This window comes from Ornithorhynchus anatinus, unplaced genomic scaffold (genome assembly GCF_004115215.2).
Source record: "Ornithorhynchus anatinus isolate Pmale09 unplaced genomic scaffold, mOrnAna1.pri.v4 scaffold_264_arrow_ctg1, whole genome shotgun sequence".
NCBI classification, from domain to species: Eukaryota; Metazoa; Chordata; class Mammalia; order Monotremata; family Ornithorhynchidae; genus Ornithorhynchus; species Ornithorhynchus anatinus.
This window is the reverse complement of record NW_024396743.1, coordinates 1,182,874-1,303,777: the sequence shown is the minus strand read 5'-3', so window position 1 is coordinate 1,303,777 and position 120,904 is coordinate 1,182,874. Positions and strand designations below refer to the sequence as shown.

General features: G+C 57.0%; 7 protein-coding genes, 2 long non-coding RNA genes and 1 other non-coding gene across 14 annotated transcripts; 5 read left to right on the top strand and 5 right to left on the bottom strand.

Moving 5' to 3' along the window:
- The first annotated feature begins 678 nt into the window (after positions 1-678).
- ST6GALNAC1 (ST6 N-acetylgalactosaminide alpha-2,6-sialyltransferase 1) lies at positions 679-6,467 on the top strand. The gene is made up of 8 exons (XM_001507774.5): positions 679-1,512; positions 2,544-2,712; positions 4,114-4,285; positions 4,596-4,734; positions 4,824-4,927; positions 5,096-5,185; positions 5,306-5,405; positions 6,069-6,467. The coding sequence occupies exons 1-8, from the start codon at positions 868-870 to the stop codon at positions 6,237-6,239; spliced, it is 1,590 nt and encodes a 529-aa protein (XP_001507824.4). The 5' UTR covers positions 679-867; the 3' UTR covers positions 6,240-6,467.
- A 2,899-nt stretch (positions 6,468-9,366) lies between these two features.
- On the top strand, positions 9,367-20,186 carry ST6GALNAC2 (ST6 N-acetylgalactosaminide alpha-2,6-sialyltransferase 2). 3 transcript variants are annotated; one of them, XM_029056717.2, is made up of 9 exons: positions 9,375-9,548; positions 14,338-14,479; positions 14,768-14,942; positions 15,618-15,786; positions 16,237-16,375; positions 16,591-16,694; positions 17,451-17,651; positions 18,787-18,886; positions 19,497-20,186. In XM_029056717.2, the coding sequence occupies exons 1-9, from the start codon at positions 9,460-9,462 to the stop codon at positions 19,662-19,664; spliced, it is 1,287 nt and encodes a 428-aa protein (XP_028912550.1). In that variant the 5' UTR covers positions 9,375-9,459; the 3' UTR covers positions 19,665-20,186. The 3 variants fall into 3 exon arrangements, with proteins under 3 accessions (XP_028912552.1, XP_028912550.1, XP_028912551.1); XM_029056718.2 differs by having other exon boundaries at positions 9,377-9,548; positions 17,568-17,651; XM_029056719.1 differs by lacking the exons at positions 18,787-18,886; positions 19,497-20,186 and having other exon boundaries at positions 9,367-9,548; positions 17,366-17,649.
- Positions 20,187-20,854: 668 nt separating this feature from the next.
- On the bottom strand, positions 20,855-24,890 carry LOC103166664. Of its 2 annotated transcripts, XR_003756587.1 has the most exons (6): positions 24,833-24,884; positions 23,530-23,672; positions 23,254-23,401; positions 22,567-22,682; positions 21,800-21,893; positions 20,855-20,982 (listed from the first exon to the last, which is right to left on the bottom strand). It is a non-coding gene; the product is annotated as an uncharacterized LOC103166664 (long non-coding RNA). The 2 variants fall into 2 exon arrangements; XR_003756588.1 differs by lacking the exon at positions 23,530-23,672 and having other exon boundaries at positions 24,833-24,890.
- LOC114808859 lies at positions 22,769-22,843 on the bottom strand. The gene has a single exon (XR_003756623.1). It is a non-coding gene; the product is annotated as a small nucleolar RNA R38 (small nucleolar RNA).
- A 2,520-nt stretch (positions 24,891-27,410) lies between the features above and the next one.
- Positions 27,411-46,362, top strand: CYGB (cytoglobin). The gene is made up of 5 exons (XM_029057041.2): positions 27,411-27,600; positions 36,299-36,537; positions 41,209-41,440; positions 42,424-42,587; positions 45,230-46,362. The coding sequence occupies exons 2-5, from the start codon at positions 36,395-36,397 to the stop codon at positions 45,261-45,263; spliced, it is 573 nt and encodes a 190-aa protein (XP_028912874.1). The 5' UTR covers positions 27,411-27,600; positions 36,299-36,394; the 3' UTR covers positions 45,264-46,362.
- Positions 31,991-34,150, bottom strand: LOC120638192. Its single transcript, XR_005659713.1, has 2 exons — positions 34,036-34,150; positions 31,991-32,522 (listed from the first exon to the last, which is right to left on the bottom strand). It is a non-coding gene; the product is annotated as an uncharacterized LOC120638192 (long non-coding RNA).
- A 9,377-nt stretch (positions 46,363-55,739) lies between the features above and the next one.
- Positions 55,740-80,586, top strand: RHBDF2 (rhomboid 5 homolog 2). 2 transcript variants are annotated; one of them, XM_029057096.1, is made up of 18 exons: positions 55,740-55,814; positions 70,140-70,320; positions 70,594-70,721; positions 70,847-71,042; positions 71,359-71,553; positions 71,807-71,935; positions 72,245-72,375; positions 72,986-73,171; positions 73,416-73,527; positions 73,733-73,807; positions 74,065-74,226; positions 74,657-74,766; positions 74,870-74,933; positions 75,074-75,168; positions 75,914-75,989; positions 76,506-76,606; positions 76,701-76,854; positions 79,859-80,586. In XM_029057096.1, the coding sequence occupies exons 2-18, from the start codon at positions 70,162-70,164 to the stop codon at positions 80,105-80,107; spliced, it is 2,322 nt and encodes a 773-aa protein (XP_028912929.1). In that variant the 5' UTR covers positions 55,740-55,814; positions 70,140-70,161; the 3' UTR covers positions 80,108-80,586. The 2 variants fall into 2 exon arrangements, with proteins under 2 accessions (XP_028912929.1, XP_028912923.1); XM_029057090.2 differs by having other exon boundaries at positions 79,570-80,586.
- Positions 80,587-81,083: 497 nt separating this feature from the next.
- AANAT (aralkylamine N-acetyltransferase) lies at positions 81,084-84,652 on the bottom strand. The gene is made up of 4 exons (XM_029057098.2): positions 84,066-84,652; positions 82,253-82,476; positions 81,694-81,848; positions 81,084-81,532 (listed from the first exon to the last, which is right to left on the bottom strand). The coding sequence occupies exons 2-4, from the start codon at positions 82,395-82,397 to the stop codon at positions 81,227-81,229; spliced, it is 606 nt and encodes a 201-aa protein (XP_028912931.1). The 5' UTR covers positions 82,398-82,476; positions 84,066-84,652; the 3' UTR covers positions 81,084-81,226.
- A 4,271-nt stretch (positions 84,653-88,923) lies between these two features.
- On the top strand, positions 88,924-113,850 carry UBE2O (ubiquitin conjugating enzyme E2 O). The gene is made up of 18 exons (XM_029057089.2): positions 88,924-89,264; positions 104,077-104,136; positions 104,282-104,392; positions 104,593-104,690; positions 105,120-105,183; positions 105,517-105,660; positions 105,868-105,977; positions 106,066-106,216; positions 106,440-106,918; positions 107,134-107,288; positions 107,508-107,620; positions 107,707-107,838; positions 108,306-108,395; positions 109,803-110,523; positions 110,819-110,955; positions 111,087-111,290; positions 111,404-111,461; positions 111,719-113,850. The coding sequence occupies exons 1-18, from the start codon at positions 88,953-88,955 to the stop codon at positions 112,330-112,332; spliced, it is 3,753 nt and encodes a 1,250-aa protein (XP_028912922.1). The 5' UTR covers positions 88,924-88,952; the 3' UTR covers positions 112,333-113,850.
- Positions 113,851-114,154: 304 nt separating this feature from the next.
- Positions 114,155-118,639, bottom strand: SPHK1 (sphingosine kinase 1). Its single transcript, XM_029057097.2, has 5 exons — positions 118,038-118,639; positions 116,136-116,285; positions 115,918-116,012; positions 115,711-115,826; positions 114,155-115,434 (listed from the first exon to the last, which is right to left on the bottom strand). Exons 1-5 carry the CDS (start codon positions 118,441-118,443, stop codon positions 114,633-114,635), a joined length of 1,569 nt encoding a protein of 522 aa, XP_028912930.1. The 5' UTR covers positions 118,444-118,639; the 3' UTR covers positions 114,155-114,632.
- Between the last annotated feature and the right edge of the window lie 2,265 nt (positions 118,640-120,904).

Here is a 120,904-nt window from a genome sequence, read left to right as displayed (position 1 = left end):
GAGCCCAGCTTTATCAATACAATCTGGGATATTCTGGTTAAGGGCTCAATTCTGTGCTGTCTACCTGTTCATAGGGCTCAGGTGAGCACTTGGTAAACAAGAGGAAGATATAAAAGAGGGGAGGGCCCCAAATTATTGGAAATTGAAGGTTATTTAATTAGAGGTTGTAATCAGGCCTAATCATATTTCTGCCACCACCTGGGTCCCTACCTCGGTACTGCCCTGATCTCTCAAAGGGCAGAATATGGGTTGTTGTAAAATAATAGAACACCCAGGCAGGAAGGATACATGAGAGACCTCAATTCCCTGCCCAGCTCTGGGCTTCCAGATAGGGTTACACATTTTCTGTTCCAGAAAGGTTTTTTCTGTCCTTCATTTGAAGATTTCCAGCAGAGATTTCACAACATCTCCTGGTTACCTGTTCCAGGAGCAAATACCCTTGTATTCAAGAGTTTTGGAGAGCAGGTCGGGCCCATTTTCTGCAGGCTCAAGGGTATGTTGAAGGGTGGTCCTTCCTGGAGTTCTTGGGACATTCCAAGTTTCAAAAATCCTGACCTTTCCCAGAGGGAGAGAGGATCTAAAACCATTCTGTTCTCCATAGGTTTGATGGGTTTACCAGTGCAGGGCTTGGTAACAGGGGTACTGACAGATTGGTTATCTGTCCCCAGCCGCTGGAACCAAGGGCTATCAAATGCCAGACCCCCTGCACCAGCTCCAAACAGGAGGTCTCCAGTGTTACCAGAAAAAAGATTGGAAACAGCAATCCCCGGGGTGAAGCTCATCCAGGGGAGAAGCCCACCACCTCCACAGCCTTGGAGCACAGCCCCCCCCAAGGCCAGGAGGCAAACGCCAGGGGGACGGCCTGAGATGACTCTCCAGGCCCAGGAAGGGCGGACATCACCACGGGTTTTGGAGCTGGAGACCTCAACCAGAGCCCAAGAGAAAAGGACAACGATGCCAAGGATTCAGGGAGAGAGAACAAGTCCAGGAAGAAGCCAGAGGGGACGACCATCAGCTCCTGAGAAGGGGTCCCCTGTGGCAGCCCAAGAAAACAACACTTCGACATGGCCTGGACCCAATCCAACCCAAAAGGCAAAGACGCCTTCGCCCAAGGGAAAAGCCCTGACCTCTTCTGCCTCCTTTGCCCGGAGTACTTCTCCAGCCCGGGACAACCCCTCTGTCCTAATCACCCCTCCAACCCAGAGCACCTCTCCAGCCCAGTATACCCCCCCAGCTCAGGGAACCTCAGCCCAGAGCACCCCCTATGCCCGGGGCACCCCTCTGGCACCGATGATCTCTCCAGCCCAGGATGTGCCCTCAGCTCGGGGAACTTCAACCAGGAGCACCCCGTACCTCCAGGGCACCCCTCCTGGCCGGAGCACCCTCCCAGCCGCCCTGAGCCAGAGCTCCACTCCTCGGGGCCAGCAGAGACTGAAGGCAGCGAGGTTCAAGTCTGAGCCGCAGTGGGACTTTGAAGAAAATTACACCTTGGAAGCCAAGGGCCCACAGACTGTGAGTCCCAGTTGTGGCTCCCCCTCTGCTGCTGCCCGCCCCCTTTGCCCCCCCGCCACTGCCACCACACACACTCACACACACCACACACACAGGTATTTCCAACCCAGCTCTCCCAGGGGAGATGTATGTGTCCACCCCAACCCTCGTCAGCTTCCTTTCACCCCCATTCTGTGTCCACACTGGCCCCTTGGTATTCAGAGTCAGGGAGCTGGAAGACGAACAGAGCTCTTGCCCCTGGGGCATTGGCAGGGTGGCATGGGAGAGGTATGGCCTGGAGCCCCAACCAGTCAATCGGTGGTATTTACTGAGCACCAAGCACTGTACTGAGTGCTTGCCAGGCTGGAACAACGGAGGTGAGAAGAGATGTGCGATCCCTGCTCTCAAGGGGCTTCCAGTCTAATGGCCTCTCACTGAAGCAGCCTCCAGTGAGGACCTGCTGATGGGCCAGCTCATCTGAGTTGGGAGGCCGGAGGGGAGGGGAGGGGAATCACTTCTCCCTTTAAAGGTCTGTGACTCAGTGGTAATGCTCCAACTTCACACCCAGCTCTAATCCCCATTCCTCAAGGGAATCCGCACTCCCTGCAACTCCCTCTCTGCTCCTCCCCCCACCACATAAACGCACACACCATGCACACAACCCACACGTACAAAATTCTCATCACCACCTAAAATGATTGCTTGTGTCCATACACTCACAGATATACCCACGCAACCCTTGGGGATTGCACACATTCATGCTCAAGCACACAGTGCACCTGGCACGTGCTTAGTAAACCCTTTTACCGAGGTGTGGGGAGGGGGTTGCTCCCAGTCCCAGTTGAACCTGGTTTGGGATTGCTCCCTGGGGTCCCGGGGCCAGGGGAGAGGGCTCCATGATCCTCATGATCCTCCTCGGAAAAGGCTCAGGAGGGAGTCACAATGCCTGCCGGGGAAGGGAGGCGGGAACGCCGTCCAGGCTGGACTCCCTCAGGCTCCGCTGTCTGCTTTCGGAGCCCTCTCCCATGCCCCGGCCCTGCCTCCTGCCCCAGAGCTGTCCCGACTCGATCAAGGCCAAGGCCGCCCGATCGCCATGGCTCCGGGACCTCTTCCTGCCCAACCTCACGCTGTTCCTGGATGCAGCGCATTTCAGCCAAGGCGAGTGGGAGCGGCTGGAGCACTTCGTTCCTCCTTTTGGCTTCATGGAGCTCAACAAGTCCTGTAAGTCGGCCCCGAGGCAGGTGGCTGGCTGGCTGGCGAGTGGGATGGTTGATTCATTTGGAGAAGGGGACTGTGGGGCTTGGGGCAAGGGGCAGGGAAGTCACAGTTGACTGAGGAGCAGGGGATGTGGGGGGTGGCAGACTCCTGCACCTGCTAAACCACAGACCCTCTCCCTATTTCCACCTTGAACTTCTCTGTGCTCTTCCCCCATTGCTTGGGTGGCCCAGTGGAACGAGCTTGGGGCTGAGAGACAGGAAATCCAGGTCTGCCCCTGGCTTGCTGTGTGATCTTGAGCAAGTCCATTAACCTGTCTGAGCTTCAGCATCCTCATCTGTAAAATGGGAATAAGATCCTGCTTTTTTGGATAAGGAATCCCAAGTGGGACAAGGACAAGGTTCAATTTGTTTCTCTTGTATCGACCCCGATGCTTAGCGCAATCCAAATCCTTAGTAAATAAGGAAATAGCATAATTAACTTGGTTCCACAACCAGAGAGTCCTCTGATTCTTCAGTCCCAGGTTTTTCTCTCTCTTTCCATCCCTCACACCCCAAGCAACAGCAGGGAACGGTTTTTAATATCTTTAAGTTCTTACCATGTACGAGACACTGTTCTAAGTTTCCCCTGCCCTCTGTATTATTCTTATTATTATGTTATTTATTAAGCGCTTCTTCTTGACTATAACCTCCTTGTGAGCAGGGAACGTATCTACCCACTCTGATAGACTGCTCTCCCAAGTGCTTAGTACAGTGCTCTGCACATAGTAAGCATTCAATAAATACAATTGATTGATTTATTGATGGATTTGTTGTCAAGCACTGTTCTAAGCACTGGGGTAGATAGAAGTCAATCAAGTTCATTCATTCATTCAATTGTATTTTTTGAGCGCTTACAGGTGCAGAGCATTGTACTAAGCGCTTGGAAAGTGCAATTTGACAACAGAGACAATCCCTACCCAACAACGGGCCCACAGTCTAGAAGGCGGAGACAGACAACAAAACAAGTAGACAGGCGTCAATAGCATCAAAATAAACACAGTCCCTGTCCCACAGGGGCTCATATATTATGGAATGTATTATGCTCAGTCTGAGAGGGAGAGCAGGGATCCTATTCCATTTAACAGAGGAGGAAACTGAGGCCCAGAAAAGCTAAGGATTTTGCCGCAGTCCCAGTGCAGGCCAGGGACAGAGCCGGGATTAGAGGTCGGGACTCCTGGCTACCCTTCCCACGTCCCGTTCAAGGGGACCTTGTTGACTCCCAGCGCTACAGGTGAGCATGAGGCAAAGAGTCCCCGACCCCCTACCCCTCCTCGACCCCCCGAGATGTCTCCCTGGGCCTGATTGAGTTGGAAGGCTGCCCCGCCCTCCCCCGCCCCCTCCTCTGAGCCGGCCCCGGTTGTCTCAGTGGTACAGGAGGTCCTGGCACAGATTCCTGCTGTGCCCCAGCAGCAGCTGCTCCTGGCTGCCCGCCCGCCAGGGGGTCCTCCCTGCATCAGCTGTGCCGTGGTGGGCAACGGCGGCATCTTGAACAATTCGCGAGTGGGCCAGGAGATCGATGGCCATGACTACGTGTTCCGGTGAGTGTGGGGGGACCACCTTGACTGACTCTAGGCCTCCCCCTCCCCCTGTCAATCTAAGGTATTTGTTGAGCGCTTACGATGTGCAGAGCACTGCACTAAGCACTTGGGACAGTCCAATACAATAGAGGCTGTAGACCCGATCCCTGCCCTCAAGGAGCCGACAGTTTAGAGGGGCCTTCCTCGGCCCACCCTGCAGCAGCCGAAGGGCGAGAACCCCGGGGCTTACTTTGCCCAGAGAATCAGGAGCCTGGGAAACCGGACACCCGGGTTCAGCCGGATTCCCAGAGCCCCTGTCCCCTCCCCTCAGGGTGAGCGGGGCTGTGATCCAGGGCTACGAGCAAGACGTGGGCACTCGGACTTCCTTCTATGGCTTCACCGCCTTCTCGCTGACCACTTCGCTCCTGCAGCTGGGGAGGCGGGGTTTCCGGCAGATTCCCTCCGGGAAGGTGAGCCGGATCGGGAGCGACGGGGAGAAGGGTGGGGGCTTCTCTGGGACAGCGGGTACCTGCACGCTGACGAGTTGGTCGGTCCCCAGGACGTCCACTACCTGCACTTCTTGGAGGGTGAGCGGGACTACGAATGGCTGAAGGCACTCCTCCAGGACCAGGTCCTGGAAACTGACAACTTAAAGTGGTTCAGGTAAGACCGTGCCAGAGAGGCCTAGGTCTGGCAGCTGAGCCCTCTGCACCCAAGGGCCGGTGCGGGGCGGTGGGAGTCCGGAGGCGGTGGGAGTCCCGAGGAAGAGGGGGGCCAGTCGGCCTTGGGGGAAGGAGCCCCCAGGGTCCCAGCATTGCACCCCGACTGCAGGCGGCGGCCCCGGGAACTGTTCCGTGATGCCCTCCGCCTGGACCGGTACCTGCTCCTGCACCCGGACCTTCTCCGCTACATGAAGAATCGGTGAGGAGGGGTGGCAGCCGGGCCGGGTCTGCATCCGTCTCCGGCCTCCGTTGGGGCTCCCTCTTGGGCCCGCTCTGCTCCGCCACCCACCCCTTAACCCAGCTCGGCCTGACCTTTCAGGTTCCTGCGATCCAAGACCCTGGAGAAGGCGTCATGGCGGCTGTACCGCCCCACCACCGGTGCCCTGATGCTGCTCACCGCCCTGCAGCTCTGCGACCGGGTAGGAGTCCGAGGTGGGGGGCAGGGTGGGACTTGGGGCGCCCAAGGGGATGGAGCTGGTCGGAGGAGCGGGGAGAGGGGGACCGGCCTCACTCTCCCTTGCCCTGACAGCCTCACAACTCCTTCTTTGACGGAGGAGTTGGAACTAGAGGGGAGGCCAGGACCTGGGGCCTGTGTGTGCCTGCAAAGCATATTTACATGTGGCATACCTGCTACTGGGTAGGTGTGTAAACACATCTGTTCTTGGGTCGGTATGTGTACACATCGGCTTCTGGGAAGGTGTGCATGCATGTCTGCTTCGTCTGCTGCTGAGAAGCAGCGTGGCTTAGTGGAAAAAAACACAAGCTTGGGAGTCAGAGGTCATGGGTTCTAATCCTGGCTCTGCCACTTATCAGCTGTGTGACTTTGGGCAAGTCACTTAACTTCTCTGTGTCTCAGTTCCTCATCTGTAAAAGGGGGATTAAGACTGTGAGCCCCGTGTGGGACAACCTGATTACCTTCTATCTACCCCAGCACTTAGAACAGTGCTTGGCACATAGTAAGCGCTTAGCAAATGCCATCATCATCATAATCATCATCTGGATCTCTGTATGTGCGGGGAACATCTGGCTCCAGGGACCCGGGGGGGGCAGGGAAAGGGACCTAGTCATGGCCTCTCCCATAGGTGAGCGCCTACGGCTACATCACGGAGGGCCACGGTCGTTTCTCCAACCACTACTACGACGAGAAGTGGCAGCCGCTCATCTTCTACATCAACCACGACTTCGAGCTGGAGCGGCAGCTGTGGAAGCACCTGCACGACGAGGGTGTGATGCGGCTGTTCCAGCGCGCTTGAGCTGCAGGCTGCCGGGCGCAGGGCCGCGAGGTTGGCCGGGGTCTGCCTGCTCTTAAAGAGTGTGCAACCTCCAGAACCGGGGAGCTGCATTTAGGCCCTGGGTTGGGCCAAGGGCCCTTGGGTGGGTGAGGAGGGACGGAGGGCCCCCAGGAACTGGGAAGTAATCATGGGATTTGCAACCAAAATGGGAGGCAAATAAAGGGTCAAGCTAAAGATTTGCCTCAAAAAGGGCCTTCCTTCTCTTTTTTTTTCTCCCCACCTCCTCCCTGCAATCCCTCTGCTCCCCACCCTCCCGAAACTGGAGCACAGGTCCGGGTTATGGTAAGGCAGGCGCCCTACGTTGATTCACCTCCCAATGGGGTTGCATCTTCCTGCTCCAATCCTGGAGTAAAACTCTTGGGAATCGGGGTAGGTAGGGGAAGGGGCTTTGGGGGCCGATGAGCAGCGTTTGGGGGCGGCCAGGGGAGTCTGCACCCCATTAATCACCCTCCACTGATGAACAAAGGAAGCTCGGAGGGAAGAAGATCCGACGGGGCGGCCGCCAGGCGCAGTACCCAGATGGGTCGCCAGGTGGCGGCATCTCCGTACAGGCCCGTCCCGCCCGGGTCTCCCAATCCCACCGGCTCATTCAGTCAGATTTATTGAGCGCTTACTCTGTGCAAAGCGCTGTATTCGTCCCTTCCCCGCTCCCGGGGACTTGGGGTGCCTGAAGTTGGGCCTCCCGGGAGGCCCTCGCCCAGAGGAATGACTGGGGAGGTGAAGTTGCCCCTTCTAGACTGTAATAATATGGCACGTGTTAAGTGCTTACTATGTGCCAGGCACTGTAATAATAATGTTGGTATTTGTTAAGCGTTTACTATGTGCAGAGCACTGTTCTAAGCGATGGGGGGGATACAAGGTGATCAGGTTGTACCACGTGGGGCTCACAGTTTTAATCCCCATTTTTACAGATGTGGTAACTGAGGCACAGAGAAGTTAAGCGACTTGCCTAAAGTCACAGCTGTACTAAGCGCTGGGGCGGATAGAAGCAAATCGGGTTGTCCAGGTGGGGCTCAGTCTCAATCCCCATTTTACAAATAAGGAAACCTAGGTCTAGTGAAGTCATTTGCCCAAGGTCACACAGCAGATACATGGCAGAGCGGAATTAGAACTCATGATCTTCCGATTCCGAGGTATATGTTCTATCCGCTACGCCATGCTGTAAACTCGTTGTTTCTGTTTATTGTAGTATTGCACTCTCACAAGCACTTAATACAGTGTTCAGCATATAATAAGCACTCAATAAATGAGAAGCAGCATGGCCACTTGTCTGCTGTGTGACCTTGGGCAAGCTGCTTAACTTCTCTGTGCCTCAATTACCTCATCTGTAAAATGGGGATTAAAACAGTGAGCCCCCAATGGGACAACCTGATTACCCTGTATCTACCCCAGCACTTAAAACAGTACTTGGTGCATTGTAAGCGCTTAACAAATACCATTATTATTATTATAAATATGACTGACTGACAGGGAATGTTAATTGTCCCTTCCAGCAGCCTCCTCTCTAAAAGTGGTGCATAGTGCCCACTCGGGCCTCAGAGTGTGCTCTGCACACCGTAAACCCTCAATAAGTATAATTGATTGGTTGATTGAGTGGAGAGGCCGCCGCGGGCAAAGCTGCAAATGGCAGCTGCGTCGTGTCGCTGGGGCTCCCTCTGCAAGTCTGAACCCGCTGCCACCTCTGCTCAAACTCCAGCAGCCAGGGCCGGGGCTGGGGGGGTGGGAGGAGAGAGGAAGAGAATCACAGAGACTCCCAGAGAAGTGGGTGAGAGACACTTGAGGCCCAGGCTCCCAGGATGACCCCCCCGCCCCAATCTTCCAGGCCTACAACCCCCACCGTTATTAATTCATTCATTGTCATATTTGTTGAAAGCTCACTGTGTGCAGAGCACTGTACTAAGCGCTTGGAAAGTACAATTCAGCAATAGGGAGAGACAATCCCTGCCTATTACGGGCTTACAGTCTAGAAGCGGGGAGACAAACATCAATATAAATAAATAGAATTATAGCTATACACACATCAAAACAAGTAAACAGGCATTAATATAAATAGAATTATAGATTTGCACGTATATTCACAAGTGTTGTGGGGCGGGGAAAGGGGGGTAGAGCAAAGGGAACCAGTCGAGGGAAGGGGAAGGGGAGCTGAGAAAAAGAGGGGCTGAGTCTGGGAAGGCCTCTTGGAGCGGGTGAACCTTCCATAGGGCTTTGACAGGGGGAGTGTGATTATACATACATGGGGGGAAATAATAATAATGAGAGAATTTGTTAAGTGCTTACTTTGTGCCAAGCCCTGGGGTAGGTACAAGGTATCAGGTTGTCTCACGTGGGGCTCACAGTCTTAATCCCCATTTTACAGATGAGGTGACTGAGACCCAAAGAAGTGAGGCCCAAAGTCACACAGCTGATAAGTGGCAGGGTGGGAATTAGAACCCATGACCTCTGACTCCCATGCCTGGGCTCTTCCCCCTAAGCCTTGCTGCTTCTTTCATTTGCTCACTCAATCGTATTTATTGAACACTTACTGTGTGCTGAACACTGTACTAAGCACTTGAAAAGTATAATTCGGCAACAGATAGAAACAATCCCCGCCCAACAACGGGTAGATGTAGAATGATATATACCTAGATCACCCGAGACCCCCACTTTTATTGGCATGCCGCATTTTTTCTTCTTTTGCCTTGATATAGACCTTTAAGTACGTTTGAAAATTGTGAGATCCCTTGAATCACTTTAAAAGATACCTTGGTATAACCTTGATTCTTTAACTTAAAAGAGCTCATTTTGATCCGGGGGGTGTTTAGACCGTGAGCCCGCGGATGGGCCGGGATTGGTCTACCTGTTGGCGAACTGTTCATTCCAAGCGCTTAGTGCCGTGCTCTGCCCCTAGTAAGCGCTCAGTAAATAAGACTGAATGAAACCAACACAGACACGCACGTGTTTTCTCCCCCATCCCCCGGGGCGGGGAGAGGAGGAGGAGGAGGAGGAGGAGGAGGAGGAGGAGGAGGAGGAGGGAAGGGGAAGGGCGACTCCAGTTCCAGCCCCCTGAGGACCCAGGTGCCCTCCCCCGGGGTGGTCTGAGAGAGACAGAGTGAGGTGCTGTGGGGGAGCTGGTCGCTGTCCTGGAGCCTCGGCCGAACCCCGGCAGGGGTCAGAGGTCACGGGCCTCCCCCGGGCCCGGATGGGACCCCTCCGGGCCAGTCGCCTTGGGCTGCTGCTGCTGTCGGCGCTGGCCTCCTTGGGGCTCCTGTTTGCCTTTTACTACTCCAGGTAAGGGGGACAGGCGGGACTCGGGGGGGGGGTCCAGGCCTCTGCCCCCACCCCCAACCCCCCATCCCCCGGGCCGGGGCCACCAGCGCCCCAGAGGTTTGGGGAGGGGGCGGTCCCAGGGGCGCCCCGGCTGGGCTCTGCGGCCCCCGACCTCTCAGGCGCTTTAAATCTTTCTCCCCAAAACGTGAACTCCCCTCAGTCACAGTCGAGCGGGGGCTTTCCGAGCGGCCGCCGGGGCAGGCGGCAGGAGAAGGAGGAGGAGGTGGTGGGAAGGAGAGCCTCTGCCCGCCCCTACCCCTCCAAGGCCCCGCCAGGGACTTTGGGGCGCTCTCTACCTGCTTTCAGCTTCGGCCGCCCCCGCTCACACCCTACATCTGGTGCTGCCTTCCCCTTCTCTCTTTTACCCCGCTCTCCTCTCCTCCTTTTCTCCCCTCTCCCCTTTCTTTCTTTCTCCCCTTTCTCCCCTTTCTTTGCTTCTCTCCTTCCTTTCCTTCTCCCCATTCTCCCCTTTCCCCTTCCTTTCCTTCTCCCCATTCTCCCCTCTCCTCTTCCTTTCTTTCTCCCCTTTCTCCCTTTCCTTCTTCTCATTCTCCCCTCTTCTTTTCCTTCTCCCCTTTCCTACCTTTCCTCCTCCCCAGTCTCCCCCTCCTCTTCTTTTCCTTCTCCCCAGTCTCCCCTTTCTTCTTCCTTCCCCTTTCTCCCTTCAGCCCCCTCTTCTTTTTCCTCTCCTCTTCCTCCCCCTTTCCCCTTTCTCCCTTTTACTCCCTCTTCCTTTCGCCTTCTCCCCTTTCCCCCTCTTCTGCCCCCTTCATTTCTCCCCCTCTCCTCTCCCCTTTCCTCCCTTCTTTCCCGCCTTCCTCCCCTCCTTCTTTTCAACTCTTCCTTCTTCCTTCCCTTTCCCCTCTTCTCTCTCCCCTCCTCCCCTCTCCCCAGCCAGACTTTTACCCACTTTTACTGGGACCGCGACGACACCCCAGTGTGTTTCCCCTCCCTGGCACTCACACCCAAACTCGACTTTGACCCCTAAACCCGGAACCGTCAGGTCTCCTAAATCCTTGCAGTTAATTGAAATCAGTGGGAAACCAGTTCCTGGAGGAGAGTTAAACCCTCCCCCGCCCGTCTCTCCCCCCACACCCAATCCAGACTGGTGGGAGGAAAAATTAAAACTCCCCCTTTAATCCAGACTGGTTGGGGGAGAGTTAAAATTCCCCTTGTAAATTAGAGTAGAGGTGGAAGGGAGGAGTTAAAACCCGGTTTAAACCAGACTGGGGAAAGCATAGGGCAGTGCCATGTCCTATTGTAAAGCCTTTGAAGTCGGTCTTTTATTGCATGCCCTGAAATGCCAGCCGCCATGCCCTGAACCCAACAGGTGCTCAACAAGTACCAATGATGATGTGAATTCACAGACAAAAGGATCAGTTGTTAGTAACCACCTGCTGGGGTGCAGTGCCCTGTACTGAATTCTTGGAAAGGACAGTTGAGTTAGACAAGATCCCTCCCCTTCAATCTAGCCAGGGAAGACGGACACAAAATAATTTAGAGAGAAGAGAAAGGAAAAATGGATAAGTAGAGTAGCCGAGTAAGTACTTAAATAGGAGGGTGTATGAGTCTGCATATGTTGAGAAATGGTGCCGGTAGGTGTGATTATGAAAGTGCATAATTAGTGCCAATGTGCTGAGCTGGTAGTAAGAAGATATGGCCCGGGGAGAAGAGAAGATATCAGGGAAGCCTCCTGGAGGGAGTGGGATTTCAGGAGAACTTGGATGATAGTGATAGTTGTGGCCTTGGGGGATTTGAATGGGGAAGAGCATGGGGTTGAGAAGGGGAAGGTGGGCCCAAAACTGGGCAGGGAGAGTAGGTTATTTTGGAAAGGTGAGCCGGGGTGGGGTGAGAGAGGAGTGGATAAATAGAAAGGAGAAAGCCTGAAAGCTGATGATCCAGTTTCTGTTTGATGCAGAGAGAACTGGGCCACCAAGGGGCCTTTCTCGGCTCAGCCCCTGTAGCCCCTACTCCCTCTCCCTTAACATCACCTGTGCATTTAGATTTGTACCTTTTAAGCCCTTGATATTCACCCTACCCTCAGCATTTGTATACATACCCATAATGTACTTTAATGCCTGTCTCCCACTCCAGACTGTAAGCTATTTGTAGGCAGGGAACATGTCCGTCAACTCTGTTGTATTGTACTCTCCCAAGCGCTCAGTACAGGGCTCTCCACACAGTAAGCACTCCATAAATACCATTTATTTATTTATCTTTTGAGGCCTGGAAAAACTCATACAATCAAGTAATAATAATTGGGAGCCTTTAACAAATACCATATTGTGTCATGCACTATCCTAAGCCTGGGACAAATGGAAAATAGATCAGATAGGCTCTGTCCCCATATGAGGCTCACAGTCTTAAGGGAGAGGGAGAACAGGTAGATACAAGATAATGTCCCAGTATGCTCAGAGTCTTAATCTCCACTTTACAAATGAGGAAACTGAGGCTCAGAGAAGTTAAGTGAATTGCCCAAGGTTACACATCAGATCAGCACCAGACCTGTGATTAGAACCCAGGTTTCCTGACTCCCACACCCACACTCTCTCACTAGGCCTAGCTGATTCTGAATCAACTGACTTAAGGAACTCAAAAGTAAGTAATTGACTTGTTAGAGACCCGACCCTATATCTCAAGGCTAAACTCAGCAGCGTTGAAGCCGAACACTGTTCTAAGCACTGGGGTAGATACAAGTTCATCAGGTTGGACACGGTCCCTGTCCCATGTGGGGCTCACAGTCTAAGTAGGAGGGAGGATTTAATCCCCATTTTACAGTTGAGAAAACTGAGGCACAAAGAGTTAAGTGACTTGCCCAAGGTCACGCAGCAAGCAATTGGCAAAGCGGGGATTAAAACCCAGTTCCTCTGACTCCCAGGCTCATGCTCTTTCCACTAGGCCACGCTGCTTCTCATGCCCCTGGTCCCCCCCCCCCAAATTTCCTGCAATCAGCAAATTTCCCACCCATGTTTATCTGGGAGAGGGCTCAGGCCGCTGCCAAAGACCCCTTAGCTTCTTCCCCAGAAGCAGAAACTACCACCCCAGGGCAGTTCTAAAAGTTGTTGCCCCACAAGGGGGCCTATTTTCCTTTAGAGCTGGGAGGGTGGAGGGGTGTTCTCCTCTCCTCTGCACCATCCCCTCCCAGAGGTGAGGCTGGGTGTTGGGGCTTAGGAGTTTGAGCTAACCAGCAGATACCGGCACCCCGACACTGGAAAACCCCAGAAGGCTGCCGCTCCCTAGGCCTGCCCCAACCTGTCAGGATTGTGGGAGAAGGACCTTCCAACAACACGTTCCTTGTTCACATAACAATACCCTGTTTGATCTGCCCGCCCCCCCCATACCTTCCCCTGCCCCACCCCCACCTCTCCATGGGTAGCTCGGAGGGAAGGAGAAGGAGGAAGTGGGGTGAAAGCCATCTGTCCTTCTGTTCCCTTTAAGTTTTAAGGTTCCACTCTCTCCCTAAACACTACTGGACTTGCAGTGGGTCGGGGGCCACCTAACTGGGGGAGGGCGGGAGGGTAGCTCCACCGCTTCTCCCTCTATCACCTCAGCTGGCCCCTTCCCCCACCCCCCCAGGCAGGAGCCAGTGTCTTTCTCCCTTTGTCATAAATTGTGAGCCCCTCAAAGGACAAGTTCTGTGGGAGTTACTCTTTCCCAGAGCTTAATACAGTGCTCTGCACATAGTAAGCAATTAATAAAAACTATTATTGCTTTCTTCTCTATTGCTGCTTCAGCCATCCAGCAAACTCGAGATTAAATTACATCTGGGGGGAGGGGGTGTAATGTGTAAGTAACTTCCACAAACCTCCATCCCCCCTCATCTCCACTTGCACCCCCCAAGTGCTTAGTATCATGTTCTGCATACAGGAAACACTCAGTAAATACCACTGATTGATTGGGAATACCCATCACCCCTAGCATAGAAGGAGTCCCTTAACCTTGATCCAGACCCAAAACTTGTTAGAGAGTAAACTCCTTGTAGGCAGGGGTCCCTCACGTGAACACTACCAGGTGCTCAGGACACTGTTCTGCACATGGTAGTGCTCAGTGAAAACCATTGATTCAGGCAGTCAGTTGGTATTTATTGAGCGCTTACTGTATGCAGAGCACTGGACCGAGCACTTGGAACAGTATATTATAGAGTCAGTAGGCACAGTCCCTTCCCACAAAGAGTTTTCAGTCTAGAGAGGGAAAGAGATGTTAAATTACAGATGATATATATAGGTGATGCAAAAGGAAGAGAGAATAGGGAAAATGAGGGCTTACTCAGAGAAGGTCTCTTAGAGGAGATGGGATTTTAGGAGGGCTTTGAAGGTGGGGAGAGAGGTGGTCTATCAAATATGAAGGGGGCGGGAGTCCCAGGCCAGAGGGAAGATGTGGGCAAGGGGTCTGCAGAAAGACAGTCGAGATTGATGGACTGACTGAATTGGCTGATGCAGAATGGAACCCCCGCAGAGGCGTTGGGGTTGGGAGCTCGGGCTGCAGGGCAGAGTACCCTGGCGTTCACCCCTTTCTCCTGAAGAGAAAAACCAGAGACTGGACCATGGGGAGAGGAGGGAGTGCAAGGTGACCCTTTGGTACCAGCCTGGGGACTGAGGCCCATCTGCTCCAAAGAGAGTGAGGGGTTTGTGTTTGGGAGGGGCAGGAGCCTCCAACTGGTAGATGCCAGATGGTGAAGCTCATGCTTCCCAGGGAAAGAAGGGGAGTTGTGAGACACTGAGCTGCCCGCTGTCTCCATGCCTCTTCTCAGTGCCCCTGGCCCTCTCCTCCCGGGCACGGCCCGGGTTGTGGCATCACAACCGGCTGTCCAGGGCCCGGCCTTCTCCCCTGTGGGGCCCGAAGCGGATGAAACTTTTCCTGAAGCCAGAGAGCCTGAGTCTCGGACGGAAAAGGTATCGGTGGCCTCTCATTCTGGGGACCTCAATTCTAGCCTGTGGTCGTGGGGTTCAGGGGAGGGAGGGAGGAGGGGGATCAGTGCTAAGGCTGCATCCCCCCTGGGGGGTGGGTCTCAGGGACAAGGTCCGGGGGGGCGCTTCAAGGACATTGTGTGAACGTTGGCAAGATGGCGACTCCCTGGTCCGAACCTGAGGCTGGGAAGAAGGGTGCTTGCTGTGTCTGGGGGGGGTCACTGCCCTGGGGGGTTCTGATGGTCCTGATCTGCCCTCCTTGCCTCCATCCAGCTCCAGTCCTGTGCCCATCCCCTGTCCGCTGCCGCCCAGCAACATAGCTACTTCGGGAAGCTCTTCAACTTCAGCATCCCGGTGTTGCTGTGGGGTGGGCTCTCCTCACCTGAGCTCTGGGACCACCTGAGCCAGCGGAGCGGCCCCTATGGCTGGCAGGGCTTGACCCGAGAAGGTAACCTACCTCCTCGTCTCTTCCCCTTGCAGTGAGCAGGGCTTGCCCCCCTGAGGTAACCCCCCTGTTCTCTGCAACAGGTAGGGCCTGTCCCTTGGAGGTTAAATAGCTCCACTGGCAACAGTCCCCTGCTCCTCCCCGCCCCCCCGGCCCCGGATGTCCTTTCTGTCCTGGGGTTCTGCAGCCTGTTGCTGTGCCAGGGAAGGGGCTGGAGCCGCCCTCACCATCTTGTGACCCTTCCTGCCTTGAAAGGCCACAGTGTCCAGGCCGGCTGGCACGGAGGGGTCGCCCACGCCTTGGTCATTGTTGTCTCCGGACCGTTCTCTGCCCGGGCCGCCCCCTCCTGAGGCTGCCCATTGTGCCCAGAGGGGCGGGGGTGGGCAAGGATGCAGGGCCTGAGGTTGAGAGAGAGGGGCCATGGGGAGAGGAGAATGGAGGGGGTTGATCCTGCTCCCTGCTGAATCCCTTTCCGGGCACCGGGTCTCCTCCCCGAGAAGTTTCCTTACTGCTGGAAAACAGATCAATTCTACAACACCCCGAGGCGGTGAGGAAGGAACGGAATCTGCCATTTGGACCCCTAACCCCTCTGGGAGAAACTCTCAGGGCCCCTCCCCCGCCCCCCACCTTCTCTGCACCCGGTGAGACCGGACCCACCCTCTGCCATCCACCCCGCAGCTGTGGCCTCCACCCTGCACCTCCTGAACGACTCAGCGAGTGGGCTGCTGTGGGGCGCCGGCGAAGGCCCGGGCAGCGGCTGCGTTCGCTGCGCCGTTGTGGGAAACGGAGGCATCCTCAACGGCTCCCGGCAGGGCCGCCACATCGATACCCACCACTTCGTCTTCAGGCACGCGCACCCGGGGAATGGCGGCGGGGGACAGAGCCAGAGCCCAGGCCTGGGAGTGAGGGGGAGCAGGAGAAGCAGTATGGCCTAGTGATTAGAGCCAGGGCTGGGAGTCAGAAGGACCCAAGTTCTAATCCTGGCTCCACCACTTGTCCCCTACGTGACTTTAGGCAAGTCACTTCACTTCTCTATGCCTCAGTTCCTTCATCTGTAAAATGGGGGTGAAGGCTGCAGGCCCCATGTGGGACATAGATTGGGTTCAACCTGATTAACTGGTATTGACCCCAGCACTCAGAACAGTGCCTGGTACATAGTAAGCACTTAACAAATATCATTTTGGGGGGAAAAAAAGAAATAAAAGGGGAACCGGGGGCTCAGGGAAGGGCTATGGAGAGTCGGGGTGGTGGGAAGCAGAGGTGGGTCTCATGGCCTTTCGCTCCCTCCCCCTTCTAGGCTCAACGGGGCTGTGACCAAAGGCTTTGAGGAGGATGTGGGCACCAAGACCTCATTCTACGGCTTCACAGTGAACACCATGAAGAACTCGCTGATCGCCTACTCAGATCTGGGCTTCAGGGCTGTGCCCCAGGGCAAGGTGAGGTTTGACAAATTAGAGTTTACTTGGGGTTGGGCTGGGGACTCTTCACTCAGACCTCTGAGCAGGAGCAGAGAGCAGCCCCAGATAAGGCCCTTGCCATGGCCCAGATTTCCCTGTCCGTGGCCCAAACGCCCCCTGCCTGAGGTCCAGACACCCCCGACTATGACCCAGACGCTCGTTTGTGATCCAGAACGTCCCCGTGTCCATGGCAGGACCTGCGCTACATCTTCATCCCTTCGGACCCCCGGGACTACATGATGCTGCGCTCGGCCATCCTAGGCGTGCCGGTGCCCGAAGGCGTCGACAAGGGCGATGAGTGAGTGCCTGTCCGTGGCAGTGGGGGACTGCCTTCACCCCCCACCCTGACCCTTCCCCAGGGCTTCCTTCCCTGAGCTGGCACTTGGATGGGGAAGCAATTCCAACCCTTTACAATGGAAGTGGGTGGGTGGGCAGGATAGGGGTGTCCAGAGTCTCTGCTATGGCTAGGGGGTGGGGCTCAGACCGAAGAGCACCCCTTCTTGGCTTCCACTTCTCCCACCTGGCTGCTATCTCCTCTTGGCTTTCTCCCACACGCTCTTGCCCCTTGGCTTCAGCCCAGAAGCCTCCTCTCTGTCCCCTTCCCCTCCCCCACTGCTGGGAGGGCACCTCCCTTCCTCAGACGCCCCTTTCTGCTCACCACCAGCCGGTGATGCCAGCGGAGACCCTTTGTGACCCGGGCCCCGGAGCAGGTGGGTTGCAGCTCAGCGGGAAGGTGGGGCAGAGAGTGGCTCAACCCCAACACGAACGCTCACCCCCTCCATCCATCCCCGCCCCTTCCCGCCCCGTCCCTCCCCATCTCTCCTCCATGTTTCCCTTTGCTCCCCGTCTCCCCATCTCCTCCCCTTCCCGCTCTAATTGCTCCTCCCCTCCCTGCATCTATCGCCTCCCTAACTTTCCCTCCCGGCTCCCTCCCCCCTGCTATCTTCCCCTCTTCCCCGCCCCTCCCAGTTCCCCTCCCTTCTCACCCACCTACCCTCTCCCTCTGGCTCTCTCCCTTCCTCCTACCTCTCTGTCCTTCTGCCCTTCCTTCCAGTACCATCTCTTCAAACCACCCCGTCACGCCCCTACCCTCTTATCCACTTTCTACCGCCCTCCCTTCCTCTCCCTCCCCACTCGCTCCCTCTACCGCTTTTCCTCTTTGGGAATTTAGACCGCGTACCTACTTCGGCCCAGAAGCCTCTGCCCGGAAATTCAGGCTGCTGCACCCTGAGTTCATCTACTACCTAACTGAAAGGTATATAGAGGGACCCCGACACCTCCTCTTCCCCACTGCCACGATCCTGCTCTCCAGCTCTTTGTAAAATTCCCATTTGCCACCTCTCTCCCTGATCCCATTGCCCCCGTACCAGCTGGCTTTTTCCCAGTTCCACACTAGGACCAGGGGATTGGGGGAAGTAGGTGGGAGAGGAGCCTCAAAGATGGGGTAGGGTGGTCACTCCCAACCGGGTTTGTGCCCCTGCCCCCAGCCGGGGCTCAGTCCGAGGGGCCGGGGGCAGCTGGGTAGGGTGCTGGAGAGGTCCATCCCCAGAGAACGGGCTTCAGGATCCAAACCGCAGCTCGGTCCTGGCCTGTCCCCGGGGGCTGCCAACTGTTGCCCCCTGCACTCCAGAGCGAAAGCGCTCACAGCGTCTCTCTAGCCTACGCCTTCAACGTGGGGGAAGGGATGGGGGGCAGAGCGGAAACTATTTCACACCCAGTAGGGTCAGGCATGACTTCTGGAAGGAGCCCCTGATAGGAAGCCAAGCTAAATGTCCGGAAGGCGCATACAGGAGGCCAGGATGAGACAAGGTAGGCTCTGCCTTGCTCAGGAGGTTAACACCATGGTTAAAACAGAAACAGGGACAGGCTGTAACCGTTACAGGTCTCTAGACTGGGAAGCTTGGAACAGGGCTACCAACTCTGCTATATTGCACTCTCCCAAGCACTTAGTTCTGCACACAACACTCAATGAATACGATTGAGAGGGGACCACCCCCCACCTCCAAGATGTTGCGGATTCTTACTATGTGCACAGAATACTGTACCAACCTCTTAGGAGAACACAATGCGATATAGAGTTGGTAGATAGGATTCCTGCCCTCAAGGAAGGTATGTAGGATCAGTCAGCCTAGAGCTCAAGGGCCCCAGCTTTGTTTCAGATGCTTACAGTAAGCGCTCAATAAATGCACCTGATCCGGTTGATTCTTTAGTGGTGAGATATCAGAGCCCAGCCCAGAGCAATCTATAAATCTAACTGTATTTATTGAACGCTTACTGTGAGCAGAGCAGATATCAACCAGCAAGGTGGCAGAGGGCGCAGGTGTGGAAGACCACTTTCCATTCCTCATCCCAGGATCCTGACTTGGACTCTCCATCCCCTCAACTCTTAGGTTCTTGAAATCGGAAATCCTCCACAGCCAGTTTGGACAGCTCTACATGCCCAGCACCGGGGCCCTCATGCTCTTGACTGCCCTGCACACCTGTGACCAGGTAGGGGGCCAAGCTTACAATCAAGAAGGGGAGGAAGTTGATATACCATTCATTGAGTGCCTACTATGTGCAGAGCACTGTACCAAGCGCTTGGAATGTACAATTCAGATACAGGGAAGTTTAATAGGCAGGTCCCTAGTCTTTGTGACACAGAGGAGGGGGGAGAGGAGAAGCAGTATAGCCTAATAGATAGAGCATGGACCTGGGAGTCAGAAGGACCTAATCCCGGCTTTGCCATTTCTCTGCTGGGTGAACTTGGTCAAGTCACATCACTTTTCTAGGCCTGTTACCTCATCTGTAAAATGGCCACTAAGACGGTGAGCCCTATGTGGGACAGGGACTGTGTCTAACCCGATTATCTTGAATCTACCCCATTGCTTAGTAAAGTGCCTGGCACATAGTTAGTGCTTAAATACCACAGTCTTTATTATTATTAAGCAAGGAAAGCTTCCTGGGTTGGGATTTTGGGAGGGTTTTGACAGTGAGGACAGTGGTGGTCTCTGCCGGGGACAGGGGCAGGGAGGCAGCAGGTTTCCTGCCACTCAGGGGGCCTCTCTGCCCCATCCTGAATGACGGAACAAATCATTTTCACCACCCGGCCCAACTTCAGGTCAGTGCCTATGGGTTCATCACTGCCAATTACCGCCAGTTCTCTGACCATTACTACGAGCGTGTGAAGAAGCCCCTCGTGTTCTATGCCAACCACGACCTGCTCCTGGAAGCCGAACTGTGGCAGGGGCTGCACCAGGCCGGGATCATGCGGCTGTATCAGCGCTGACTTTCATCACCCCGGACCCCAACTTCCCCACCGAGGAACGAGACGAGGACGAGAAATCCAAACCAGAGCCCAGGCCAGTCCTGACTACTGGCACCCTGGATGGGGGCCAGGATCCCGGCTGAGGGGTGATCGAGGGGCCTTCTTCCAGCGAGCAGCAGAGCATCCTGCCTGCCGGGCAGGAGGGGCGGACAGGGCAAGTCTCCCATCGAGGTGGGAGCCGGGGCGGGCACCAGACTACTTTCGAGAGGATGGCCAGTGGGCATCCCAGCTATGGCACCGCCACAAGCCTGGAGGCGACCCCAAGGTCCACAGACCTGGGCCAACCGAAGGAGGTTCCGTCCTGTAAGGCAATAGCGGGGCCAGGAGACAACGCAGAGAGAAGCCAACTGCAGGTCACTTGCCCCTCCAGGAGGGCACAAGCAGCCGTGGCCCAGCCCAGGCACAGGGTACACAAAGGGCGGTACATTGCAACCCGAGACTTTTTCCCACTCTGGATAATTGCATAAATGTTAAATGATCCTTTTCTTTGTCTTTTCTTGCATTAGGGGAAGATGGCAGGGTAGAAAGTGGAGGAAGGAAGGCGAGGAGGGGGGAGTGTGGAGAACATGGGCCTTGTCCAAGCTCAGATGCGATTTCTTCGAAGGGGGTCGATTGCAGATGGGACTAATTGCCTGGCACAGGGGCATTTGTGACACTGCAGGAATTTAGCGAAGCACATTTCATCTGAAAGCAGACAGGCCCGAACACTCTCTGCCTTTGGAAGTTGGTGGTGGCTGTGGGGAACCGTATAAAACCAAGACCACCCAACTCCCGTCGCCACCTTTTTCACTGGCCTGAATTAGGAATGGAACATGGCCTAAATTCTAATCCCGACTCTGTTTTGAGACCTCAGCCAAGTCACTTAACTATTCCTCAGATCCTCATCAGCAAAATGAGGATTCAATCCCTGTTCCCCCTCCTAGACTGGGAGCCCCATGTGGGACCTGCTGATCTTTCTAACTATGGCAGGGCTTAGTACAGTGAGTGTCAAAATTGATGAGCTTGTGTATAGCTCAGCGCTTAATACAGTGTCTGGCCCAGAGTAAGCACCTACCACTACAGGAAAAAAAATGGAGTTCTCTCTTCATAACTCTCCAGGGGCAGACACCGAGGAACATGATTGAATGGAACACTGACTCAAGACCAACTGATTGTTTTGATGCAGTAGTTTTTTATTGGGGGGTGGGTGGAGTCAGACAGCGGTGGTATTCAAATAAGGTCTCTGGAAATTCTGGCACCAGTTGAAACCTTCAGTTCACTCTTGATGAATCTGTCAAACCTGGTTGAAGAGAAGAAAATGACATTTGTCGGACAGTGAAGAGGAAGCCAGCAGTGGTCAAAACTCAATCTTTCCCACTCCCACCTGCAACAGGATAATAATAATGGCCTTTGTTTGTTAAGTGCTTATTATGTGCCAAGCACTGTTCTAAAATGCTGGGGTAGATATAAGGTAATCAGGTTGTCCCACATGGGGGAATCACAGTCTTAATCCCCATTTTACAGATGAGGAAACTGGGGCAGAGAAGTGACTTGCCCAAAGTCACACAGCTGACAAGTGGTGGAGCAGGGATTAGAACCCATGACCTCTGACTCCCAAGCCCGTGCTCTTTCCACTAAGCCAAGATATGGTCACTGCTTGCAAACATGCAGGAAGGGGATGTACAAGCTACAACCATGACCCAAACCACCACCCTTGCCTCTAAAATCAAGGTGTTTGCCTTTCGCATTTGCCCAGATACAGCTGCATCTGAGCCAAGGAGCCAATGCCTAGAAGCAGATCCCAATCCCTAGTCACTGCCAATAGTGATGGTAAAGCCTGCCCAGGGGCCAGAAAGGCCCAGCCTGAACTGATCCTCTCTTCACAAGCCCAGCCAAGTCTCAGGCTGGGTTTTCTCCTTCACAGCTGAGCTCGGATAGGTATAACAGCATCATTTGGCCACTTGGGGCTCTGGGTAAACAACTCAAATGCATGTCGAGGTTGATGCGGGGAATCCCATCCTCTGGAAAATACAGCCGTCTCACAGTGAGACTTCAGCTGCTCGCATGAGTGCTGTTTGACATCGTCTCCCAGGTCTCAGGAAGGCAGCCGCTCTTACCCTCTTCCCTGGCGTCTAAATGCCGGTCGCCCGGAGTTGTCGGAGGAATCTCGGAACTGGATCCATTAGCCCTCAGCTTCATGCACGCAGCACCCTGGGGAAGATGCCACAGAGGGACAGATAAAGCCCAGCTGCCCCTAGGCCTCTGCCCCTCCTGGATTTGCTTCCAGCTGCTGGGAGAGCTTCAAGTTCAGCAAGTCTGATCTCCACAAGGGGAGGAATATTCCTCTTCAGTCAGGGATAACTCAGTAGCATCATCAACTCAGCTCTCCCTCGACGTGGCCTCTTAGAACAGCACTCTGCACACGGTAGGGCTCTAACACCTCCAACTCAGTGACCGACACCAGCTCTTAACCAGCCCTAAAAGGGTTGCGTTGAATGCTCCCCACTGTGGACCCAGACCATCTTTGGCTTTTCCTGGAGATAGTACCTAATAGGTGCTTATTATGTGCCAAGCCCCATATTAAGCACTGGGGCACATAAAAAAAAATCAGGGTGGACACAGTCCCTGTCCCATTTGCAGCTCTCAAAAAATAGAGAATAGGATTTAATCTCCATTAGGCAACTAAGGCCCAGAAAAGTTAGGTGACTTGCTCGAGGTCACACAACAGGCCAGTGGCAGAGTGGGGTGAAAACCCAGGTTCTCTGACTCCCAGGCCTGGGCTTCTCCACTAGGCCTTATCAGGAGTCCCCCAATTTTACTGTCCATCACATGGCAAAAACAGACTCACTCACCCACATGCCCGACCCACAAAAAAGTTCCTTACCAACTAGAGGAGGGCACTTCCAGATACTGTAGCCAGCACCTCAACGCTCTCAGGAATGTAAGGATGACATTCTTGTCTGCTGTCTCTTGTCCTGGTCCAGGAGGAGATGGTCCACCCTGGGAATTTCAGAGACTACCACTCATGAGAACTGCCCCCAAAATGACAGGCAATAAAGAGACTTTATGCTGGGAACGCTGCAGAGCTGAGCCTCAGGAAATCAAAATTCCACAAAGGATTTTGTTCAGACAGGGATAACTTTTACTCATCACTAGCTCGCTCTTCCGATTTAACTCCACCCAAGGGCAGTTCAGCCGGAGCTGGATTCCATACATCACCTCTAACACCATAGCACGTGCCATGGCTAGCCCTGTGTCGCCAGGTGACTGCAGAATGCAGTAGCACATGGGCCTGCTCCCTTTAAACTACTTTTCAGCAGGGAAAATGGGAGAAATCCGGGCATTCGTTAGGCACTTATTACATGCCAAGTACTGTGCTGGATGCTGGAGGTGGCCACCGTCCGGAGAAAAGGTACTTCTCCCGTTAATATTCAATCCCCATTGCCAAAGCCTCATGGTCCACATTTTTGTGGCAGGATTTCAGGGCGGCTTAAGGACAGATTGCTGGCCGATGGGATGCAGGCAACCTCCCCCCATTTCCAGACCCAAGCAACCCCCCGACATTGCTTACTTTTTCAGTCCGGGAGCTGGAGGGTCGGGTCCGCGACCCCCAGAAGTCACGATCCGGCTCGGCTCACCCCATTTCCCCCAGGCGCCAATTGCCACCGTAGGGAAAAGGATAATTCGATATCCACTACGCGTTTCCTACGTGCCAAACGCTGGAATGGAAAGATCAACCCATAAGTGATTTTACTGAGCGCTTACTCTGTGCAGACCACTATACTGAGCGCTTGGGAGAATCCACTACAACAGAGTCGGTAGACATGTTCCCTGCCCACAAGCTTACCGTTTAGAAGGGGGAGACGGACATTAATATAATCAGACATATTCTCCCTGATAATCAGATCGGATACATCACGGGACTCGCAGGCCACAAGACAGCAAGGATTTCATCCTTTTTTTCCAGATGGGGAAATCGAGGTCTCTGATCTGCACGAATAATTAATAGTGATGGTATTTGTTAAGCGCTGTGACCCAGGGACTGTAATAAGCGCTAGGGTGGATACAAGCTAACCAGATTGGACGCAACCCCTGTCCCACATGGGGCTCACAGTCTTAAATCCCTAATTTACAGATGAGATAGTTTAAGCACAGATAATAATAATGGCATGCTAAGCGCTTAGTATGTGCCAAGCATTGTTTTAAACGCTGGGGTTGATATAAGGGAATCAGGTTGTCCCACGTGGGGCCCAGTCTTAAACCCCCAATTTTCAGATGAGATGATCGAGGCACAGAGAATAATAATTATGGCACGGTACGCGCTTAATATGTGCCAACCATTGTTCTAAACGCTGGGGTTGATAGAAGCAAACGAGGTTGTCCCACGTGGGGCTCGCAGTCTTAAATCCCCAATTTACAGATGAGATAATCGAGGTACAAAGAATAATAATGGTACGGTAAGCGCTTAATATGTGCCAAGCATTGTTCTAAACGCTGGGGTTGATACAAAGGAATCAGGTTGTCCCACGTGGGGCTCACAGTCTTACATCCCCAATTTGCAGATGAGATAATGGAGGCACAAATAATAATAATAATTATGGTACGGTAAGCGCTTAATATGTGCCAAGCATTGTTCCAAACGCTGGGGTTGATAGAAGGGAACGAGACTGTCCCACGTGGAGCTCACAGTCTTAAATCCCCAATTTACAGATGAGATAATGGAGGCACAGAGAATAATAATAATAATAATTATGGTACGGTAAGCGCTTAACATGTGCCCAGCATTGTTCCAAACGCTGGGGTTGATAGAAGGGAACGAGACTGTCCCACGTGGAGCTCAGTCTTAAATCCCCAATTTACAGATGATAATGGAGGCACAGAGAATAATAATAATGGTACGGTAAGCGCTTAATACGTGCCAAGCATTGTTCCAAACGCTGGGGATGATAGAAGGGAACGAGGGTGTCCCACGTGGGGCTCACACTTTTCACCCCCATTTTCCGGACGGAGGAGCTGAAGCCCAGAGAAGAGAAGCGCCCGGCCCAAGGGCACATGGCGGAGAAGCAGCAGGGAAGAAATTCCCCCCCCCCCCCCCAATCTCCCGGCGGGGCGGGATTGGAACCCAGAGCTGGGGCCCGCGGGGTCCTCACCGTCCTGGCGGGCGGCGGCCTGCATGGTCCTTCCGCGGCGCGGGCTGGGCCCCGAAAGGCCGCAAGGGGCCGCCCGCCCCTCCAGTCTTTCCGCCCAGTCTCGTTCCAACTCTCGCGAGACTTGCAAGGGCGTCTGGGAAATGTAGTTCCAAGCCGCCCGGTTTGTCCCCCTCTCCCTCCAGCAATCTCTCAGTCGTCTTTTTTGAGCGCCTCCTGCTCGCAGGGCGCTGGACTCGGCCCTTGGAAAGCGCAGTTCGGCGACAGCGATGATGATGATGTTGTTATCTGTGAAGCGCTTAGTACGTTCTAGGCACTGTACTATAACGCTGGGGTGGAAATGGGGATGGAGACTGTGAGCCCCAAGTGGGGCAACCTAATAACCTTGTATAATAATAATAATGATAGTGTTGGTATTTGTTAAGCGCTTACTATGTGCAAAGCACTGTTCTAAGCGCTGGAGAGGATACAAGGTGATCAGGCTGAATGAGCTTCCCCTTTTCCCTCTGCTCCCTCTCTGCCCCCCACTTCACCTCCCCTCATCTAAGCCCCCTTTCCCCCCTTCCCTCTGCTCCTCCCCCCTCCCTTCCCCTCAGCACTGTGCTCATTTGTATATATTTTTATTACCCTATTTATTTTGTTCGTGAGGTGTACATCCCCTCGATTCTATTTATTGCGATTAAGTTGTCTTGTTTTTATCCGTCCGTCTCCCCCGATTAGACCGTAAGCCCGTTAGTGGGCAGGGATGGTCTCTATCTGTTGCCGAATTGTACATTCCAAGCGCTTAGTACAGTGCTCTGCACCTAGTAAGCGCTCAATAAATACTATTGAATGAATGAATGAATGTGGGGCTCACAGTCTTAATCCCCATTTTACAGATGAGGGAACTGAGGCCCAGAGAAGACAAGTGACTTGTCCATAGTCACACAGCTGATAAGCGGCAGAGCTGGGATCTATCCCAGCACTTAGAACAGTGCTTGGCACATAGTAAGTGATCAACAAATACCAACATTATTATTACAAGCAAATCGGGTTGGACACAGACCCTGTCCCATGTGGGGCTCCCAGCCTCAATCCCCATTTTATAGATGAGGCAACTGAGGCCCAGAGAAGTGAAGTGACTTGCCCGAGGTCACCCAGCAGACAAGTGGACAATCTGGGATTAGAACCCATGACCTTCTGACTCCCAGGCCCGTGCTCTATCCACTCTGCCATGCTGTTTCTCAATAGTATTTATTGATGCAGTGTATTGTACTGGGCTTTTGACACAGCACTATTATAATAATCATGGATGCAGCAAGGGCCTGGTAGTCAGAAGGACCTGGGTTCTAATCCTGAATTCGCCACTTGTCTGCTGTGTGACCTTGGGCAATTCACTTCTTTGTGCCTCAGTTACCTCATCTGTAAAATGGGATTAAGACTGCAAACCCTATGTGGGACAGGGACTGTGTCCAATCTGTGTTCAATCTGATTATCTCATATCTACTCATATATTTATCTACATATCAGGGAAGCAGTGTGGCTCACTGGAAAGAGCACGGGCTTTGGAGTCAGAGGTCATGGGTTCAAACCCCGGCTCTGCCACTTGTCAGCTGTGTGACTTTGGGTAAGTCACTTAACTTCTCGGTGCCTCAGTTCCCTCATCTGTAAAATGGGGATTAAGACTGTGAGCCCCACATGGGACAACCTGATTCCCCTGTGTCTACTCCAGCGCTTAGAACAGTGCTCGGCACATAGTAAGCGCTTAACAAAATACCAACATTATTATTATTACTCAGCACTTAGAACACTGAGTGTTATTATTATCAAGCACTTAGACCAGTGCTCTGCATACAGTAAGGGCTCCATAAATACGATTGAATGAATGAAGTGGGAAAAGAGAGGTGGTGAAAGCTTCCCCAGCCACCTCAACCGCCACCCCCTGCAGCTGTAATAATAATTGTTGTCACATTTATCAAGCTCTTGCTACACACCAAAGCGCAGTGCTAAAAGCTGGGGAGTTGCAGGATAATCAACTACGCCTCAGCAACCTCATCTGTAAAATGGGGATTAAAAGTGTGCCCCCCACCTGATCTACCCCAGCGCTTAGAACAGTGTTTGGCACATAGTAAGCCCTTAACAAATGCCATAATTCTTATATAAGAGCAAGGATCTGCCCCCACGGGACTCAGAGGCAGTAGAGGGAGGAAGGGCAGCTTCATAAACCTTCGCCACTCCTTTAAGGGAAACTTGGCTTCTTTTTCCGATCCAGCTTCAGTACCGCCGGTCGCCACGAGGGGGCGTATGTGGCCCGCAGATGGGGCCGCCCAAGTGGCGCCCCGTGACCTCACCCGCCGGCTGGCGCTTGGGGGCGCTGCAGCACACCTGCCCTTCATTCAATAGTATTTATTGAGCGCTTACTATGTGCCGAGCACTGTACTAAGCGCTTGACACTACCTCTTGCGCATGCTCGAGCACACACATATACACACCCGCCCCTCATCCACGTGCTCATTTCCCTCCCTCACCTCCGCCCCCCAACAGACACACCTGTCCCTCATTCATGTGCCTCGTTCCTCTCCTGTCTCTCCTTCCTCCTCGTCTTTACCCACCAGCCTCTTTCCCCTCTTCCCCCCATCACCTGCCCCTCATCCCCATGCCTCTCTTTCCCAGGTCTCCAGGAGGCTACGTTTAAATTGCTAAGCTTCAGGGAGATGAAGGCTTCGTCAAGCTGACAACAGCCTCCCAAGGCTCCCTGCTTCTTCATTTAGGCAACTCCTCCAGCGAAGAAGGTATGTCTTCTTTCCTCCCCTATGTCTGTCCTCCCAAGTGGCAGCCAGCCTGAGCTCTCATGCTCTCCCCCACCCCCCCCCACCCCCAGACTGTGAGCTTTTCAAGAGACAGGGTCCATGCGTAATTCCCATCTGTGTACTCTCTCTCAGCGTTTAGTACAGTATTCTACATCCAGTAAGTGCTTCACAAATGCCATTACTGTTTCAATTACTACTACAATCACACCTTATACACACACATACCACCCACACATTAGTTCCTTGTAATCCAAGCCCTTATCCTATCCCACCTTGATTACTGTATCAGCCTCCACATTTTACTCTGCTGCCCAAATCATGTATCTACTAAAACATTCAGGCCATTTTTCCCCATTCCTCAAGAACCTCCAGTAGTTGCCCATCCATCTCTGCATCAAAGAGAAACTCCTGACCATCACCTTTAAGGTAATCAATCGCCTTACCCCCTCCTACTTCACCTCACTACTCCCCTACTACAACCCAGGCCACACACTTTGCTCCTGCAATGCCACTCTACTCACTGTACCTTGATCTCGTCTATCTCGCTGCCAGTCTGTCATCCACATTCGGCCACTGGCCTGAACTCCCTCCCTCTTCATATCTGACAGATGATTACTCTCCTCCACTTTCAAAGCCTTATTGAAGGCACGTCTCCAAGAGGCCTTCCCTGACTAAGCCCTCTTTTTCTTTCCTTCCATTCCCTTCTCTAGCTCCCTGATTTGCTCCCTTTATTCAACTCCCCCCCACCTGCACAACACTTATGTCCATTTCCATAATTGATTTATTTATATTAATGTCTGTCTCCCCCTCTAGACTGTAAGCTTGTTGTGTGCAGGGAATGTGTCTTTTATATAGTTGTACTCTCCCAAGTACCTCGTCCAGTGCTCTGCACACAGTAATCACTCAAATACGATTGATTGTATCTTGGCCCCCACTGTAGACTGCCCAGGTCCTCCTTCCCTTAAGATAAGTGAAAGATCCAGATTTTTGCTCCTTGTTAAATCCTGGATGGCCAGTGACACCCTTGGCTTTGCACCTGGTTTCGTAAACCCAACTGAAATTACTTCTCTTATAATCAATCATATTTATTGAGATCTTACTATATGCTGAGCCCTATACTAAAGCTTGGGAGAGTACAGTACTAGTAGATGTGTCCTCTAGAACTAAACCGGGGAAGGCCTCCTATCTCCCAGTCCAATAGCAAATACCACAATTATTATTTTATCCAATTCAAATCAAATTTATGTCCAACTTCCTTTCATGCCCTCTAAGCCCTTAAATTCCCATAAATGCATAGTTTGGATATATATATATATTCTATAGGCTCTATTACAGACTGTAGACTGAAGGTATTGGTGGCAGGAATGGGCTCCATAAGTATTGATTACTTCCTCCTATGCTAGATGGTAAACTCCTTGAGGCCTGAGTGCTAATGTAATCTCTCTGTTGGGTGACCTTTGGCAATAATTATGGTATTTGTTAATCCCTTACTATGTGCCAGGCACCGTACTAAACCCTGGGGTGGATTTGAACAAATCGGGTTGGACACAGTCCCTATCCGGCATGGGGCTCACAGTCTTAATCTCCAGTTTACAGATGAAGTAACTGAGGCCCAAAGAAGTAGAGTGACTTGCCAAGGTTACACAGCAGACATTGGCAGATCCAGGATTAGAAACCATGTCTTTCTAACTCCCAGGCCTGTGCTCCATCCACTCCCCTATGCTGCTTCCCTAGCAAGTCACTTGGACTCTCTGGGCCTCAATGTCCCCATCTGTAAAAAGGGGGAGAAGACTCCCCCCTCTCTCCCTCTTAGATAGTGAGCCCCAATCCCAGAGACAGGAACTGTGTCTCACCTGATTTTCCTTTTCTTCCCAGATGCTTAGCACATACCAAGTGCTTAGTATTGTCCCACTGATCATGTATCCAAAGACTTCCAGGGGTACCCCACCACCAGATATGGGTCAGCCTATGGGGGAGGGAGCGGGTCACCCAGGGTGAGGGTGTGAAGCTGCCATCTCTCTCTCGGAGCCTGAAAGCAGGGCCCAGAGGAAGGCTGCTGTAGCTGCTGCTGTTGCTGATGCGACCCTCGCTACCATCAGGACCATCACCTCTATCAAAAGCCTCTCTCCTCTTCCGCCCCGTGTGGCTCATCATTAGCTCCCCAGTCAGGTTCCGAGCTCTAGGAGAGACAGAGAGCAGCCGGGGATTCAGCAGACTCCTAGCTGCTGGCCCCGGCCTCCCCCCACCATCGCTGACAGTCGTTTGACTGTCACTCAGGCCCCCAACCAGCCTCCCCGGAGATTTGCATTCAGGCAGAGAAGGGAAACAGACAATGGTCTGCTCCCTGTCAGCTCTCAGGACTGAGATGCAAGAAAGGAGAGCAGGTAACGATGATGATCATGATAATTGTGGTATTTAAGTACTTCTGTGTGCAAGCACTTTTCTAAGTGCTGGGGAGGCACAAGGTAATCAGGTTGGACAGAGTCCCTGTCCCACCTGGGGCTCCCAGTCTTAATCCCAATTTTACAGATGAGGGAACTGAGGCCCAGAGAAGTGGAGTGACTTGCCCAAGATCACACAGCAGATGTGTGGCAGAGCTGGGATTAGAACTTCTGACCTCCAAGGCCTGGGGTCTTCTGCTTCCACTCCTCCTATCCTTATTAAGACTGCAATAGGGGGAGACTGTCATGGGCTCTTGGGTATCCAATGCATATCTAACCCTAACCCTATCCAGGCACTGCACCTTATTATTATCATTAGTAGTAATAACAATAATGATAAGCATTTACTATGTGCCAGACACTGTACTAAGGCTGGAGTAGATACAAGATACTCAGATTGGATACAATCCCTGCTTACACTTAAAGTACAGGTATTGAAACCTCATTTTACAGATGAAAAAACTGAGGCCCAGAGAAGTGAAGTGAGTTGCCCAAGATCACACAGCAGGCAAGTGGAGGAGCCAGGATTAGAAGCCAGATCCTCTGATTCCCAGGCCCAGGGTCTTTCTGCTCAGCCATGTAGCTCCTCTGCATAGCCCTGTTCTTGTCCTCTACTTGGGCTTTTGCCCACTCCAATATGGCCTCTTCCTTGCCCCTACACTATCGATTGGTCAGTGGACTTTGGTCCTCTCCGTTCTCAAGGAAAGGGGAGAGGATCACTGGAAGCACAGCTGTCCGTATTTATTTATATTAATGTCTGTGTCTATCCTTCTCTAGAATGTAACTCGTTGTGGGCAGGGAACAAGTCGACCAACTCTGTTATATTGTGCTTAGTACAGTGCTCTGCACACTGTAGACTGAATTTATGAGCAGGGGATGTATCCACTAACTCTGTATTGGACTCTCCCAAGCACTTAATACAATGTTCTGCACACAGTAAGTGCTCAATAAATAGGATTGAATGCTTGACTGACTTCCCGAACTCACTCCAGCCCCCAAAGACTTCAGAGATGGAAACTGGAGAAGTGTCCCCATTTTCTCTGCCTGGTAGAGGAGAGGGAGAGAAGGAGATGGAGGCCTCTGGAGCCGTGAGATGGGGAAGGTGATGGAGCTAGAGGGACCAGGTCTGAGAGACTGGAGGGAGAGAGGTGGGAGGGAGGAGGAAGGGAGAAAGATTTCTTTTGAAGATTAATGGCTTTGAGAAAGATAGGAGCAGCTGCCAGAGCCTGAATCTCGGAGAGCAGGAGCGGAAATTAGCTTTTATCTCTTCCCGGGGCCAGGCAGGATTGTGCAGAGAAATGGCAAAGCAGCTGGAGACCAGAGAGGCAATCAGTGATTGCCAAAAAAAGTGTCTTCTCCCCACCAAATCCCACATGCTTCTATCCGATTTGAACACACTTCCACAATAATAATTGTGGTGTTTGTTAAATGCTTACTATGTGCAAACCCTGTACTAAGCACCAGGGTAGATATAAGCCCATCAGGTCCCAGATGGGGCTCACAGTCTAAGTAGGAGAGAAAAGTACGGAATCCCCATTTTGCAGATGAAGGAACTGAGGCCCAGAGAAATGAAGTGACTTCCCCAAGGTCACACAGCAGATAAGAGGTGGACCTGGGATTAGAACTCAAGTGCTCTGATGTCTGGGCTGTTTCCACTAGGCCATGCTGCTTCTTACGTGCACATATGTCCCCTCACAAACACACAGTCTTAGGCAGGCACTCATGTCTGGGCTCCCCTATTGCATCCAACAGACAATTCCAGCCAGGGGACTGGGGAGTAAGCTCTTTATGGGCAGGGAATGTGTCAGTTATATTGTTGTATTGTCCTCTCCCAAACCCTTAGTATAGTGTGCTGTACACAGTAAGTGCCTAATAAATACAATTGAGCGAATGTGGCGAGGAAAAAGACATTGAAGAGACTGACACCCAGGTACACTGAGCCCAAAACCTCCTGTGAACCAAATCTGAACTTTACTATTGCCCCACAAAGCAATTGAAGACATCTGAAAATTACAGGTACCCCCAACCCCCCATGACAGGTGGTGAAATATCTTCCCATGGGTGGTAACCACTCTGTATGGGTAATCCCATGGCAAAAGGAACACCTTTCCGGCCCATCCGGAGGGTCTCTGGGTGGGTGGTCCATATTGGGTCTAAGCCCTAGGAGATCTAACTAGTCACGTCCCCAAAGCCTCCCCCCTAGCCCACTCCACCAGGGTCATGGAGCTGTTGCCCCATCGGGTGACCCCTACATGAGTCAGAGGGGGGTAGTCCTAGAGAGCTAAACAGGGCAGTTGCAAGTGTCTCCCCTCTTGGGGATCTGAAGTTGTGCTGCATTCAGGACTGGCCCCCATTGTGTTGGCGGGGAGGGGTCGAACGTGGGGTTCTTCTGCCTCCAGGAGCTTTCCATCACGGGGCGTACAGCAGCCCTGGGCTCAGGAAGGGAGTCATCCGGGTCTGGAGCTAAAACATAAAGTCAGTGGAGATCAGGGCCTTCACCATGCTCAAGGACTCAAGTCTGACAGCCAGGCCTGGTGGAGAACTCAGAAGCAGGTGGGCACTGTCTTTCAGAGAAGCAGCGTGGCCTACTGGAAAAATCCCTGGCTTAAGAGTCAGAGGACCTGCGTTCTAATCCTCATTCCACCTCTTGCCTGCTTGTGTGACCCTGGCCAGGTGGCTTAACTTCTCTGTGCCTCAGTTCCTCATCTGTAAAATGGGAATTCAATCCCTGTTCTCCCTCCTACTTAAGACTGTGAACCCCATGTGGGATCTGATTATCTTGTATCTACTACCCCAGCACTTAAAAGAGGGCTTGACACAGTAAGGGCTTAACTGATAACACAATTATGATTGTTATTCTTCTAGGAATGGCTAGTCTGTAAGCTCCTTAGTGGTAGGGATCATGTCTTCTACATCTATTATAGTCTTCCAAGTGCTGAGCACAGTGCCTTGAATGCAGTAGGTGCCCAATAAATGACAGGGACTAATTAAATGGAGATGATCCTGGGTGGGGGGAGGCCTGGAGCCACTGGGGTCCCCGCAGCTGCAACACCTGTCACTACTTCCTCCCTTGGAGGTAGAGAAGGGAGTTCAGGCCTCCGGACACTGAACAGGCCTGATCTCCAGGCAGGGAAATGAAGAGCGGAAGGTGCAGCAGTGGATAGGGCTTCTCCTAGCAGCTGCTGGCCCACCTGACTGATATGCCCCAGCCAAAACCCACACATTCAGGGCCCAGAGGCAATCAGCAGCTGTTTATTCAGGGCTGAGAAACACACACATGGGTATACATGTCTAAATATAATTGATAAATATGATTGATACACCCACACGCTTGTGCCCCTAGAATGCACTCCAACCCTCTCTGCCCAGCAGAGGTAATAAATAAATGTGGTATTTGTTAAGCACTTACTGCCTGTCAGGCACTGGGATAGATGCAAGATAATCAGGCTGGGCACAGTCCCTGTCCCACAGGGGGCTCAGAGTCTAAGTAGGAGGGAGAACAGGGATCGAATCCTAGTTGTATGTGAGAAAATTGCCGCCCAGAGAGGTGACTTACCCAAGAACCCACAGCCGGCAGGTGGCTGAACCCGAATTAGAATCCAGGTCCCCTGACTCTCTGTACTCTTTCGGCTAGGCCATGATGCTTCTCCAGGTCCCGGATAAATATCCCCCCAGAAAGCCAGGGGTGTCCAGTCCCCCTCCCGGGGAGAGATAGCAGGGGGGTGACACTTGGGTGAGCCCCATGTGGGACAACCTGATTACCCTGTATCTAACCCCCAGTGCTTAGAACAGTGCTTGGCACGCAGTAAGGGCTTAGCAGATACCCCAAGTATTATTCTTCTTATTGATGACCCCCGGGGAGGCAGAGGATGCTCGGCCAATGGGAGTGCGTGGCGATGACGTCATGCCCCTCTGGTGGCTTTTACTGGGGGGCGACGCAGCAAATCTTGCCGCCAGCTCCGGCAGCTTCGGGTACCTGGGGCCGGGCCGGGCCTCCTCCTCCAGGCAGGCGGCCGGGGGCTCACCCGCCGGGGCGCCGGGACCCCGTCTCCGACCTTCCGTCTGTCATCTCCTCCTCCTCTTCTCCCTGGGGCTGCCTGCGGAGGGAAGGGGCAGGGTCGGCCTCCCCCCAAGATACTCGGTCCGGTCCTGTCTGGGGTCTCCCCGGGAGGAGGAGCTTGGGGGCGGGGAGGGTCAGGGGGCGGCCCGGAGGTCAGAAAAGCAGAGGGGTCTCCTCCCATCCCCCTTGCCTCCGAATGCTTCTCTAAGCCCCCCCATCACCCCACTCCAAGATCCCTTCACCCCAAATGCCCCCCAAAGCCCCTTCCATCCCACACCACCTCCCCAAGCACTTTATCACTTTCCCACCCCCTCCCCAAGCCCCTTACCACCCTCCCACTGGCTCCCCAAGCCCCTCACCATCCCACACCGCCTCCTCAAGCCCCCCATCCTTTTCCACCACCTCCCCAAGCCCCTTATTACCCCCCATTCCCTCCTACCCCATACTCAAGACCCTTATCATTCCCCATTCCTTTCCCAAACCCCTTAGCACCCCCATCCCCTCCCACCGCATCCCCGCACCCCTTATCACCCCCCATCCCCCTCGTCCCGGCCTCGGGCTCACACGGCTGGACACGGTTGCCGAAGTGACGCCTCCAGAGCAGGGCCAGGGCACTGAGCAGCACAAACGTGGTGCACATGGGGCCGCCGCCCCATCCCCGGCTTCCAGGACCCCGGACCGGGCCGAGCCGGACCCAACCGGACCGTCCAGCGCCGCGCCTGCCGCAGGTGCCTCAGGTCCCGGGCCTTGCTCTGCCCTCGCTCCCGCCCCGGCCTGCAGTAAGAGGATCAGCCCGATTAGCGGGGGCACAAACACCGACCTTGGGGCAGGGCAGGGGAGTGGGAGACATCAACCCGGGGCGGGGGGAGACTCCTGCAGGGGATGACGGGTCTGGCCCTCCCTCGGCTGGACTGCCCCAAGCTGACCTCTGCCCGAGGCCGGGCCCGCTCTGGGGGTAAAGGGCAGGTGATCCAGCCAGCTGATCACTTGGGCGGGAGCAGGGGAGCCCTGTCTGGAAAGGAAGATATTAATAATAACAATAACCATGATGGCATTTGGTGAGTGCTTACTTTGTGCCAAGCACCACTCTAAGTGCTGGGGTAGATACAAAGTAATGAGGTTGTCCCCCCTGGGGCTCACAGTCTTAATTCCCCTTTTACAGATGAGGTCACTGAGGCCCAGTGAAGTGACTCGCCCAAGGTCACACAGCAGACAAGTAGAGGAGGCGGAATTAGAATCCACGTCCTCCGACTCCCAGGCCACTAGACCACACTGCTTCTCATGCCAGACCCCCATGTCAGGAGAGTCAGGCCCCTTCTCTACCCGGATCCCCCTGGGTCTTCCTGCTCCTGACCACTCCGGGTCATTCTGTCCCCCGCGGACCCCCCGGGCCCAATCTTGCCACTATCCCTCGGGGGCCGCTCAGTGTCCTTCCCCAGGTGAGAGCAGGGGCCGGTCCTGCAGAGACCCCGGGGCTGCCGGCCGCCCAGGTGACCTTGGCTGTCGAGGAAAGGGCCATTCCCTGCCTCGGCACCCACCACCGCCCATTGGCCCCATCCGCCCGGGGACCCTTTTCCCCTCCCTCTCCCCGACCTGCTCCCCCGGACCCCAAACGTCCCGGGGCCCGGGGGGCCGGGACAGGCTGGATACCGGGGGCGGGGGGCCTTCGCAGGCCAGGCGGAAAAGCCCTGAGTCATATCATAAACCCCCCTGCCAACCTGCCCCGGGGTTGTTGGGGCTGGGGGCTGCCCGGTGGACACGGACACGCAAACCCCCCACGCCACCCGCCTCGGACCAGTCTATCTGGGCTGGGGTCAGCGCCGCGGAGGCCGGGAGCTTCCCTCCCCCCTCCCACATCTCCCTCCTCCTCCCTCCCACATCTCCCTCCTCTTCCTCCTCCCCCCCACATCTCCCCTCCCTCCTCCTCTTCCTCCTCCCTCCCCATCCCCCCTCCCTCCTCTTCCTCCTCCCTCCCCCATCCTTCAGCTCCGGGGATTGGCAGAAAGGGGATTTTGGAATTGTTTGTTTCGGCGGACCACATCCCACCCCCCCACCCCCCATCCCGCCCCCGGCCCCTCACCTTCCCACCCCCCGCGCACACACGCTCACACACACACACACCCGCGCGCACCCGCGGGCACACACACTCACACTCACACTCCGTCCGTCCGTCCCCCAGCCCCGGCCGCCGCTCCGGCTCTCTCTGTCTCTGTCGCCTCTTCCCTCGGCTCGCCGGGGCCCCGGGGCCGGGCAGGACCGGACCGGGCCGGGTTTCATGGAGAAGGTCCCGGGCGCGATGGAGACGGAAAGGCGGGAGCGGAGCGAGGAGCTGTCAGAGGCGGAGAGGAAGGCGGTGCAGGAGACGTGGGCCAGGGTCTACGCCAACTGCGAGGATGTGGGGGTCGCCATCCTAGTGAGGTAGGTGGCAGCCCCAGCCGGGACGGGACCCGAGGGACGAGGAGGCGTCGCCGGCGGAGGAGGGGGGCCAGAGAAGGGGGTCCCCGGCCCTGGGACCCCTCCCCCGGGCCCCCTCCCAGAGGAGCGACCACCGGCGGCTTCCAGCCCCAGAGATGTCAGCAACGACCCCCTCCACTCACACCCCTGCCCGATCCAGTCGGGCGGAGACGAGGACCTCCCCTTCCCCATTTTAGAGGTGTGAACACTGAGGCCTAGCGAGGGACGGGGGGCAAGTGGGCCTCCCCTCAACCCCTCGGAAAGCCGCCCCGCTTCGGGAGAGCAAAGGTCGAGGGTCAGAGGTTAAAGGGAAGGCGGGGGTCCTAGCCCAGGGAGTCCTGCACCTACTTTCTGGTCTTCCGGCCCCTCTCCCCTCCTCTCCCTCCCCGACCTGAGTGGAGAGATTCTGGGGTTTGGCAGGAGGCAGTAGTTCCCGCTGTCGCCGGGGGCAGGTCCCATCTCAGGAGCAGGAGATGCAGGCTGGGGGTCCCGGCCTGGGGGGTCCACCGTACTGATTTGTTGGGTAAGGGGATGCGGCAGCCCTAAGAGGACCCCCCAACCCCCCTCCTTCTGTGCTCCCCGCAGGGATCCGGGGCGGCTGGGACCTCTAGACGGTAGACTCCTTGTGGGCAGGACACACGTGTAACAAACTCTGTCGTACTGTACTCTCCCAAGCGCTTAGTACGGTGCCCTCCCCACAGTAAGCACTCACTAGATGCTACCGATGATGACCTCACTCCGCCCCTTCCTGTGGCGAGCAGAAAGTAGGCTCCCGAGCCAAGGGGTTTGGATCCTGGGAAAGGAATGAACTAGTTAGCATCTTCTCACCCCTCCTCCAGCCACTGGCCGGAAGAAGCGTCCAGGCCCTGCCAATGTCTGATTCACTCAGCCTCCCTTCCAGGAACACCCCCTACCCTCTATTCCCACCAACTCCCTCTTCCATCCCCAGCCCACCCAGAAACTAACCTGGCAATGGATTTCTGGGTGAAAGGAATGTAGAAAGACTCTAGAAATAATCAATCGGTGTATCGTATTTATCGGAGGCTTACTGTGTGCCGAGCGTTATTCTTAGGGTTTGGGGAGAGGACAAACGACATCGCCTCGCGGAAAGACCATGGGCCTGGGAGTTGAAGTCGAAGGGTTCTAATCTCGGGTCCACCAGTTGCGTGCAGTGTGACCTTGGACAAGTCACTTCTCTGGATCTCACTTCCCTCAACTGTAAAATGGGGATTCAGTTCCTGCTCTCCCCCCTACTTAGACTGTGAGCCTCATGGAGGAATGTGTCCAACCGGATTCACTTCTGTCTACCCCAGTGGTTAGAACCGTGCTTGACACAAAATAATAAATACCATAATAATACAACATAACAGTTGATAGACCTGTTCCCCGCCCCAGCGCTGACTGCGTCAAGCACTGATCTGAGTACTGGAATAGGTACAATTCAATCAGGTCAGACAGTCTCTGTAAGACTCACAGTAATCTAAGGGGAAGGGAGAAGAGGTATTTAATTCTCATTTCACAGATGAGGAAACTGGCAAGGAGAGGTTAAGCGATTTGCCTAACTGTTTCCACTCCTGAGGTAGGATTTGAGAGAGATGGGCCTCACAGTCTTGATCTTCATTTTGCAGATGAAGTAACTGAGGCCCAGAGAAGTGAAGTGACTTGCCCAAGGTCACAGAGCACACAGTGGGGGAACCGGGATTAGAACCCAGGTCCTTCTGGTTCCCAGGCTTGAGCGCTGTCTACTGGTCGGGTACGCTGCTTCTATTGTTAAGCTAGAGGGTGGAAGAGCAGGCCCTGAGCTCCACTGACCCAACATCCCTCACTCCTTTGCTCAGGTACCCCAAGACCCCTGCCCCCAAACAGCTCTCCTCCCCTCCAAATTTAGATTCCCACCCCCCGACCTAGTCTCTATACGGGGTGGAGGTCACCAAGGTCGGGATTCCAGCTCCCTGGAACTGCCTCTTCCCCCAGGGAGTGGGAGGATGTGTGAAGACACCGCCTTCCTGCTCCTCCTGTTTTCACCTCCTGCTCCTCTCCGAGTCAGGAATTCTGGGAGGGATCCAGGCCCCTGCAGCCAGCATTCCTGACCCCTTCACCTCAGCTGGGAGTTGCGGGGGAGGGGTGCACTCAGTGTTATTCTAGGTCCCCCCTCCTTTATAATGCTGATGGCTCCCCCCCCCCCCCCCCCCCCCGACATTGGCAGCCTGCTTCAGGCTCTCTGGAATCCCAGATGTCTTTGGGAATTGCCAGAAACTCCCCGGCTGTGGCTTTACACGGCAGGGTTGGAAAGGGGAACGGGTTGGGGGCGGAGGGGGGGAAGAACGGGATGGGACGGGACGGGATGCTGTCGGCAGATTGGGGCAGGTTTAGCAGCTGACTTCTGACTCTTCACCTTCTCAGGCAATGATATTTTTTGAGCACTTACTATGGGCAGAGCAGAGCACTAAGCGTTTGAGAGAGTACAATACAAAAGAATTGATAGACATATTCCCTGCCCACAACAAGCCTATGGTCTAGAGGACACGGGGATCCCCCACCCCCGCCCGCCCCCACCCTTCTTCTTCCTCAAATGCTGTTGCATTGTTTCTGATCCATAGCTACTCCATGGACACACCCTTTCTAGAATGTCCCATCTTCTGCCTTAAATTTGTTGTGATACGTGTGTCCTTAGAGTTTTCTTGGTAAAGATACGGAAGTGGTTTACCATTGCCTTCCGTGCAGTGAAAAAACCAAACCAAACAAAAAAATTGAGTCTCTGATTGTCATCTTTAATCAACATTTTGATCACTTCATCTTCCACCTTTGACTCCCGTGCTCCTGATGTCCAGCACAAGGTAAATCAACTTTGTCTGAGGCTCCGGCTTAGACCTTTCCATTATGGGAAACCCTATATGGCGTAAGCTCTAAGCTTCATCAGTGTATGCAAACTCCCCAGCCACTGTAATGCTATGATTCATAGAAAAGCCCCAACCCTAGAGTCCAAATAACCAAATCGTCAGAAGATGAGGGATCCGAGGATCTGAAGAATCCTATGAGAAGGCCCTTTCTGTTCTCCACTGATAGCAATTCCTGGGGTTTCTTTATTGTTAATAATAATAATAATAATGTTGGTATTTGTTAAGCGCTTACTATGTGCCGAGCACTGTTCCAAGCGCTGGGGCAGACATAGGGGAATCAGGTTGTCCCACGTGGGGCTCACAGTCTTAATCCCCATTTTACAGATGAGGGAACTGAGGCACAGAGAAGTTAAGTGACTCGCCCACAGTCACACAGCCGACAAGTGGCAGAGCTGGGATTCGAACTCATGAGCCCTGACTCCAAAGCCCACGCTCTTTCCACTGAGCCACGCTGCTTCTCCAATATAATAACAGTAATTGTTAAGTGCTTACTATGTCAAGGATGGCTTTAAGTTTTGGGATAGGTTCAAGTAATCAGGTCAGTTACAGTCCCTTTCCCACATGGGGCTCACGCTCTAGGTAGGAAAGAGGACAAGTATTGAATCCCTGTTCTATAGATAAGGAACTGAGCTCAGAGAAGTTAAATGATTTGCCCAAGGTCACACAAGAGGCAAGTGGTGCAGCTGGGATTTCTGACTCCCAGGCCCATGCTCTTTCCATCAGACCACACTGCTCCACCAGTGATTGTCCCTTCTCACATCCCTGTGGAGGAGAGAGGGGGCCTGGGAGTGGTCTCCCATCAGATCTCCAGGGCTCTGTTCTTTTGCCTTAAGCCAATCAAGTGGTATTTATCAAGCACTTACGGGGTGCAGAACACTGAACTAAGCCCTTGGGAAAGGACAATACAGGTGGCCTCTGATTTCTCTACTTCTTCCTCGGGTGGCATTCTGGATCCTGGAAACAAGAGAGGTCCGGTGACTTGGTGATGAACTGTTCTAGTCCCAGCTCTGCCACTGCTGTATGATGCTCTGCCATTGCTGTGTGACCTTGGGCCAGTTCCTGGGCTCCATTTTCCTCACTGTAAAATGGGTACAATAGGCACTTTCTCTTGGAAAGAACACAGGAGGCTGTTTTTGCTATTTATTGAGCACCCACTGTGTGCAGAGCTATCTGCTACAAGATAGGGAGAGAACCCTCCCCCCCCCCTGCCCCGCCTGTAAGCTATTTGTGGGCAGGGAATGTGACTGTTCATTGTTGTACTTCCCCAAGGGCTTAGTACAGTGCTCTGCACACAGTAAGCACTCAATAAATATGACTGATGAATGAATGAACCCTAAAGAGTTCACCATCTCTGCTCTCAACTTGTAAAAATCCCTGCTCTCCCTCCCCTTTGGGCATGAGCCTTAGGTGGGGCAGGCTCGGTACCTGACCTAATTATCTTATCTATAGCCTGAATTCAGCACAATGCTTGGGGCCTGATCAGTGGTGTTTGTTGAGGCTTACTGTGTGAAGACCTGATTTCCCCCCACCCCTCCTCAGTATCTTACCATCTAATTATTGTAATCAAGAGTCCCATCTGTTATGGACATCAGAGGGCTGCATTAGACCTCTATGAGGGCTGGGAATGTCTGGTTATCATTGTGTTGTATTTTCCCAAACACTCAGTATAGTGCTCTGCACATGGTAAGGTCTCAGTAAATACGACTGAATGAATGATCCCTCTCCTCTTCCCCAGGTTCTTCGTGAATTTCCCATCAGCCAAGCAATACTTCAGCCAGTTCCAACATATGGAGGACCCGGTGGAGATGGAGCAGAGTACGCAGCTGCGCAAGCACGCTCGGCGGGTCATGGGTGCCCTCAACACGGTCCTGGAGAACCTGCATGACCCCGACAAGGTCTCGTCCGTGCTGGCGCTGGTGGGCAAGGCGCATGCGCTCAAGCACAAAGTGGAACCCGTCTACTTCAAGGTACCTGAAGGGGGAAGCTGCGCATGTGCTTTGGAGCCGGCTGACATTTCTTGAGCGCTCACTGGGTGCAGAGCACTGTACTGAGAAGCAGCGAGGCCCGATTGATAGATCCAGGGCCTGGGAGTCAGGAGGACCTGGCTTCTCATCCCGGCTCTGCCACTTGTCTCCTGGGTGACCTTGGCCATGTCACTTCTCTGAGCCTCAGTTCCCTCATCTGTAAAATGGAGTTGAGGACTGTGAGCCCGTGTGGGACAGGGACTGGGTCCAACCCGATTTGCTCGTAGCTACCCCAGGGCCTGACACACAGTAAGCACTTAACAAATACCAATATTATTACTAAGCGCCTGGGAGAGTGTGCTGCAACGGAGGTGGTAGACCATAACGAGCTTATAGTCCAGGGGAGGAGACAGACATCTATTAATACGTCCCGAGGGGCTGAGGCAAATACCAAATGCTCGAATCAATCTAGTCAGTGGTCTTTATTGAGTATTTTGCCTATAGAACCCTGTACTAAGCATTTGGGAGAGTACAGTACAACAGAGGTGGTAGAAGGCTTCTTCCCACAAGGATCTTACAGTCCTTACGGATGTGTGCATAAGTACATTGAGACTGAGGGCGGGGGGGAATTTGTCAAGCCGATCCCTGGTCTTCCGCCCCAATTTCCTAAAAGGAAGGGGCTGAGTGGGAAGGGGAGACATGGGCAGGGGACCTCGTGCTCACCTCACCCCTTAGGTAAGCAGCAGAGGCCCAAGAAGAGTCAGGATCTGGGTTCTAATCCCTGGCCCGGCACTTGCCTGCTGTGACACTTTCCTGTGCCTCCGTTTCCCTACCCGTAAAATGAGGGATTCAATTTCTATTCTCCCTCTCTCTTAGGCTGTGAGCCCCATCCTAGTTATCCCATGTCTAGCCCAGTGTTCAGTTGGGTGCTTGCCACAAAGTAAGTGCTTAACAGCCGCCGCTATTATAACCCTCTACCCTCCCAGATCCTGTCCGGGGTTATCGTGGAGGTCATCGCGGAGGAGTTTGCTGACAACTTTCCGGCCGAGACCCAGAGAGCCTGGGCCAAGGTGCGCAGCCTCATCTACACCCACGTGACAGCCGCCTACAAGGAAGTGGGCTGGGGCCAGCAGATTCCTCACGCCACCGTGTAAGTGGGCAGGCGGGCGGACAATGGGGCGGACCTCCCTCCCGTCTGCTTCCAGAAGCACCCCCCGCTCCCCGTGCTCTGGGGGAGAGTCTCCCCCAACCGTCACTGGTCCAATCCTAACCGACGGTGCTCTCCAGGGGTGTCACCGGAAGGATGATCCCCCCCTTTCCGTGGTGTCATTTCCATCCCAGAAGCCTTGATGGGCAAAGGGGCATTTCCTTCCCCTGCGATTCCATACATGCCCTCTTTTGACTGCCAACATCTGACCCTCGTGCCCAGCCCCAACAAAAAACTACACTGAAGCCTTACTACCAGTCAATCGGTCATATTTATTGAGCCCTTACTGAGTGCAGAGCACTGTACTAAGCACTTGAGAGAGTCCAAAACAACAGAATTCACAAACATGGGTTCCCTGCCCATAACGAGCTTAAAGTCTAGAGGGGGCGCTGACTGCTCCCCCTCTGGGCTGGGCCTCTTCCAGTCATCCCCTACCCTCCCTCACCCCAGGGAACACGGGGTCCCACTAAGGTCAGAGCCAAAGGGCAGCATGGAACCAATTTGATTTCTGATCTTCTCCCTCCAGCCCCAAGGAGGGACTTAGTGGCCCCGGGAGCCAGCCCTGGCCATGTAGCCCCCCATTAAGCCCCCCTCTCTGGCCAGCCTGGGGTGCTTCCTTTCCCCAGAGACTGCTTGCTTGCCATTGGTGGCAGTCTGGGAGTGTTTTGATCTGGCTGACTCCCCCACCCTCTGCTCGGCGCATGGAATGGGGCCAGGACCGCCGGTGACCCTGAGATCCCCAGAAGGACACGGATTGTGCACGAGGCACATCCGCACAAGGCCCCATTGCATGTGTGTGCCCACTGCTGCCCCACCCACAGGTGGCAGCGGCCCGTCAAGGGCAACTGCAGGAGCCTCGCTGACCCAGGCGCCCCGCCCCCAGCAAGAGTTAACTATAAAGACCCCCAGGGGGGCAGCAGCCAGACAAGCCAGGCGTCTGTCCTCGTTGTCCTCGTCCCCGCCCCCGCCCCCAGAGGGAAAGGGCAAGTCTGGGAGCGAAGCAGCGGAGGAGGAACTGGGGGCGGGAGGGACCGGGGCCGACCCTGGGTCAGCTCACAGTTCGGAACTGGGGATCATTTTCCAGCATTTTCCCATGGAAAACAGCCTCGGCCCTGCCCTAGGGAGCCCCCGGGCCCCCTCTTCCCTGGCTCCAATGAGCTCGGGGTTGGAGGGGGATCCTCGAGCCCCTGCTCCCCGGTGGGCTGCCCCCCGGAAGGCCGCCTCCCGGAAGGCATTCATGCAGGCTGTCCTGGCCCAACAGTGTCCAGATGCGCACAGCTGGTTGGCCCCCAGGCCTGCCCCCGACCCCAGGGCTGGATAGAAATAAACCTGGGGGTTATTTTTTACCTGCGGGGCACTGGGGGCAGAGTTTAGGGAGTGATGCCCCAGTGGGGGCTGTCACAGGGAGGTTGGAGGGGTGGTCCCGCCACCGGGTTCAGGGAGGAGGTTGGACAGGGTAGGGCAGGGCAGGGGTCCCGTCTGCTCTGGAACGGAGCAGGGCTGGAGCTGAGTTTGTTTACAGCTGGGAGATGTGGCTTCCTGCTTCCAGGGAAAGGGCCGTGAATCAGAAACACATGCAGGAGGGTTCCTTCATGCCGCCCCCACCCCCTTGCTCCCCGCGGGGCTGGCTGCAGCCTGCCAAACCCCAAACATTTGCGAAATGGTTTGGAGACACGACACGCGAGGCGAATAGAGCCCCCCGTTTCCAGCCCAACCCTTGGCTGCCTGCGCTGTCCTGGATGGGGATTCAGTGGCGAGGAGGAAGTTGGGGGGTTTGGCTGGAACCAGACCCCCCCGCCCCAAATCTCCAACCCTGTTCCCACAGCTGCTCCCTATCCCAGGCAGTCCCTGTCGTCCACCTCCCAGCTCACCAAGCCAATTGCGTCAGATGAGGCCTCTGGGAAGACGGCTCGGTTCAGAGAGCCGCGGCCCTTCCCGTCTCTTACCCTTGGGTGCCAGGGTTCCGGGGCTGGATCGGGCAGGCAGTGGGGGAGACCAGGCCAAGCTTTCTAAATCTGTTCCCTGGTCATGGCTTAGGGAAAAGAGACTGGGATTCGGAGGACCCGAGTTCTAATCCCATCCCTGCCACTTGTCCGTATGTGACCTTGGGAAAAGACGCTTCTCTGGGCCTCAGTTTCCTGCCCCGGGGGATGTGGCTGGCAAGGGGACCAGAGATTTGAGGGGGCTGTTTCAGGGAGAGGCCAGGGATGGCTGGCTGCTGTGTCTCTGTTGTCTTGGGGTGGACCAGCTTACTGCAGCGTGAGATGGGAGTGTTTTTGTGGGGTCTGCAGAGGGTGTCATGAGGGTGGGGAGGTTGTCTTTATGACCCTAGGGCTTCTGGGAGGGGACACTTGGGGGCACAGTTGGCCTCTCTGAGCACCGCGCTGCCCGTCATCCCTTGAATTTAGGGTCGGAGCCCCTCCCCTTGTCCTGATGATAGGGCAGAAGAAGCAGAGTGTGAGTTCTCAGTGCACGGTGAAGCCCTGTATATTTGGGGAAGCACAGGGCAGGAGCGTCCACCTCCAGGGCCCGGGCCCAAGTTTCCCGCTAACCTGATGGTCCCTTCCCTCTCTCCCGCTCTACAGCCCGCCAGCCACCCTGCCCTCTTCACTGCCGTAGGCCCCTTCCCTGCCCCGCATCAGCACCTCCAACGGGAGACCGGGATCCCCCGGTGGGGGGGCCGGCCTCCACCCTCCGCCCCCTCCGTCTCCTCCCTCTCTGGCGCCGAGGAAGCTGGAGGGACGCCGCCAACTCTTCCTTCAAGAGACGGGCCGCCCTGGGGCTACCGAGAAGTGGTATCGGCCACCCAGATGCCGGGCCTCATTCTGCGGCCCTCCCCCCCTCCAGTGGGGGAGCGTGCCCCCTCCCTGCAGAGCTGGGCCCACCGCTCCCACCCGGCCTTTTTACTTGCCGGTGGAGACGGTTGGCTCTGTAGCCCATCCTGAGAAGAAAGCAGCCTCCTGTTTCTCAGCCCACCCGACCCGGTGTTCCTGCGGCCCTCTCAGCATGCTGGACCTCACCTCACGTCACACCTCTAGAGCATCCTATGCACACATCTACCGTATATAAAGAGCTAGAGCTAGATACACTATAAGCCACACCCACCCATATATAGGCACCCCATCAAAGTGAGCACAGGGTGACGGGGGTTGCGGGTCAGCTTGAGATGGGACCAGTTCTGCAGGACTCATGTGGCACCTTCCGGGAAGTTAAGCTCTCTTGGTTCTTACCCTCAATCTTCCCCACCAACCCACAGGCACACACGCACATACCCACACACATACTAGGCTCAATGTCTTCCTTAGTTTCCTTAGTCCCTCTGACTCGGTGATCTGATCTATGTTTGGGCCTCGGGTACTGGCACAGATAAAGGGGTGGGGGTCCCAGATGTGCAGACAGGACCAGCTGTGTAGTTTCTGCTTCCTGCCCCACCCCAGAGACCCCGACATCCCCCTTCTGGGGAGTTGGAGTGAGTCTCCTGGCCCAGGCCCCCTACCCAGCCGTCTGTCCTGTCTGCCTGAGTTTCCCTGGGTCACTTGGAACCCCGTGTTGTCCCCAAGATGACCTTACTGCCGTGGCTGCTGTGCCCATGTACCCCACGTGTCTCTACCGTGCCCCAGCCACGAGGCTGTCAGTGTAACCACCTGTTCTGATTTTGTAGAATTCTTGTTTGTAACCGGAGCCGGCTATGTCATTAAATACAACTGTTCCCTGTCCACTCTGTCTTCCTGGTAATGTCTTGCCCATTTTCCCCCAGTCATTTTCTGCCTCCTTGGGGAGAACCGGCATGGGCTACTGAAAAGCGCATGAATCTTGGGGGTGTGGGGGTTGTCAGTGGACCTGGGCTCTAAACTCGGTTCTGCCCCTTTCATTCAATCATTTGTTGAGTGCCTGCTGTGTGCTGAGCCCTGTACTAAGCTCTTGGGAAAGTAATAATAATATTAATAATGTTGGTATTTGTTAAGCGCTTACTATGTGCCGAGCACTGTTCTAAGCGCTGGGGTTGACATAGGGGAATCAGGTTGTCCCACGTGGGGCTCACAGTCTTAATCCCCATTTTACAGATGAGGGAACTGAGGCACAGAGAAGTTAAGTGACTTGCCCACAGTCACACAGCCGACAAGTGGCCGAGCTGGGATTCGAACTCATGAGCCCTGACTCCAAAGCCCATGCTCTTTCCACTGAGCCACGCTGCCCTCTACTATACAACAGTAATCAGTGACATTCCCTGCCCATAAAGAGCTTCAGTCTAGAAGCAAGGAGACATCAATACATATAGTTACAGATAGTGTATATAAGTGCTGTGAAGGGGGGGGCGAGGGGAGCAAGTCAGGGTAGCACAGAAGGGAATGGGAGATGAGGAAAAGTGGGGCTTAGTCTTGGAAGGCCCCTTGGAGGAGATGTGCCTTCAATTAGGCATTTTAGGGTGGGAGGGGGAGAGTGATTGTCCAATTTTGGAAGGGGGAGGGCATTCCAGACCAGAGGCAGGTCATGGGCTAGGGGTCAGCGGTGAGATAGGCAAGATGGAGGCACAGAGGAGTCTCTTAGGGCAAATTATTCCTCTGGTCCTTGATTTCTTCAGCTGTAAAATGGGGATTCACTACCTCTTCTGTTAGACAGGGACTGTCCCACCTATCTTGCCACTACCCCAGCTTATCCTATAGAAAGCACCTAGCAAATATCACTATTATAGAGGAAGAAAATAACTGGGGGGGGGGGGGGGGGCAGCAGTTTGAGATGTCACCTGAAACGGACAGAGGGTCCGGTCTGGATTATCGTGTTATTAAGAGTTTACTCTGTCAGCTCTGTTCTGTTCGAAGCGCTTGGCTAGGTGCAAGGGGTTGAACAAGTTAAAAAGATTGGCGAAATCAGATCCCTGAGGAGATAAGGGGTCAAGGGAGGTGGGTGGGATGAAGCTCCAAGAGCCCGTGAAGAGTAGTTAATAGCCCTCCTCTTCACTGTGCTAAGCGCCTGAGAGAGTATAATAGGAAAAACACGATTCCAGTCCTCAAGGGTCTTTCGATCTCAAGAGGGGGACCGGCAGCGGCGAAATTACAAAGAAGTAATTGGGAGCAGCAGAAAGGAACAGATTCAGCCGGTAATAGACAGGAAGGAAGGCAAATAAGTGGATAAATGAGAGGACGTACATGGCCCACACTGCACACTGAGTCCCAAGGAGAGTTCTGTTTGCTTAAAAATGAAACAGGCAAAGGAAGGGTCCTAAGGGGAGTAGGGAAGATATTGGGGGTTTAATTCAGGAATCCTGGGGGGGCTCCCCCGACTCCACTGACCTCGGGCAAGATTTACCCTTCTGTTCTAAAGAGTGGGGTGAAGAGGACCGGGAAAGGGAAGGGGGATAAACGGAGGGGTGATGTGGGGAGGGTGTTGCGGAACGGTGTGGGCCCGGGGGTGGGGTGGGCGGGGTGTGAACCGCATCCCCCATGTTGGAATGAAATGTTCCCCCGGGGCTGCATGTCCAAGTGAAAAGCCGTCCCCTCCCACGCCCCCAACCCCCTTCCGATGATACAGGACAAAGTGTTCGGGGCTGCCCGGAAAACTGGGCTGGACTGAGGGGACAGGAGCTGGGGGTTGGTTGGGGGGAGGCTGGGGTTGGAATTTGAGCCCTGAAAAAGGGAGAGGGGGTCTTGCCCCTCCCCTGATCTTCCTTTGAAGATCCGGGAAGAGCTAGGGGCCAGGGTCACTGAGGACACGGGGACTATCTGAAAAATCAGCATTTGATTACTTTTCAGGTTATTTCCCCTCAAACAAACCCTGCCCCTCGGCCCCCTCCCTCTTGCAAGAGGAGATGAAAAGATATCATTCAGCTCTCCGAAGGCCCTGGGCTACAGAGTCCTATAACAAAACAAAAAGAAATCCAACCCGGAGACACTGTGGCCTAGTGCAGAAAACACAGGAGTGGGAGTCCGGAGATGTGGGTTCTAATCACAGCTCCTCCGATCAATCTCTGGGTGATATTTATTAAACGGTTACCATGTACAGAGGACCGTACTAAATGCTCCCTTCAGGAGCTTGCAGTCTATTGTGACAGAGCAGTCATCCATTCAATCGCATTAATTGAGCGCTTACTGTGTGCAGAGCACTGTACTAAGCTCTTGGGAGAGTACAGTAGAGTTAGTAGGCAAAATCCCTGCCCTCGAGGAGTTTACGATCTACCAAGAAGAGAAAGGCAATAAAATAAACGAAGATAGGGAAAGCAACAGAGTATAAAATTTGTTGGGTTGGGAGTGATTATCAATTAATAATAATAATAATAATGGTATTTGTTACACGCTTACTATGTGCCAAGCACTGTTCTAAGTGTTGGGGTAGATACAAGGTAATCAGGGGTCCCACTTTGGGGCTTACATTTTTAATCCCCATTTTACAAAGCAGGTGACTGAGACCCAGAGAAGTGAAGTGATTTGCCCAAAGTCACACAACTGACAAGTGGCGGAGTCGGGATTAGAACCCACGACCCCTGGCTCCCAAACCCGTGCTCTTTCCACGAAGCCACGCTGCTCCTCAAAGCACTTGTGGAGCACCACTTGCCGGCTGTGGGACCTTGAGCAAGTCACTTAAACAATCAGTCGTCTTTACCGAGTGCTTACTATATGGAGAGCACTGTATTAAGTGCTTGGGTGAGTATTAAGATTGTGAACCGTACGTGGGACAGGGGCTGCGTCCAACCAATTTGCTTGTAACCACCCCAGCGCTTAGTACAGTGCCTGGCACATAGTAAGTGCTTAACAAATACCACAGTGATTATTACTCATTTATTCAATCGTATTTATTGAGCGCTTACTGTGTGCAGAGCGCTTGGAATGTACAATTTGGCAACCGATAGAGACAATCCCTGCCCAGCAACGGGCTCGCAGCCTAAAAGGGGGATGACAGACAGTAAAACAAAACATAATTCTTCATTCATTCGAGCGTATTTATTGAGCACTTACTGTGCGCAGAGCGCTTTGTTATAAATTTGGAGAAGCCGCGTGGCTTAGTGGCAAGAGCACGGGCTTAGGAGTCAGAGGTCATGGGTTCTAATCCCACCTCTGCCGCTTGCCCGCTGTGTGACTGTGGGCGAGTCACTTCACTTCTCTGTCCCTCAGTTCCCTCATCTGTAAAATGGGGATGAAGACTGTGAGCCCCACGTGGGATAACCTGATCACCTGATCACAGAACAGTGCTTTGCACATAGTAAGCGCTTAACAAATACCATCATCATTATTATTTAATTACCATAAATGGGGATGAAGACTGTGAGCCTCATGTGGGACAATCTGATTACCCTCTGTCTACCCCAGCACTTAGAACAGTGCTCTGCACATAGTAAGCGCTTAACAAATACCAACAGTATTATTATTATACGACAGAGTTGGTAGACATAGTTCCTGCCAACAACCAGCTTCTCATCTTCTTTATCGGCAAAATGGGGTTAAAATACCTGGCCTTCCCTGCTCCTTAGAACGTGAGCCTCACCTGGGTCAAGGACTGTGGGGAATCTCATTAGCTTGGAACGTAGTAAGTGTTGAGCAGTGATTATCATCAGTATCATCTCATTAGAAAAGCAGCGTGACTCAGTGGGAAGGGCATGGGCTTGGGAGTCAGAGGTGATGGGTTCAAATCCCTCCTCTGCTGCTTGTCAGCTGTGTGACTGTGGGCAACTTCTCTGTGCTTCAGTTACCTCATCTGTAAAATGGGGATGAAGACTGTGAGCCTCATGTGGGACAACCTGATGACCCTGCATCAACCCCAGCGCTTCGAACATTGCTCTGCACATAGTAAGTGCTTAACAAATACCAACATTATTATTAATATTATCATCTCCCCGAGGTCACCACTGCAAGCCAGGTGTGTCTGGGGAGGCTTTGGCGGGAATCATTTATGATCTTTGGTCCAGGTGGGGGGTCCCGGGGCAATTTGGGGGGGCTCGGCCAGGGGGCCGCCCCGCCCCCTGCTCAACGGGCCGCAGAGCGGCCTCGTGGCGCCCCCTGCTGGTCAGGCCGGGAACGACTGAGACCCTTTGGGGTCACTATTGATAATAATATTGATAATTATTATTGATAATAATAATAAAAAGTATTTCACTCAATTGTCTTTATCGAGCGCTTACTATAATAATAATGTCGGTATTTGTTAAGCGCTTACTATGTGCAGAGCATTGTTCTAGGCGCTGGGGTAGACTTACAGGGTAATCAGGTGGTCCCACCTGAGGCTCACAGTCTTAACCCGCACAATAAATACGATTGAATGAATGAATGAAAGTACAGTTTATTCTAAGCACTGGGGCAGCTACAAGGTAATCAGGTTGTCCCAGGTGAGGCATAAGAGCACTGGCTTGGGAGTCAGAAGTCATGGGTTCTAATGCCGGCACTGCTACTCGTCTGCTGTGTGACATTGGGCGAGTCACTTAACTTCTCTGTGTCTCAGTTGCCTCATCTGTAAAACAGAGATTAAGGCTGTGAGCCCCACGTGGGACAACCTGATCACCTTGTATCTACCCCAGAGCTTAGAACAGTGCTTGGCACACAGTAAGTGCTTAACAAATACCATCATTATTATTATTATTCATTCCCATTTTACAGATGCGGTAACTGAGGCACGGAGAAGTTAAGTGACTTGCCCAAAGTCACAGAACAGATAAGTGGTGGAGGCAGGATTAGAACCCACATCCTCTGACTCCCAAGTCCATGCTCTTTCTGCTAAACCATGCTGCTTCTCACTGGATCCCTAATTGGGTCAGACCTGCTCAGTTCAGTCGCTCACGCAAAGGGTAGGGCTGTTCCGGACGAGGCTGGAACCGGGAGACGAAGGATGTCGGGAATCGGGCCAACAGCCCACGGGGTTGGGTTTTGAGCAGGGCTGGATTATTGCAGGGGTGTTATTATTATTATTATTGCTGTTCTTGTTAGTGCTTACATTATATCATCATAATAAAGCCAGTGCTCTGCACACAGTAAGAGCTCAATAAATATGATAGAATGAATGCATGAACGAGCACCATAAAAAAAATATTAGATCCCAGGTCTCTGGACTCCCAGGTCCCGGTTCTTTCCACAAGACCACACTTCTTGTATTTCCTCAAAGCCACAACTCAGACAGCAGCAGCCAGGCCACAGACCTCAGCCAGGACAGGGTCCAGGCTCCTGTCTGTCTCCTCTATCCCCTTTCATTCATTCAGTAGCATTTATTAAGCGCTTACTGTTTGCAAAGTACTGTACTGAGCGCTTGGGAGAGTATAATGTAACAATAAACAGACACGATCCCATCCCACAATGAGCTTACAGCTTAAAGGGGGAACTAAGTCGGTTGTTCTTCAGACTGTTAGCTCCTTGTAGGCAGGGGACATGCCTACCAATTCTGTCCTGTTGTACTCTTCCAGTGCTCTGTATCGGGTAAGCACTCAATAAAAGAGAAGTATTGTGGCTCAGTGGAAAGAGCATGGGGTTGGGAGTCAGAGGTCATGGGTTCTAATTCTGCCTCCGTCACTTGCCAGCTGGGGGACTTTGGGCCAATCACCTAACTTCTCTGGGCCCCAGTTACCTCATCTGTAAAATGGGGACTAATAATAATTAATAATTTTGGTATTTGTTAAGCGCTATGTGCTGAGCACTGTTCTAAGTGCTGGGGTAGATACAGGGGAATGAGGTTGTCCCACGTGAGGCTCACAGTCTTAATCCCCATTTTACAGATGAGGGAACTGAGGCACCGAGCAGGTAAGTGACTTGCCCGAGGTCACACAGCTGACAAGTGGAGGAGTCAGGATTAGAACTCACGACCTCTGACTCCTAAGCCCATGCTCTTTCCACTGAGCCACGTGGACTAAGACTGTGAGACCTATTGGGGCAACCTGATCATCCTGTATAATAATGTTGGTATTTGTTAAGCGCTTACTACGTGCAGAGCACTGTTCTAAGCGCTGGGGTAGATACAGGGGAATGAGGTTGTCCCACGTGAGGCTCACAGTCTTCATCCCCATTTTACAGATGAGGCAACTGAGGCACATGGAAGTGAAGTGACTTGCCCACAGTCCACAGCTGAGTATCCCCCGCCAGCACTTAGAACAGTGCTTGGCACATAGTAAGTGCTTAACAAATACCATCATCATCATCAGAGAAGCAGCGTGGCTCAGTGGAAAGAGCACGGGCTTTGGAGTCAGAGGTCATGGGTTCGAATCCCGGCTCGGCCACTTGCCAGCTGGGTGACTGTGGGCAAGTCACTTAACTTCTCGGTGCCTCAGTTACCTCATCTGTAAAATGGGGACGAAGACTGTGAGCTCCACGTGGGACAACCTGATTCCCCTGTGTCTACCCCAGCGCTTAGAACAGTGCTCGGCACATAGTAAGCGCTTAACAAATACCAACATTATTAAATACCACTGATGGACTTGATTGATCTTTCAGACAGGAATTTTCACCAGGGGCAGAGCAGCTCTTCCCCACTGGGGGGCGCCCCTGCACTATCAATCGCAGGCACCGATAGACAATCAATGGCAACAATTGGACACCTCTTATTCATTCATTAATTCATTCATTCAATCGTATTTATTGAGCGCTGACTGAGTGCAGAGCACTGTACTAAGCGTTTAGAAAGTACAATTCATCAAAAGAGAGAGACAATCCCTGCCTACAACGCTCTTACAGTCTAGAAGGGGGGGAGACAGGCATCAAAGCAAGTAAACAGCAGAAAGAGGCCAAGGTCATGAGTTCTAATCCCACCTCCGATCAGCTGTGTGACCTTGGGCAAACCACTCAACTTCTCGATGCCTCAGTTACCCCATCTGTAAAATGGGGATTAAGACTGTGAGCCCCACATGGGACAACCTGATTACCTTGTGTCTACCTTGTATCTACCTTGAATCTACAATTCTGTTGCAGAACTGTACATTCCAAGCACTTAGTACAGTGCTCTGCATATAGTAAGCACCCATTAAATACTACTGAATGAATACCCCAGCACTTAGAACAATGCTCGGCACATAGTAAGCGCTTAACAAAATACCAACATTTTTTTTTCTGTGCCTCAGTTCCCTCATCTGTGAAATGGGGATGCAGACTGTGACCCCTACGTGGGACAACCTGAGCCCCTTGTATCTCCCCCAGCGCTTAGTACAGTGCTCTGCACATAGTAAGCTCTCAATAAATACTACTGAATGAATACCCCAGCGCTTAGAACAGTGCTCGGCACATAGTAAGGGCCTAACAAATACCAACATTTTTTTTCCCTGTGCCTCAGTTCCCTCATCTGTGAAATGGGGATGCAGACTGTGATCCCTATGTGGGACAACCTGATTCCCTTGTTATCTCCCCCAGCGCTTCGTACAGTGCTCTGCACATAGGAAGCGCTTAACAAATACCAACATTTTTTTTTCTATGCCTCAGTTCCCTCATCTGTGAAATGGGGATGCAGACTGTGATTCCCTACATGGGACAACCTGATTCCCTTGTATCTCCCCCAGCGCTTAGGACGGTGTTAGGCACAGAGTCAGCGCTTAAGAAATACCAACATTAGTATTATTCTTAACGGGTATCGATATAAATAAATAAAATTGTTAATTAATTAGGGGGCTTCGTAGGCAGTAAGCACGACTGAATGAATGACTGACTCACTGAATGACTGACTCACTGAATGACTGAATGACTGACTGACTGAATGATGATGATGATGATGTTGGTATTTGTTAAGCACTTACTATGTGCCAAGCACTGTTCTAAGCGCTGGGGTAGACATGGAAATCAGGTTGTCCCACGTGGGGCTCACAGTCTTAACCCCCATTTTACAGATGAGGTAACTGAGGCACCGAGAAGTGAAGTGACTTGCCCAAAGTCACACAGCTGACATGTGGCCGAGCCGGGATTCGAACCCATGACCTCTGACTCCAAAGCCCGTGCTCTTTCCACTGAGCCACGCTGAATGAAGAATGATTTTGAGGAGTAGGAAGGCAGGAGGCCCCTCCTCACAGCGTTTATAGCAGTGTAGGGGAGGTGACCTCGTGGCCCTGAAGGGCGGCGCCCCCCCCGTTGCTGAGGCGCGCGGAAGGAGCGCGTGCGGAGCGTTGCCTCAGAACCGCATAACTCGACCTCGCGCCATGGCAGATCCTTCCGCGCCTTCCTCGGCGCTACCACGTGGGCACGAGGCCCGCCTGCAGCCCCGCCCCTTCAGTTAGGCCTCGCCCACAAAGGCCACGCCCCTTCACCATGCGTCCCGCCCCCTATGACGTAGCAGAGGGGAGAGAGTGGCCACGCCCACCGCCTCGCGCGCTGCCCCCCCGCCCCCTATGACGTGTAGAGGGGAAGCGACTGGCCCCGCCCACTGCCTCGCACGATGGGCCTCGCCCCCTCTGACGTATAGAGAGGAAGCGAGTGGCCCCGCCCACTGAATCGCACGCCGCCCCGCCCCCTCATGACGTAAGATGGGAGGGAGTGGCCCCGCCCACTGCCTGGAGCGAAGACCACGCCCCTTATGCGTAACTAAAAGGAACGATTGGCCCCGCCCCTTTCCGTCCTTGGGGCCCCGCCCCGAGCAGCCTGACCTTGGCCCCGCCCCCTCCATGAGGGGCTAATAATCATCATACTGTCGGTATTTGTTAAACGCTTATTCTGTGCCGAGCACTGTTCTAAGCGCTGGGAGAGATACAGAGTCATCAGGTTGTCCCGCGTGGGGCTCACATTATTTAATCCCCATTTTTCCAGAGGAGGTCACTGAGGAAGGGAAGTCACACAACTTGGTCACACAACTGACAAGGGGCGGAGGCGGGATTAGAACCCACGACCTCTGACTCCTAAACCCGGGCTCTTGCCACGGAGCCACGCTGCTTCTGGAGGGAGGAGCGAGTGGCCCCGCCCCGGGGACATGACCACGCCCCTCCAACGAAGCCCCGCCCCTATTTCGCAGGTAGCCCCGCCCCTTAACCACTGAAACCACGCCCCCTGCCGGTGCAGGTGGAGGGGAGCGAATGGCCCCGCCCCTTGCACCGACCACGCCCCTAATTCCCCCATTAGCCACGCCCCTTTCCCGCCCCCTACCGGGCAGGTAGAGGAAGGAGCGCTCGGCCCCGCCCCCTCCCTTTCCCGGTCCCGCCCCCCGTCCCGGTCCCGGTCCGGGCCCCGCCCCGCAGCTCGGCCCGCGCTCCGGCCGGAGGAGCGTCCCTGCTGCGTGGGGGCCGGCAGGGAGGTGAGTGCGGGGCCGGGACCGGGAGCGGGACCGGGAGCGGGGCGCCTCCCCAACCCCAGTTTCGGTGTGCGGGGCCTGGGGCGGGTCGGTCCCGGTCGGTGGGGGGTCGGGGGTCGGTCGGAGGGAGCCAGCCGCCCCGCACACACGTGGGCCCGCACCGGGAACCGGTCCCACCAAAAGCCCTTCTCCTCCAGGAGGCCTTCCCCGATTAACCCCTCATCACCCCTCCCATTTCTCCCCTCCTCCCTGCGTCGCCTGGACACTCGGGTCCGTTCCCTTTAAGGCCTTTAACACTCACATTCGTATTACAATAATCATTGTGGTATTTGTTAAGCGCTTACTACGTGCCAGGCACTGTACTAAGCACTAGGGTGGACACAGGCCCGGTCCCGCATGGGGATCACGGTCTTCACCCCCGATTTACAGATGAGGTAACTGAGGCACAGACTATCAGCTCCTTTAGGGCAGGGACCCTCCCCACCAATTCCATTTCAGTGTCCTTTCCCAAGCCCTTAGCACAGTGCTCTGCCCACAGTAAGCACGCTAAGTGTTATTGATTGAAAGTACCAAATGAGAAGCAGAGGGTCCTAGTGGGTGGAACACCGGTCTGGGAGTCAGGAGGACCTGGGTTCTAATTCTGGCTCTTCCACCTGTCTGCTGTGTGACCTTGGGTAAGTCACTTCACTTCCCTGGGCCTCAGCTCATTCATAAAATGGGGACTGAAAATGTGAGTCCCCTGTGGAACATAGACTGTGTCCAAACTGATTATCTTGTATCTACCCCAGGGTTTAGTACAGTGCCGGGCACCTAGAAAGCACTTCATACCACAAAAAAAGGAGGGTAGGGGTGTGACCCCCGCCCCTCACACTGGGAGGTGGCCAACTCCAGTCCTGAGGATCTCCTAGAGGGTATTGTTCTCCTCTAATCCAGTGGGCACCCCCTCCCCACTTTGACCCGTAGGTCCAGCTGCCTTCCAGAGGTGTCGGAGTTGTCTCTGACCCATTGGAAGGAGACACAGTGAGAAGACGCATAATCTTTGCTCTGGTTTCTCAGCCCAGATCTGCTTCTGGGACTTCCTCAGGTCTAAATTGGGAGCCTTGGTTGGAATGGCTTCCAGAGGCAGTGGTAAAATCCAAGTCGATTGGAAGCCCCCGGAGGCCGGGGTCCCTGTCTCTGTGGTGTACTCTTCTTAACCTCTTAGCCCAATACATAGCACTCATAGCGCTCAGTCAAGGCCATTGAACGATTGATGGATGAAAGCACCCCTGTGTCCCCCTGCTGCCGACTCTGTGGGATCTTCTGTCTCAACTTCTGCCTCAGGTTCCCCTCTAAGATTTAGGGGAAGAGATGGGAGGGCTGTGGTCACCTGGACTTCCCTCCCAGGGTTTACTGATGGTCACTGAGAATCTCTCAGCCCTGAATTGATTCCCCAGAGAAAGATGATGATAATAGTAATTGTGATATTTGTTAAGCACCGACTTTGTGCTAAGCACTGGGGTAGAAACAAGATGATCTAGTTGCACATCATCCCTGCACCTCATTGGTTCTCCCAGTCTAGACAGGAGGCAGAGCAGGTAATGAATCCCCTTGTTACAGGTGAGGAAACTGAGGCCCAGAGAAGTGACTTATCCAAGGTGACACAGGCTGACAGAACCCAGGTCTCCTGACTCCTAGACCTGGGCCCTTTCCATCTGGCCCTGCTCCTTTGTAGGGGTGCAGGTCCCACTGTATCACTAGGGTTGCGTTTTGGGGAAACCCATCCCAAAGCACTGACTGGTTTTGAAAGCCCCCTTGGTTTCTTGCAACTCTGAGGCTCGTTGTTTCCAGACAGGCTCCCATCGTCAAAGGAGCTTTTCTTCATTGGCCAACATCGGCCCGGCCAGAACGTGGAGTGAACACCCGGGCCTTGAGGGGGTTGCGTGTGGGCCCTGGGCCCATCTAGGAACGGCTTGTGGTCAAAGCCCACCGGGTGTTGGTAGGGGAGAGGGGACTTGTGTTATCGGGGGCTTGGAATGATAGCCCCTGCCAAGTCGGGTGGGCGGCAGGACTGTGGGCTGCCCTGTGGTCTCCTGAATAATCACTGTGGTATTTGAATAATCACTGTGATATTTATTAAGTGCTTACTAAGGTGCTAAGCGCTGGGTAGATACAAGATAATCAGTTTCTACGCGGGGCTCACAGTCTAAGTAGGAGGAAGAACAGGTTTTGAATCTCCACTTTACGGATGAGGTAATTGAGGAATGGAAAAGTTAAGTGACTTGCCCAAGGTGTCACAGCAGGTGCTTGGTGGAGCCAGGATTAGAACCCAGTTCTCTGATTCCCAGGCCCATGCGCTTTTCATTAAGGCCACGCTGCCCTTCTGGGGAACATCTTGGGTTGGTAAGGGGGGTTTTGTACCTGACCTTTGGGCTGGGTCTGCCCCAAAGAAAACAGAAGGCGTATCATTCAGTTAATGGTATTTATTGAGCATCTACCAACTAGTTGATAGTCTACAGGAGGAGACATATTTAAATAAATGATAGTGTTGTAATAACGGGTTTGACTGCAGGCCTTGCTGGTTGCAATACCTTGTGCTAAGCCCTCGAGAAGCAAATATCATGGTCCCTACCCATAGAGAGTTTCCACTCTGTCCCCACCCCACCTAAAATACAAACCAAGTAGGATCAGCAGTATTCTTTGGGAATTTCCCAACATCTGACAAGCCCCACAGTACTTAAGAACATATCCTAATAGCAAATATTTCCCCTCTCTAATTTATTTTAATGTCTGTCTTCCCCTGTAGACTGTAAGCTCTTGTAGGCAGGGATCGGGTCTAACACCTCTATTGTATTGTACTTTTCCCAGTGCTTAGCACAGCGCTGTGCATACAATAAGTTCTCAGGAAGTACTGTGGATTGATCCATTAGTCTGGCTATGGTAAAATGGCAAAGTCATTCAAGCAACAGGCTCTTAGGGGCAACAATCATTAGACCATATCAGTAAATATACTATTCACTGCCCTTCCCCATCCTCAAAGCCCTTCTGAAATTCCATCTCCTCCAGGAGGCCTTCCCTGGTCTATCTCTCATCTCTTGACTCTTCAGCCCTTTCATGTCACCCAAGCACTTGGATTCCCCACCGCCCCCCCATCCCATTGATATGCTTATGTACATATCTTTATAGCTTCTTCCAGCTGCAAATTATTTTAGTGTCCTTGGATTGTAAACCTCTCTAGGGCAGGGATCTTTTCTCCTAGTGATAACTGTGGTATTTGTTAAGGGTGTACTATGTGCCAAACACTGTGCTAAGCAGGTGGGTAGACACAAGACAATCACTTCCTGTCCCACGCAGGGCTCATAGTCTAAATAGGAGAGAGAATGGGCATTTAATCCCCATTTTACAGGTGAGGAAACTGAGGCCCAGAGAACTGAAGTGACTTGCCCTGAGTCACAGTAGGCAAGGGGCAGGGGCAGGATTAGAACCCAGGTCCTTACTCTTTTGTACTCTCTCGAGCACTTAGGACAATTCTTTCCACACAGGTGTTCAGTAGATGCTATCGATCGATTGCAGAATCGTGAACGGGGTGTTGTAGATGTTGAGTAGGGTCGTGTAGACATAGCCTTAGATTGAGACACCACCCAGCCTGTTACTGGTTTATTCTTTGGACAGGGATTTCACAACAGCTCAGACCCAGGAACCTCTGGGTCAGCGGTGGGGGCGTCAGGGACCTCTCCTCTCCTTCCCCACACAACGCCAGGCCTCGGTGACTGTGTTTGGGCCTTGTAATAATAATGAAAGACGTGAGGGAGCCGCCCCCTTCCCCGCTAAAGGAAATTAATCAGGCCAGGCCGACCCAGGCCAATTGCTGTCATTGGCCCGTGGTCTGTGGCTAAAGAAACAGGCCCCGGTTTTGCCCTGGTTGGATTCATCAGGCCCAGGGGACCACCCCCGTCACCCAGCGGGTCAGGGATCGCCCGGCGAGGGGTCACATCCGTGAGGAGGTGAGCGCAGGCAGCCGTCCGACAGCCCCCCGGGGCCGAGCCGACCCCAGCCGGGACCGGTTCTGGCTGGCGCCAGGAGGAGGGCAGAAGCCCCTGTCCTGCAAAGGCGGGGGGGGGGGGGGGGGCTCTGAGCCGGAGCCTCCTGGGCATGGGGGCTGTGACCCAAGAGAGAAGATGGCTATTCTCTCCCCGCCCCCCTGGTTTGGGTCAGGTGCCCTCCTGGACCCACCACAAGCTCCACCTCTCCATTCACCCCATAGTCAGGGGTGATGGAGGGTGGGAGGGATGTTCATGTGTTTTTGGCCTTGCTGCCTGTGTGCCTGCCTGTGTGTATGTGTGTTTTCACAGCCTCTGGGTGTCTGTCACTTTTTTGAGTGTCTGTGTGTCAATGTGTGAATTTATGGGCTTTGAGTCTCTGGGTGTCTCTGGGTGTCGGGTGTGTTTGTGATCTGTGTGTGTGTCTCTATGTACTGTGTGTGTGTCTCTATGTATTCATGGTCTGTGTGTGTGTGTGTGTGTGTCTTTCTCTGTCTCTGTGTGTCTCTGCCCACCCATTTGGTGATGGAAAGTGCTTCCTCCCCTCCCCAATTCAGCCCTCTCCCCATCTCCTGGCCTTGTGTAAGAGGAGAAAGCAGTGAGCTCAGGAGGCTCTGGGGGAGGAGTGGGGTGGGGGCGGGTGAGTGGCAGCCGGGTGGCAGCCTGGGGTCCAGATGCCTCCGGCCACCTGCTGCCCCATTGTCATTGTCCCTGTCCCTGGCCTCCTGGTCCCCAGGGGCCAGACCTCGGCTCAGGGCCCCGAGGAAGTCTGGATCAGCAGGAAGGATGCTGGGCCCGCAGGGAGGACCAGCGCGGGATGGCCTCCGCTGGCCGGCGCGGACGGAAGGGTCCCAGCTGTGTGGGGGCTGCTGAGCCAGGAGATGCAGGCGGTGTCTGCTCCGGCGGATTTATTATCCTTTCTGAACAGGCCTTTGTTTAGGGAGTGTTTATCTTGTCTGGTGAGTGGAACTTTTCTTTTGAAAGTGTGTGTGCGCGCGTGGAGGGTAGGGAGTCAGCAGGCCTCCCTTGTGCTGAGGAGGTGGGAGTGAGGGAGAAGGGTCTTTAGACCCAAGCTGCTCCCCATTAGAATGGAAGCTCCTTGAGGGCCGGGAACAGAGATCTTAAGGCAGTTGTGTTCTGCCAGGAGCTCAGTACAGTGCTCTGCCCTCAGTAGGCGCTCAACCAATGCCATCCATTGATGCTCAGCGAATGGAATCTGGATTATTCCTCCTGGAGCAGAGGCGGCTGAGGGGAGCCCTCCTGATTTAGTCTCTTGGTGGGTGTGAGATGGACCAAGGGGAAGGAGGCTGAAATTGCAGCGGGATGGATTAAGGCCAGACAGACAGAAGAACTTCCTGGCTGGAACAGGAAGGAATCTGAGGGAAGCCCGGGCTTCTCTTCCCCAGAACTATTCAGGAAGCAGACCAGGCGCCCACCTGGGTGGACTGGCAGCTTGGGGGCGGAGGACCTTGGAGTCAGAGGACGTGGGTTCTAATCCCAGCTCTGCCTCCTGCCTGCCGTGTGACCTGGGGCAAGTCACTTCACTTCTCCGGGCCTCAGTTTCCTCATCTGAAAAATAGGGATTCGGCACCTGTTCTCGCATCTACTTAGACTGTGGGCCCCAGGACTGTGTCTGACCTGATGATCTTGCCTCAACCTCAGCACTTAGTAAAATAATGATAATAATAATAATAATAATAATAATAATAATAATAATAATGTTGGTATTTGTTAAGCGCTTACTATGTGCAGAGCACTGTTCTAAGCGCTGGGGTAGATACAGGTTAATCAGGTTGTCCCACGTGAGGCTCACAGTTAATCCCCATTTTACAGATGAGGTAACAGGCACAGAGAAGTTAAGTGACTTGCCCACAGTCACACAGCTGACAAGTGGCAGAGCCGGGAGTCGAACCCATGACCTCTGACTCCGAAGCCCAGGCTCTTTCCACTGAGCCACGCTGCTTCCCCGCGTGCTTGGCATGTAAAATGCTTGGCATGTAGTAAATCCTTAATAAATGCCACAATTATCAATCAATCAATTCTATTTATTAAGCACTTACTGTGGCCAGAACCCTGAACTGAGTGCTTGGGAGAGTACGATACAACAGAATTAGCAGGCACACTCCCTGCCCATAATGAGCTTATAGTCTAGAGGGGAAGACAGACATTAATATAAATAAATAAACGGTGGATATGTTTGTAAATTCTGGGGGGCTGAAGGAGAGGTGAGTAAAGGGTGCAAATCCAAGCAGAAGAAAGTGGGAGAAGAGGAAATGAGGGCTTAGTTAGGAAAGGTCTCTTGGAGGAGATGGGCTTTCAGAGAGACTTCGAAGGTGGGGAGAGTCATTGTCTGTCCGATAATGGTAATAATTATTAATAGTCCTTTCCGGGATTGATGGGGAGTGAGATCGACTGATCAACTGCTGGTTTTCTTTGAGTGCTTACTGAGTGCAGAGAGCTATAGTGAGCTCTCGGAAGGATACAGCTCACTTCCCTGTCCTCAAGGGGCTTCCACTCCAATGATCACCGCCCCCCCAACCACCCCCTGGGGGTTGGGGTTCAGGGGCAGGGGGCGGCCGGCTGTGGTTGGAGCCCGTGCGAGGGAGAGGAGAAGCCGGGGCAGCGGGGGCGGGGGGAGCAGACGGTTGTTTGTGTTGTTGTCTCAATCCTAAACCCCATCCTGTCCTTTTCCCCGCATAGGCCTGGCACCGGTCCCGGTCTCCCCTCCCCCTCCCCCGCCCCGGCCCAGAAGGGCACAACCCCATTTGGCGGCAAAGGAGCGAGGCCTGGGCTGAGGGTGGGGCCCCGCTCCCCAGCTGTTGGGCGATGCTTCCGGGAGGGTGGACTTTGGGGGCTGCTGGGTTAGGGTGTGCCAAACGCCAGTCGTTGTGAGCAGGCAGGAAATGTGTCTGCCAAAGTTCCTGATTTGTCCTCTCCCAAGTGCCCAGTCCAATCCTCCATGCATAGAAAATGTTCAGTAAATACCCGTGGATCGATTGTTGGGACCCCGATCTGGTCCTCAGCCCCATGAAGGAGCTCTCGCCGGCCGGTGGGGAGAAGAGGGGCTCCTGGATTTCTGAGGAGGGTCTGGTGGGGCAGGGGGGTAAGGGGGTGGCTTTGGGGCCCCACTGTCTCACCTGAGGTTGAGGTGGGTCCAGTCCTTTGAAGTAGATACCCCCTTCCCTGCCAGGGTCGGTTTGGGCGTGTTGCGGAGGGGAGGGGGACCCCACATTCTGTCTCCTTCCTCCCTGGGGGCTGGCTCCCCATTGGCTTTGGCCGGGGGTGGTAGGGTGGTCTCTTGGCCCTCGGCACCAGAGCTGCCATCTCCCCGCTCTTCCTGACACTTTCTAAGCTAAGACCCAACCCCCAATAATAGTAATAATGGTGATGGTATTTATAAAATGCTCATTAAATGCCAAGCACTAGGCTAAACACTGGGGTGGATACAAGATGATCAGGACGGAAACAGTCCCTGTCCCACACAGTCTCACAGTATAAGAGGAAGGTGGTGACATCCCCATTTTACAGATAAGAAAGTTGATGACCAGAGAAGTTAAGTGGCAGAGTCAGGATTGGAACTTGGGTCCCCTGGCTCTCAGGCCTTCCTAGGCTTCTGGATTGATGGTGTCCATTTCCCTGCCCCCCACCCCTTTCCCCCAAGCCACCGGTCCTTACCAGAATTGCTAGGGGGCTGGGGCGGGATTGCTGGGGGATGTCACATGACCTCCTTCTGGAGGCCAGAACCTGGGAGGTCAGCAAAACTGGGGTATCTGTGGCGCTTTGACCCTCCCCGGCCAAGCTACCACGGGTCCTGCTTCCTCTTTTGCAACTTTCAGAAAGCGACCCCGAGGTCCGGATGGGGGAGGTCGATTTGCATGTCTGGCTGGGCTGGGGGTGGGGGTGCTTCTCCCCAGTCATCTCCCCCTCTCCACACCCCTGGGTCCCAGGACAGGGTGGGTCAGAGCCCAGATCCTGGCTGGATTCACCTTCATCCCCTCCCAACCCATGGCCCCAGTCTAGCCACTCCCCCTTTCTCCTTTCAGGATGGATTTAGTGCTCACTCTGTGCTGAGTGCTGGGGCAGATAGAGGAAGATCAGACCTGGCTCCTGTCCCCCTTCGGAGGCTTGCGGTCCGAGGCTTGCAGGCAAATCATCCCCATTTTACAGATGAGGAAACTGAGGCCCAGAGGGATGAAGTGACCGGCTCAAGGTTGCCCAGCATGTAAAAGGCAGAGCTGGGACTAGAACTGACTCACTTGCTCCTGATGCTCAGTCCAGTGCTCTTTCCACTGGCCCTGCCATACTGGTCCCCAGCCCTAATCCCCCCTCCTCATACCTTCTCTACCCCACAAGAAGCCCCCTCTACTGGCTCCCAGGCCTGAACCTGAGGCAGAAGCCATCCGGGAATATCATCAATTAATAGTATTTTTTGAGCACTGACTATGTGCTGAGCACTAACTATGTGCAGAGCACTGTACTAAGCACTTGGGAGAGTACAATACAACCAGGTCGGTAGACACATCCCCTGCCCACAAGGAGCTTGCCGTCTAGAAAGGAAGCCTGGAGAAAAGGGCCCACGGCTGGAGGTGGGGGGTCCCGGATCTTCCCCCAATGTGTGGTGTGACCTCGGGCCTCTCGTTTCACCTCTCTGGGCCTCCGATTCCTCCTCTGGGAAACGGGGTCGATAAACCTCTCCCTCCCTCCCTTGCGGGGTTCCTGTGGGGACAAAATTAGGTCAGTGATGGCAGAGAGCTTAACAAAAAGCTGTTCTGCTCTGGCATTTCGTCCCGGGTTTTGAGCCTGCCCCTCTGCCTCGTCTCATTCGCTTGGCCTTGCCCGTAGAGGTGACCACCCGCCGTCTTCCGGGCTGGGCCAGGCCTGGGAAAGTTCTGCAGCTTCAGAGTTTTCCCGGTGTCTTCGTTTCCCCATATCAGGTGAGCGAGGGACGCTCTCCCTGCCCCGGTGAGCAAGGTTGCCCCTGCTGAGTGGGTGGTGGGTTGAGGGGGTGGTCGGCCAGGTTCGGTCAGAGGTATTTCTTGAGCACTTACTGTGTGCAGTGCACTGTTGAAGCCCCTGGGAGAGTACAGTACAACACAGTTAGTAGACACATCCCCTGCCCCCAAGGAGCTTCTAGAAGGGGGGAGACAGACGTTAAAATAAGTGCTGTGAGGGTGGGGGGAATACCAAGTGCTTGAGGTGGATCCGTGTACACATGTGTGTGTCGGTAATGCAAGACGGAGTGGGGGAAATGAGAGTTTAGTTAGGGAAGGCTCTGAGCCCCCAAGTGCCCCATCCCCTATGCACCCCCGCCTCCTGAGATGGGCTGGACGGTCCCGGACCCGTTCCGTCGGACAGGTGGAGGTGGTGGTGGCGGAGCCCTCGGCAGCCCAGCCCGAATGAGGTTATTCTGGCCAGTGGCGGGACCGAGCTCAAGGGATTAGCGGAACCGGGATTGCGGGAAGGCTTTGGTGCCCTGGTCCTCGTGCGGCAGAGTGGCATGGGGGGCCAAACTCCTGGGTCGCTGACTGCCCCTTGGGGAGGGGGTACTCCTAACCCTGGAGCCAGAGGCAGGCCACGGGGGCCCCATGGGACCAAGGGCGACCCCACCCTCCCGGAAAACTGGCCTCAGGAAGGGTGGATGGGGGTGGCGTCAGGCCCCAGCGTACTGTTTCCCCACCCTCATCCCAAGTCCCCATCGTTGGTCTCCCTTGCCTCCAGACCCCACACCCAACCCTGGTCCCCGGGGGGAGAACTTGGACCCAGCGCTTGCCCTGGCCTGGACTGGGGGTTTCCTGCTGGAAGAGGAGGAGGGATTGTCCCCAGCCCCCTCCCGGCCCTCCTGACTCTTCCTGCTCCCCTGGCACTTGTGTCCTTCCTGTTGGGGTGTGTGTGTGTTGGGGGGGTGTTGGCCCTTCTTCCCTCTCACTTCTCCTTCCCCTTCCAGAATGGGGTCAGCCTGGGCGGATGAGGCCGGGCGGCCTTGGTGCACGTGGTCCCCCGGGTCCGTCCGTGGGGGTCCAGAGTGCACCCGAGGCCCTGGCAGCTTCCTGGTGGCTGCCGGATGTGGCCGGGGGCCCCCTCCCAGGATGAGCTGCAATTTCCTCTGTAGCGAGAGCAGGGTGCTTGGCTGCGTGGCGAAGAGCAGGAGATAAGGCCACGGCGGGGGCAGGGGTGGGGCTTTCCCATGCCCCATCCTGCCCCCCCGCCCACTCAGCAGAGACCAGGGATTCCCGGCTCCCCCGTTCCTTCCCTCCCCTACCCTCGGCCCTTCCAACCCTTTTCCCCCCCAGGTCCTCGCCTTCCCTCACCTGGACCCTTCTACTGTGTCACCTAACACAGTTCAGGCTGTCGTTGGTGAGAAGTGATGGTTCTGACCACGGTTCCAGGCTCGGAGGGGAGAGCGGGGAAGCTGGTGGGGAGAGGGTTTCTCCCTCACCCTCTGAGAGCCCTTCTCTCGCCCAACCCCTTGGGGCCGGGTGGCCCTGGCTCCCATGGGTGTGTGTGTGTGTGTGTACACCTGCCAGCCGTCCTCCCTCTGTACCCTTTCCCTGGTGGCTGGGGCGGGGACTGAGGAGACGGGAAGCTTTCCGCGCCTCGCCCCGGGCCGGGCTGTTGCCCGGGCACCGGCCCAGGGGTGCCGGAGGAGGTTGGGGGGCTGCCGGGGAGAGTTGGAGCCTGGGCTTCCAGGCCGAGAAGCAGCCAGGGCCCAGCCTCCGGCCCGGGGGCTTAAACCGACAAGGCCCCAGACCTCCGCTGGAAAGAAACTAAAGGTTCTTCAAGGAACTTTATCTGAGTATCTTCTCTGCCCCTCCCTCCCCCCTCCCTCCCTTCTACCCTTCCCCCCCGCAAGGCTGGGGGTGGGGCTGGGGCTGGGGTTTCACAATCCGCCCTCTGCAGCCTGACTCAGCCTGGGCTCTGGGCCTGGTGTCCCGGTGCCAGGCAGCGGGCGGGCACGGGCGGGCGGCCAGGCCTCTCGAGGGGTTGGGGTCGGGAGGAGGACCCTCTGCAGAGGCCTGGCTCTGTGGAGGGGGAGGTTGGGGGTCCCGGCTTCTGGACCTCCAGACCTCCGATTTAGGTAGAGGGCAATGCCTATGATGACTGGGCTCCAATCAATTAATCAATCAGTGGTATTTACTGAGCGTTTACTGTGTGCCGAGCGCTATACTAATGGCTTGGAAGAGGAAACTATAACAGAGTTGGTGGACACATCCCCTGCCGCAAGGAGCTTACAGCCTAGAGGGCGAGACGGACATTAGTATAAATAAATAAATGACCAATATGGATGTAAGTGCTGTGGTCTTCAGGCAAGAGGCTGGACTGTTCAGCAGGAGGCACCTCTGACCTGGATGTGGGGGGCAGTGGGTCACCGAGAGATTCCCTCCCTCGAGAGATTCCCTCCCTCCTTCCCGGAGTGGTCTGGACTCTAGGGATATGGGGACCCCCTCAGTCCCAAGGCCTGGTGGCAGGAAGCCCACTTCCTTCAGATTGACACCCACGCATCTTGTCAATCAGTGCGGCCTAGTGGATAGAGTATGGGCCTGGGAGTCCGAAGGACCTGGGTTCTAATCCTGACTGCTCCACTTTGCTGTATGACCTTGGACAAGCCACTTCTCTGTGCCTCAGATCCCTCATCTGTAAAATGGAGATTAAGATTGAGCCCCCTTGGGGACGTGGACTGTGTCCAACCTTATTAGTTTGTACCTGTCCTTGCGCTAGTACAGTGCCTGGCATATAGTAAAGCGCTTTACAAATGCCATAAAAAAAATCAGTCCCTCAGCAGTATACTTACCGCTTGGGAGACTGTCTATCCACTCTCTTGTACTGCACTCTGCCAAGTGCTTAGCTCAGTGCTCTGTACATAGTAAGTACTCAATAATGCCACTGTTTGATTGAGAGTGCAGTAGAGTTAGTAGGAAGCATTCCCTGTCCTCAAGCATCTTATAGTCTAGCCAAGGAGGGGTCGGTGGATGGACAGGCAGTCAGCCAATCGTATTTATTGAGTGCTTATCATGTGCAAAGCATTGTATTAAGAGTTTGGGAGAATACAGTACAACAATAAATAGATACATTCCATGCCCACAATGAGCTTACAGTCTAGAGAGGCAGGGCAGATCGGTCTAAGGACTCAGAGTTGACCCTCGGCGGGGTCTGTGCCGGCCCTGCCCAACCCAAGACCCCGGTGCTCCACAGCATCGCCTCCTCCCCCCCCCTGCTCCTGAGGCTCCGCGCTGACCCCTGGATCAGTCCTCCCGCGCCCGACACCCCCAATGGGCTGGGTTCCGGCCAGGGCAGGCTCAGAAGCCAGCCCTGCCCAGATTGAAGAAGGCAAGGAGGGGAAGAGACGCCCGCTTCCCTGGAAGCCACCCGGGCGGGGCTGGCGGCTCTGTCAGCGAGGGGAGGTGGCGGCCGGACAGGAACGTGACTCAGGTTGAGGCCTCGGCGGTCCCCCTGCAGCCTGGCCTGTTCCCCAGGGGATCTGGCTTCTGATGCAGCCCCGAATGAGGAGCGCTCTGCTCTGGAACTCAGCTGGGACCTGCCCGCCCCCCAAGGGACCACTTCCTGTCCCCCCATGGGAGGTTAGCTCATGGTGGGGTTGGTTGGGGTCTTTTTCAGAACAGTGGAGCCTGTTCTAATAATGAAAATAATATATTGTGATACAATATATTGTAATAACATAATTGATTTTTATCTAACCATTAGCTTATTAATTATATTATTATCGTGGTACTTGTTAATTGCTTACTATGTGTCAAGCACTGTTCGAAGCACTGGGGTAGATTCAAGTTAATCAGGTTGGACACAGTCTCTGTCCCACGTGGGGTTCAAACTCTTAATCCCCATTTTACAGATGAGGTAACCGAGGCCAGAGAAGTGAAGTGACTTGCCCAAGATCACACAGCAGACATGTAGCAGAGCTGGGATTAGAACCCAAGTCCTCCTGACTCCCAGGCCTGTGCTCTCTAGCCTGTGGACTGGTTGGTGTTTTGAACGGCCCCCTCAGGTCTCTCCTGTTTTTCTTCCAAAAGTTTTCTGGCATTTCCCTGCCATTTCTCTGCCACCTCCCTGGCTGCCTCTCATCATAATAGTAACAACTGTGGTCTTTGTTCAGTTCTAATTATGAGCCAAGCAGTCTACTAAACGCTGAGGTAGTCACAAGACGATCAGGTCAGACCCAGTCCATGGTCCCTTATGTGGCTCAGGAGAGCAAGTATTGAATTCCCCTTTTACAGATGAGGAAGCTGAGGCCTTGAAAAGTGAAGCAACTTGCCTGAGGTCACATGGCAGGCAAGTGGGGGAGCCAATATTAGAAATTAGGTCCTCTGCTTTCTCCTGAGGGGGGAAGGGGCAGAGAATCTCCTCCCTAGCATGCCGGAGAGGGTCGCAGAGGCCCAGGGAGGTTAAGCCACTTGCCCAAGGCTGCACAGTAGAGTTAGAACAAGAACCCCCTTTCCAGTTCTACTCTCGCCAGGCTCTACCGGAACAGGCATCCGCTTTATTCCCGCTCCCCAGGTCAGCCCAGGGTCATGTGAACTTGGGGTCACGGCCCCCATACAATACAGATCGCCGGGCCCGTGAAGGGAAGTGAAAGAACCAGGTGCTTTCTCACTGGCACCCAGGCTGCCCCCAGGGTTCTCCACGGGCAAGAGTTCGCCAGACTGGGGAGGCGGGTGGGGAAGGGGCAGCTTGTGAGGTAACGAGGGGCTCGTGCTGCCCCTGGGGAGCGAGGAGAAAGACCTGGAAGAATAGGGCCACTTCTGTTCCTCTACCCAAATTTCTTCTCCCCGACTGAGCCCTGGGACCAACTGGGGCCCGCTCATCTTCCAGCGTTGAGGCGGCTACTTCCTGCCTCCCCCACCTGTGGCCAAGGGCCGACAGCCAGCCGTGACTCTCTGAGGGCCGGAGGCCTTGGGTGGGGAGGACTTGTTCTGCCGAGCAGACTGACTTTGTTACCTGGTTCCCTGCCTCCCTTGGCCCCAGCTTCCAGTGCTGGGTGGCGGTGGGGAGGGGGGGAATCTCTCCTCCGGCCCCAGGAAATCCGGCAAAGTAGGGAGAGGGCAAGGCATGTGGTCAGGGCAGCAGGGGGTTCTCCCCCAAACGTGGCTGCTCCTCACTCCCCACCCCACGGGCCGGGGGCCTTGTTCTTCTCTGCCTTTTCAGTCTTCCAGGTCCCGAACTATTGCTCTGCTCACTATCGTGATGCGGCCACACTCTGCCCGGCCCTGAGCCCGGGATCCCTCTAGGTTCCGGTGCCAGCCCAGCGGCCCACCTCTGTCCCTTGCCCAACCTCGGTCTTCCTCCGTCCACCCAGGCCCCCGGCCCTGCCGCCCACGATGGCCTCCAACAACCTGAATGGCCGGAGCCCCTCCCCTTCCTCCTCTTCTTCGTCCTCCGGGAGTCGCCTGCAGAGCCGCAAGCCCCCCAACCTCTCCATCACCATCCCGCCCCCAGCTGGTGCGGCCCCGAGCGAGCGGGACCTCATGCTGACGGAGGTAAGGGGGACCCCCACTCCCAGGCTGGGGCAGCCTGGACTCCCCCGAATCGGTCCCTGTAAGGGGTGGAGTGGGTGCCCTGTCCGGTTGCTGCCCAGAAGCAGAGGCCGTGTCTGGGCGGCTTCCTTTCTTGGGGGTGGGCTGGTGCCAGGGCTGGTGCCGGGCCGTGGGGGGAGGCCCCCACCTCGGATGTTCAAGGGGTCAAACGCTCTGCGGAAGGCCGAGGAGTCCAGGTACGAGAACCTGACTCCCCTCTCTCCGCCGCCCTCCCAGAGGCCCAGGAACCCAGCCTACATGAAGAGCGTGAGTCTGCAGGAGCCGCCCAACCGGCACCAGGAGGGCAGCTCGGGGCAGCGCCCAGGGTTTCACCGCCAGACCTCCCTGTCCCAAAGCATCCGCAGGTGAGCGCTGGGCCGCCCGGGTCTGGGGGAGGGGGAGCGGTCAGCCCCTTCGGGTGGGACCCGTGGGGGGAGATGCAGCCCCAGGAGTCCTGCACCTACCCAGATTGACGAATCTGCCCCCACAGGGGTACGGCCCAGTGGTTCGGCGTCAGCAGCGACTGGGATGCGAAACGGCAGAACTGGCAGCGCAAGAGCCTGCACCACTGCAGCCTGCGCTATGGGAAGCTGAAAGCCTCCTACCAGCGCGAACTGGAGCTGCCCAGCCAGGAGGTGCCCTCCTTCCAGGGCACCGAGTCCCCCAAACCCGGCAAGATGCCCAAGGTGACCATGTCAAACCTGGTGGGGGTGCCACGCTCCTGGCACTGGGGCAGGGGCAGACTGGGCCGACCAGGCACGGTTCTGCCGTGCTGGATGCCCCATCTAAAAGGGAAGAGGAGAAGGGATCGTCTCCCTATTTTACCAAAGGGAAGGCTAAGGCCCAGAGAGGTCAAGTGACTTGCCCAAGGTCACATAGTGGGCCAGGATTGGAGCCCCCGGGGCCTCCTGCCTCCTTTCCCCTGGGCCGTGTCCAGAGAGGGGCGGCGAAGAGGGTTATGGGGATTCTCTACCCCCAGGCTCACCCCTTCTGCTCCGACAGATTGTGGACCCGCTGGCCCGCGGCCGGGCGTTCCGGCACCCGGATGAGGTAGACCGGCCTCACCCTCCACTGACCCCGGGGGTCCTGTCCCTCAGCTCCTTCACCAGCGTCCGCTCGGGCCATGCCCACCCACCCCGCCGCAAGAGGGAGTCCGTGGCCCACATGAGCTTCCGGGCTGCTGCCGCCCTCCTCAAGGTGAGCCGCCCTGCCCCTACCTCCCCTCAGCGCTGCCCCACCACCTGCTGTCTTCACGCTGAGTGTCGGGGACTCTGGGCAGAACCCCCTGACCCGGCCCCTCCTGCACCACAGGGTCGTCTGGCTACTGGGGGGAGCCGGGGGAAAAGGGGTTTGCGACGCCACGGCCTGGAGCCTGGGAAGGGGAGAGGACAGTGCCCGCTGCTGAGCTGGCGGGGCGGATGGATGACCGGTGTCCAATGCCCCCTTCCAGGGGCGCTCGGTCCTGGAACCCTCGGGGCAGAGGTGTCGGCCGGTGAAGCGTAGCTTCGTGTACCCCAGCTTCCTGGAGGAGGACATGGTGGACGGAGTCGACACCTTTGACTCATCTTTCTTCAGTAAGGCAAGCAGGGGGTCGGGTGGGGGGCTGCATGGAGGGGGACTGCCCCTTGCCACTGATTTTCCCTTCTGAGCCTACGTACCCCAGGGGAATTGGGGGCTGGAGGATGTTCTCCCATTTGAGAGCCGACCTCATATTCCTCCCCTGTCCACACTACTCTTTAGCACCCACACACAGACACCATCCCCCCCGTATTGCTCTCCTGCAAACACCAAGTCTGCTCCTTGAGCTGGATTTTGGGATGCAGGGTCCTGGATGCCAATTGCCCGACGCTAACGATCCTCACCTCCCGGCCCGGTCCCTTCCCTTCAGATCGACATGCAAGATGAGTTGTACTCTATGCCCGATGACGTGTTTGAGTCTCCCCCGCTCTCGGCCTCATACATCCGGGGACTCCCGCACTCGGACTCCCCACAGTCTCCAGACCGGGGGCACATCTCCCTGTGAGTAACTACATGGGGAGGAGCGATGGGTGAGGGGGTGCTCCCTGCGATTTTTCTGGACTTTCCCCCTCTCCCTGCCTTCCAGCCGGCAGCTCCCAGTCCCAGGCTGGCATCGCCAGATCTGATGGGCACAGTGCCTTCCTTCAACCCCATCCCCCAGTGCCCTGGTTCCGACCATTCCGTCAGTAGACCTCATTGAGTGCGCAGCACCGTGTGAAACCTCCGGCATTCAGTCCCCCCTCACCCCATGCCCACTGGGGCCTTCCGGTCAAAGGAACTTAGTGGCCAGAGCCTGGGCCTGATAGAAGGACCAGGGTGCTAGTCCCGGCCCCTCCACTTGTCTGCTGGGTGGCCTTGGGCAAGTCTCTGTGCCTCAGTTCCCTCATCTGTAAAATGGGGATTCAGACTCTGAGCCCCAAGTGGGACAGGGACTCTGTCCAACCTGATTACCTTATGCCTACCCCAGCACTTAGAATGGGGCCTGGCACATAGTAAGCACTTAACAAACACCATTTTAAAAAAAGGGCAAGGGGGCGTTGTCCAGCTAGCGGAGCGGCCGTTGGCTGCTGGGATGTTGCAGGGCTGAGGGTCATGCCCCCTCCGTGCCCAGGAAGGAACCGGCCGGCAAGGCACCCCAGCGTGGCAGACGCATCGCATCGAAGGTGAAGCACTTCGCCTTTGACCGGAAGAAGCGGCACTACGGGCTGGGCGTGGTGGGGAACTGGCTGAACCGCAGCTACCGTCGCAGCATCAGCAGCACCGTGCAGCACCAGCTGGAAAACGTCAACAGCCACCGGTGACGGGCGCTGCCAGGGACCGGACCTGGAGGGAGGGAGCCCGGGGCTGACCACTCCTCCCCACCGCCCCCTCTTCTGCCCAGGCCCTTGTTCCCCCACCCCCCATGCAGGCCTGACTGTGCCTGGCTGAAAAAAGCTAGCAATGGGGGGCTGGGGCCTAGCTCCCCAGATTTGGCATCGGGTGGGTGCAGACTCGGGGAGGGTGCCACCCAGGGGCCCAGCTGACCCGCTGCTCCGCCCTAGGCCGTACTTCACCTACTGGCTGACCTGCGTGCACGTGGTCGTCATGCTGCTCGTTATCTGCACGTATGGCATCGCACCCATTGGCTTCGCCCAGCACGTCACCACGCAGCTGGTCAGTTCCTGCCCTCGTGCTCCCCTACCGCTGTAGAGGGCGGGGACTTTGGCTTGCTGGTTCTGCCCGGTCTTCCAGTTTTGCAGTGCCCTGCCCCCAGGAGGGCCCAGGGGTTGGGAGTTCCGTATCGTGCTCACCAGGGAAAGGTCTGCTGGCTCCAGCCGAACTCCCAGGAGGTGTTTCCCTCTCCCCCCTCCCCCTGCAGGTGCTGCGGAACAAGGGCGTGTATGAGAGCGTCAAGTACATGCAGCAGGAGAATTTTTGGATCGGCCCCAGCTCGGTACGGACACGCCTCCGCCGCCTCTGGAGCCCGTGGTGGGGCCCAGAGCGAGGAGCTTCCCCTCGGGTCTGGCCAGACGCCGAGAGCCACCCTGGGAGCCCCTGGGGGGACGGATCCAGCCGGAGGAGACTCTGAGGGGGTCTGAGGCCTGGGAGCCTGAGGGCCGTTAGCAGAAGTTGGTGCTGGGATGAGGACTCAAGCATCTCAGCCTGCCCGTCTCCCCCATCCTCCTTCTCCCTCCTCTCCCCGCCCCGCAGATCGACCTGATCCACCTGGGAGCCAAGTTCTCTCCTTGCATCCGGAAGGACCGGCAGATCGAGCGGCTGATCGAGCGGGAGAGGGACCGGGAGAGAGACTCGGGCTGCTGTGTCCAGAACGACAACTCGGGCTGCATCCAGACGCAGCGGGCCGACTGCTCGGTGGGGGAGGGGGGCAGAAGGGGCGGGGCCGGGGGGGCCGGGCCCAGGGGTAAAAGCAGCAATGGGCTCCATCTCCCCCCACACCCTCCCAGCCCCAGACAACTGAAGGTAGGGGATCCCAAGTCTGTCTCCGGTCCGCTGGGTGACATGAGATATGTCACATCTTCACCCTGGGCTTCATTTTCCTCATCTGTAAAATAGGGATGAGATTTCTTCTCTCCCTCCCATATAGACTGTGAGCCCAGTGGGGGACGGATGTCCCATCTGATGGTCTCGGGCCTACCCCGGTGCTCAGCACAGAGTCAGCGCTTAATCAGTCACCAATAGTGAGTCCCCTTCCTCTCCCCTTCCCCTTCCTGCCCCCCTCCCCACTCCCCAAGCCACAGTAGCAGTGATTCCAATCAGTGACCATTTGTCCTTGCCCCTCTAGGAGACCTTGGCCACTTTCACTAAGTGGCAGGAGAACACCGGCCCCCCCATGGACAAGTCCAACCCTTACCAGAACCGCACGTCAGGGGCTGTCTGCCACCAGGACCCCAGGTACGGGATGGAAGCGGGGAGGCCCCGAGGAGGGGGAACAGAGGGCGGGGCAGGGTGGGCCAGAGCCGGGACCCCAAGCTCCCCAGCCCTGTGCCCCTTCCAGGACCTGCGAAGAGCCGGCCTCCAGCGGTGCCCACATCTGGCCCGATGACATCACCAAGTGGCCGGTGAGCGTCCAGCGATGGCCTCCCGGGTCTGGGCTGGGAGAGGCTTGGAGGGTTGGGGATGGGATTTGGCCATCCGGTGGGTTCTCCCCCAACCCCCATGCTCCGTGGTCGGCCTCTCCCCTGGCTCGGTCCCCGCTCAGATCTGCACCGAGCAGACCAAGAAGACGCGCTCGGGCTTCCAGCACCTGGACTGCCAGATCAAGGGAAGACCATGCTGCATCGGAACCAAGGGCAGGTGGGAAGGGCCGCTGTACCCCCTTCCAGTCCCTGGGCCGCTAGGAGTCTGGGAGCCTTGACTCCTTGCTTACAGCTCTGAACCCTCTCACCCCCTCATCTCCCCTATCCCGGATGGCCTCACTTCCGAGTGCCTCTGGCCTGCGGAAACACCAGGGTTTCAGCCTGACCGTGGCTCATTACCTGAACAATTTGTAATAACATAAGGGTAGGCTTTGTTAAGCGCTTACTCTGTGCCAAGCATTGTACTTTATGGTGGGGTCAATGTAAGGTCCTCGGGTTGGACACAGCCCCCGTTCCACCTGGGGTTCACATTCTGAGGAGGAGGGAGATCAGGTATCGAGTCCCGATTTTACAGAGGAGGACCCTGAGGACCGGCGGGGGTTAAGTGAATTGTCCAAGGTCACACAGCAGGCAGGTGGCAGAGCAAGAATTAGAACTCAGCTCTCCCGAATCCCAGGCCTGTGCTCTCTGCACAAGGACGCACTGCCACGCTGTTTGTTAGGTTTTCATTCTGTTCTGGCGGTGGCCCTGCCAAGCGAGTCAGCCCAGAGGTTTCAGTGCAGTTAGCTTGGGAGGGGCCGGGGGCGTTCTAACCCTTTGGGGGCAGGGCTGATTGTCCCAACTTGGGGCCTGTGTACCCTGCAGTCCCTCCCAACCCAGCCCAGGTCGGGGGGTACAGTGGGTGCACTTAGCTTCCTCCGACTGCTCTCTTTCTCCCCACCTCCACCCCCCATGCCCACCAGCTGCGAGATCACAACCCGGGAATACTGTGAGTTCATGCACGGCTACTTCCATGAAGAAGCTACTCTCTGCTCTCAGGTGAGCCCAGCACCGGGTCCCTTCAGTGGAGGTAGGGGACTGGGTCCAGGGTCCGACTGCATCCTGAATGTGGGGAAAGGCAGCCTCTTAATAATTGTGGTATTTGTTAAGCACTTACTATGTGCCAGGCACTGTACTAAACACTGGGGTGGGTATAAGCAAATTGGGTTGGTCCTCACCTCTTCTATTACTCCTTAACTCCACTGACCTCCTGCTCCACCCCAGCTCGCCTACTTGCCATCAGCCGGGGCCTCAGCTGCTCCAAGTACCAATGAGATGCTGTTATCCCAGTTTACAGAGGAGGAAACTGAGGTCCAAAGAGGTTAAGGGACTCGCCCGAGGTCACAAAGCAGATTGATGGCTGAGCCGGACCTGAACCTGGGCCCCTGCCCAGCTGGATCTGGCGGCCAGAGAGTCTCCTGAGGCCGCAGGCTGGGTGGGGGTTGTTTTCCCGCCGGGGCTTTCTGGCACCCAGCTAGTCTACCCACTCCTCTTTCCTCCCTCCCGTTTTGTTAGGTGCACTGCCTGGACAAGGTATGCGGACTCCTACCCTTCCTCAACCCCGAGATCCCTGACCAGTTCTACCGGCTCTGGCTGTCCCTGTTCCTTCACGCCGGGTAAGAGGCTGCAAGCTCCACCCTCCGGCCGCGCCCCATGCCCGCCGCCCGGCCCCACGGGGCGAGCACTGATGCCCGCGTGGACTCCCTGCAGCGTGGTGCACTGCCTGGTGTCGGTGATCTTCCAGATGACCATCCTCAGGGACCTGGAGAAGCTGGCGGGCTGGCACCGGATCTCCATCATCTTCATCCTCAGCGGCATCACGGGCAACCTCGCCAGCACCATCTTCCTCCCTTACCGGGCAGAGGTACCCGCCCCGCCTCCGGGCTCCCCCTCGGACCCACTCACTCGGTGTGATCCCGCCTCCTGGGCAGGCCTCGGCCCCGGACCTCCCCAAGCAATCGATTAGTGGTATTTAGTGAGTGCTTACTCTGTGCAAGGCACTGGACTAAGCACTAGGGAGAGAGCTAGGAAGCTTCCCATCCAGCAGGGGAGACAGACATTGAAGTGTTTTACAGACGGGCGGGTGCAGGAAAAACAGATACGTACGTAAGTTAGCGCTCAAGTGATCGGCATTTGAGGGTTTAGGTAGAGGTTTGTGCCATCTGGACGTTTCCAGGGTTTCCACCCTCCCACCGGCTTCCCGTATTTTGGAATTGGTCGCTTGGAAATGTAGAGCAGGAGTGGGGGAGGTGTTGGTTTCCTTCTTGCGCCTCAGTGTCGCTTTCACACCATTCCACCTCCTCCATCCCTTTCTCTCCCTTCCTAAGAAGCCCATATCGACCGCTTCTACCACCCACTCTAGCTTCTAGTAATGGTCATCTACCACCCCCCAGGCCCCACCTCCAGCTTTTTTAACTGTTTCGATCCCTTTCTCACATTCCCTCTCTCTTTCTCCAATCCCGACATTGATCCTTGGGGATGTGGATATCCACATAGATGTTGCTGATGACCCTTCTGCTGCCCGCTTTCTATCACTCGTCAACTTCACTGACCTCCTGCTCCACCCCGCTCGCCCACTCACCAACTTGGACACACACACTCGATCTTATCATCTCTCGCCACTGCACAATCTCTACTCCCACTAACTCTGAAGTCCCTCTATCTGACCACAACCTCCTCACCTGCCTTCTCTCTCACACACCTCCAACGCCGCAAATTTGGCTTTCCCTCCCCACAGAGATCTCCAATCTTTTGACCCCACTGTGGACTCAACTCACTCGCTCCCCTATCCTTTCGTCGATCTCGTACCGCTAACCCACAGTCCCCCCTTCACTTTTGTGCATGAGCCGCAGAGCTCTGCTGGTAATCGAGTTGTCAGGCCGGCCCCGCCTACTTCAGGTTTATCCTTGCGTGCTTTAACTCTGCCCTCTCCTTTGCCTGGCAAAATTATTTCTCCATTCTTATTGATGCCTGTGCCCACAGCCCTCATCAGTTGTTCCCAACGTTTAACTCCCTCCTCAAACCCCCTGTCCCCCCCCCAGCCTTCTCCATCCATTGCCTTTAATGACCTGGCCACCTACTTTATTGAGAAAATTGACAATCGAGCCTGATCTCCCTAAAATCTCCCCTGCCCCCTACTTCAACTCTCCCATTTTTCCCAGCAGTGAATGTGTCTGATGTTTGGTGCTCTTCCAAGCACTTAGTACAATGCTCTGCATAGAGTAAGTGCTAAGTAAATACAGTTGACTGACTGCGAGTTGCTTCCAGACCCTCCACTATCTTGGGGAGATCAGCTTAATAATAATAATAATAATAATGTTGGTATTTGTTAAGCGCTTACTATGTGCCGAGCACTGTTCTAAGCGCTGGGGTAGACATAGGAGAATCAGGTTGTCCCACGTGGGGCTCACAGTCTTAATCCCCATTTTACAGATGAGGGAACTGAGGCACAGAGAAGTGAAGTGACTTGCCCACAGTCACACAGCCGACAAGTGGCAGAGCTGGGATTCGAACTCATGAGCCCTGACTCCAAAGCCCGTGCTCTTTCCACTGAGCCACGCTGCTTCTCTGGCTAGCTTAGACAGATAGCCCCGGGAAGAACAGGGAATGTGTCCAACTCAGTTATCTTGTATCTACCCCGATGTTTAGCCCCCTACTTGGCACAAACTAAGTGCATAAAGGAGACCACAATTCTTATTATCAGCCGGGCTCCAGGGCCTTTGGCTTTTTCCATTATTGGTCTGTTTGGTTCTTGGTCCCGAGGGCTACGGCTCCCCCAGCCCCCCACCTCAGAGCCTGCCCCTCGGCCTCGGCCTCCGGGCACCCCCTGCTTGTCCTCTCCTGCCCTGGCAGCCGCTGCCACCCACCAGCTCAGTGGAGCCTAGCGAGTTACAGGTGGGGTTTAGGTAGAGCTCTCACTCTGTGCCAAGCAAGTGACTGGTGGGAAGAGCGCCGGGCTGGGAGCCAGGAGACGCAGGTTGTAGTCCAGCTGCCACTGCTTGCCTGCTCTGTGCCCTGGGACAAGTCACTTCTATGGGCCTCGGTTTTCCCATCAGGAAAAATGGTCTGTTTGCCCCCTCCCGTTTAGACTTTGAGCCCCATGGGGGATGGGGACGGTGTCCATTCCGATTGTGTTGTATCCATCCCAGCGCTTAGCGCAGTGTGTGGCCCAGCACGGGGGCTGAACAAATCCCATGGCGGAGTGGAATGAGCACAGGCCTGGGAGTCAGAAGGTCATGGGTTCTAATCCCCTCTCCGCCATTTATCTGCTGTATAGCCTTGGGCGAGTCAGTTCACTTCCTTGTGTCTCGGTTACCTCATCTGTAAAGTGGGGATTGAGTCTGTGAGCCCCACGGGGGATAGGGACTGCATCCAACCTGATTTGTTTGTATCCACCCCAGAGCTTAGTACAGTGCCTGGCACATAGTAAGCGCTTAACAAATACCACAATTATCATTTGGATTACTAAGTGCTGGGTAAGGGCCCGGGTGCCTGCAAGGGCCAAGGGGGCGGACCGGCCCGGGGTGTCCCCCACCCCCCCAAAGGCTCCCACTCTAATCCCTTGTCCGGCCGGCTGCAGGTGGGGCCCGCGGGGTCGCAGTTCGGCCTGCTCGCCTGCCTGTTCGTGGAGCTGTTCCAGAGCTGGCCGCTGCTGGAGAAGCCCTGGAAGGCCTTCCTGAACCTGTCCGCCATCGTGCTCTTCCTGTTCGCCTGTGGCCTGCTGCCCTGGATCGACAACATTGCCCACATCTTCGGCTTCCTGAGCGGGCTGCTCCTGTCCTTCGCCTTCCTGCCCTACATCACCTTCGGCAGCGCCGACAAGTGCCGCAAACGGGCCCTGATCATCGTCTCTCTGGTCGTCTTCGCGGGCCTCTTCGCCTCCCTGGTCATCTGGCTCTACGTCTACCCCATCAACTGGCCCTGGATCGAGTACCTCACCTGCCTGCCCTTCACCAGCCGCTTCTGTGAGAAGTACGAGCTGGACCAGGTGCTGCACTGACTGCCCGCCCCCCACCCAGTGGGGAGGGTACACTACTTGGGCTGGCGAACCTTCTGTCCGGGGCAGCGGAGAGGTTGGCCCGCCAGCTGGTGGGAGGCCCGGACCCTCCAGCACTTAGGGGAGCTTGCTGCTGAGGTCCCCGACCCTTCTCCCCTGGGTCTCCCGATTCTGAGCCCCGAGGGGCTCCGGGCCACTCCCCCGTTACTGTGAATGTTTGGCCCGGTCGGAGCGAGGTCTTTTCTGCCCTTGAGGTCGGAGGCTGCAGCCTGGCTTGTGGGGGCACCTGGCGGGGGTCGTGCTCGGCTCTGGACTTGACCTTCTCTCTCTCCCGCCCCAGTCCTGTGATCCCCCCATCTTCTTCTGTAGCGTGCTTCCCAGTGGGAGAGAGACCTCCTAGGGGCCAGGGGAAAGCCTTAGAGGAGACCCCTTTGTCCTGCTAGAGCACTAGTGTTCCACTTGCCCGCTCACCTCTCCTCAGCTCTCTACCTCGCCGGGCTCCCGGGGTTGGGTTGGGGTGGGCTTATTTTTTTAAACCAACAGTTTGACGCTAACTTTGTACGGACGATGTCCCCAGTGAATTAAATATTCTTTACAGAGTCGCTGTTCCACCGTTTGGCTTAAACCTTTAATGACCCATGTGAGAGTTCGGCTGGGGGCGGCGGGGATGCTGGTGAGATGGCAGTGACCAGCTCCAGGTGGGGAGAGAGATGGGGTTCAGGGCCCAGCGGGAAGCCCTTGCCATCAGGGAGAGGCAGAAAGGGGCAGCCAGCGGTTGTTGTAACCCCCCTTCCCAGCCACAGCCCGGGATGATGGGGAATGTCTGAGGGAAGAAGACCCTGGTGACCACCCCTCTACCCCCGACCTTGGCAGCCTATGGGCACCCCGGGAGTGAAGACCGTAGGGACTTGGCTCCTCCTTCCCCATCGGAGAAGTCCCTGTTTGCCCCGCAGAAGAAGGGTGACGTTGCAGGACCTCCCCTCCCCCAGCCCCGCAGCTCAGGTTGCCCCGGGGGTTTATTCATTAAATCTTATTTATTGAGCGCTTACTGCATGCAGAGCACTGTACTAAGCACTCAGAAGAGCATAGTAGGACAATAAACAGACACATATCCTGCCCACAATGAGCTTACAGTATAGAGAGCTAGGGTGACTCTGGAGACCCTGGCTACCCCCAGGGGAGGGGCGCCCTCATGGGCTCCGGCCTGGCCCCCCGACCGGGGCAGGCCCCGGCCTGGGGCTCAGCAACCACTGTTGCGGCGCTGGTAGGCGTGGGCTCGCAGCGAGCACTGCAGCTCGGTGAAGGCCAGGGCGCCCACCGTCACGGTGCAGGCCCCCAACACGCGGAAGCCGCATTTCTCGTAGAAGGGCACCAGGGCGTCCTCGCACATGAGCAGAGCGCGGCGCACGGTGGCCAGCCCCCGCAGGTACTGCAGGTAGCGCCACAGCAGCACCGGGCCCTTGCCCTGCTGGCGGAAGGTGCGGTGCACGGCCAGCACGTGGACGTGGGCGGTGCTGCCCGCCGGACGGTGCAGCGTCAGCGACTCCTGGGGAGGGAGCGGGCAGTTGGAGGTGGGCTGGGGCCTCCCGCTTCTCCCTCCCCTGTGGCCGAGGGCCGGGGCTGGCGGGAAGGGGGAGGGTTGCCGCTGGAGGGGTGGGAGTGTGTCCCCCGTCCCCCAGGGAGGGACGGGCGGGCGCCGCCGCACACCTGAGTGAGCCGGTCCTGGTCCCAGAGGGAGCCGATGACGAAGGCGACCAGCCGGCCCTGCTCGAACCAGCCCAGGGACAGCTCCGGGCACAGCGTCAGGAAGTGGCGGATCTCGTCCAGGGCCAGGGGGCAGGCACCCGACACTGACACGAAGGCTGAGGGGCAAGGGGTGGGAGGCGGAGGGCGGGGCTGGACCTGACGGCCCTTCCGCATTCTGCCCTTTCAGTCATTCATTCAATAGTATTTTTTGAGCACTTACTATGGGCAGAGCACTGTACTAAGGGCTTAGAATGTACCATTCGGCAACAGATAGAGACAATCTCTGCCCAATAACGGGCTCACAGTCTACCCGTGGACTGCACGCTGCCAACCCCTCCACCCTACCTGCTCCAACACCCCCCACACCACCCGCCCGCCCCACTTCCTACAGGTGGGGCCCGCCCCCACCCCCAGGCCCAGCATCCCACTGCATGCCCTTGGCCAGGCCCATGGTGCCCCCCACCCGTGGGCATTCGGTGGGATGTGTGGTTGTGTGCCTGGCAGCCTTTTCCGGCTTTACCTTCCCGCTCGATCTCAAACACGCAGACGGCGTCGTTCGGGGTCAGGCAGCGGAACTCGCTGGCCGGAAGAGTGTGGCGACGGCGGCCTTCCGGGGAGGCGGTGGCGGGAGGGTGACCGGGTGCACGATCCCTCTCCAGGGCCATTTTGGCTTCTGCAGGCGCTCCCGCAGCCGGATGGTCAATCCACACACATGCAGGAGGCCGGGAATCGGCCACGTTTGCACTGTGGGTACAGCGGGTAACCCTTTTTTTATGTTATTTGTTAAGTACTTACTATGTACCAGATGCCCTAAATGCAGAAGTAAATACAAGCTAATCAGTTCTTGCCCCCCATGGGGCTTACAGTTTTAATCCCCATTTTCAGATGAGATAACTGAGGTGGCACAGAGAAGTGAAACGACTTGCCCAACGTTACACAGCAGATTAAAATCTGGCCTGGAAGAGTGCTCTCTCCATTAGACCACGCCACTTTCCTCAAGTCCTCCAACCATCTTATTGTCCTTGTTGGTGACCCAGTTCTGGTCCCAGGAATTATGTCATTACATAAGCACTGTGCTGGATTTCCAACTCTGGAGCTGGTCACCACTAATAACTCTCTCCCTCCCCCCACCCCCAACACACACACCAGTCTGGAACCCTCCCCCTTGGGCAAGTCACAACTTCTCTGTACCTCAGTTACCTCATCTGTAAAATGGAGATTAAGAATGTGAGCCCCACGTAGCACAGGGACTGTATTCAACCTGAATAGTTTGTATCTACCCTAGTGATTAGAACAGTGCTTGACACCTAGTAGGCACTTTAGAAATATTATTGTTAATAGTAGTAATAATAATAATTTTTTAAAAAACAACTCCAGGCCTACATCCTTGAACCCAACTAGCATCTTAATGGAAAGAGCACGGGCTTGGGAATCCCAGCTTCGCCACTTATCAACTGTGTTACTTTGGGCAAGTCACTTAACTTCTCTGTGCCTCTATTATCTCATCTGTAAAATGGGGATTAAGAACATGAGCTCTAGGTGGGACAACCTGATTACTTTGTATCTTCCCCAGGGCTTAGACAGTGCTTGGCACATAGTAAGTGTTTAACAAATACCATCATTTTTGGTATTATTTCTCCTATTTGTAATGTATTTCTAGTGTATTCCCCACTGGACCAAAAGCTCCTAGGGAAGGAATTGTGTCTAAAAATTCTCTTGTACTCACTTAAATACCCAGGACAGTGCTCTGCACACAGTAGACTATAAGTTCTTTGAGGAGAAGCATCGTGTCTACCAACTACTGTACTTGCTCAAGCACTTAGAATAGTGCTCTGCTCACTAGGTGCTCAAGAAATATCACTGATTGATCGACTGATTACATAAGCCCCTTCCTCTCTGCCTCCCTCTCCTGTTTCCCTCCCGGTCTGTCCCATCCTTAGGAAAAAGATTGGTGGAGACCCCACCCTGGCAGCTCTTGTCTGAATAAAAGAAACCCGAGGAGGGAGGGAGCCTTATAAAGTCGAATTTAAATCACAACTCCTCCAAGAGGCCTTCCCTGACTAAGCCCTCATTTCCCCCACTCCCTCTCCCTCGCCCTTGGATTTGTACCCTTTATTCACCCCACCATCAGCCCTGCAGCACTTATGTCCATATCCATAACTTATTCTAATGTCCTCTCCCCATCTAGACGGTAAATTCCCTCTGGGAAGGGAACATGTCAACTGACTCCGTTTTATCGTATTCTCCCAAGCAATTAGTTCAGTGCTCTGCACACAGTATGTGCTCAATAAATGCAGTTGATTGATTGATTGATCGGACAGCGGAGTACTTACCAGGGGAGAGTGCGTTTGTCTGAGGTGGGATTCCAGAAGTTGTGTGGAAAAAGGTGGGGGGTTTCTCCGAGGGATTCAACCTCCCCCCGACTCTTCTGCTGATTTGTCCAAGGATCAGGGAGGGTTTTGGCTAGGTGATGGAGCTCTAAGAGGCTCACACTTAGACCCCACCCACCCCCTCCAGCCCCAATACCTCCTCAGGAATCCTTGGAAGAGGATTGGGGGTTGCTTTCTGACATTATCCGAGCTGGGGGATTAATTGGTTTTATTGCAGGCTGCCTCAGTGGGGATTCAGTCCAGAGGGGCCCGGCTGCTGCCATTTAACAGATTGGTCAATAAGTCCTGGGAACAAACATCATCATCATCATAATGACATTTCTTAAGCCCCTCCACCAGCACTGCCTGAACCACCGACCCTCTGAGGGTCTGTTCCCTTTCTAGGTAGCCGGAGAAGTTCTCTTCCACTCTGTAGCCCCCGTAGAGAGGATCTTGAGGCTTAGGGAGCACCTCCATTCCAGGCTTTGAGTATTTTGGGAGCATTACCTAATGAATCTCCCCGGCTCCAACCTGACTCTCTTCCCCTCCTCCCCTCAGACATTGGCTTTTTATTTTTTATATTTTTTTCATGGTATTTGTTAAGCTCTTACTATGTGGCAGGCACTGTACTAAGCGCAGGGATAGATACAAGATAAACAGGTTGGATACAGTCCATGTCCCACATGGGGCTCGCAGTTTTAATCCTCATTCTACAGATAAAGTAAGTGAGGCACAGAAAAGTGATTTGCCCACAGCAGACGAGGAAACAGACACATCCGGAGCACATCTCTGAGCCTCAGTTTCCTCATCTCTAAAATGGGGATTCAATACCCATTCTCCCTCCTCTTTAGTCCGCAAGCCTAATGAGGGACAAGGACTATGTTTAATCAGTCAACCAGTGGCATTTATTGAGTGCTTAACATTTGCAGAGGCCCGTACTAAGTGCCTGGGAGAGTATGGTATATTAGAGTTGGTAGACACGTTCCCTTCCCACGTGAGCTTACAGACTATAGGCCTGTGTTCAACCTGATCATCTTGGATCTGCCCCCGTGCTTAGCACAGTGCTTGGTACACTGAAAGCACTTAATATCACAATTAATTATTATTACTGCTAATAATAATGAAGTTGGACATTCTCTAGGTGGCCACAGGGTGGCGTGGGAGCACTACCTAGCCCAGGCATGGCCACCTTGGGGCTAGTGCAGTGACTGGTCTCCTTCCCTAGACACCGAGTGGCCATTTCCCCCCTCCCAAACCCCCAATTTCCAACCAGAGAACCCCTACGCCGCTTTTTTAAATAGTATTTATTAAGCACTTACTCCGTGTCAAGCATTATATTGGAGTAGATACAAGATATTCAGTTTGGACAAGTCCCTGTTCCACATGGAGCTCCCTCCCTAAGTAGGAGGGAGTAGGATTTAATCCCCATCTTGCAGTTGAGGAAACTGAGATGTCGAGAAGGGATGTGACTTGCCCAAGGGTACACAACAAGGAATTCGAACCCAGGTTTTTTGACGCCCAGGCCCGGGCTTTTTCCATTAGACCGGGGGACACGTCCAGAGCCTGCATGGCTCACTTCTTCATCCCCCCCAGCCTAACTTGGAGATAAAATCAGATTTCACAGGAACCAAGTCTCAGATTCCTGGGCCGGACACTGATGAGGCTCCAGGCTACCCGACTGACCCTGTTCAGGAGCTGTGAAGAAGGCCCATTCTGGGCCTATTTTTCTTTTTTGTATGGTATTTGTTAAGCACTTACTTTGTGTCAAACACTTTTCTAAGCCCTGGCGTAAATACAAGTTAATTAGGTAGGGCACAGTCCTTTTCCCACAAGAATCTCTCAGTCTAAATTGGAGGGAAAACTAGTGCAAGGGTAATGCAGCAAAGAGTGGGAGAAGAGGAAATGAGGGCTTTTGGGGGGAAGGACTCTTGGAAGAGATGTGTTTTTAATGTCTTCGAAGGTAGGGAGAGCGGTGATCTGTCGGATTGAAAAGGTATTTTCCTTTCCGTGGGGAGAGCGGTGATCTGTCGGATTGAAAAGGTATTTTCCTCTCCCAAGCTCTTGGCACACTGCTGTACAATAGTGCTCAGTAAATACCATTTATTTATTGGAAGCCAAGCTCTCCGTGGGGTATTAGAGCCACCTGCTGAGGAAACTCTATATTGTGGCTGGTGCCGGAAGGAACCGTTTGAGAGTTCGTCTAGTTTCTTACTGCGTTCGGTGCACCGTGAGCAGAATACCTCCCCCTCTGTTTTCTCCTTCTCCCCCACTTGCCCATTTCCCTTTCCCTTTCTCATCTCCCTTTTTTAATGGTATTTATTTTGCCCTTACTATGTATCTGGCAATGTTCTAAGCCCTGGAGTAGATCCAAGCTAATCAAGTTGGACACAATCCCCATCCCACACGAGGCTCACAGTTTTAATGATGAGGGAACTGAGGACCAGAGAAGTTAAATAACTTGCCCAAGGTCACACAGCAGACAGGCGGCGAAGCGGGCTTAGAACCCAGGTCCTGCTGACTCCCAGGCCCAGGCTCATCCACTGCTTCCCCATTTCACCCGGGCTCAGCTCTCCTTAGGAAGCAAACTTTTTGAAGGCAAAAATGGTCTGTCTTCTAGACTGTAAACCCGATGTGGGCGGGGATTGGCTTTCTTTATTGCTGAAATGAACTTTCCAAGCTCTTAGTACAGTGCTCTGCACACAGTAAGTGCTCAGTAAAGACGACTGAATGAAAGAGAAAGAGACGGGGAGAGAGGGAGGACTTGCTCCCTTTATCGATGACCCCTCTCAGCCCCACAGCCCTTAGGTACATAGCTGTAATTTTATTTATTTCTATTAATGTCTTGTCTCCCCCCGCTGGATGGTAAATTTATTAATTTTCTTTAATTTTATTTTTATTTAAATGTATTAATTTTATTAATGATGTGCGTATATGTCTATGATTCTATTTATCTATTTTGATGGTATTGATGCCTGTCTACTTGTTTTGTTTTGTTGTCTGTCTTCCCCTTCTAGACTGTGAGCCAGTTGTTGGGCAGGGATTGTCTCTATCTGTTGCCTAATTGTACATTCCAAGTGCTTAGTCCAGTGCTCTGCACACAGTAAGTGCTCAATAAATACGATTGAATGAATGTGAGCCCTTTGTTGAGCAGGGATTATCTCTGTTTCTAAATTGTACATTCCAAGCGCTTAGTCCAGTGCTTGGCACACAATAAGCGTTTAATAAATACAATTGAATGAGTGAATGAATGAATTCATTATAGGCAGGGAACGTGTCTGTTATAGTGTAGCAGCGTGGCTCAGTGGAAAGAGCCCGGCCTTAGGAGTCAGAGGTCATGGGTTCTATTCCCTGGCCATGCCACCTGTCAGCTGTGTGACTATGGGCAAGTCACTTCACTTCTCCGTGCCTCAGTTCCCTCATCTGGAAAATGGGGATGAAGACTGTGAGCCTCACGGGGGACCACCTGATGCCCAAACTGTACATTCCAAGTGCCTAATACAGTGCTCTGCACCTAGTAGGTGCTCAATAAATACGACTGAATGAATGACCCTGTATCTTCCCCAGCGCTTAATAGATTGCTTTGCACTTAGTAAGTGCTCAATAAATACGATCGAATGACTGACCCTGTATCTCCCCAGCACTTCACAGACTGCTCTGCACCTAATAAGCGCTTAATATATATGATTGAATTAATGAATGAATGACCCTGTATCTCCCCCAGTGCTTAGTTCAGTGCTCTGCACCTAGTAAGTGCTCAATAAATACGATTGAAGGAATGAATGACTGACCCTGTATCACCCCCAGCACTTAATACAGTGCTCTGCACCTAGTAAGCGTTCAATAAATACGATTGAATGGACGAATGACCCCTGTATCTCCCCCAGCGCTTAGTCCAGTGCTCTGCACCTAGTAAGCGTTCAATAAATACGACTGAATGAATGACCCTGTATCTCCCCCAGTGCTTAGTCCAGTGCTCTGCCCCTAGTAAGCGCTCAATAAATACGATTGAAAGAATGAATGACCCTGTAACTCCCCCAGCGCTCAGTCCAGTGCTCTGCACCTAGTAAGCGCTCAGTAAATACAATTGAAGGAATGAATGAATGATCCTGTATCTTCTATCCTGTATCTTCCTGTAGAAGCAGCTTGGCTCAGTGGAAAGAGCCCGGGCTTGGGAGTCAGAGGTCATGAGTTCGAATCCCAGCTCTGCCACGTGTCAGCTGTGTGACTGTGGGCAAGTCACTTCTCTGTGCCTCGGTTCCCTCATCTGTAAAATGGGGATTAACCGTGAGCCTCACGTGGGACACGTGGGATTCCCCTGTATCTCCCCCAGCGCTTAGAACAGTGCTCGGCACATAGGAAGCGCTTAACAAATACCAACATTAATCTCCCCCATGGCTTAATACAGTGTCCTGCGCCTAGTAAGCCCTCAATAAATCCGATTGAAGGAAGGAATGAATATCAAGGAGGGCATTTATTTGGCGGTTATTTTTATTATCAGTCTCCCAGGCGTTTAGTACAGAGCTCGGCCGCTCCATCAAGACTGACTGACTGACTGACTGACTGACAGGTAGAGGGAGGGAGGGAGGGAGAGACTGCGCCTGCGCCTGCGCGCGCGCCAGGGAGCGCGACCGCGCCTGCGCGCTGCAGGCCGCATCTCCCCCGCAGCCCCCGGCGCCGCCTTTACGGCCCGCCGTGGCGACGGCGCTCCTAGCGACGGGCTCCGCCTCCCCGCCGCCGCCGACGTCGACGGCGTCACGTCGGGCCACGTCACCGCGTCGCCCCCTCCCCTCCCCTCCCCCCTCGGCCGCCGCCGCCGCCGCCCCCGCCGCCCGTGACTCTCGCCGAGCAGCCATGGCGGATCCCGCAGCGCCCGCGCCCGCCGCCCCGGCCCCCGGCCCGCCGTCGGCCGCCGGCTCGCAGCGCCTGCTGTTCTCCCACGACCTGGTGTCGGGCCGCTACCGCGGCTCGGTGCGCTTCGGGCTGGTGCGCCTCATCCACGGCGAGGACTCGGACTCGGAGGGCGAGGAGGGGCGCGGCAGCTCGGGGGGCTCCGAGTCCGGAGGGCCCGGCCACGAGGAGGGCCGCGCCAGCCCCCTGCGCCGCGGATACGTGCGCGTCCAGTGGTACCCGGAGGGCGTCAAGCAGCACGTCAAGGAGACCAAGGTGAGGCGGGGGGGGGGGGGGGGGGGGAGGGCCGGGACGACCGCCATGGCGGAGGCCTCGAAGGGAGAGGAGGCCCGGGACCGGCCCCGACAACCCGCCGGGCCCAAATCCGCCTTGCCCAAACCGGGCCGCGAGGCGCTCTGGGAAATAAAGCCATTCGGAGCCAGAGTGTGGGCAATAGCGACCGCCCCAATCAGAAGAAGAAGGAGGAGGGTGGTGACGATAATAGGACCATCAGAACACGTTGATGTGGAAGGAGAAACCTTGGGTCATGGCGGGGGAGCAGGACCGGCTTCCCCGAGGGCTTCTGGGAATGGTGCCCCGGTCGGGGGGACCGCAGGACGGTCATTCATTCCCTAGTATTTATTGAGCGCCTACTATGTGCGGAGTCTTGGACTGAGCGCTTGGAATGGACGACTCGGCTATTACCGAGAGAAGGAGCGGGGCTCGGTGGAAAGAACACGGGGTGGGGAGGGAGAGGTCGTGGGTTCCAATCCCGGCTCTGCCCCTTGTCAGCTGGGTGGCTGTGGGCAGGTCGCTTCTCGGGGCCTCAGTGACCTCATCTGGAAAACGGGGGTGGGAGCCTCATGGGGGACCGCCTGATGACCCTGGGTGTCCCCCAGCGCTTAGGACAGTGCTCTGAACATAGTAAGCGCTTAGCAAATACCAACATAATAATATAGACGTATAGATATCAACATATATATATATATATATATAAGGCAGTTTGTCCTGGGACCGGAGTGACAGTTGGGCCCGAGCCGAGCTGGGGTTTGGGAAGACACCGGCGAGACCGGAGAGGCCGCAACCTGCCACGAACCAAGGCGACCAACCCGTTCTCAAGGGGCCGCGGGGCCCAGAGCTGTGTCCTGACCCAGTCTGGCGCAAGGGTAGCGATGAGCTGCGATTTATCTGCAGTTTATTTTAGCCTCTGGCTCCCCTCCTGGACTGTCGGCTCCCCGAAGGCGGGGATGAGAACCGCCGGGCCTCTCCCCAGCGCTTAGCGCCGCGCTCTGCGCCCGGTAAACCCTCAGCTTCTGGAGGGCCGGAATCGCCTCTGCTAAGTCTGTTGCCCCCCTTCCCACCCGGGCGCTCACTACGCCCCACTGCACGGCAATCCGAACGACTGGTAAATTCGGCCGCTTTAAACAGCCGAGGGGCCTTGGGCCTGGAAATCAGAGAGCCCAAACCCAACGGATTAGGTGCGCCTGGGCTTGTTTTTCTGAGTGTGACCTCGTATCGGGGCTGCACATGCACAGACACACCCGTCTCCCCCTCCTCCACTCCCTCCCTGCAACCAGGGCTCCCCCCAGAACCGGTGTGCAATGAGGGGGGGATAAGGGTTGCAAGCGGGGGCGGGGGGCGTTGGGAAGTGTGACCTCTGGGAAGGGTCACTTCCTGAGGTGGCCTTCCCCGGGATGGAAGACAAAAGGGTCGGGAAAGGAGGATCGCTGCTGGCCGTGTTTACAAAGGATGGCGGTGGGCTTGGGGGAAGGCCCCGGTTCGGGCCCTCAGCAGAGGCAGCGGGGGAAGATCCATTTTCTAGTGTGATGCCAGTGTCTTTCTCTCCCTCTCATGTGCGGGCACTCAGGCGCGTGCACACACGCTCCCGCGCATACAAAAATCCACCTCCTGCTCCTTCCCCCCACCAGCCCTCCCCCCCCCGGAGAAATGCAGATGGTCCGAGAGCCCCTCAGACGACGAAAGCAAATTAAAGTCCGTCGGAGATTCTAGCCGGGGAAACGCGGCGCGTGGCTCTGCGTCCATAAACCATCATTATCGTGATTACCGTCATCATGGTCCTTGGTGGGGGAGGGGGCGTTGTTTATAATGGTGGCAAAGATGGGGACTGTGTCAGGGGTTAAACCCCAGCTGGGATCCGCCCGGTTGTCTGAACTGGGGCCACTTGCCGTTTTTGCGGCCTTAAGAGGCTCGCGGAGTCAGGGCGACGGAGGCGACTTGCGTTTCGCCTCCTGACGGACAAACAACAAGGTCACAGATGCCGAGACCCTGGAAGACCCTGCCCCCCTGCCAGGGCCGGGGCGGTGGGTGCGTTGGTCAGCTGCTGGGTCCCCGGGGCCTGGGCAAACTGTATTCTGCTCATCTTGGCCCTGGTGATTAACTTTGTTTACAGATTGCCCCCCCCCACCCCCCAACTCCTCCCCTTCCTCCCGAGGATCCCTGTGACAGAGACTCTGATGGCCGGCTTCCTTCGGAAGATGGCTAAGCCCCCAGATGGGCCCAAGGAATCCCCCTCCCAGCCTCGGGGAAGACTGAACGGGGTGGGCTCCCTGCTGAGCTTAAAAAATGTATTTTTGGGGGGAGGAGGGGGTCAGCCCTTTGCTCTTTCCCTGGCAGTCCAGGACCAAAGAAAGAGGGGATCCATGCAAGGGCCGGTGGGTGGGAGTTAGTCCAGGGTTGAGGAACTATAGCATCTCAAAAAACAGCCCTTTAAGCTGGCTAATTTTACACCCAATCCAGGGACACCAGACTTGAAGCCCGCCCCCTCCAATCTCTGCAACTCGGTCTCAGTTGTATTTACTGAGCGCTTACTGTGTACGGGGCGCTGTAGTGTTTGGGAGAGTATAATATAACAATAAGCTGACATTCTCTGCCCACAATGATCTTACAGTCTAGAGGGGAATAATAATACCTGGGTTTCTCTTTGGTTCTTTTATTACCAAAGCACCTTATTGTAGTTATTTTTATTTACCCCCCACAGCACCCCTGCGAGGTAGGGTTCGGGTATCCTCGTCCCCAGTTTACAACTGGGGAAACTGTGGCACGGGCCGGGCACATGACTTGCCCAAGGCCACGCGGGAGTCGGTTGGCAGAGCCGGGACTAGAACCCGGGACCTCCGACTTCCAGGCCCGCAGCTCTCCCACTACGCTGCGCTGCCTCGGCGGGCGGTGAGGCCGGAAGTAGCACCTACTGTGTAGCACCTACTCCCCGCTCCCCCCGGGGAGTTGGGCCAGCCGGCCCGAAGGTGCCCGGTGTGGGGGGATCCACCCAGCCGCACCGGCGGAGAAGCAGGTGCTGAGGTCTGCCCTTCTCTCCGGGCAGAGAAGGGAGAAGGTCTCGCTCGAGCTAGTCGGCCCCCAGCGGGAGCTGAGTGCTGTGCTAAGCGCTTGGGAGAGGACACCTGAAGCAAGAGGCACCTGGTTCAGTTCGGCGTCTGGCCGGTCACTCAGCTCTCTCCCTCCTCCGCTTCTTGGGGTGGGGCCCAGCCCCTTCCTACCCCCCACCACATACACACATCACCCCCTCAGCTGGCTACTGCATTAACCGTAAGCTCCTCGAGGGAAGGGATCCAGTCTACCCGCCATCTTGTGCTCTCCCAAGAGCCCAGTACAGAGCTTGGCGCACAGTAAGAGCTCAATAAATACCACTGATTGGTGGATTGATTTTTTTTTTTTTCCCTTCTCCATCCCCATTGCCCCTGAGGTCTTGGGGAGAATCCAAGAAGTCTACTATCCCCAAAGCCCTCTGGAGCCTGGCCGGGAATTGAAACACTTAGCGATCGCTTCTGCAGCCCATCAGCTACTCCAAGGAGCCCCGCTGCAAGCAAGAGCTGCAGCCGGATAATGTGCAAGTTCAAGTCAATAGTATTGACTGTGTGCAGAGCCCTGTGCTAAGCACTTGGGTGAACCCAGTGGAGTTTAGTCAAGGGCAGTAGGGGGAGAAGGTTTTGATCCCTGCCCCCAAGGAACTTTCGATGTAATGGAGGAAAAGGAGGCAAAATAATTTATGGGAGAGAGAGACTGGAGTGTTGTCTCTGCAGAGAGGCAAGTGTTAATTTTTTTTTTTTTATGGTGTTAGTTAAGCCCTTAGTGTGTGCCAAGACTGTTCTATGCCCTGGAGTAGGTACAAGTTAATCAGGTTGGACACAGTCCCTGTCCCACATGGGGCTCACAGTCTAAGAGGGAGAACAGGTATTGATTTCCCATTTTACAGTTGAGGAAACTGAGGCTCAGAGGAATGAAGCGACTAATCCCAGCGCTGCTGATTGTTTGCTCTGTGACCTTGGGCAAATCACTTAACTCTTCCGTGCCTCAGTTCTCCTGTTCTTGCTCCTAATTAGACCGTGATCAGCTTGTATCTACCCCAGTGTTGTGAACAGTATTTGACACATAGTAAGCACATAACAAGTACTATATTTTTTTTTAAAAAGTGGTCGTGCCAGGAGGAGGACCCAGGAGCTCTGCCTCCTAGGCCCCGGCTGTTTCTCGTAGGCGGAGTCTGGTAGCCACTTTGGGAAGCAGTTCCCTGGGTGGCTGGGACTGCCTCCCTGGGGTGAGAGTTCAGCAGGTGCGGCCCGGGAAGAGGAAGTGAATCAGGGAAGGCACCCCTCCCCAGGAGAAGGGGGATTTTAGGATGGCTCGGAAGGTGGGGCTCACAGGGGTCCTAAAATGAGTCTAGGGCATGAGCAAGAGGTCAGACAGGAGCAAGAAGAATGACGCCCAGTGACTAGGTGAGACGCAGCAGGCCTATTGGGAAGAGCACGGGCCTGGGACTCAGAGGCCCTGGGTTCAAATTCCAGCTCTGTCACTTGTATGCTGTGTGACCTTTCAGTCGTGTTTATTGAGCACTTATTGTGAGCAGAGCAGTGGACTAAGCGCTTGGAAAGCACAGTTCGGCAACAGATAGTGACAGTCCCTACCCAACAACGGGCTCGCAGTCTAGAAGGGGGAGAAAGACAGCAAAACAAACAGAGAGGCATCAATAGCATCAGAAGAGATAAATAGAATTATAGATATATACGCATCATTAATACAATTAATAGAATAGTAAATATGCACGTATATACACAAGTGCTGTGGGGAGGACCTTGGGCAAGTCACTTCACTTCTCCGTGCCTCAGTTACCTCATTTATAAAATGAGTAATCTGTAAAATGGGGGTTGAGACTTTGAGACCCGTGTGGGACAGGGATTGTGTCCCACCTGATTAGCTTCTATCTACCCCAGCGCTTACTACAATGCCTGGCTCATTGTAAGCGCTTAAAAATAACCGTAAAAAAAAAAAGCCAAGGCCGAGGGCAGCTTGCAGCGTGGCCTAGTTGTAAGAGCCTGTGGGAGGGAGTCGGAGATCTGGGTTCTAATTCTGGCTCTGCAACTTGTCTTTCCTGGGTGACCCTGAGCATGTCACCTAACTTCTCTGGGCCTCAGTTTCCTCATCTGTATTGTGGGGGTGAAATACTTGTCCTCTCTCCCTTCTCGGGCCGTGTCCGAACCGATAGTCCCAAATCTGCTCCGGGGCTCAGCACAGTGCTTGGCACCTGTAGGATGGGATCACCAGATGCCACGTCGTTCTTGTTGTTATTTCCGTCCACAGGTTCCGAGGGCGGCGCTGCTCACCCTCGTTCGGCTTTTACATTGGGCTCGAGCGGCTCTCGCTCCTGGGGGGTGAGGGGCTTGCTGGAGGGGAGCCGGGGAGGGTCCCACCTGGGGCTTTTCCTGCCCAAACCGGCAGGGACCGGGAAGTCCCTCTTCCAGGCTGTAATTACGGGGCGTCCACACCTGCGGGGGCGGATTCCGCAGTGAAGGCTTCTGGGTTTATTTTTGGCTCCTAGTTCGCCCGCGGTTCCCGGAGGGAAGCGATTTGGATGGCAACGTCTCGGTGGCCGCAGGCCTTAAAAGCCCCCTCCCCCCGCCCCCCCCCCCCGCGACTGCAGGTGCCGGCCCCATTAGAAGCAGTCTGTGTCGGTGATGTCATGGGCGGGAGTCACGGAAGGTTCACCGAGAAGCCGGGATAAATGCTCTAATTGCGCCGTGCCCTGACGCGATTGACGCTGGGGAACAGCCCGAGCTGGGGCTTCTCGTCGTGTCCTCGTTCCCCCCCCCTTTCCTGGGACCCCAGACCCTGGTGACGTGGCCACCCTACTGAGCCTGACTAGGGCCAGAGGCCCTTGGCTGATCTTGGAGGTTCCCCCTCCAACCTTGGGACTCAGTTTCCTTCCATGCCTCGTACATAACAAGCGCTTATCGAATACCACATTAAAAAAAAAAAGGAGGGGGAGGAGAGCAGGGGCAGGAAATGTGTCCATTTGTCCCGGCAGGCTGGGGACAGGGGAGAGGAGAGACCGGGTCCCCTGACCGGCTTCTCAGGACGACCGGGAGCATCCATTTCAGCGAGGCCCGGGACGGTGTCTCAGGCAAATGGCTCCCCCCGGGAAACGCGCCGGGTGCCAAAGGGTCCCGTGCCAAGGCGGCACAGGAGGGCCCGGCTGGGGAACCGGTAGCCACGGGCAACCAGGCCAGGTGGTTCCACGCCCCGCTTTAATAGCACACCGTGCTTTTCGCCCAGTCCCGCCGACTCCTTTCCTGTGCCGTTTGAGAAGTCGTTGGAGAGGAAGCCCAGGTAGGGGAATCCGGTGGTCGGCCTCGGATCCAGGAAAGCGCCTCTGCGAAGTTTTTTCTGGCCGGCAGGCGGTGAGACTCCGCCAGTCCTAATCGACGCCGCCCCAGGCTCGGCCGTGAAACCCGCTCACCCCTGAGGCCGCCCGAGAGGAGACCCCGGCAGGCCGTGCTCAGGGACTCTCCCAACTGCTTAGTACAGTGCTCTGCGCTCAGCGCTCAAGAACTATCGACTGCCGAAAGTGCTTTCAGGCACAAACGCAGAGCTCGGAAAGATGAGGAGAGGAATGAGTCTAGGAGGCCGAAGCGGCAAAGGGCCCCAGAGCCGGGGGTCGGAGGCGGGAGCCCTCGCGGCAGCCAGGACCCAAGAAGGAGAGGCTCAATCAGGGAAGGCCTCCTGGAGGAGGTGGGGATTCGAAGATGGAGAGGGCCAGGGGGTTAGCGGCCATGAGCTGGGGAGGGAGTTCCGGGTGGGAGAGAGATCCCTAGCAGGGGGTCGGAGGGCAGGGAGCCAAGGGATGCCTTGGTTGTTTTTTGAAGAAAAAGGAGGCAGGAGAGGGGGCCCTCCCCGCTTCTAAGCAGGGATCTTGGAAGCTGCAGGGCTGCAAAACGAGTCCGGCGACGAGTGTGGGAGCCATAAGCCCTCGAGAGACCCAAGCAGGCACTTCAGGGGCTCCTGGGCCAGAACGGGAGAGGCGGGACAAAGCAGGCCCCTCCCTGGGAGGTCTCAGCAGGAGGAGGGCAGATACACCTCCTGCGGGGGTCTGTGTCTTCCCCCCCACCAATGAGGGAGGGCAGCGAGGAGTTTCCATGGCAGGATTCCCCCTTGGGGCCGGACCGCCGGGCCTCGGATACGATGGGCAGCACCTGCTTGGTTTTTGGGACCCTCTGGTCATCCCCCCGCCACATCCCGCTTCAGGCGAGGACCGGGAACTGCAGCTCTCACTCGGGCCTTCTTGGGCTCACTGGTCTGGGCAGCTGGGGAGGAGAGCTGGAGGGGTCGGGCAAGCCGGTCTCCTGGCTGGTTGCCGGCCTGGGCAGCGGGCCACTGCGAGGCCTGGCCCTGAGTGGCTGGCAAGTGCTGCAGGGCCCGAGCTTTCTCTCTCTCTCCCCAGCTCCCGGGACCTCCCCTGCCCCGTTAGCCATTGGCCTTGTCGGCCCACCCCGAGTGCTCTCCGCCAGGACACCCCGCCTGGACGGGCCACCTGAACCACCGGCCCCCGTGCTAGCCAGCAGGGCGGGAAGGCCAGTTGCAGCGGGCTCCCTCGGGGGCAGATAATTATGGCATTTGTTAAGGGCTTTCTATGTTCCAGGCACTGTACTAAGCGCTGGGGTAGGTACAAGCAAATCGGGTGGGACACAGACCCTGTCTCACATGGGGCTCCTGGTCTTAATCCCCATTTTACAAATGAGGGAACTGAGGCCCAGAGAAGTGAACTGCCTTGCCCAAGGTCACACAGCAGACAAGTGGCGGAGCCGGGATTAGAACCTAGCTCCTTCTGACTCCCAGGCCTGGGCTCTAGCCAGTAGGCCTCGCTGCTGTGGTCCGGGGCTTGAGGCCCCCGGAGGCCCCCAGACCCTTTCCTGGCTCGCCTTCTGCCCAGGGGTTGTCTGGGGGCAGAGCAGGCCGCACTAAGCAAACTCATTTTCCAGGTAATGGGGGTGGGAGGTGGGGGGGGTGTTTTGCAGGGAACGTGGCTATCGATCAGTGGTTGGTTCTAGGCCCGGGAAGCGCGGGCTCCGGAGAACTGCAGCCGGGCTCCGGGGAGCTGCAGCTGAAACTGGCCCAGAGAGGAATCGGGGAGCCACGGCGGCAGGGGGTGTGAGGAGGGATCAGGAAGGGGGATGGCATTCTGCTCTGGGAATCGGAGTTCGTTTGTACGGGGAACTCTGAGGAGAGGCGCAAAACCGACTGAGGGACCGGGATTGTGGCGGGATCAGGAAGCGGGCAGGGATCGGGAGCTCTCCCTTCCCCAGGCAGCTCCCTTTTGGGGCAGAGGAAGTGGCAGGTGGGGCCTCCATCTCAGGCCCGCTTGTCCCCTTCTCCTGGGGGCCGGACTGGGGAGAGCCATCCTGGGCCAGCCCCCTTGGGGGCTTCCTGTCCCCACGGAAGGAAGGACCCCTGGGGTTGGGGTGGCACCAGGTGCCAGGTCAGACCCTGGCGGTCACCATTCAGGGAGAGCCCTCACTTCGGGGGGAGCTACTGGGCCGGTGAGGGGGTCTCCAGCGATGAGCCATGTTTAGGCTTCAGTTTCCCCTGGGTGGTTTTCCCGCCGGTCTTCTGCCTCCATGTTCTCACAGGTGCATCTGGTTTTCCTGGTTCGATAGAAACAGCCATTAAGGAAGTCTTTGGGGAGGAAGGCCTAGTGGGGAGAGTCCTGGTGGGGATGGAAAAAGAGGACCCGAACCTCCCCACCCCCCCACCCCCAAGCCTTCTGGGTGACCTGGAGCCAGTCATTTGACCTCTCTAGGCCTCCATTTGCTCATCTGTTAAATGGGGCTAAGACATACCTCAGTAATATTTATTGTTCATTTACTATGTTCAGAGCACTGTACTGAATGCTTAGCAGACACGTTCCCTGTCAGTACGAACTTGTAGAAGGGGAGACACATTAATATGAATACGTATTTTATAATACATAATTTAAAGTTATGTACATAATTCAAGTGAGGTAGCACCCTCTCAGGCGCCACGCTCCATATGGGCCCGGGTCCAATAATAATGATAATAACTGTGGTATTTCTTAAGGCTTACTATGTGTCAAGCACTGTTCTGAGCGCTGGGGTAGATAGAAGATAATCGTATTGGACACAGTTCCTGCCCCTCTTGGGGCTCCCGGTCTAAGTAGGAGGGAGAATAGCAGTCGAATCCCCATATCGCAGGTGAGGAAACTGAGTAATTTGCCCAAGGTCACACACAGGCTGGCGGTGGAGCTGGGTTGAGAATCCAGGTCCTCCCATCTCCCAGGCCCATGCTCTTTCCACTAGGCCACGCTGCCTCCGATCTCCGGATCCGCTGTCTGCTCAGTGCTTGCACAGAATAAGCGCTTCATCATGACCCTAACTAGTGCCCCAGATGCATTTTTAAAAAAAGAACCAATGTTCTCTCAGGCCGGGCGCCGGGCAAGACCCAGCGTTTCTCTGGGAGCTTTAAGCCGGTCAGGCAGCCTGGCAGATTCATTCAGACCCCGAGAAAACCCACTCCATTTAGATTATCCACTTGGGCCCTCCACATGGAGCAATTATCCAGTTGATTTACACCATCTGCATCGTTATCTTTATTGACCCTCTCTGAAAGCATCACCTCGCTCTCTGATGACCCAGAGGCACTGTTTGATGTGGAAGTGGTATTTATTGAGCGTTTACTATGCGCAGAACTAAGCTCTGGCATTGTACAATGCGGCAGAATTAGCTGATACGTTCAGTGCTTACTCTGTTTAAGTGCTTACTCTGTGCCAGGCACTGTACTGAGCGCTGAGGTAGAGATAGCTAATCAGGTTGGACGGGGTTCACCTCCTACCTGGGGCTCCCAGTCTTAATCCACGTTTTATAGATGAGGTAACTTGAGGCCCAGAGAAGTGAAGTGATTTGCCCAAGGTGACATAGCAGACAAGCGGCGGAGCAGGGATTAGAACCCAGGTCTTTCTGACTCCCATGTCCGGGCTCTAGCCACTAGGCCATGCTGCTTACCGTGGCCAGGCAAGCCCTCCCCTCTGCTTCCAGTGGCTGACCTTGGTTTCCCATCTCTATCCTGGTGGGAAAATTCCTCTTGGAGGGTCAGGGTTGGACCCACCGGGGAAGCTGAGTCTGGGGGCCAGGGGTGGCTCCCTCCCTTGTGGTAGGAGAGCTGGGGTGACCCTCCCGGAGCATGGCCCAAGGGACAGTTGTGGGGGAGCCTGTGGACCTGCCCGTGGACCTGCCCGTGTCCCAGGCCCCGCCTTCTGGCAGCTGCAGGGCTGTGTAAACAGACCAGAGGCCGCTCAGATTTCAGGGCAGCCTCGCTTCCCGCCCACCGGGACCCCCTCCGACGCCTCCGCGAGGCGGCCCAGAGCCCCGGCAGCCCCCAGCCCTGTAACTTCACCCCTGTTGCCCCCGAGGAGGGCTCCGCCTCCCCTTGGGCAGGGGGCAGGGCACCCTGGCACAGCCTGGAGGGCTCAGATTTCTCCAGGAGCAAGTCAGAGGCGGAGTGGGCGCCTTGGTGTCTCACTGGAACGCAGCGGTAAAACTGAGAGGAGGCAGGCGGGGGGGCGGTCCGTTCTCTTCTCTCTGACCCCCGAGCCACCGTGGCCACGTCCCCCGGGTCCCAGCCCGACCCACCAGAGGGAACGCGGGGACAGGAAGACCCACCCGGGCACTCCTTCCTCTGGGTTTTCTGTGCCTGTAGGGTGGCATTTTGGGGCACAGGAGCCCAGGACTTCACCCAGCCAGACCCTTTAAAAATAAGTATAATAATAATCATAATAATAATAGCGGCGTTTGTTAAGGGCTGGCCGTGGGCCAAGCACTGTGCTGAGCTCCTGTTAGACACAGGATCATCAGGTTGGATACGGTCCCTGTCTCACACAGGATTCCCCAGTACAAGAGCGAGGGAGAACAGGTATGGTGGTGGTGATGATGGTATTTAAGTGCTTACTATGTGTCAAGCACTAGGGTAGATACAAGGTAATCAGGTTATCCCACGTGGGGCTCACAGTCTTAATCCCCATTTTACAGACGAAACTGAGGCATAGAGAAGTGAAGTGACTTGCCAAAATCACACAGCTAATAAGTGGCTGAGCCAGGGTCAGAACCCACGAGCTCCAACTCCCAAGCCCAGGCTCTTGTCACTAAGTCATGCTGCTTTGACCCCCATTTTACAGATGAGGAAACTGAAGCCCAGAGAAGTGAGGTGACTGCCCCTAGGTCACTTGGCGGACAAGTGGAGGAGCCAGGGTTGGAACCCAGGTGTCCAGGCTCCCGGGCCCACACCCTTTCCACAGGCCCCCTGCTTCTCCCCGACCCACGGCGCTGCGTCAGGTCAAGTCAGGCCACCTCTCCAACCATCCCAGCACCCCGTCTCCGTTATGATTTCCAAGAATTCACGGGGTTTGAGTGCCTCCAGTCAGTCAGTGGTATTTACTGAATGTTTATCCTTTGCAGAGCGCCGTACCGAGCACTTGGGAGAGGACAGTACAACAGAGGTTTTGGGGATTTTTGTTTTAAATGGTATTGGTTAAGCACTTACTCCATGCCAGGCCCTGTAGCAAGCGCTGGGGTAGATTCAAACTAATCAGGTTGGACACAGTCCATGTCCCATTTGGGGCTCACAGTCTTATCCCCCATTTTCAAATGAGGTCACTGAGGCCAGGTGAAGTGACTTGTCCAGGGCCACCCAGCAGACCAGCGGCAGAGCCGATGTTAGAATCTCCTGGCTCCCGGGCCTGTGCTCTGTCCACTAGGCCACACTGCTTCTCGGTAAACAAGAAGCTGACAGTCTACACAGTCTGAGCGTGCCAAGCACAGTGCTGAACACCGGGATGGATCCAGGATAATCAGATCGGTCCCAGTCCCCATCTGCCCTGGAGTGCTCAGTCTACCAGAGGAACCCCAGTGCTCTTCACGCAGTAAGCGCTCAGTCAGTACCACTGATTGGTCGATTGAACCAGTGCAATAGTTGTTACTAATATCACTATTATTATTATGCACTTACTCTGTGCCAAGCCCCAAATTAAACCCTGGAGTAGGTAGAAGAAAATGAGGTCGGAGACAGTCCCTGCCTAACGTGGGGCTCCCAGTCTAAGAAGGAGGGAGAATGCAAGCTGACTACCCATTATGCAGATGAAGAAACTGAGACATGGAGAGGAAAAGTGACTTGCCCAAGGCTCTCCCCACTGGGCCTCGCTGCCACTTCTCCATTCCCCGCCGACAGCATAGCATCTTCTAGTAATGCGGCAGCGGCCCAGCCGTCCGCCCGTCCATCGGTCCTCTAGCCCCAGCCTGTCAGCTGGGCTGGCCAGGACTCTCAAGTCTGCTTTTTGTGGGTGCCCTCCCCCCTCACCTCCATCCATGCCCAGGTGTGGCCCTGGACCCCCGGCTAATCAATCAGTCCATCTATCCATCCATCAGTGTCTCCATGCCTCTCCCCACAGGAGCTCACAGGATCTATGCCTGACCCCCATACCTCAGGGACCGGCTCTCTCCAGGCATTGGGAAACGGGTGATCAGTACGGGGCTCTGAGATGAAGCCCCCCAGCCCGTAGAATGCAGCCCCTCCCACCTCCTCGCCCCCTTAATCGTGGGCCTGATGTGCACTGCACCAGCCGGTTTCCATAGCAACCCAGAGGTGCCACAGCCCGCTGAAGTCTACAACAGGGTGGTGGGTTCGGGTGGAGGGGGGCACTCCTCCTGAGCCTTGGGGAGGAGACAGACCCACCCTTCTCGTCCCAGAAGACCCCCCCACACACACACACGCACACACCCCCGGCCCGGGGCTGGCACCAGCCGGACCCAGGGGAGCGGGGAGAAGGATGGCGACCCCAGCCAGGACTTCCGGAAACCCCCCTCAATGCCCCACAGCGGTGTGTCCCACACCAGGGAAGCTGAATGAATGCTCCCGCTCCTCTCTGCTTCATTGAAGGGGTGGGATCAGGGACCCGAGGCCAGAGCGGGTCACCCCCGGATCAGTGTTGGGGGAGCAGGGTCCGGGAGAGGAGCAGATTGGCTCCTCTCCCTCCCCCCACTACATTCTGGGAAGTGCCTGCTCTCACTGTAACCGTTGTCAGAGATGCTAACCTGCTGTTTCTAGACCAGCTTCAAGCTGGTCCCCGCAACCTGTTCCCTTCCCACTCCCAGGAAGAACCGGTAAATGCGTGGTCTTGGCCAACAACTCCGGGGCAGTTGGGTCCCACTGACCCTCCCGGCCCCTCCGGCTTGTCTGCTGCCTGGCATGGAGGTGCTCGGTGCCAGGGCGGATCTTTGAAGTTGGTGACCAACAGGGATGAGGCCGGTGCTTTCTCTGTGCTTGGGGGGGCCTGCAGTGGCCTCTCCCTGCTAGCCGAGGGACAGCTTGAGGGAAGGTCAGTGGGGCCGAACAGGAATTGGGGGCCAGCGCTGCTCCCCTCCTTCCCCCCCCTCCCCACCTCCTGGGCCAAAAGTTCTTCCCCAGGCCGGGGGTCAGAGCAGAGCAGGCCGCAGCCTTGGGACTCGGGTGAGGAGCTGCGGCCAGGCCGAGCAGGCTTTTTCTTCCTGCGGGCTGGAAGGCTTCTGCAGGTGCCTGTAGAGTCAATGGGGCCGAGTGGGTCTAACAGCATCCGGACCTCAGTTCCTTCATCTGTAAAATGGGGATTAAGACTGTGAGCCCCCTGGGGGACAGGGACTGCATCCAACCTGATTACCGTGTACCTCCCCCAGTGCTTAGAACAGTGCTTGGCACATATTAAGCGCATAACAAGTACCATAATTATCATTCTCTGGACCTCAGTTACCTCATCTGAAAATGGGGATTAAGATGGTGAGCCCCATGGGAGAGGACAGTGTCCGACTTGGTTAGCTTGGGTCTCCTCCAGCGCTTAGTACAGTACCGGGCACATGATAAGCACTTAACAGATACCATTAAAAAAAAGAAGGTGGCATTCCCATGCTGTTTCCAGGTCATCAGAAGTTGGGGTGGCAAGGCCAGGCCCATCTGAGGGAAGGGATCGGGACCTGGGTGGGGGACTGGAGGGCTGGTGTTGGCAAGGAGTCGAGAGCCGCCGGGCCCGTGGACGGTGCTGTCGGTGCTCCTCCCTGGCAAGCCAACGGGGCCAGAGGGAGCAAACAGAACCCCGCACCGGCTTCCTCCGAGATAAGGGGCCGGGCACCAATGCCAGTGGCTGGTGGGAAGCGATAGCTCGGTCGAGAATCCCTGGGCCCAGGCGATTACCGATGGTTCAAGACCGGATGGGACGGCTCTTGTTTGTGTCTCCCTGATGCTCAGCACAGCGTTCAGCACACAGTCAGTGCGCAGAAGACACCAATCGGTGGATCAGTGTAGTGTCGGCCTGGTCCCCGGGGTTAAAATGGGAACTTTATAATAGTAATCATAATAATTGTGGTTATTTGTTAAGCGTTTACTATGTGCCAAGCATTGTACTAAGTACTGGGGTGGAAATAAATGGGGTGGACACAGTCCCTGTCCCCACATCACATGGGGCTCAGAGTCTTAATCCCCATTTTACAAACGAGGTAACTGAAGCCCAGTGAAGTGGCTTGCCAAGGTGACACAGAGGACAAGTGAAAGAGCCTGGATTAGAACCCAGGTCCTTCTGACTCCCAGGCCAAGCTCTATTCAGTAAGCCACACAGCTTCTCAGCAGTTCTGCCGGTTGGGCAAGGGGCAGCCTTTCCAGACCCTGCTGGGGTCTGGGCCAGGCAAGTGTCCCCAGGCTCCGGGTCGAGGGGCTGGCCTCACGCTCGTCCGTGTCTCCCCTCTCTCCGCAGCTGAAGCTGGAGGACCGCTCGGTGGTGCCCCGGGACGTGGTCAGACACATGGGCTCCAGTGTAAGTGCCCCGACTCGATCCCTTAGGTGCCCCCGGGGATGGGGGTTGGGGGGGGGCGGGCATGGGCCCCGGCCCGGCGGGGGCCGGGCAGAGGCGGGCCTTCAGGGCTTGAGCAGGTGTGGGCACGGCCCCCTCCGGCCCCCAGGACAGCCAGTGCGGGACGGTGATTGACGTGAACATCGACTGTGCCGTGAAGCTGGTCGGGACCAACTGCATCCTCTACCCTGTCAACAGCAAGGACCTACAGCACATCTGGGTGAGTCCCCGGCCCGGAGACCCCTCTTGCCCCTCTACTGCTTCCCTGGCCCGGCTCCGGGGCCCCCATCCCCAAGAGTGCTGGGGGCGCCCGCAGCTGGCAACCTCGGCCTGAGGTCAGGAGCCCCAGGTCCAATCCCTCATCCCCTTTCCCCTTTCACCCGCCGTCTGGCCTCTCATCCACACACCCTGTGTCTGCAGCCCTTCATGTACGGGGACTACATCGCCTATGACTGCTGGCTGGGCAAGGTCTACGACCTGAAGAACCAGATCATCTTGAAGTTGTCCAACGGGGCCAGGTAGCACCCACTTTCCCAACGTATTTCTCCCACCCCCCGGCCAGGATGGATAGGAGCTGTAACTGGAGATAGGGCCTGCGGCGGTCTCTCCCCCGGATCCTGGGTCCCAAACCCGGGCCTTATGCTTAGCGGCTCCTGGGCTCCGTTTCAGTGTGGGGAGGCCCCCAGGATTGGCTCTGAAGGCCTCTAGCCAGGGGTCGGTGTCCTGCCTGCTGCACGGCGGCTGTCCGCCCCGCCTTCCCTCACCCCTCCCCGACAGTTTGGGGTGAAGTGTTTTGGGGGGCTCTTTCACGCTGGGGATCTTGACCTGCCTGCCCTCCTCCACTCAGCTGGTGGTCCCCCTCCCTCCAGGACCCCAGGGTTCAGATCCGGGCCTGTGGCCTCAGGGGAGTCAGGCTCCAGTGTGACTATCTGTCTGCCTTCTCCCAGGTGCTCCATGAACACAGAGGATGGAGCAAAGCTGTATGACGTCTGCCCGCACGTCAGCGATTCGGTAACTGCCCCCCTCCGGCGGAGGCTCCTGGGCTGGGGGCTAGGCAGCACCCCGGCATGGGTGACATCGCCCCAGGAGAGTCTGGGAGGCAGACTGGGAGGTGGGGGTCCGGACCTACCTCTGCCCCGGCCCAAGGGACAAGTCACTTTGACGAGTCATGTCACCTGCTGGGCCTCCATCCCCTCATCAGCGCAGTGGGGAGGAGAGCCCTGTCTCCCCTCCCTCCGCAGAGCCCCTTAGTTAGAGGTGGGGGACCGGGTCAGACCCGATGACCCAACCCGGTATCGGTGGGCCCGACGGTGTCCTGACGGCAGCCCCCCTCTTCCTGCCCAGGGCCTCTTCTTCGACGACTCGTACGGCTTCTACCCGGGCCAGGTGCTCATCGGGCCCTCCAAGGTCTTCTCCAGCGTCCAGTGGCTGTCGGGGGTCAAGCCTGTGCTCAGCACTAAGAGCAAGTTCCGGGTCGTGGTGGAGGAGGTGAGGGGGCTGGGGGCTGCAGTGGGGGAGGGAGCGAGCGGCGAGGTCGGGAGACCTGAGCCCAGGTGGGATTCAGCGCTCCCTTTTGTTGGCGCGTGAGGCCCGATCGGGCTCTGGCGGGGCGGACCTTCGCCCTGCCCCTCCCCGCCTCAGGTCCTTGCGGCTTGTGCTGCTCCCCACTCCGTCCCTCCTGCCGTCCCTCCCCAGGTGCAGGTCATGGAGCTCAAGGTCACGTGGATCACAAAAAGTTTCTGCCCCGGGGGCACCGACAGCGTCAGCCCCCCGCCCTCGATCATCACCCAGGAGAATCTTTCCAGGTAAGCAGGGGTCCCCACGGGCTCGGCCAGGGGAGAGGGCCATGCTCTTCGGCGGCCGGTCCTCCAGCCCACCTCTCTCCCTGCCCAGGGTGAAGCGCCTGGGCTGCTTCGACCATGCCCAGCGGCAGCTGGGGGAACGCTGCCTCTACGTGTTTCCGGCCAAGGTGGAGCCAGCGAAAATCACCTGCGAGTGTCCCGAGAGGAACTGTGTCCTGGGAGAGGGCTCTGTGGCAAAGAAGGTGCCGTGGGACCTGGGCTGATTGGGAGATAGAGCGGGCCGGTCCCTGGGAGGGCGGGACACCACTGCCCTGCCGCGTGCTTCCCCCGCCAGGCAGGCCCCCTCGGTGTAGCCTAGGCCCCTGATGACTCGGGTGTCCCTGGAGCAGCCCTTCACCCGCTCCCGGCAGGGTTCCCGGTCCCCTGGCCCCCGCTGACCAGGCCTCTCCCTCCCGATGCTCTCAGGTGAAGCGGCTGCTGAAGAAGCAGATCGTGAAGATCATGTCCTGCTCCCCCGATTCTCCAGCCCCTGGGGACCACCCAGAGGGGTCCGCCAGAGCCCCGGCCGGCCCCCCGGATGCAGCCAAGGGCCCGGTCAGCCCCGCGGAGGCCCAGGAGGTGGGGTCGGGGATGGGGCCCGAGGGGGGATCCGGCGAGGCTGGGGAGCGGCAGCCCTCCTGCCCCCTGAAGGAGGAGACGGGGGCAGCGGCGGCGGCAGAGGAGCGCCAACAGCTCCAGGCGATGGAGCAGGACGCGGACGACGAGGGGGCCGACGACACGGACGACACCAGCTCGGTGACCTCCTCGGCCAGCTCGACGGCGTCTTCCCAGAGCGGCAGCGGCACCGGCCGCAAGAAGAGCACCCCCCTGTCCATCAAGAACCTGAAGCGCAAGCACAAGAAGAAGAAGACCAAGGTCTCCCGGGAGTTCAAGCCCGGGGATAGGTAGGGACGGACCCTGGGGGCGTCCCTCACCCCCTTCCTCCTTTTTCCTCCTCCCTCTCTGACCCCCGTAGAACCGTCCCAAGCCATCAGGAACCCCCTGATCCCCAGACCCAGGGGTTTCCCGCCCCCTCCCCCTCCCCGTCCTCGGCCCCCAAAGCCTGGAAGGCCGTGTACCGTCGTCCCAGGCCCTCTGACGGCCGGATGGGTCCCCGCAGGGTGGCGGTGGAAGTGGTGACCACGATGACGTCGGCCGACGTGATGTGGCAGGACGGCACTGTGGAGTCCAGCATCCGCTCCAATGAGCTCTTCCCCGTGCACCACCTGGACAACAACGAGTTCTGCCCTGGAGACTTCGTAGTGGACAAGAGAGGTGGGGTCCTCCCCCCCCCCCCCCCCCAACTGGACACCACACCTATCCTCCCGACTCAGGGGGAGCGATGAGCGGGGCACTGAGGCTCCTCCCCAGAGCCACAGGTGGCCCCCCGAGGGTGAGGGAGAGGAGGGGCCGGGAGGGGAATGCAGCCGGGAGAGCGGGCGGTGGGCCTCAGACCCCAACCCGTCCTCTGTCCCACCCTCCCGGCGCTGCCAGCCCAGAGTTGCCCGGACCCAGCAGTGTACGGCGTGGTGCAGTCCGGGGACCACATCGGCCGCACCTGCGTGGTCAAGTGGTTCAAGCTGCGGCCGGCCGGGGACGACGTCGAGGTGAGTCCGGGCGGTACCGGTCTCGGGGGCGGGGAGGTACCTTTTGGCTGGACCCCAGTCCCTGACGTGCCACTCTGGGGCTGCAGCTGATCGGGGAAGAGGAGGACGTGAGCGTGTACGACATCGCGGACCACCCCGACTTCCGCTTCCGCACCACCGACATCGTCATCCGCATCGGCAACACCGAGGAGGGGGCCGCCGCCCCCAAGGAGGATGAGGTACGGCGGTCGGCGGAGCGCGGGGCGGATCCGGGCCCGTTCCCTTGAGTCTAACTCTCCGAGCCCGTCACTGGGCCGGGATTGTCCCTATCTGTTGCCGAATTGTCCATTCCGAGCACTTAGTACAGTGCTCTGCACATAGTAAGCGCTCAGTAAATGCTATTGAATGAATTCTGCGGGCCACCCGCCGTCCCCTGGGTTGTCACTAGGTGGCGCCTGCAGATCCAGCCCCCCCACCCCCACCCCCCCAGGGTCCCCCTGGGTGCCCACCTCCGGCCCCTCCCCCTCCGGGCCTTCTGGGGCTCAGTAGTAGCCCGGCCCGGAGGGGCAGCTCTGACCTGGCCCCCCCCCCCACCACTCCCAAGGGTCTCCTCGGTCCCAGCTCCCAACCTCCAGTTCGGGGTCCCCCTCCCCACCTGGCCCCCTCCTCCCCCACGCGGCCCTGACCTGACCCCTGCTCCCCGCAGCCGTCGGTGGGCCAGGTGGCCCGGGTGGACGTGAGCAGTAAGGTGGAGGTGGTGTGGGCCGACAATTCCAAGACCATCATCCTACCCCAGGTGAGCAGCTCGGGTCAGAGCTGGGGAGGGGGATCGCTCGGCCCTGTGGTGCGCCCTTGGGTTCCTGGATAGTAAAGGCAGGAGGCGTGGGGTGGGGGAGAGGAGGTGGAGGGGCGGTGGGGAATCTGTTCCGCCTCTTATCGGATATACCAGGCGTTCGTTCGTTGTTCAGTGGTATTTACCGAGCCCTCACTGTGTGCGGAGCACTGGACTAAGAGCTTGGGAGAGTACTCCAGAACGATAAACGGACACATTCCCTGCCCACCGTGAGCTGACAGTCTAGAAGGCTTCGCCAGCCTGTCAGGTTGGCCCGGTGTCCCCTGACTGTATCTGCACAGCTAGGACAGCCCAGGTATCTGCCCCAAGCCAAGACCCAGGGCGCCCCTTCTCCCACCCCCTAACCACTTCCCCCGGGAGGGCTGGGATGGAGGTGGCGGGGGAGGCCCCGGGCCAGCCTCAGTCGGCCGGGCTGGCCTCCTCGGACCCCTCTCTCCTCTCCTGCCCTTTGACTGCCCACTGCTTCCCCTCTTTCGGGGCCCTGGGCTGCCCGGACACATGCCCCCCTCCCACCTCCCCGGCATGCACGTGATCGTGCGCGTGCACGCACAGACACACACACGTTGGGGGAGAGGGTGGTGTGTGAGGACTGGGGCTGGGTCAGAGGCCGTTGCCTGTTTAACTTGTTACCCCAGCAGCCTGCCCGTTCCCCCTCCCCTCCTCCCCCTCCCCCCAGCTTGGGGAACAGGATGTGTGTCCGAGCAGCCTCCTCCTCCTGTCACGTGGTTCAGCTCCCTGGTGGGTCCCCACAAAGGGCTGCTCTCAGGGCGATAGTGGCCACCGCAGGCCACAGGGTCAGACGATCTGATGTGGGTGGGTTTGAGCGCCCAGGGTTGGGGGTGGGGCGGCTGCCCCTCTGGGCCCCTTGACCCAGTTAAGCGAAGACCAGGGTAGGAAGGGGGAAATGGTGATTTGGGGTGGGGGGAGTCGGGGCCGAGAGCACCGCAGAGCTGCGGGAGGGGGGCGTGACCTAGTGGCTGGTGCACGGGCCTGGGAGTCAGAAGGTCATGGGTTCTAATCCCGGCTCCGCCACTTGTCTGCTGTGTGACCATGGGCAATCACTTTTCTGTGCCTCAGTTCCCCCATCTAGAAAATGGGGATTACGATTGCGAGCCCCATATGGGACGTGCACTGTGTCCAACCTGATTATCTTTTATCTACTCCAGTGTTTAGTACAGTGTCTGCCCCATAATAAGCACTTAACCGATACCATTTTGCAGAGGGGGGTGGCGGGGGTAGGCGGGGTTGGGGAACTGGCTCAGACACCTGAAGTCAGACCCTGGCAGGCCGGGGGTGGCCTGGACCCGTCCTAGTCCCAGGGCCTGACCTCCGCATCCCGCCCCGCCCCAGCACCTGTACAACATCGAATCAGAGATCGAGGAGTCCGACTACGACTCGGTGGACGGCAGCACGAGCGGCGCCTCGTCGGACGAGTGGGAGGACGAGAGCGACAGCTGGGAGACGGACAATGGGCCCATGGAGGACGAGCCGGCCCCCGCCCCCGAGCCGGCCCCCGCCACCGCCCTCCCTGCCGCCCAGGAGGAGGAAGAGGTGGTGGTGGGGGAGGAGGGGGACGGGAGCATGGCGCTGAGCGCCGAGGCGGCGGCGGCCATCCAGGGGGCCGTGGCCCTGGCCGCCCCCGTGGCCGGGCTGATGGAGAAGGCGGGCCGGGAGGGGCCCCCCAAGAGCTTCCGGGAGCTGAAAGAGGCCATCAAGATCCTGGAGAGCCTCAAGAACATGACGGTGGAGCAGCTGCTGACCGGCTCCTCGCCCACCTCGCCCACCGCGGAGCCCGAGAAGCCCACGCGGGAAAAGAGGTTCCTGGACGACATCAAGAAGCTGCAGGAGAACCTGAAGAAGACGCTGGACAACGTGGCCATCGCCGAGGAGGAGAAGATGGAGGCCGCGCCCGAGGCGGAGCGCCGCGAGGAGAAGCCCGAGGCCCAGTCGCCCGTCCGCTCCGAGTGGCCCAGCGAGACGCCCGTGCTCTGCCAGCAGTGTGGGGGCAAGCCCGGGGTCACCTTCACCAGCGCCAAGGGAGAGGTCTTCTCTGTGCTGGAGTCTGCACCCTGTGAGTCCTCCCCCCCCACCCCACTTCTCGTCCCATCGGTCAACCACTGGTATTTATTGAGTGCCTCCTGAGTGCAGAGTTCTGTACTAAGCGCTCAAGAGAGTCCGATACAACTCGTAAGAGCCGATCCCTACCCACGAGGGCCGTAAGTCATCGTGACTTCTTCTCCTCAGCCTCCTCCTTGCCCCACCGGTCCCAAGGGGGAGTCCGCACCCTCAGCAAGTCCGCACCCTCAGCACGGCCTCCCGCTCCCTCCGGGCCAGGCAGCGTTAACCCGCCCCTCTCTCCCCGCCAGTCAACCACTCGTTCAAGAAGATCGAGTTCCAGCCCCCGGAAGCCAAGAAGTTCTTCAGCACCGTGCGGAAGGAGATGGCACTGCTGGCGACCTCGCTGCCCGACGGCATCATGGTCAAGACTTTTGAAGACCGAATGGCGAGTGGGGCAGGATCCTGGGAGGGGCTGCTCACCACCCGCTGGGCCCGGGGTTGGGGTAGGGTCGGGGAGGCAGCCCCGGGCCCATCTCCCAAGGCCAGCCAACGAACGCGCGCACTCTCCTCCTCCAGGACCTCTTCTCGGCCCTGATCAAGGGCCCCACCCGCACCCCCTACGAAGACGGCCTCTTCCTCTTCGACATCCAGCTCCCTAACATCTACCCGGCCGTGCCCCCCCACTTCTGCTACCTCTCCCAGTGCAGCGGGCGGCTCAACCCCAACCTGTACGACAACGGGAAGGTGTGCGTCAGCCTGCTGGGCACCTGGATCGGGAAGGTGAGCGAGGAGGGCCTCCCCCCAAGGCCGGGTGGGCGGTGGAGTGGGCCGTGGGACCGCCCCCTCCCCGCTCCGGCCCCCCGGTTCACGGCCCCGAGTCGCGTGTCTTTCAGGGGACAGAGCGGTGGACCAGTAAGTCCAGCCTTCTGCAGGTGCTGATCTCCATCCAGGGTGAGTGCGGGTCACGGGCTGTGGTCCCGGGGCCGGTCGCCGGGCCTCCGCGGGCCTCGGGAGTCTCTAGGGTTGAGACTCCTCCCCATTCCCCCCGAGAACATGAGCCCAGTGGGGTTGGGGAGCCCCAGGTCCACCCCGACGCTACTTGCGGCTGCTCTTCCCTGGGGCCGCCGGCACCGGGCCGTGCGTCCCGTCGTCCCCCCCGTGACCGGCGGCTCACCGCCGATCCTCCCCGCGCCGCGTGCCGCCCGCAGGCCTGATCCTGGTCAACGAGCCGTACTACAACGAGGCGGGCTTCGACAGCGACCGGGGCCTGCAGGAGGGCTACGAGAACAGCCGCTGCTATAACGAGATGGCGCTGATCCGCGTGGTGCAGTCCATGACGCAGCTGCTGCGCCGCCCGCCCGAGGTCTTCGCCCAGGAGATCCGGCAGCACTTCGGCTCGGCCGGCTGGAGGCTGGTGGGCCGCATCGAGGCCTGGCTGGAGCCGCACTCGCTGCCCGAGTCGGAGCCGGAGGCGGCCGAGCCGGCGGACTCGGGCCAGGATGAGCCCGGGGCGGCCAGGGGGCCCGACGCCCCCCAGGGCTCGGACACGGAGGGCGCGGCCCCCCCCGCGGCCGGCAGGGACCTCACGGAGCAGCCCCCGGCGGAGGCCCCGGACTCGCCCGCCGCGCCGCCCAGCGTCAAACCAAAGAAGCGCCGGAAGAGCTACCGCAGCTTCCTGCCCGAGAAGAGCGGCTACCCCGACGTCGGCTTTCCCCTCTTCCCACTCTCCAAGGGCTTCGTCAAGAGCGTCCGCGGGGTCCTGGCCCAGTTCCGGGCCGCCCTGCTGGAGGCGGGCATCCCCCAGCCCGCGGAGGACAAGTAGCCGCCGCCCCCGCCCAGGACAGACGGACACGGCGGGGAGGGGCCGGGCCTGCTGCCGCCCGCTCGCTCGCTCCCCGCCCCCTCCCTCCCGCCCTCCACCCGGGCCGCCCTCGTCACCGCCGGGACAGCCGGACGCTGAAACGCAAGGAGTCTCCGCGCTCCCCCCGAGCGGGCGGTCCCCCCCCAGCCCGGAGCAGCTGAACCTCTGTGACCACCCCTCCCTCACCCCACCCCCGGCTCCACCCTCCCTTCCCCACCGCCCCCCCGGGCCAACACTGGGGTCCGTCTCAACTGTGGGGGCGGAGGGGACCGGCCCCTTCTGCACCGTGAGGAGGAGGGGAGGGACCACCGGCCTCCCCGGCCCCCACCCGGCTCTTCCTCTCACCCCATTCCTTCGGTGCCTCCCAGCTGCTTGCGCCAAGCCTCAGCTCCTCGGAGTCTGCCCCCCTGCCTGGCTGTTCCCATCTCCCTAGTGTGGGCCCTGCCCTGGGCACCTCCAGCTGCTGTCCCCTTCTCCTCCCCCCCCCAGGTCTGGCTCAGCTGCTGCTCCCAGGCCCCCGGGGAGCAGGGGAGGGTCTCACCCAGCATCCCTGACCGGCAGGCGCCGTCAGCTTGCCGCCGAGGGTGACCAGAAGGCCGGACCCCGGGGGGTGGGGGCGGGGAGCCCAGCTGCTGTCGGTGCCCAGCAGTGGAGAGGGTGGCAGAGGTGGGAGGATGAGACTTCACGGTCCAGCGGGCCCCCACACCCACCCACCCACCGCAGCTGGCCGGCTCCGACTCGCTTCGGGCCCCAGTGCCCCCAGCCGGGGGCCTCTGCTCTCCACCCCCCTCCCCCAACCCCCGTCGGGGTCCAGATCCGGGCAGGGAGAGGGCACGGGAGAGGTGGCGCTCGGCACCGAGCCGCCCCGGAAGCCTCTCCTCCTCGCCGGTGAGCAGTGGAGAACCCCTCCGGGGTGATGAGGCGAGGAGAGCCCCCCAACCCCACCCCCACCCCCACCCCTAGACCCTCACAGAGGTTTACATGTTTTCTAAGCTTTTGATAATGTGAAGCTCCAGGTTAGGAGGTGGCTGGTTGAGCACAGTATGGCGATGTAATTTTTTTGGTGTATGTATGTAATATTTAAGGGTTTAAAAATGAAAAAAAACTAATAAATCTCAAAGGCAAAAAACCTTAAATATTTAGGAGAAAAAAAAAAGAAAAAAAAAAAGCCAAAGCATGATACGTCTTGTTAGCCTTAAGCTGGCTCCACAGCTGTGCCGTTATGACTCGGGCCAGGGGCTGAAGTTTTGCTTCTGTACAGTATTTAAGAGCCCGCGGGACTGACTGGGGTGGGGTCCGGCTTCTAGGAGCACTGTTCATGTGGAGGTGAGACTGCTGAGTTGCTTACGATATCTGTATAAAGTGCTGTGTGACTACATTTTTTTTTTACCTGCATAATATATATATATTTTTTTTTTGTTTGGCTCATTATAATGTACAAAGACAAGGTGACATCATTAAACCTGCCTCTGCCACTCACCCCGATTCTGCTGCCTTCTTTGACAGCACCTACCCCGGCGCCCAACCAGCCTTTCTTCCGGGGGCTTGGCGGGGTGGGGGTCGGGGGGGTCCCCAGGCAGGACCCGATTTCACCCGTCTCGGGCCGGGCCCTGCGGGGGGCCGAAGCCGGCACGGTCGGTGTCTGGTCCCTACCTCTCCTCTCCATTGCGCGCTTCAGGGCTTTCGTGCAAACGGATTGGGGAGGACCCCCGGAGGGCTGGTGACTAGAGGCGCAACAGCTATGTGTACCCGATTGTGGATTTGGGCTTTGACGGAACCCTAATTTGTCCCCTTCCAGCGATCTTTAATGGGGAAGTCCTTCCCGGTATCTAACTGCAGTTGCTCCTGCTTCCGTGGTCCATTGCCAGGTCTTTGGCTCTGGAAGGCTGCTGCCTGGAGGCAGATGGGCAGATGGCTGCCGAGGGCAGGCCGGGGAGGCGATCCGAGGGGAGAGGCCCAGGTGCCCATCCCCGGGGGGGATCGGGGCTGCCGGTCGGACGGGCCTGCCCGCCTGACTCTGGTCCAAAGTCTCGAGGGGGGGAGGGGGGTGCTCCTGCCTGGGGCCTCAAGCCCCATGCAGGGGGAGGTGGTCTGGCGAGGCGAGGCCATCGAAGATGGCTGGGCTGGGAGGGGTTGGGCCCGGCCTAGCCCCCGTCCTGTTCTGGGAGCTCTGGACGGGGCCCGGCTCCTGCCCGGGGCCCGGAGGTCCCGCCGGAGGCCGCCTCGGATCCCGGGCAGCGGCCCCTCCCTCCCACCCCGGCTCAGGAAGCCGGGGTCGCCGCCCCACCGCCCAAGCTTGGCTCAGGGATGCCGCCCACGATCCGGCAGAGGCCCGGGTGCACCTGGCCCTGCACCGCCTCGGTGGGCATCACCTCCCCGTCCACCGTGAGCATGCCCCGGCCGGCCCGCGGCTCCAGGCGGAAGGCGGACACGGGCACGTGCACCAGGTGTGTGCAGCCTTGGTCCAGGTGCGCGCCCCGCTCCATGGCCAGGAAAAGGCGCAGCAGGGACACGCGCGAGATGCCGGCACGCACGTAGAAGAGGTGGATGATCCCGTCGGCGCCGCGCGCCATGGGGGCCGTGCGCATCTCTGTGCCCAGGTGCGACTGCAGCAGCGCCAGGACCAGCACAAAGTCCTCCTCGGGCACCACGGTCCAGTGTGCTGGCACCGGCTGCTCCAGGGGCACCAGCAGGGAGTCCTTGGGACCGGAGGCCGGCGGGGACGGGTCATCGGATCCGGACACCGGCGGGGACGGATCGCTGGAGGCGGGAGCCGGCGGGGTCGGGCCCTCCCTGGGCAGGTAGGCCAAGCGGCCCTTGTAGGTGCGCAGAGCGGCCAGGCGCAGCAGCGTGCCCAGGGTGAAGCGGGTCTCGCCCAGCCGCCGGTACTTCTCGCTCTCCACGTCCACGTCGGCGATGAAGCCCCACGCGAGGCTGAGCAGCGAGAAGAGGCGGCGTCCGGAGGCCGTCTGCAACGACAGCAGGTCCATGGGCGCCAGCAGGCCCCGGCACAGCAGGTGCGTGCAGTTGGTCAGCAGCTCCTCGTTGGTCACCTGCTCATTCCTGGGGGGCGGAGAAGAGGTCGCGGAAGTGCCGCCGACGCCTTCCCTCCGACCCTCCGCGTCAGACGGAAGCGGGGCCTCACACCTCCCCTCCCCCCGGGAGCCGCGAGGAGCCCGAGCAGATGGAGAGGGACCGGGCGGCCAGCTGAGGCCAAGAGCGGCGAGAAGCCCCCAGGCCAAACGTGGGCCGCCGCCCCTCGCCCCCGACGGGCCGGGATAGAGTCTCGGGGATGGGAGGGGGGAAACCGAGGCCGGGGGCCGAGCCCTCGCCGCTCACCCCGCGTAGTGGTTCACGGACGCCGCCAGGGCATTGCCGGAGCCTCCGGGGAGCGTGCACAGCGGCTTCCGGATGGCCGTTTCCCAGTCCGGCCTCTCCATCAGCCCGTTCACCACCTGCAAGGCCGCAGCGTGTCCCGCCCGTGAACCCCGGGGACGGCATCCCCCTTCCCCTCCCCGCGGCCCCCCACCCCCGGCCAGGCCTCACCTCGTGCATCAGTCCGTCCCCGGACATGACCACCAGCGCGTCCCAGCGGGCCAGCTCCACCTCCCGCACCAGCTCTCGCGCGTGGTTCGGTCGCTCTGTGCGGGGACCCGACGGGAGTGGGGAAGGGGGGGTGCAGGACGGTCGGGTCACGCTCCCCCACCCACCCCGCCCGACCCCGGCCCGGCCTCCCGCTTCGGCTGGCCCGGCCCCGGACTCACCGGTCAGCAGCAGCGTGAAGGCGACGTCGGCCTCGGCCAGCATGGGCTGGACGCGTTGCTCGAAGAGCTTGAGTGCCCGGCCGGTGCCCCCGCGGGGGTTCAGCAGGACCAGCACCCGGCTCGGCCGCGGTAGGAAGATCCCCGACGGGCCTGGCGCGGGGACGGAGGCCAGAGGGACCGTTCGCTCCCGCGCGACCCCCGTAGTAGCCCCCCACCCCTACCGACTGCTGCGCCCTCACCCACGCGTCACGGCCCGCAAACTCCCCCGGCTTGACCGGTCCGGCCCCACGCGGGAGCCCGTAAGCTCGCTGTGGTCGGGGAACGTGTCTGCCAACTCCCGCCCGAGCGGACCCTCTGGAGGGCTAAGCGCAGCGCTCGGCACACGGTCGGCGCTGGATGAAGACCACCGATCGACAGGCCGGGCAGGGAGGGGGCCGCCGGGGGCCCCCCGCCCGCAAACCTCACGCACCTGGCTCCATCGCCCCGGGCCGGGCCTTATCGGCCGGCTCCAGGCCCCGAGGGGCCCCGGACCACGCCCGGGGGAGCGGGGCCCGGCCTGGGGGGGGGCTAGAGGAGGGGCCCCGGAGAAGGGACAGTCGGTCCCAGCCGCTCCCGGGGCGGAAGGGACACTCGGGTCCTTGATCCCGGGGCCCCCCCGCCCCCGCAGCCCGGACGCCGTCGGGGGGGCGGACAGAGGCGGGTCGGGCCCTGCAAGAGGGGCCTCTCCGCCGGGGGTGGGGGTTTCCTCGCCCTCCTCCGTGCGGCCGGTGAGTCAGGGCCGTCGATCCGCAGGACCTTCGACTGGGCCCCGGCGGGAGGGGGGCGGGGGGCGGCCGGGAGCCCGAGGGGAAAAGGGGGGGCCTCGATTGCGCAAAAATCCCGGAATGGCGGCGGGCCTTGCGCAGGCACGGGGCGGGGGAGCTTGGCCGCCAGCCCGGACTCCGCCAGGGCAGGGGTAGGGGAGAAGGCACGTGTCCGGCGGGACCCCTCTAGACATCCATCCGTCCATCCGTCCATCCATGCATCATCATAAAAATACTAATGAATAATGATGGTATTTGTTAAGCGCTTACTGTGTGCCGAGCACTCTTCTAAGCGCTGGGGTAGATACAGGGTCACCAGATTGTCCCACGTGGGGCTCACATTATTTTAATCCCCATTTTTCCAGATGAGGTCACTGAGGCCCAGAGAAGCGAAGCGACTTGCCCGGGGTCACGGGGCAGACGAGTGGCGGAGTCGGGATTAGAACCCAGCTCCTCCGAGTCCCCAGCCCGGGCTCTTTCCCCTGAGCGACGCTGCTCCTCCAACTGTGTACATGCATACATGCGTGCACACGTACACCAAAATACACTTTTCTCTCCCCCCGTCCGGCCACCGGGGAGGGGGAGGGGACTCCGGGGTCCCCGCCCCTCCTTCCTCGCGGGGCAGCCGGTCCCGCGCCCACCGCTCGGTGGCAAGAGGCCCGGTCTTGGGAGTCGGAGGTCATGGGTTCGAATCCCTTGTCAGCCGTATGACTGTGAGCGAGTCACTTCCCCTTCTCTCTGCCTCAGTTTCTCATCTGTAAAATGGGGCTTTAGACTGGGAGCCTCACGGGGGACCACCTGGAGACCCTGTCTCTCCCCCGGCGCTCAGAACAGTGCTCCGCACATAGTAAGCGCTTCACAGATACCAACATAATTCTTCTTCTCCCCCGATCGGACTGCAAGTCCGTCAGAGGGCGGGGATGGTCCCCGTTGCCGAATTGCCCAAGCGCTCAGTCCAGCGCTCCGCACGGAGTAAGCGCTCAATAAATACCAGTGAACGGAGGAATGAATGAGCCGGGCCGGTCCCGCCTCGGCGTCCCGGGCCCCGCCCCCGCCCCCGCCCGGGCGGCCGGTCCTTCGGCCTCCCCCCCGCGCTCACCGTGGTCCCGGGGGTGCGGCGGCCCCCGAGGGTCCAGCTGCCGGATGCGGCGCGCCCACAGCTCCGCCACCCGCAGGTTCTCGGCCGGGTCGGGGGACACGAGGACGCGGAAGACGGGGGCCTCCCTCCTCCGGGCGGCCGGGCCGCCCCCCGCCCTCCGCCGGGTCGGGTAGCAGACGAGGGACAGGTAGCCCGCGGGGTCCCCCGCGTCCCGGCCGCGGGACGAGCAGCAGCTGATGCAGTCGGACAGGAGGAGCGGGGCCGGGGCCGGGAGCGGGGGGTCGAGGCCGCCCAAGCGCTCCATGTGCAGCTCTCCTTCGCGCGTCAGGGTGAGCGCGTAGCTGGAGCCCGGGGGCGGGCCCAGGCTGAATTCCCCGCGCAGCTCCACTCGGGACCGGCCGGCCATGGCGGCGGGGGCATGGGCACCGGGGAGGCGGCACCGGCCCCGGCGGCGGGGCTCAGGGGCGCCGGGCTCTCTGGCCACCGGCTCGGCGGGGACCTCCCGGCCGCATCACAATGCCGTGACCTCACCGCGTGCTTCATTCACAAAAAACACCCACCCAAGCCCGTCGGTTCCACGCCGGTGGCCACGACCCTTCCGGCCCGGGGAGCTCCTCCCTCCTCTCTCCGCCTCCTCCTCCTCCTCCTCCGGCCGGCCCGGTTCCCTCGCCTCCCCGGTCCCGCCCCTGCCCTCCTCGGGATCTAATTTTAGCCTTCCCGAGGCGGCGGCGTTGCTGGTGAGTCAGGGCGGGAAGCCGTCGAGGGACCGGACCGGACCGGGCGGGACCGGGAGCCGGGGCAGGTGCTCACAACCGGCCGACCCCGACGGGCCCGGCCCGGGAGGGCGGGAAGGATGCGCCGGGGCCCCAAGTCCTTGGCCGGCTGGGAGAGGCCACGGGGGGGGGGGGGGGGCTTCGTTTCCCTTCGAATAATGATCATCGAAGGCCGCGGGGGTCTTCGTTCCTCTGAATCGTGATAACGTCGGTATTTGTTAAGCGCTCACTCCGTGCCCAGCACTGTTCTGAGCGCCGGGGGAGCTACAAGGTGGTCCCACGTGAGGCTCACGGTCTTCATCCCCCTTTGACAGATGAGGTCACTGAGGCACCGAGAAGTCAAGTGATTTGCCCCAAACTCACTCGGCTGACAGGTGGCGGAGCCGGGATTAGAACCCGTGACCTCTGATTCCTAAACCCGGACTCCTGCCACGGAGCCACGCTTGCCGAGCCCCCTGAGGGCCGGGACCCGGTCCCGGTCCGGGTCTCTAACTACCAGAGATGCTCAAGTCATTCATTCGATCGTATTTATTGGGCGCTCACTTGTGTGCAGAGCACTGTACCAAGCGCTTGGAGAGTACATTTCGGCCACAGATAGAGACAATCCCTGCCCACAACGGGCGAGGAAGGGGAAGTTGACAAGGTACAGGGAGAATGGCGAGGAGCAGGCAGGAGGGTTGAGGGGTACAGAGAGGATCAAGTCCAATCTAGGGCCTTTCCCAGGAGCGAAGGAAGCGCTTAAGGAGTGTCCTAAGTAGTGATGGCGATAGAGACCCCGCCGAAGAACGGCGCGGGGCTGGACAAACCTTCCGTTTGGACCTGAACGCAACTCTCGGGCTATCGGATTTCCCGTCCTTAAACCTCCGGTCGAGCGTCCCGAAGTTTCTCCCCTCAAGTAGCCGCGTCTCCTGCGGGGTGGGTGGACGCGTGGGATGAGACCAAGCCCCCGCACATACACATTTCTGGCAGCTTGGGGGTGTGAATTGAAAAGACCATCTCAGGGAACTGAAAAGCTGCGTGGCCTAATGGAAAGGGCACGGCACTGGGGGGGTCAGGAGATGTGGGTTCTAGTCCTGCCTCTGCCCCTTGACTGCTGGGTGACCTCGGGCAAGTTGCTTTTCTGGGCCTCGCGTCCCTCGTCTTTAAAAGTGGTACCTGTTCTCCCTCCTCCTCAGACTGAACCCTGCGAAGGACAGGGACTGCGTCGCATCTGACGATCGTCCCTGCCTCAGAGCTTATTACAGTGCTAGGCACATAGTAAATACTTAACAAATATTATTATTATTATTATTGTGGTTATTATTCCCTGGCGGGGCGCCGCAGACAGAAACGAGGGTAACCTACGGCTAAATCCGCGGGTCCAAGTGGAGTGCGAGGAAGTGGGTTTCAAAGTGGGTTTATTAAGTGCTGTGTGCGGGGCACTGAACTAAACGCTTGGGAAAATACACTGTAAGAGTTGGTAGACACGTTTTCCCCCTCGGAGCTTCAGTTCCCGACTCTGGAAACCCGATATGTGTGTGTGTGGGGGGGGGGGGGGGGGGCTCTAAGCGCGGAAAATGTGAGCGGGAGGGCTGCGGGAGTGAGGGCGCCGCTGCATTCTCACGGGGTGACTCAGTGGCACCACTCGGATTCAGAAGAGAAAAAATCGTTCCCCCGAGCCGAGGGGAGGGTGGGGATCTGGGGGCCGGGGTCCCCGAGTGGGGGACGCCCTGAACCCTCGGGTTGCCGTCACCCACTTTCTTCTGTCCGCGGCTGCTCGGTGCCCACCCGGGGCGGGGGGAGGTCGGACTGGCGGCGGGCTTTGACCCCGGCCCCCGGATCCCACCGGGGAGAAGGGAGAGGCCTCCAGACGCCCGCCAAGGGGTTAATGAAAGCCCCTCCCCTCCCTTCCCTCCCACCCTTCTGCGAAACGCTTTTTCTCCTAAGATCTCACCTCGCCCCAGGCTGGGGACCCGCCTTCAGGAAGGAGGGGGGAATGGGCAGGGGTCGGGGCCCGGGCTTCTGTTGTACCCTCCCGAGCGCTCGGCACAGCGCATCCCATGGGAGCTCACTAAATACCGTGGCTCCTACTACTGGCCCGGGGCTGTGGGAAAA

Excerpts from the sequence above, each read along its gene's own strand:
- RHBDF2 (XM_029057090.2), top strand. The coding sequence starts at position 70,162 with ATGGCCTCCAACAACCTGAATGGCCGGAGCCCCTCCCCTTCCTCCTCT. Across the intron at positions 71,936-72,244 it reads ACTCATCTTTCTTCAGTAAG|ATCGACATGCAAGATGAGTT; the intron begins GCAAGCAGGGGG and ends CCTTCCCTTCAG. Across the intron at positions 75,990-76,505 it reads AAGCTACTCTCTGCTCTCAG|GTGCACTGCCTGGACAAGGT; the intron begins GTGAGCCCAGCA and ends CCGTTTTGTTAG.
- ST6GALNAC2 (XM_029056717.2), top strand. The coding sequence starts at position 9,460 with ATGGGACCCCTCCGGGCCAGTCGCCTTGGGCTGCTGCTGCTGTCGGCG. Across the intron at positions 14,480-14,767 it reads CTGAGTCTCGGACGGAAAAG|CTCCAGTCCTGTGCCCATCC; the intron begins GTATCGGTGGCC and ends GCCTCCATCCAG. Across the intron at positions 17,652-18,786 it reads ATCTACTACCTAACTGAAAG|GTTCTTGAAATCGGAAATCC; the intron begins GTATATAGAGGG and ends CTCAACTCTTAG.
- UBE2O (XM_029057089.2), top strand. The coding sequence starts at position 88,953 with ATGGCGGATCCCGCAGCGCCCGCGCCCGCCGCCCCGGCCCCCGGCCCG. Across the intron at positions 105,661-105,867 it reads TCCGGGTCGTGGTGGAGGAG|GTGCAGGTCATGGAGCTCAA; the intron begins GTGAGGGGGCTG and ends GTCCCTCCCCAG. Across the intron at positions 108,396-109,802 it reads AGACCATCATCCTACCCCAG|CACCTGTACAACATCGAATC; the intron begins GTGAGCAGCTCG and ends GCCCCGCCCCAG.
- AANAT (XM_029057098.2), bottom strand. The coding sequence starts at position 82,397 with ATGGCCCTGGAGAGGGATCGTGCACCCGGTCACCCTCCCGCCACCGCC. Across the intron at positions 81,849-82,252 it reads GTTTGAGATCGAGCGGGAAG|CCTTCGTGTCAGTGTCGGGT; the intron begins GTAAAGCCGGAA and ends CTTGCCCCTCAG. Across the intron at positions 81,533-81,693 it reads ACCAGGACCGGCTCACTCAG|GAGTCGCTGACGCTGCACCG; the intron begins GTGTGCGGCGGC and ends CTCCCTCCCCAG.
- CYGB (XM_029057041.2), top strand. The coding sequence starts at position 36,395 with ATGGAGAAGGTCCCGGGCGCGATGGAGACGGAAAGGCGGGAGCGGAGC. Across the intron at positions 36,538-41,208 it reads GGGGTCGCCATCCTAGTGAG|GTTCTTCGTGAATTTCCCAT; the intron begins GTAGGTGGCAGC and ends CCTCTTCCCCAG. Across the intron at positions 41,441-42,423 it reads TGGAACCCGTCTACTTCAAG|ATCCTGTCCGGGGTTATCGT; the intron begins GTACCTGAAGGG and ends CTACCCTCCCAG.
- ST6GALNAC1 (XM_001507774.5), top strand. The coding sequence starts at position 868 with ATGACTCTCCAGGCCCAGGAAGGGCGGACATCACCACGGGTTTTGGAG. Across the intron at positions 2,713-4,113 it reads CATGGAGCTCAACAAGTCCT|TGGTACAGGAGGTCCTGGCA; the intron begins GTAAGTCGGCCC and ends CGGTTGTCTCAG. Across the intron at positions 5,406-6,068 it reads CCCTGCAGCTCTGCGACCGG|GTGAGCGCCTACGGCTACAT; the intron begins GTAGGAGTCCGA and ends CCTCTCCCATAG.
- SPHK1 (XM_029057097.2), bottom strand. The coding sequence starts at position 118,443 with ATGGCCGGCCGGTCCCGAGTGGAGCTGCGCGGGGAATTCAGCCTGGGC. Across the intron at positions 116,286-118,037 it reads GCCGCACCCCCGGGACCACG|GCCCGTCGGGGATCTTCCTA; the intron begins GTGAGCGCGGGG and ends TCCCCGCGCCAG. Across the intron at positions 115,827-115,917 it reads GGGACGGACTGATGCACGAG|GTGGTGAACGGGCTGATGGA; the intron begins GTGAGGCCTGGC and ends GCGGCCTTGCAG.